We start from the raw sequence: 115779 nt of genomic DNA on the forward strand, positions 1-115779 counted from the left end.
ATCCTGTATTTACTCACATGTAGTTTCCACTTAATTCCCAGAAAAATCTTCATTTTTTTCTTTCCTTCTTTGAATCATCTCCAGAAAACAATACGCTGCTATTTCTTTCCTCCAAACATGAAAACTATCCAAGGAATAGATGCCCTTAATTGAGATAAGATTATCCATTTCCATTTTTTTCCACCAGAGGTCGACTTTCTCTTTTGTACCACAGTGGCACAAGGGCTTTAATACACTTTGATAAACCCACTCTGTATGTGTTACCTACATAGTCTGTCTTATTTCTCTCACACACACACAAAGCTCCAATAAGAAGGAATTATCTGGTGTTCGGTTTTATGAATTACTCAAAATTCAAATCTTAATTATTAGAAAAGAACATTTATAACATCAGAACAGCATTCTTTTACAATTTTGAAGCCCTAATGTTTATGTTTGTGGTTGGCCGAGGGGGGATAGTTGGGTTAAATCTATCTTTCTTTGTTTCTTTCTTTCTTTCTTTCTTTCTTTCTTTCTTTCTTTCTTTCTTTCCTTCCTTCCTTCCTTCCTTCCTTCCTTCCTTCCTTCTTTCTTTTTGTTTCTTTCCATCTGGATGGTCTCAAATTACAAAAAAGTTCCAAAGCTCTTTTTTTAGAGAAATGTTTTCCTAATTTGAACTTTATATGATGAAAATAAAAAAGACAAGAACCTAATTCATGGTACATATGTTAGCATTTGATTGAATTAATTGGTTAATGAATGCAAAATTATACATGAAAAATTCTGCTTGATAGTAAGTTGAAAGATTGTGATAACATTTTTATCTAATTGAATTGCTGTTGGGATTGATTAAAATGGAAGGATTTTTATTGTTCAGAATTGTGCTTTTTGGAGGGAGAATTTCCAAGAGCCTTCATGATTGATAAAAAGCTTCAACAATTTTCTACAAAGACAGAACAGGAATTCCACATGCTTGCTTTGTTCCCTAAAATGTGAGAGCACTCCAAAACACACTTTAAGTAATTTCAAAATTTGTTTATCTGAAGACAATATTAACCAGCACTTTGAAGGAAAGTGATGACTTTGAAAATTTCACACTTGAGTATAATCTTGTACCATAAAACATAAATGCCATAAAACATCTGAGTCCCCATGTATAGGATTGCACTTTTAGCAACGAGGTCAGATTGTTAGTAAGTTGCCTGATCCAACTCTCCTTCTCTCTAAATAAAAAAAACATATAAATTCTAGGAGCTTTTTAACAAAGAATCTTTTCATTAAATGTCACCTCATTCTTTTTCTGAGGTTTAGCTAATTACACAGGAACGTTTTGGCATCTCATCTATGGTTTTAGGAAAGATGGTTTGCTTTTAAAGCTGTCGTCTTAAATACATTTCCAAAATACAATGGGCAAGGCTCACTGAACGCAGTAGGACTTAGTTAAGGCTTAACCCGCTTAGATTTGTAAGCTCTACCAATGTGACTTTGGTGACAAGGTCGGTCACTATCCAGCCCTTGTTTTGACCAACTCCTATTTAGAATTGGCTGAGACATTTGTTCTTAATTTCATCCTTTCTGCCAGGACCAGCAATGGAGATCTTTTTTAAATATATTATTTTCACAGAGACGATATTAATTAAAAGAAATACATGATTAAAAAGTAATGAGTTGAATAAAAATTATCTCCGCTCATTTTCTGATTATGTTAATTGTTAAAAACCCTTCAATCACGCTGTTGCAGTCAATGGGTTTTAATGTGAAATTAGTGGGCTCTTGATAACTTCCAGTCCAGAATAATTCTGGCAGTTTAGTCATGATTCCTAATAACGAGGATGTTGCTAGGAGGAGAAATTTCTACATGATTTGGCTACATTAAGCCTTTCGTATCCCTCCTCCCCCACATTCAAGAGTGCCGCGCTCACCCGCACAACTTTCTGCCTATTGTTAAGCAGTCAGAATGAGCAAGCTGCAATGCTACAGAAATTGCCAAAGAGTTGCAACTATGTGAGTTAGTTTCTTGCAGCAAAATCTGTATGTTTTATAGCATGCATATCATGAAAAGTTCTTACCAAACCAAGAATTCACCATAACAGAACTGCTTCAGCTTGATTTTACATGTTTCTTCGGCAGTCAATCATATTAACTTCAATTACCCCCCTTCCAGGCAAGTGAACATAGGAGTTTGATTTCAGACCTTTTGATGTAAAGACACTTGTGTTTTCACAGTAGTTATAGCACTTAAATATATTTGTCTCTTCTGCATGTGTTTGCTTGCTTCGCTATTAGAATACTCATCCAAAAAACAAAATGGGAAGGCTGATTAACATCTGCATTTAATGTAGATTTTGTCCTATTGTAGCATGATTTGAAGTTGTGTGTGGAGAGTGTGTATTTTAGTTTCCACAGGTTTTTTTTTTACAATATCACAACTTTTAGCTGATTCTGGCAGACTTTGCCAAAAATCATATACACTTTTCTACATCGCCTCTTCTATTTTTCCCAGATGTGTAAAGGATATCAGAGAACTATGCTTTGACATAAATAAAGCAGGGGTCTTTTCTGTATTGTTAACAAATAGCAGTTTTAATTAGCAATACACATGTCAGTGACTTCCCCCTCTCAATTTTTGGCCAAGGCTTGGTTTTGATATATGGCTAATAAAGAAATGTGTCTGTTGTTTCAGGTGCTGATGCAAACCAGAAATTTGGAGATTCTGGGTCATAATCACTATCAAGACACTCTTTGGAAAAAGAAGCTGTGATGTTGACCATGAGGCAAACTTTCATCAACCAATGTTGATGAAACAAATGGACTCTATTAGCTTCCTCTACCGATGGATCAAGTTAGATCCAGCCAATCTGCTGTTTGGGAGATAATCAATTGACTGGGCTTGGCTTTTGTTGATATTTTGGATGTTTTGGCGTACCCTACCAAGAGCCAGTGAAGATTCTGTGACACAACAGCACAATTGTGGCACGGTGGAGTTGTTTGTTAGAAACATGTCTCGTGTGTGTCATCCGGGAAGCAGCCAAAGACAATTATCTGGAGAGATGAGTCAGGAAGAAGAGGGAAAAGGTGGGATCCCGTTCTTTTGCTCCCACCTATCCTGCCCTCCCCGTTTTCTGCCTCACTCCCACTCAGCTTGGCACCAATAAACCAGGTAGATTTACGTGTGCAAGGGAGAGGAAAGGGGAGGAGGCAACGAGGACCTCTCCCGTGTAATAATTCCCCCCTTGTTCATTTTCCTATTTGCATCCCGAGTTAGCTGAAGATCGTATTAATAAATAACAATGAAAAGGAAGCGCCTCTATCTAGAGGGCTTGTCTGCAACATTTAAAAAGCCAATAGAGTTTATAATTCTACTCTATCATTTCTTATTGATTAGAGTAATCAAGATAAAAAGCTAGCCGGGCTCGGCGAAGTTCAGTAGCATATCATTAAAGATAAGAGTCAGTTAATTCTGGAGCAAGAAGAGGGTGATGGTGCCTGCGCTGAAGAGTTCATTTGCATGAGATGCTGAGCCCAGTAACAAGAGGACAAAAATCACTAATTAGGGATTGCAGAGTGCCTCCCGCGCTCGTCAAGCACTCTTCGGAGAGCCGCGAGGATGCGAAGACCGCACTTTTATGTAAATCCGGATCAGGACAGCGCCGGCGAAAGGTTGCCTCGGAGCAGGGCTTTATCCTGTCCTGGACGAATAGCAACCTAGGAGGCAGCTCAGCTGCATCAGGAACACCTACTAGGAGTGAGGGGACGTGAAGGTTGTCTTCCTAAAAAATGGGGGGAGTGTCTCCCCCACCCCCCACTTCCTTGCTGCTAAAAATGACTCCTGAGCAGCTCGAAGCCTGGCTCCCAGCCATCTTCTCGCCGTTAAAAACAAACAGTGTCAGTTACGCTACAAGATATTGCGTATTATGATAGAGCAGGATACAGGAACAGACGTTTGGGTTTAGCGAGAGTCGAAGAATTATGAAGTTTCTCAACTAGAGTTTGATTATTCTGAGAAAAGGAGTGGACTGGTTTTTGATACAGTTGTAAAAACCCAAATGTCTTCACTGTTTCCCCCCATGTAATGTATTGGCCCCACCTCAAAGCCAAAAGATTAATTGAATTTCAAAATAGTTTCATTACATTCTCTTTGCCTATTGCATACTGATGTTTTGGTACAGAATAAGTGAATAAAAGATTATAAATTGCACGGGCACAGAGGATACATAGAGCAGTAGTGATGGGTACTTTCCTTTGAGTCCTACCAAAATCTTCCTGTGGCAAAAAGTAAGCCACAACCTTACATTAACAATAGTTAATCTGATAAAAACAGCATTTTTCTTTAATACAGGATACCAAAGTTTAAAAGTACTAGTTCCCAGGTCCTTACTATTAAAAATAGTGGACGTTTTAAAGTAAGATTGTATAAGTAAACTGTAACGTTCACAGGTGAACATTGGATGCCTGTATTTCTTAATCAGGATTCCCTCCCTTTAAGTTAAAGAATGATTTCCTGTAAGAATCAGGTTTGCACAAAAAGAAAATCACACATATTGTTGGATAACACCATATAACAACTAAAAGATTTAAGGTTTATTTCCCTCGCTCAATAATTATTTTTGGCCACCCCAAATCATATTCAGGGCACTGTTTTTAAAGAGATTAAGTATATTTGCATATGTTTGATATGGTCAGTTCGGGCCCATAGACATAGCCCAAATAAGTCAGAACAAATAAGAAACGGTGCCTTTGACCTCTGCAACAATTCTGACTCTTCCCAAATCATACCCTTACACGTTCAGGAGACAGCCCTGATGTCTGGAGCTTGGACACGATTCATTTCACAATGTAGAGAACCCCTCCGTGGACAGGGATATTATAATGTGGGTATCCCAATCGGTGTGTTGGAGGCAAGGGCCTAATTATTTAAAGTATTCTTTTCTGTCTGTTTTGACCAAGATGGTTGTATCATGCAGTACTTGGCAGCATTGGACTTGCTCTTAACAGTAAGAGCAAATAGAGTAACAGTGAGGAGCAAATACTTATGCCCAGAGTTATACTGAAAATTAAGAGATACAACAGTTAAATAGGTTTTGTCCTTTTAGAGTTACGTATATCTATTTTAAATCTGTAAGTCTACCACGGATTAATATTTTGTAATAGGTGTTTCAGTGTATTTTTCTCCCGATTGCAGGTTTACACGTGTATTGTTGTATCCAATAGCTTTAAAAGACGAGGCTTCCTGAAAACATTTTCCCTTTCATATCTAATTTGTGCATTTATAGTCAGTTCATAAAATAAAGGTGCTGGCTAACATAGCAGAAGTTCACTTGCAGCAGAATTATTCATGCTTTTAACAATATTATTTGCTTCTGTTACACCAATCCATAGAAATCAGTACTGTCTTTTCCAAAGTCTCCCTGCCTTCATTTTCCCAAAGTGCTGTGGACTTGGCATAGTTGAAAAGAAGCAAAATCCTTGGTTCTGACGAGGCCGACGAGGCAAGCTCACTCCCCCCCGCCCGAGACAATGGCCAAAAAACACGGACGACAATCAGCCTGGGGTTTTCTTCCAGTCTCTAAAAGCCGTTTTCTTGTCTCACCCGCAACTTCCACTATTCACCCCAGTACTTGGCAGCCGGCTATTTAGTGCTAACTTCGCCCCTTGCTTGGCTGCGAAGCAAAGGAATCACACCCTTAGACTAGTTAATTGTAGGTGTCAGCGTGGAAAACGGCAATGTTTGCCGTCTCTCTACCATTGCGAGGCCGCTTCTCTCCCCTCCAGCTCGCAGGCTAAGCAGCGTTGCCGCCATCCCTCGCTTTCCCACCCTGCGAAGGGCCAGGCGGGCGAGCCCGTGGGATCCCGCCCACCAGAGGCGCTTCCTGGGCAGTCCTAAGTTTCCTGGTTGGAAGAAAGTCCTCTCTCTGGGTTCCACCGAACTTATTTGCTGGCTGGGGAGCAGCTGTCAGATTACCTCCCCCCCCCCCCCCGTTCATTCCTCTTTTCCCTCTCATAAATCATAAATCTGCGCGCGCACAGGTAGATCTACTCGGGACTCCCTAAACCTGCCCCCCCTAACCTCCCAAGTGACCCACGAGTGTTAAAGTGTGAAGTTGAAACGTGCAAGATAACGACCGTATTTATTTATTTATTTGGGTGATGAATGTAGTATTATGCCCAATGCATACTTTAGTATTTGCCCGGCACGTTTTTACTGTCTTAGTCTTCATTTTCACCTCTGCATAAGGAGACGTTGATTTAGTAAGAAAAATCCAGATCGCCCCCTTCCTTGTTTGTAAGGGTTTTGGCGAAGTTACACTCTCGACTTCGCTTTTGGCCCAGATGCACAATCTTTTGGAAAGCGCCCTCGAAGTCTCCTGGAGAAATGGCGTCTCCATCAAACATGGCCAGTGTCAACTCCAACCTCTCCTAGATTATCCCCGCCTTCCTACACACATATTACGCCTGTGTGCAGCCAGAGTCAGTGGGATCCATGCTTAGTGATAACCATACCACAGACCCAATAAGGTCAAGGAAGTTTATTCATAAGTCCTTTTGAAGTTTAGGAGCCGCCTTCAGAGATGACCACCATGCCTTTCTACACCCATGCGTTTGATTGCTCCCCCGTTTCGGAATACGCCTCCTCTCCCCGACCCTCAATTCACGACCCACTCTCTTCCTGCTTTTATACCGCTTGTCGCCGGGGGTTCAGGCTGGGTGTTTGTTAATATGATTTATTGGGTTAGGGATTTTTCACTGTGAGTTGTGTTGGGGTGCACTGAGGGAGCTCAACCAATCTCATTGTACAAATATGTTGTGCACTGACAAATAAATAATAATAATAATTTCCCCCCTATTCATTTCTTCCGCAGGGTATGGCCGGGCTTCAACCATCCTTATGGTGGGGGAGTAGCCTTCCACTGAGTATTTCGCCCTGCTTCCTGGGAACAGGCATAGGTCAATGGCTTTTGGGGGGTCTCTGTCAGCCATAAACGCAGGTGCTCTCCCATGGCTCTCCCAGCCATCCAGAGCTATTGATTCCATTGGAAGGGAGAAGAAAGTTTGGGGGTTTGCAATATCTTTTGCCTTGCCTGAGAGAAATGAATAAATGTACATCCAACTAGCCAGCTAACTTTAGCTTTTCTGTAACAAGTCACGTGCTTTTAATACAGTACAGAAATGCACTTTCTGACTAACCATATTCTGAATTTATTTTCTCGCGGGGGGGAGGGGGAGAGAGAGAGTTTCCCGCGCTTTTCCTTTCAATTTTTTCCCGCCTTACAGAATGTAACTTTCCTTGCAGAAATAAAATACCCGCCACGCACTTTTCCGGTCTCACTTCCACTCACTCCCCCCTACTCCACCCCCACACGAAGGTTTCCCGCGCTTTCTGCCGCAATTTCTCTCCTGCCCCGCCATTATTCGGAGGAAGCGCCCAACGCCTCTTCCCAAAAGGGTATACACCACGCCGCGTCACACCGTCCCACGGCACACACACGCTCGCTCGGTTTCTCGCGCCCATCCAGAGCCAGATATTCAATGAGGCTGCGAGCTTTCTGATTTCTTCCGCCTCGCCTGCCTATGCCTCGCTGTTTGGGCTTTTTGTGGCTAGATATGTGTCGGAGGGCTCCTTTCCCCCTCCTTGCTCTTCTCATACAGAATAAAGTCAGTCTGTATTTAATGGTTATGGCGGATGTGAGGAGGATTTGGCAAATGAAGAGGCCTTTTGCTCTCAAATATTGCTCCTTACGTCGTGTGAGTCTACCAACCCACCACGACCCCATATTCTTCTCTGGGTGTCTGACTCGAATGACAAACGAGCTGATTTTTTCAGTACATCGCTGGGAAATGTAGTGGGTGATAATAGAGATTTCTCTTTCATTTTTTACGCTTGACTTGGTTATTGTTGCCTTTCTTTTCCCGTGATTCCTTCTAAGGATTAGCTCTGACTTCCCCACTATTGGCGGTCAAAGTGGCCCAAACTCTGGATGACAATTGATGGGGATCAAGGGATTGCCCATTCTGTGCCTGTAAGGGCTGATTTGTGCCAGAGAAACTCATCAAGTACAGGCGAAGAATGAAGGGAAGGAGGGGGAGCTTTGGGGGGTAAATGTATTCATTGCGCAGGGTTCTCTCAAATTGCTTCGAAGTTTCCCTAATGAAAAGTAACGCTTGCAGCAATCAACGGCTTTTTGACGGATTACAAACCCGAGTAGGACTAAGGGACGGATTTTTTTTTTCAAAAAAAAAAAAAAATTCCCTCAGCTTTAGTGTGAGGACAACTCACCCACAAAAGTAAAAGGAGGGGGGGGTCAGTCAGCAAAACACAAAGCTGAGATTTTGATGCTTGAGGAGTAATGAAAGGTGCATTAATTTATTAAAATGGAGCAAAAGGGGAGGGTGGATGAAAGAACAGTCCAAGGGATCATTACAGGCACCCACCCAAAAGATGTCATTTACATCAAAATAAGGGGGGGGGAAGAAAGAAAGAAAGAAAGAAAGAAAGAAAGAAAGAAAGAAAAATCTGGATAGGGAATAGAGTGCTGGATAAAGTTCATTAAAGCTGAGAAGCAGGGGAGAGAAAGCTGACTTTATCCCCAGTAAGAGCACAGTTTCACTAAAACACATTGATCCTCCTTAAATAGAAAATCCCCTCTTCCATCGTATTATTGCCTCTTACAAATTCTGTGTCTTTAACTAGGCCTGATCCTCCACTGACTTCATTGAAATGTGACTGCATTCATTGACATTCCTCATTAGTTCATTTTATCCTATACACAACGAAGAACTGGGGGAAAAAGCATTAGTCCCACAGGACAATCTTTGACCATTAATCATAGGTTATAGTTTCCCAAACTTTGAATCTGTCACTTTAAATAACAAATAAACGTATACATTTTTTATTAAAAAAAACGCAAAGCAATTTCATTTGACAGGGAATTTCAAGAGTGACGCTTATCCTTGAACATTAGCAACAAATGAAGAGAATGCTGGAATCTGACTTTTTCAGCTCCGCTGAACTGAAGCTTAAAAAAAAAAAAAACACCCACTCTCATCTCCTCCATCCTTTCCCCGCACCACCTCCCTTTCACCAATACGCTGACAGCTACTAAGCAAAGAAATGGCTGGGAGTTCAGAAAGAGAAAAGTCTTTGGAACTTTGTGACACAGAAGATATGTTGTAATTATTCCATGCAGATCACAGTAATCAAAGTTGTCAGAGAAAGGACTCGATTTTTTTTCTCTCTCCACTTCACTCCACCCCCACCCCCTACTATTTATTCTCCTCTCAATCTCTCCCCGCCAAGTTTAGCGGGTTTTCTCCCTCTTCTTATTCTTTTCCAGCGTTATAAAGTTAGCCTTTAAAGTCAATTCTAAATTTCTGTCCCATTTTTTAATGACCGCTCCAGACCCTTTCCACCTTTTAAAATAAAACATTTTAAAGTGAGTTTTAAGAATGTTAAGACTAAACTATTTATTAATTAGAGGAAATCTGAAGAATCAGACTACAAAAGCAGCAATGGAAAGATATGGAAGCAAAAAAAAGCACAGGAACACTGAGAACTTTTGGGGAAAAAATGCCATCAAAATAAATAGATAGGGGGAGGATGGAGGAGCAAAGAGATTTCCCCCCCCCCCCATCTTCTGCTTTGTTAAATCTCCCAAGCCCAGGAATGATTAACTTTTTCCCCCCTTCATCTTGTCAATGTTATCATGGCTTTGATGGGAGGATCTTCAAGGTGGCATATTTCTGAACTTAACCTCTTTTCTAGCTAACTCTCTACCTCCTTGTTAGTGCCCAGCTCTGAACTTCTGAAGAGTATTTTTGTGTGAGTCAGGGTTCATTCACTCGGGCTCTTTTGTAGGACTTTCTTCCTTTCAGTCCTCAGTGTGTTACACCAATTAAAGGACGACGTGCTGTAAATGTAATGGGCCGAGGAGTGATTGTTTTTGACAAGCAACAAAACACATAGATCCACCCCTTAGATTAGGCCGTTGAAGGGGAGGTTCAGGCCGGTCAGTTTACTGAATAGTTCATGAACTGTAATTCTGAGGGCTCGTGTGAAAGAAACTCTCTCTCTCTCTCTCTCCTCCCTCCCTCTCTTTCTCTCTCTCTTTCACACACACACACACACACACACACATCCTTCCTCTTCCCCAGCCATTCTCTCTACTCTTAACTAAACAGAGAGAAACAGGCACCTTCTATGGAAAACTAGGGCCTGGGAAGATAAGAATGAAGATTTAAGTAAAATATTGATAGCCAGAACAGTTTCCAGTTCCACGTCCTTTCTGGAAAGCTGTGTTAGCCCTCTATGTATTCAGCATTATAAACATACTTTTCAAGTCTCTTTTGTTATCTATAGTCCAAATAACCAAACAGGAGCCTAGTTGCATTTTCATTGTGAAAATCAGTGTATTTCTCAACACCAAATTTATTCTACATTACATCTAAAGTTCCTTTATATTCAGTTATGCATTCTGAAATGTCAGCAATGGGAACAATAGAAATATAAAAGATGAAGGCTGATAGAAAAATTCAATACATTAAATTGATTTTATTTCATAGTTTTTATATGATTTGGTCCTTCAAATTCAGACTCCTACAGTTAATACATCGGACTCCTTACTGTCTGCAGTTCATAAAATTATTCAATATTTTTATTCCACCAATCCAATCCCTGGTGTGAACTAATCTTTTATTCTTGTTAGCATTAGAGGAAAATGATTACTTGCATATCACTACTTTTAGAAAAGAAGAATATTAATTCCAGATAAGCAATAATATACAGTTTGTGATTTATCCTTAACATTTGGTCAAAGTAATAAACAAATAAGACTAATAACATTTATGGAAGGAAAGTTGATGTAGAAGAAGATAGTCTGCTGGCACTATTGGACAAATATACTCTCATCAGTAGTGAAAGTGAGGAGGATTAGACAAGCATGCAGGATCAGCAAAATGTTTCACTCATTTTCATCATTGGCTTTGATTAATTCCTAATTATAGACACTTTAGAGGAGATGACAGGCTGCCAAATGTGCCCTCAATTCACTTATACCTTTTTTAATCATGAATGTGTATACATGTAAACACAGTAATGCAAAACAATGAGACACAAAATTATAAATTTTGGGACATTTGAGGGTAACAGCTCATTTGGGGGGGGAGAGAAACTAAGATTTTTGAATGGGCATACAACATGTTAAAATTAGCACTTGGAAAAGATGCAGTTTCAACAGAAGGCACACTAGACTGAGAACTAGAGCAACTATATATATATAAGCCAATTCAAAGTTTAAAAAAGATCATTTCCTTGAAAACAGGTTGTTAAATCTTAAATAGAAGAGGTATGTATGTATGTATGTATGTATGTATGCATGCATGCATGCATGCATGCATGTATGTATGTATGTATGTATGTATGTATAGAAGGGAGGGAGAGATTAAAATATCCAATCTAAATTGTGCTGATGGTCTTCTAGAGTAAATCCTTGTAGCTCTATTTTTGGTGCAAAAAGGCAAAGAAATGCAGACACTGATCTTCAATAGCAGCAATATTTGACTAAGAGCTTAGAAAGAAAAATTATATATCAGAAAGGAGGAATCATAGCAATTCATAGACATTATAAGTAACCAACATTGACTTGACCTGATCCTATATTTTTTAAAGTTCTTAAGTTTTTATTTGTTGGTTTGAGATTGTGTGTAAAATAATAAAATGCCATGTCTGCCAAAAAGCTGAAGAAACAATGGACCACTCTAGTTAGCGGCTGCAAGAAGATGTCAGAAGATGACAACAAATAACAGCATGACAAAATAATACTAATGGTGCATTGGAATATCTAAGAAATACCATTTGTTTGCAAGCAAGAATTCTAGTGGACCACAAAATAGACAAAATAAAAGAAGAAGAAACTAAAGTGCTCTGGGACTTTAGAATTCAAATACATAAGGCACATAGCATGTCAAACTTAATTTAAGAAAGACAAAGTCTGTATAGTGGATACTGAAGAATCTGAAGGCAGCAGAAGAGAAAAGAAAGAACTGGAGAAAATAATAAAATCCAAACATCTGCAAATGGAAGTAGAACGACTGTAGCAAAAGAAAAAGAAAAGAAAACATAATACCAATAGTGATAGGCATCTCGGGTGCAATCCCAAAACAAGCACCACTTGAACACCATCAGCAGTGACAAAATCCCAATCCATTAATTACAAATGGTAGCTTTACTTGGAGCAGCTTACATCCTGTGACTATATCTTTAAAACCATCAAAAAACCCAACATCTGTCTAGTCCAGATCCTTGGGAAGAACTAAACACCTGGCTGATTCTAACAGCCATAATAATAATAATTTTGACTCATAACACATCAGATTTAACTGTAGTTGAAAAGAAAGTGTGGATAATTGATGTGGCAAATCCAGGGGATAGTAGAAGACAAATAAATGGACATCAGAAAGTATTAAGATCTGATCATCAAATTTAAAAGTTTAGGGAATACTGGCTATGGTGGTTCCAGTGGTGACCAGCACACTAGATGCCATACCAAAAAATCTGTGTGTTGACAAAATTTCCAGAGCTACCCTTTGGCAGGATGGCAACCAATAAATCTGATAAATAAATTTGTCAATTATGAAAGGTCACACTGTTTGTATCTGCACATGTACTATGTAAATGCATTATGACATTCTAGATTCTTGAGAATAACTTGACACGTATGAAAGCCAACACTAGCTAAAGACCTGGCAGCAGTAGCAGTGACTTAAGACATCTTAAGGTTAAGTCTTTTCAGGACTTGAGACTCCCAACCACTACAGGGCATGATTGCCACTTCTGAAGAATGTTAGTCCTGGAAACAACTGAATTTTTGGTGGTATTGCACAGTCCCTGCTTTACTGTGAATTCATCTATTTGAATTGTTAGATCTTTTTATTTCTTAAACCCGTAGACACCTAATTCTACATTATATCTAAAGATCCTTTAAATTCAGTTATGCATTCTGAAATGTCAACAATGAGAACAATAGCAATATGAATCAAAGTGACCAAAGAGCAAATAAGTTTGGAAATAAGTACAGCTGAAACAACAGCCTAGTTTGGTAGTGGGCACTCCAAGCTACAGAAATAATTTCCTCTTCCAGTAACAATGAGGAATCGAGGAATATTCTTCCATTGTAACTTCAGGGGGAATGCAGATGCATTTGCAGTGGACAATTAACCAAGTTAATCATCCACAGTTATCCATGTGTTTTCATTTTATTAGATTTCAACATATAAACACTTGTTTATGACATGCATATAGCAACTTCAGCTTCACTTGTTATAGAAAAACCAAGCTGGATATCATTAGAATGTCCCTCCAAATGCACAACTTGTGACATCATATTGATATTAAATTTGTGTTAAATAGCACTGCAAACAAGCTTTTACCTTGAGGTTTATCCAACAAGATTGCCAAGGGGCTGACCAAAAGCCTTGCAATGCTGTTTCTTGAAACCTGCTCTGTATATAGAAGCTAAATATACCCCAAACTCCTGCCTAGATGGTATCATGGTCAATGGCATTAAATGACATTGAAAGTGTTAAAAGCAAGTAAGGGTAACAAATTGACACTGCTTTTATCCTTCCTGCAATAAAAAAAATCCATTAGAAAATAACGTTAATGCATTAATTTCCTGCTTGGATCTGAAATCCTTGTACAATCTATTTATTATTTTCAAAACTGGATTTCTCTTCTTATATTGTAGTCTGGGGAAGCCCAGCTCAGTTTGACAATTTATAAAAGTTTATCTGGGCCAACAATTACGGTATGTAGGAGTCAATAAGTAACCAAATGAATATTCTGCAGGATCTAGAACAGCATATAAGTATCTTATATATTACAACAAATAATAGCATTCCAGTAATGCAATTCTGGATAATGTAATCAATGTCTGCTTTTATTACATTTGCTTTAATTTGTATTTTATGTTCTTATTATTTGATCTTTTTAAGACAATCTTGATATTTTTCCATTGAATACCTGAATGTACTGTATATCCAATAACAAGATCAGCTATTGGTTTTGGTTTTTCATTGCATTCACATTCCAGTTTATATAGCAGAAGCTCCAAGCAGTGTATTGTTGGGCCTTTTTAATATGTCAAACAATCGAAGTATTGTGGGGTACTGTATGCCATAGGATCTTGTGACTGGTTCAGAGTTACTTTGTGGAATTAGTACCTTTTGTCACTAGCGTATCCAACCTTGAATGCAATGCAGAATAGTTTGTATCTCTTGGGAACTATTAGGAATCTTTCCTCCAGCTCTCCATAATATTGGACTATAGACAGTGAGCTTTCTCCTGACATTATGACCTCATGAAATTACATATTCACATTGTAGACCCTGCTATATTGTTGTAGAATTATTATTACATCAAAGATAAGACAACAAAGAGCAAAATTATGCAACAAAGAGCTAATGCTTGTTAACAATAACATTGTTAGGACAAGGCTTTGAAGCACATGTCCAAAGTCCACTCAGCAAAATATTTAGAAGGGGGCCAAAAGGTAGCAATGCTAACATATTTTACTACATTTAAAGTAAATGAAGCCAATGTATAGGTACTTACAGCTAAAGATGGAGCTCCATATAAAAGAATTCAATCAAAAATCTAAAATTACCCAGCAAACCAATGCATGCTAAAACCTTTAATAGAGAGAGTAAAGCTTTTTCTACATTTTAAAGTGCTGCCTACTTACTTCACTATTCATTCTGTTAATTTTTCATGAAACAATGAACAAAACTATTAGAAAAATCTCATAGAGACGTGTGCCATTGTACAGAACAAACCAGCAAAACAAAACAAAAAAGCAAGGTGAAAAATAAGATGTTACATATGAAGACTTTGAATACCAAATTAAATGAGCAAAGGCAAATAAGGGAAAACAAACAAAATGCACAAGTATTTTCCTACATTGAACAAATGATAAGCACGGTAGAGAGCTATGGTATGGTGCTTCTTAAGGATTGTGTTTTTGTACATTGTTGCATTTTATGAAGGGTATGTCATAAAGGTATATAATAGGTGTGCATTTGCAATCACTGCGGGGGTGGTGGTGAAGTGTGTGTGTGTGTGTGTGTAGATATGGATATTTATCACAAGCACATACTGCTGGAAACTGGGGTTCATGTAGGACAGGGGTGTCCAAACTTGGGAACTTTAAGACTTGTGGACTTCAACTCCCAGAATTCCCCAGCCAGCATGAGTTGAAGTCCACAAGTCTTAAAGTTCCCAAGTTTGGACACCCCTGATGTAGGATTTTCTGTTCTGCAGCCACTAACCTTGAATACTAGCCATTTCGCTGATAAATATTTAAAAAGATAATGTCAGACAGGACTTTCCAACTTCTTTTTAAATCACTAGTGATTAGATATGAAACAGTAAACTCAGATTTCCCCAAACTATATAGAACTTTGCTATAGCTATAGAATTCTTTTTTTCAAGAGATCATTTGGCTCCATCTAATTTCTTCTCACTTGTGAAAATAAGCCTTAATAATATTAATTAGCCTTCCAGACATGGCTTTTGTTCCATTTTTATATTAATTTTATGTAACACTATTTATGTAAATTTGTTACAGAATGTAACTATTTTTTTAAAATTGCTGTAAGCAATTTTTAGACCTGCAAACATGTAGGGAGACAGCAGATACGTAGTTCAATAATATAAGAATAGTGGTTAACTTTGCAGGACAAGCCCAGATGAATAGTTTTATAAGTACATTAAGACAATACAAATACAAATAGGCTTTATTGTTTAAATCATTTTAAGTTAAACACTAAAAATCAGGTAACTTATTTCTTAAAATTGCACAGTTCTAAAGATTGATTATAAAGTCAAAATTCACCGTAATTTTCAAGAACATGTTTACTAGAAACAAAAAAAAATACAGAAATGAACATGTATATAGAACAATTTTATCTACAGATAGTAAATTCTTCTCCAGAGAAGCTCCAGCTGTGACTGGCATCACACTTCGGCAGTGAATCACTAAATAATCATTCTCAGGGACTTGGATGCACAATTAAACTGGGTTAGGGGATAACAATTGCCCTTGATGATAAGAACCAATCATTATTTTTAGAATGAGAGATGACAGGGTTTGTGAAGTTGATTCGGTTCGAGGATTATTTGATAAAAGCATTCCTAAATAGATAAAACATTAATTTCAATAATGCAAATAGAAAACATTTCACCCAATATTAAATCAAGATACAAGTTTAATTCTCTTTCTTTTTGACTTTGCATTGACTTGGAGGGAATGAAGTTTTGAAATGGTTGCAAAGATAAAACATCTTTCCTAACTTCATATCTTACAAGCAGAGCTTCTCTTCTCTGTCCCCAATATTTCAGTTTTGTAAAGTCACTGGACTTGGACTGAGGAGTTCCAGATTTATGTTGAACTTCATCACAGATTTACAAAGAGTCTGTAAGTTATACACTTCCAGGACAACATTAATGATAGAATTGTTGGGATGAAATAACAAGCAACCCCTACGTACAATATGTTGGCTTGAGTTCCAAGATAATGTCATTAAACTCATTGTGAATAAAGTAGATAAATAAATTTGATTGCACAGATTGGTTATAAAACTGAATGGATTTACTTTGTTACCTTGGTGTACAAAATTTAAACTTCCATTTACATAAGAAACCACATTGCAAACTAAGAATATCTACTCAGAAGTAAGAAAGACTGAACTGAGTGGGACTGAGATATACTTCCTAGTAAGTAAGTAACATTGCAGTCTTGACATGCTATCAATCATTGCTATTTTCATAGTCAGAAAAATAAAATGAATTTGCTGATACATTTTGGCATAGATTCCGAAAATGAAGTTGTACACTTGTACAAACACTCAAATACTGACTGATCCTGTCAGTCTTTGAGTACTTAAAGCTTTCATAGGATTAGAGCCACAATTCTGACAAGGTAAACATGGAACTCGGAAGAATTTTTTTCCTGTATTATGTTCTCTACAAAGTGACACCCTCCATTTTTTTCCTTCCCAGATGAAAAGTTGCTTAGGTACAAAAGGTCTGTGCAGCTTGACAAACAGTGACGTAGTGGACTTCAGTATACTATATTACAAGAAGATGCCATCAGAGTTTTGAGTGTATTAAAGGCTGTAAGAGATACAGTTAAAAATTAGTGAAAAATCTTTAATTATCGTAAAACAAACATGTAAACAGAAGCGTTGTTCAAGCTCCAATTGTCCCAAAGGAAACTCTTACCTTATCCATCGTTAATCTAACATTATTTCAAAATGATGGAGTGGGACTATACATTATCATTATTCTCAATGAATAATCACAAAATGCTTTGAAAAATGTTCATTGAACAAAAGAGAAAACAAGAAAACAACAACAACATAATAATAATAAATAAAAGAAATAGGAACCAATGTGTTGATAATTTTAAAGGACTGTCTTGAAAACAATATTCCAGAATTGAATTCAAGGAGCTCAGGACAGAAAAATGAGCAACACAGACCATATTACCAAAAAACCAGGGCTCCTTACATCCAGCAGTTAGTTTTCCTTCAAACTTGAGGTTCAATAAAGATTACATCATGTAGAAGGCATGCCATGTAGCCTGAGTATCAAAGGCTTCACAATCGGAGGCTGTTTCACTGTAATGTCCCTGAAACACATATTTCTAGAACCCACCCTGTTCTCCTTTGCATTCCTCATTTTTCTTCTTTTTACTAGTACACCATTCCTTAGATCTTCTGCTTTTCGTATCATTAAAGGCAGCTTTATTGGGGAGAAGAAAATCTGATCAAAACTGTCGACCGCCAACTGCCAATTTTCAATGGATTCAATGAAGGCCACCTTAACGATTTCCCTAATTAATAGATGACATTTTAGGCTGGAGGAAAGGCAATGTATTCTACTCTGCCTTAGTCTTTGTTAGCCTTCTAATTAACTTTCGTAGGTCACCAGGTCTCCCCAAACCTAAAAGTGAAGAGGGCCATTGTGTTAGAAGCAGTAAACTTATTTTTTTCTGCCCGGGTACTTAGAAGTTTGTGCATGAAGAGGAGACAATTACAGACAGAGAAAAATCATTCCATTTAAAGTCTTTGTAAGTACAGAGAATACAAAGATTCCTTACTTAGAAAATATTTTAAATATCTTCTTATAGCAACATTTTCACACATAATAAAATGAAGTAACAATATACATGTAAATCTATATGCATTTTTTCTAATTTCTTGGGAAAATGTGAACTACTCAATGAACATTTTTAGCTTAGAAAACAATGCTGTTATCTCAGCTACTAGTTGCCTAATAATTATAATGAAATGTTCATATGCAATACAGATAGTGCAATTCATTGCTTATAAAATCACAGTACAATTTTACCAAAAGGTTGAATGTAGTCTCTTACCTCTAGTGGAAGATAGATAGATGATAAGAGAGAGAGGGAGAGAAAGAGAGAGACAGACAGACAGAGAGAGGGGGGGAGAGGATATTTTTCTTGTAAATATGATTTTAACAATTAAAAAACATATTAAGCTGCATAATACATTTCTGTGTGATACAAATTCACTGAATACAAATATATTCAGTGAATTTTGTTCACATTTGCATATCTATACACTGCATCATTATTAATAATAATGATACTGCATCATTATTAGCAATAATGATGATGTAAATGTTAGATCCCCATAAACTCTATAATGCCATTAAAACTTTTTATGTAAAGAATTGATGAACCAGTTAAGACAGCATATAGCTGAAATTTATAATGTCAAACAACTGTACTGCACTTAGCTACTGTTGATTAATGGATGAGGCAATCAGCACAGCATAATGATGTGATTCTTACTGAGGGAATCTCTAATTCAAATCCCCACTCAGCTTCAGAATGGACTTGGCTAGACTCTCTCACATTCTAGATTGTTCAATCTGTTTCACATGCTTGTTGTGAGGATTGTACATACAGATTTTTGCTAACCAGTCTCTAAGAAGAGCAAGATAAATATTTGTACTTTCATCTGCTTTTCTGTGAATGGTGCCTGGGATTTTCTGTTTTTAACCTATACCCTACCCAGGCAGAGTCAGCAGGTGGCAGCACCTGGCCAACTAGTCTGGGCTCTGAAGCTAAGCAGAGTAAAGCATGGTAAAAATCTGGATGGGAGTACCTCATGGGAATACCTGGCTTTTGACATTCTATTTGATCCCAAGATAATTGTTTCTGGTAACATTCAGATTTGATGCAAAAAGGAACAAGCAAGTGGAGGCTCACTTTTCAGTCTTGTACTCATCACAGGGCTAGCAAAAGAGGGTCAAGAGCCCAGCTTGAGGTCCATAATGTATCGCTATCATTCCAGGGTCCACTTGCTCAGCCATGTTGTGGTCCAGTTAGCTGGGGTTTCTGAGTAAACATAGTGCCCTATTTTGCATGAAGAACTGAAGGGTATGGCCTAGGTCTTCTCAACTAGCATGTAGGTGAAAAAATGAAAGCGTATTTTCTACATACCACATAACTACACATGGCTCACATGATACTAGGAGACTACGGTCTTGGCCAAATATGAAAAGAAATGAGTAACCATGTTTTTGATTATTGACTTAAATATATAACTAACTAGGTCAGAGGTGGTATTCAGCAGGTTCTGACCAGTTCTGGAGTACTGGTAACGGAAATTTTGAGTACTTCAGAGAACTGGTAAATACCACCTCTGACTGGCTCCACCCCCATCTATTCTCTGCCTCCCGAGTTCCAGCTGGAGGAAATGGGGATTTTGCAGTTACCTTCCCCTGGAGTGGGGAGGGAGGGAATGGAGATTTTACACTATGTTTCCCCCTGTCATGCCCACCAAACCACACAACGCTAACCAAGCCATACACACAGAATCGGTAATAAAAAATGTTGAATCCCACTAGGTCTATTTGTGAACAGCTAACAATCTCACTCCCAGAGAACAGCCTTTCATAAAAGTTACTTTCACTTCAATTATTTGTTAATGTGATTGAAGTATTATGTAAAAAAGCAAAATTATACCAACTTTGAAATAAACAATGATTTTCCTAGGAGTCTGAAAATTTTCCACACCAAAAACGCTCTTTACATATTTCTAGTACCTGAACAATTTTGCTTTACTCTCTCAACCTTTCCTGTCACTCTTGGGGTGACTATCTCCTATTAGCCGCTCTTGTCTTCTCGTGATGAATTTATTCCTGGTCTCTTGAACTCATTTCTGTGTCTCTGAGGTTCTCCTGTTGGGTATCAGACACTTCACTTCAACAGAGATGGTCTTACTAAAATCACTAATGACCTTTTTCAGACAAGTCAAACAGCTACTTTTCCAACCTCTTTCTCCCTGACCTTTCCTCCCTCGGTGAAACAAATTATAAATCTCCCTCTATGAGCAGGCTTTAGTTCCTTCAAGCTGTCCTTAAAAATTGCTGGGGGCGGCTCACCCACAAATTAGGGTAGTTGAGGCATGATAATAACAATCATAATAGCACTGAAGCAATAATATTATAAATATGATAAGTCTGTCTTCTAAAGCTCCAATCATGCACAAGGTGAGGAAATGTCACTGAAAATTAAAATCCAAATACCCCATTTCTCCCACATATATTTCTTGCCAATATATTAAGTATTTCAAAGTTGTTTATTCATTGTATTTATTTAGTTATCATATTTATATGGCTGCCTATCCCACAACACATTACTCTGGACAGCCTGCAATGAAAAACCATGAAATGACAGTATTAAAAACATCTCACATTTCAATGCTAGTATTATTGTTAAAGTACATCTAGTCTCATCTACACTACAACAACCAAGTTTAAAACTGCAACTGATACAAATTTAGGCAGTCTTCAGGCTATAACCACTCATTGTGCAACTGTTCAAAATTATGACAGCACTGGACAAGAAGGACTTACCACCAGTTTAAGAAGTTACACCCATCATAGGGCTGCCACACACACACTGGTGATTCATACACTTGGCAACCAGCTCACAATTACAATGGTTGCAGTCACTTTATTGCCATTTGTAACCTTGCCTGCCAGTTTCCCACAAGCAAAGTCAATGGGAAAGCTAGCATGAGGTCGCAAGTCACCACAACCAATTTTCATCCACCCATTTACCCATGTTCTGTGACACCTGCCTGCCCATAGCTCTCACTTGCAGCTATCATCCACTTACCTGCTTGCCTGGGAATCTCTCCTCTCCCTGCTTAATGACCCACATGATCTGGGGTTATGAAAGCAACCGGGGATGCTAGGATCACTGTTGCTAAGCAATGTGGGCCATGTCATTGCATCGTATGACAACATCACTTAGTTACCGAAATTCCAGTTTGATCCTCATGGGGCTCAAGGTTGACTCAGCCTTCCATCCTTCTGAGGTCAGTAAAATGAGGACCTACGTTGTTGGTTGACATTGTAACTGCTCAGAGAATGCTGTAAAGCACTATGAAGTGGTTTATAAGTCTAAGTGTTATTGCTATACAAACAAACAAACAAACAAACAAACAAACATACTTGGCATTCTAATTAAATCAATACTGAGCCCAGTCTGGCCTGCAGGAGCACACCATCCCTTAACCTTGGAATCATAGCAAGATTCCTTCTAATATGTCCACATAATGTACAGTTCCCAGTGATAGGAAAAACAGGACCATTTACAAGTAGAAGAGCAAAACAGAAATGTCCTTCCCCAATCCTCTGTTTATTTAATTCCAGCCATCAGTTTTATCACTCTCACATCTTATTCCAAAGGAAATGTGACTTTCTACTGCAAATAAAAAGGTTGCTCAACTCTGGGTCTGAGGGCTTTAAATCATTGCTAGTATCTTTAACTCAGTCCTGGGGCATACTGGGAATCACTCAATTCCTTTGAGTGATTCCTGGTATTACAGTAATCTTTATGGGAAGAAACTATTTTGGACAAGTTATCCCTTCCCCTGTAGGTCAGCTGAGCATTTTGGAGTTTAAAGTCTACAGTGAAGATAACTTTTATTCTTGAGGTCATTACATTTATAACAAGGGCACCAGAAAGCAGAGCAATAGCAAAAATAATGTACTTCCTTCTCTCCCTGTCCCCCCCTCTCTCTTTCTCTCTCTTTCTCTCTCATCACCTCATCACAAAAAAAGAATTGAAAGAATTAAAAAGAATTAAAGCCAGTGAAAGAATTAAAAACAAGGTTAAGTTAAAAGGAAATCAGGTTCTACACAGTTTCGTTCTTGCAAACATCTGGATTAAAAAGTATATTTTATGTTGTTTGAAATTAAGTGGCACAGAGAGATTTTTTGGAGATTTCCACAGTAGAATCTTCATTATCAAAAAGATTTTAGTCTAAGTAACTGCTGAGCAAAATCTGCCCAACAAAGCTTGGGGCAAAGGTTGTACAATATTAGAGAATACATTTTGGAGAATTTTGATCAAGATGAACACATATTTGAGTACTAACGCACATGTAATGCACATACTCCTCATTTAGCGACCATTAATTGACCATATCAAGGTGCTGATTATCATCTTCAAAGCGCTCCATGGCACAGGGCCTAGTTATTTGCGGGATCGTATCCTGCCCCACACATCCTCAAACTCAACCCCTCCAAGACCGAGTGGCTGTGGGTACCGGCACCTCGGTTCAGCCAGCTGACACCATCGCTGGCCATAGGGGGCGAACAACTGTCCCCTGTGGAGCGGGCGCGCAACTTGGGCGTCCTCCTTGATGCCCGGCTGTCAATGGAGGACCATGTGGCAGCCGTGGCAAGGGGGGCGTTCTACCAGGTTCGCCTGGTGTGCCAATTGCGCCCCCTACTGGACCGGAGTGCCCTACGCACGGTCACTCATGCACTGGTGACGTCTCGCCTGGACTACTGCAATGCCCTCTACATGGGGCTTCCCTTGGGACGCATCCGGAGATTGCAGCTAGTTCAGAACGCAGCCGCGCGGGTTATCATGGGGAGTACACGTTACTCCCACGTAACACCTCTCCTGCGTGAGCTGCACTGGCTACCTGTGGCCTTTCGGGTGCGTTTCAAGGTATTGATTACCATCTTTAAAGCGCTCCATGGCATAGGACCTAGTTATCTGCAGGATCGCATCCTACCACACACGTCCCTGCGACCTATCCGCTCACACAGGGAGGGACTCCTCCTGGTGCCGTCCGCTAGGCAATGCCAGCGGGCGACACCTAGGAGTAGGTCCTTCTCTGTGATGGACCCAACCCTCTGGAATGACCTCCCCCCCGACATTCGAACTACCACCGACCTCCGTTCCTTCCGTCAAAAATTAAAGACTCACCTATTTCAATCAGCTGGCCTGGCACTCTCTTAGTTTTATCTCCCGGGGATTTATTTTAATTGGGTTTGGGTTTTTAATTGGGGATGTTTTTTAGGGTTTTAGAATATATTTATTTCTTGTACAGCCTATCTCCTCCATCCAAATGTATTTAATTGTTTTATGATTGTATTTTTATCTGCATTGACTGTACACCTTTTTGGGAGAGGGGGCGGTCTAGAAATCCAAGAAATAAATAAATAAATAAATACATCCCTTCGGCCGATTCGCTCACACAGAGAGGGACTCCTCCGGGTGCCGTCCACTAGGCTGTGCCAGCGGGTGACGCCTGGGGGAAGGGCCTTCTCTGTGATGGGCCCGACCCTCTGGAATGACCTCCCCCCTGATATTAGAACAACCACGGACCTCCGCTCCTTCCGTAAGAAGCTCAAAACCCACCTCTTTAATCTAGCCGGCTTGGCCTAATTCCAGCTCTCCCACCTCAGTCTGTATTTTTAAATTTCACGGGTTGGTCTTAGGCTAAATTTTTAATTTTTATAAATTTGTACAGGGGTTTAAAGTTTAATCCGATTTTAACTATATTTATGATTATTTGTATGATTTTTAATTTGGTACCTGTACACCGCCCCGAGTCCCTTCGGGGAGAGGGGGCGGTCTAGAAATAAAATAAAATAAATAAATAATTAATGAGAACAAAACTGGGCTGTTAAGCAAATCAGTCACTAAATGAAAAAGCAACTGTGCTTATGATCTTACTTCAGCTTTCTTTTGCTTTACAGACTTGATCATAAAGTTACCTTTTTATCACTGTCCTAATTGTGAACAGTGATTAAATGAGGCGGCCACTAAACAAGCACTATCTGTCAGAGAAAAGGTACCCTCAAGGTCAAACCAAGTGATGTTCTGAGGTACTTCAGTTGTGAGGTGACTTGTGCCTGGGGATGAATAGTAACATATATCTAAAAGGAAAAAAATGGATTCTAAATGTATATTAAGCAATATTTTATGTATTTATTTATCTATCAAATTTCTATTTAAAGAAATCATACATGAAATTGAATCAGATTGATATATTTTATTGTTTACCTCACATAAATTCATTCAGTATACATAGGGAAACTGAACATATAAAGAAAACTGTTAAATTATCAAATCTGCACAGGAGGCTAAAGATAGAGATGAAATCAAGACAACTTTTGTAAAAATACCACCAGGTTTTAGTGACTTCAGCAATGTTTGATTCTTTCATATGCTAAGGAAATATAATGCATTTATTATCATCTTCCAGTGAAATTCAGAGTTCTGCAGTACAGAATAGTTTTTTACCTTTTCTTTTTGTGTGATTGGTAAAATCATTTTTTTTAAAAGGTCTAACTCACATGATAAAATAAAGAATCAGTTATTATACAATCATAGTAAGGGCAGAATTAAATAATTAAGTGGTAGTCACACATAAAAAATATTCTAAAATTTGCCTCTTGAAAAACTGCAGGAAACCAAAATCCACAGGAAACTAGGCGTATTTGATTTCTCTGTCTTCTTTTTTAATTACTGCTGCTTAACTCATTCATTTTCTTTAAGAGCTAAAGTTCTTTTTGGCTTCAGAATGAAGAAATAATAACAACAATAACAATAACTGCTCCCTCCCCCAGTGAGGCTCTACCTTGATAGCAATAGCACTTGTATACCGCTTCACAGTGCCTTACAGCCCTCTCTAAGTGATTTACATATTGCCCCCAACAATCTGGGTCCTCATTTTACCAACCTCAGAAGGATGGAAGACTGAGTCAACCTTGAACCAGTGAGAATTGAACTGCCGAACTATTGGTAGCCGGCAGTCAGCAGAAGTAGCCTGCAGTACTGCATTCTAACCACACCACTATCATGACTCATGATGTAGATGCTTGTGTGCTCTGAGGAATACGAGAGCTGTGCCGCAGTTCAGCTATGATGGACAGGTCTCATCACAGGAGTCCAGTGAGGAGTATGTCTCCCGTACACAATACCGTGAGATGTAACTTAGAGAAACCTATTGAGTGATTGCTCAGGTCAACAGGGACCATGCTAGATATTCCTGGATATCTTATGAGTAGTGGACTACATGCCTTGGGATTGTTGATTGAACTACCCAACTTTATGGGGAAAAGTTGCTTACTCATTACAAATATTTCATTTTGCAGATGCTTTTGCTATTTTAATGTTTTAGATTGTTTTAGAATTTTAGAAATGTAAGCCGCCCAAAGTCAGTTGGTTGAGTTAGACGGCTAGAGGAATTGAAGAAATAAATAGATGAATAAAAAGAACACAGAGACTGAAAAGAAAGAAATTATGACTTGCTGTTACAAAAGAAGTCCAATGATATCTGAAAACAATGGAAAGAACAACATCCAAAATCAAAAATAACAGAATAGAGGCTAGTAGATCAATATCGATTCATTACACAAAATAAAGTATTCACAGAAGTAGAATTGGAAGAACTGCAAAGGTCTACTTAGGGCTAAAGGAATTAAAACCATGCCAGAAGTAGCTTAGACAGTAGAGAAAAACCAGAGAGAGTTGGCAGTAGAGCTAGTAGAGCAGGGGTGTCCAAACTTGGGAACTTTAAGACTTGTGGACATCAACTCCCAGAATTCCCCAGCCAGCCTGGCTGGGGAATTCTGGGAGTTGAAGTCCACAAGTCTTAAAGTTCCCAAGTTTGGACACCCCTGTAGTAGAGGAAGCCAGCATTGCTACTGAACTATTCTCATTCTCAAACCAAGCACCCTTTTCTCTACCTTCTCCTCAAAACAAGCAAAGTTCTCTGACTGGAAAAACAAGAGGAATTGAAAGAAAAAATAACTGAGCATCTATAACAGCACAAAACAGTAGAATAAGATTGTCTGCATTGAAGCTTGTTACAAAAAACAGCCAGCACAGGTATTATGCCAATACTGTAATATTGAATATAATACCGGTTCATTGCAAGAGACAAACCAACTGATGCATAGCACAGCTGCAGTTGTAATTGAATACCTTGCATACAAAACTAACAGCAAAAAAAAGCCAAGCAATCCATTGCCAAAGTAGATCAGATTGGAAAATAAGATCAACATGCTGAGATCAGATGCAAGCAGGTGAAAAAGAAAAGAAGTTGAAGAACAAGACAACCAATAAATACCTGACCAGAAAATATCACAATTTCAAGAAAGTTCAAGGAAGTACTAGAAATGTTGAAGCAGCAAAATGCAGCCACAGCCATGAAAATCAGTAGATATGGGTTTGAATTGCACATTACAGAAAATGTTCCCACCAATCCATCAATGGAGAGACTGCAATGAACCAGCCAATACCTGACGAAGAAGAAATGGTGCAGTTCTGGGTGCAGCGATGGAACAATCCAAAGAAATACAACAAGAATGCAATTGGATGAAAGAGATGGATAAGAGTAAAAATGGAGCTGAAATGAAAGACCTTGTAATAAGAGCAGAAATGGAGAAAGGGGCAAGGAAGATCAGGAACTGTCACTGCCAGGTGAAAAAGAATTGCATTGTTTTTGGTTAAAACATCTGACTAGTCTACATCCACTCATTGTCAAGCAGTTGAACAACATACTTGAAGTTTGATTAACATCTGGAAAAACCTACCTGATAATGAAAGATCCCTCCAAAAAAGGAACAGCATCAGGCAATTACAAGCCTATCTGCTTACCAACTTTCACATTGCTAACTAGTGTGGTAACTGATGCTGTCCAGCAACATATAATTGAAAACAAGCTCTTTCCATCTAAGTATAAAACAACAAAAGAAGAAAAGGTCAGCTCCTAATTGACAAGATGATTTTGGAAGACTGCAAGAGAAGGAAGACAAACTTGAATGTAGCTTGGATTGTTTACAAGAAAGCATTTGGCTCCCTATCACATGTTTGGATAATGAAGTGCCTAGAAATAACAGGAATCAGTGGAAACATCAGAAGCTTTGTGCAAAGATCAATGGTGCAATGAAAGACATAGTTGCTGGTCAGGGTTGATAGATTGGGAGAGGTAAATATCAATAGAAGATATTTCAAGGAAGCTCCCTCTCATGACTAGTGTTTGTCATTGCATTGATTCCACTGTCAACAATACTGAACATGTCGGGCAATGACTATCAAACTTCAAAAAACATCTGCCAGGCTATCCCACCTCCTTTACCTGGACAATTGGAAGCTGTATGGGAAAACTCCATCTAAAGTGGACATTGCAGCAGAGCTGGGACTGCATAAATGTGCCACCTTCACTATCAACAGGAGAAATATTGTAAAGGTTGAAAGAATCAAGAAGGCCGGTGGAAGTCACATCAAGAGTCTGCATGAAGACAATCACTACAAATATCCTGACATCCTTTAAACTGATAACATTAAGCACACTGAAATCAAGAAGGAGGTTAGAATCATGAGAGTGAAGAAGTCTTAAAGTCCATACTCAGTAGCAGAAATAACATCAAGGCAATTAATACCTGGGAAATTCCAGTCATTAGATAAGCAAGTGGAATAAGGGACTAGAGTCAAGCTGAAGTAGACACCTAGGATTGGAAAATCAAAAAAATAATGACAATGAATCATGCCCTTCATCCTCACACTGATGTTGATAGTCTGTATTTACCAAGGAGCATATGGAAAGTTACAGTACCCCACCCGGTTAAGTTGAAGAAGAAGAAAAAGGCATTGGAAGAATATCTGAAGGACAGTGAAGAAGATGCACTGAAGCTACTATACCATGAAGGCTTATTGAGTACTGAAGAGACCAAACTGGCATACAAGAAAGAGCAAAATAAGCATAGAAGAAGCACCTGGCAAAGCAAAAGCATGACGGGCACATACAAATACTAGTGGCCAAGCAGATAAGAAGATCTGACAATAATTAAGACCAGGAATTTGAAGAAAAGACAGAGGAGCTAATTCTGACTGCACAAGATCAAGCCTAAAGAATACAAAGCCAGAACTGAGAAGACACCAACAGACAATAAATGTTCTATTTGGAAAAAAGGGGGGGAAAGGACTGAAGAAACAGCAGACCACCTAGTTAGCTGCTGCAAGAAGATTGCAGAGGCTGATTGCAAACAATGACATACCAAAGTAGCAACAATGGTGTATTGAAATATCTGCAAGAAATATCATTTGCCTGTAAGCAAGAACTGATGGGGCCACATAATAGACACAGTAATAGGGACTGAAGAAGCTAAAGTGCTCTGGGACTTTACAATTCAAACAGACATGTAACTGCCACATAACACCCCAGACTTAATTGTCGATAAGAAAAACAAAAAATGCTGCAATACCTGCAGACAGGAGAATAGAAGAAGAAGAATCACAGCAAATCATAAAATGCAAATACTTGCAAATAGAAGTAGAACATATGTGGCAAAACAAGCAAAGATAGTACCAATAGTGCAATTCCAAAATAACTGGAGCATTGGCATTGACAAAACCTCCACCAATCAATTGCAAAGGCAGTTTTACTTGGGACAGCTTACATTCTGTCACTATGCCTTTAACATCACCAACATCTGCCTATCCCAAGGCCTTGCAAATGACTCAATAGATATATAAGAATACAGATCCAGTCTAAACATCGGATTGACTAAGCAACCTCTCATAATAATAATAGTAGTGTAGCTATGTTATGCTATCGCATAATTAGAGCAACATAAAATAGAACTTAGAACTAATATCCAAACTAAGTAAAAGTCATTGTAAGCAGGAAGGCATTATCTTTTTCACAGAAGTCTGGCTGGCAGATTTTGAGATAGAAGGTATTGGTTATGCCTTATGTAGCCATGATAGTCTGAATAACAAGTCTGAGGAGCATCCTTTATAATAACAGAATCCTACAGTAATCCTATATGGATCGTTAAACAGCAAGATTCTCTCCGAAAGTGCTATTAAAATAAAAGAAGCATTTAGCATCCATCAAAGCATTGTTAAAAACTCCTAGAAATGATCCTATCATAAAGAGTTCTCACCACTCTTCCTAAACTGTAAGCCCTATTAAATTCAGTGGGATTTATTTCTGATTGTAAATGGACTGACACCATGCCCATCCATCCCACAGCCTTCCAGCTGTTCTCTTGCCCTTTGCATTATCAAGGTGGGATCCCAGGTTTAACTTATGCAACTCAAGGATTGCTCCATACACACCAAATCAGCACAGTCACTTGCTTTTACTTTACTTTTGGTCTCTCAGTCCCGCTCTTAACTTTTGTTTCCTTTGAGACATAACTTTAAAGCATGAGAGCGACAGCCAGGGAGAGCATGACGTCCTCTAATCCAACAAGTCACCTTCCCCAGCTCAAACACCAAGCGATTTCCCCCCCTCTCTTTCTCCCCAGCCTTATAAGAAAGAAATTGACTTTTGTTTGGAGTTTGTGAAAAGTGGGACTCGGGGCCCAGTCAATGGGGCTCCCCGCGGTGCCCTCTGAGTGGAGCTATCTCGAACCAGTCAGCCACGGCACCAATTAATCCGCCCTTTGTCAGAGGCCCAGCCCCAGCCCCAGCCCCAGCCGCAGCAGAGGCAACAGCAACACATTTGGCCATTGTTCAGGCCTTCATACGATGGGATTTGTCCTTTCAAAGAGCCAGTTTTGTCCCAAAGAGTTCAAGCGGAAGTTTCTCACTGACAATTTGCCCCAAATAGATAGATTAGTCAGCAGCAACTTTTTGTTTTGTTTTGGTTTTTTTTAGTGTGGCATTATTATTATTATTATTATTATTATTATTATTATTATTATTATTATTATTATTATTATTATTATTATTATTATTATTATCATCATCATCATCATCATCATCATCATCATCATCATCATTTCTTCATTAAACATGAAACTCAGTCAACTGAACATTTTAAAATATATCACAAATATCATTGACTGGCACTGATGGTTGATACGGATTGCTGCCTGCATCCTAGGTATCAACCAACTACCTTTTTAAGATGTACGATGTTCCGAGTTTTTATTTTTGCAGTTCTGCTGGTATTATTGCAGGAAGCTGCAGTTTCTTGATGTTTCTTATAAAATTCTTGGACATGGTACCAAATGCCCTGATGACAATGTTTCATCCATAGTCAGGGAGTTTCAATGGCCAGGTCACGATATTTCGTGATTTTTTATCAGTTCTTTTTCTTCAACTCTGGCATCTCCTGGTGCAGCAATATCAATACATTGTACGCTTCAGTTTTTGACAGCCGTGATATCTGGCATATTGTGTTCCAAATGACGATCCGTTTGTATTCGAAAGTCCCACAAGATCTTCACCTTCTCATTTTTGACAACTTTTTCCACTTTATGCTCCAATGACGTTTTGAATACAGGTAAGTCGTATTTTTTACATAACGACCAGTGGATTAATTTAGCAACTCGGTCGTGTCTAGCTTTGTAATCGGTTTGTGCAATTTTGCTGCATTCACATATTAAATGTGAAACAGTTTCAACTTTGTTGTTGCAAAGTCGGCAGTTTGGATTATCAGTAGATTTTTGTATCTTCGCTTTCATGGCATTGGTTTGAAGCGCTTGTTCTTGAGCAACCTTCCATTTCTTTCTTGATAGTTCCCATCTTAAGCCATGTCCATGTCAAGTTGTCATCACATTTTCCTTCAACGTTTTCAAGTGCTGTCCATGCAAAGCTTTGGTTTTCCATCTATTTAATCTGTCATCCAGCTGTTTTTCCTTATATTCTGCCTTTGTTTCTGTTGTTTTTATAATGTTCTCCATTATTGTTGTTGTTGTTGTTGTTGTTGTTGTTGTTGTTGTTATGGCCAGCTTGGAGGGAAGCAGTGCCTAAAATCATGCTGCTATAGAGGAAAATAATAGCTCTGTAGGATGGTGGAGCCTGCTCTCCATCTCCAGGCAGATGTGGCAGGCAAGCTGCTGTGGAAAGCTATTTTGACTTCTGAAACCTGCAGGCAGGGGAGAGCAGAGAGATTGACAGGCTTTACATGTAATTGTCATGATTACTACACTGCATTACAATAGACCTGACAGATTGGGAGGGTGGGAAATGGCACACAAATGATCCCTGATGCAATCCAGTGTTTGTACAGAGACTATACTTCACAAGAATTGTTGGGAGGGAGGAGAATGTTCCTTCTCTAAATGGCATTTATGTAGTCAGCTAACCCATGATTGTCTAGGGATTATGTTTGGAAAATATACTCAGCATAAGACAAGGAGATTCCTGATTGTTTTGGAGCTGTATGGGGGAGTATGCCAAAATATTTATTTCTTTTATTTGTAAGATGTATTTCATGCCTTTATTCAGAAGAAGCCAGGGGAATTTATGTGGGATTGCCTTTCATTTTACGCGCAAAAACACTTCTGCCAAATGTTAGGCTAAGCTGGAGTGCAATTGGCCCTAAACCACCAATGAGTTTGAAAAAGAGTGGACATGAATTGGGTTTCTCTAGTCTTAGTCCAACACCTTAATCCCTGCAGCACTGTAGCAATGGTGTGTGTGTGTGTGTGTGTGTGTGTGTGTGTGTGTGTGTGTGTGTGTGTAGCTTGCTAATGACCCCAAAGTTTGGATATGCACATAAAGGTACGTGTCCAATCCCTGTTTCTTATTCTAAAACTGCAAACATAAAATACCTGAAGTATAGGCATGTAATCTACCCTGTTTCCCTGAAAATAAGACCTCCCAGGATAATAAGCCCAATCGGACTTTTGAGTACATGCAATAATATAAGCCCTCCCCCCAAAATAAGCTGTCAGGCCTGTAGTTATGTTTCTTTTTAGGATCTTTGGCCTGCCACACTTTCTATTAATTTCTTATGCTGTTTAGTGTAGTAGTTGGGAGGGGGGAGTAGAAAGGAGTAGGATTGTGGAATGTATTGTTGTCATTCTTTTCTAGAAGCTCAAGGTCATCTTTTGTCTCCGCACCTCGACACCTGACCGGAAGCAGAGGGGTGTAGATGCCAGCGTGGAAGATGATGATTGGAACATGTGATGGATTATGGGGTGTGGGGATAGATCATGAACTTTCAACTGGGTGGAATTCCAGGAAGAACATTAGAGTTGGAATTCCATAGACGTGCTAACTTGCCTGTATGATTAAAAGGGAACTTTAAGGATGATTCTGCCTTGGTCTCATGATTTCATACATGGTATTTAGGGCCTGACTTAAGCCCTCCCCAGAAATATTGCAACACAGCAGCAGCCATGAGGTGACCATGCTCGCCGCCTCCTGCACTTCAAAAATAATAAGATCTCTCTGAAAATAAGGCCACACGCTTATTTGGGGGGGGAGTCAAAAGAAAATAAGACCCTGTCTCATTTTCAGGGAAACACGGTAGTTAATCTGGTATTTACAAATAAAAACAAATTGCAAACAGAAATTGAAACTCAGATACCCAGTTTGTTCATTTGTTCATTTATTCAGTTTGTATGGCTACGCATCTCAACAACTTTTTCACCATTTGTAAAGAACTAGAGTTCTAAAATGTGAATATACACATATACATATACATATACATACGTACGTACGTACGTACGTACGTATGTATGTGTGTATTGTGTCACAACCCCTGGTATGCCCAAATATGTGAGGGAATACTCTGCTTCCCTTTTCTGTCCTTCGGCTCACTCCAGGAGACCATCCAGGCAGAAAACCATATTTTTAATGTTACCTTTGTTATATTTGTGTTGTGTTTGTGCTGATAAATAAATATAAATAGTCTCTCTTTATTTATTTATCAGCACAAACACACACATATATATATACATATACACATACATACAACACACACACACACACACATATGTGTGTGTGTGTGTGTGTGTGTTGTAATTGTACTGATAAATAAATATAATTTATCAGTACAATTACAACACAAATATAAAAAGGCAACAGTAAAAATAAAAAATATGGTTTTCTGCCTGCATGGTCTTTGTGATAAGCCGAAGGACAGAAAGAGGGAGTAGTGACCTTCCTCCCATGTTTAGTCATACCAGGGGTTGTAACACAAATACATATATATATATATATATATGTATGTATGTATGTATGTATGTATGTATGTATGTATGTATGTATGTATATGAACTACACACACCAATAAAATCTGCAGTGATGCAGGATACTTTTCCCTGCTGAAGTCTTTGGTGCATCATATATTGTTCCATTAGTGCTGTAGCATCTGCTTCCAGGTGGCTAAACCTAGTATATTTCTGCATCATGTTCATATCTGCATACAGAGGGGAGAAAACTGAAAGGCAAGGACATAGTGTTTAACCATGAGGTGATTGGATACTTAAGTGTCATACAGAGCAGAACCCCAGGAGGTCTTTGACAAGTACTCCCTAGTTCAAACCACTTATTGTCAATGTGTTATACACAAAGTATCAACAATATTAAACAACTATTGGAGTAGGAAAGTGGTTAAATACCAGTACTAGAAAAATGCATGCTAATCTGTGAGATTCCCTTTGCAGTCACAGCTTTAGTCTACAAAATCTGCTTCATTGCATCATAGTAATCCTTCACAAAAGATTATACTTCGAATTGAAGCAAAATGTTCATGATAATATGTACCTCTTTGCTCTGTCTCCTTGAAAAGTACTAGTGGACATTCTAAGTTTAGTTTACACTGGGGTTCAGAAAGGAATGATCCATAAATAGGCTTTCTTGTGTAAACCAAATAATGTTCTTGTCAATGAGCAGAACATACACGAACATTTTCTGAAGTCCCGAAGGAGAGCACATCTGGCCCTTGAGTAGCAGACGAGAGGCATACTCCAAAAAGTAGATCGAAGAGGAAAAGAGGTGAGGACAAAAGAGAAACAAATTTGCTTTGAGTTAATTGAAACTTAATTAAAATTAACATGTTCCAAGGAATATGATTGCTCCTATTTAAACCCCACCCCCCCTTGCATCACATTAAAAATATCATTCAGTGGCAGTTTTTAAAGATAGGATCCAAGACATGCCCTCTGTTACACCTTTTTATTAGAATCCAGTAAATACAGCTGATCTTTTTAATGAGCAGAAACACACACTAGATCAATGATGGCGAAGCTTTTCAGCACCAAGTGCCAAAAAGGGAGCACTTCCCACGCATGTGCGAAGTCTGGGCCACAACCAGGAAGAGGAGCTGCCCAGGGAGCATGCACACACCGGAAAATGAACTTTTGGTTTTTGATGCCCGCATGCGTGCCAGCCAGCCAGCTTTCCAGTTACTACTGTGCATGCAGCCAGTATCAACTGGCTGGCATGAATGCCCATGCTGGAAAATGGAAGACCAGCTCTTCCATTTCTGGTACTGCCATACGCACAAAGGCCAACTGATCGTTGCATGCGCATGCACTCTAGAAACCTGGAAGAGGAATGGGCAACGTCGCATGTGCCAGGCAACCTGGCTCCGTGTGCCACTTTGGGCTCGTGTGCCATAGGTTCACTATCACAGCACTAGATGGACTCTCCTAAATCATTGGACCCTTAAATGTTCTGATTAATCATGATGTATGAATCAGCCACATAAATGTTTGTTGATATCATAGCATAGGACTATATTCCTAGAAAGAATTCACACACAGCCTTGGGCTTCATTCACTTCCCATAGATCTCCCAGTGTTGTATGTTATAGTGCTCATTGGGAACTCCAAAGGAAAAGGAATTATGTCCACATCATGTTACCTAGGTGGATAATGAAATGTCTGCAAGCAAAACACCATGTGGATAGCAGCTGCAGAGGGCAGCTACATCAAACTATGAAAAGATGTAGTTGCTTTAAAAAGTTAGCAGCTAGATTGTGTCTTTGTGCATTCCCAGCATCTTTTGAGGACTGAATCCAAAAAGCTGCACAGATCAACTAGCTATCAAACTATTTTAACTACATGTACAAGTAAAACTATTCCCTTTGATTGTACTATCAGTGCAGCTGTTTGAGACTCCCCTGATGTAAAAGTTAAAGTCTCACTTGCCAGGAAGGCCTATTTATGTAAATATATGGCAAAGTTGATCAATTGGAATTTTATATTTTGGTGTGTTTTTTTCTTGGTCCCCTTACCCTTTGTTTTGCTCTGCTAGGTTCTTTCCCCCTTTCTGACTTTATCTGGCCGACCCCTGTTTGTATGTAGTTTTGACGTTCCAACTCATGATCCACTTACAGACTGGATTTAGGCACCATCTGCCCAAATAGGTAGAGTCAAAACTTTGCATCTTTTTTGTTGGATTTTGGGAGGGTTTAGGGAGGCCTTAATGCACAAAATACAAGACGACATTGCTCAAAAACTCAACAATATTATATGAGCATTGATCTATGCACCATGTACTTCCAAAAGTAATTCCACAATGTAATTCGAAAATATATTGTTTCATCCTCAGATGTGAGTCTCTTCCTTTCCCTTTTCTTGATAAACTACATAAAACATGTTGGCATTTTTAACTCATATTTTCATACAGTTGAATAACAGAAATGTAATCCCTGGATTTGGTAAATCTAAAACAATCCAGTTGAGCTGGGGGTGGGACCATTTGAAGAGAAAGCAAGTTAAACCCTCTCAGAGAACATAAGAAATGATATACTGGATCAGGCATGTTTTGCTCAAGTAACAGCTCAACAATATAAACACCAACTCCATAGTGTCATTAAATGAAGTTTATTTTTTCTTCTTTTAATAATTTGTTTAACACTATTGACCTAGTTCTATAAAATTTACAGCGTTATTGATTTTTTTTCTATTTTACCTCATGTATGATCAATGTTTATTATGTTGTAATGCATAATGATTGATTGATCTGCTGGATCAGATCAGGGATCCATCTCATCCCCCATTCTGTTTCCTATAGTGATCAGCCAAGGTCCTCCACTGGCCCACCCAATTTAAAAAGAAACAATACTAGCAGTAGTATTCTAAGCTCTCCTCAAACAGGGATTCCAGTCAACTTCTTTTTATGTGCCTGTAGCCATTCAGGCAATGGATGTGTGAATAAAAAGTGACAGTGCTCTTGACAGCTCTGTCCATGAGCAAGGCTGCCACAATCTTCGAAAGTGCTTAACGCTTGTTTCTGTTTTTCAAGAACAAAATCCAGAAGGATGAGTGTTTGTAACTTCATGCAGACCCCAGTGAAAAGGAAATATTTGATGTATATGTATCCTGAATTTCAGTCGAAGCTGCAGTAAAATACACAACTATAGGAAGGTCCACAAAAATAAAAAACAACTAAGATCAAATCTTCTAAAGTAGTCTGAATCTTATAAGCTATTTGTTAGATGCAAATAGTGGGATGCAGACTTACCACTACGGGCAAGTACATTTCACAATGTAAATGAAATGCCATGAACTCACAAGTTCAATAGATGTTATGATGAAGAAACAGACATGTAGAGGCTATGCTAGCATGTTTTGGAGTTCTATCTTATTTGCCCTATATTTGGAATAACATATACAGTGCAAGATTATAGCAATTTCTACACTAGTGAAAGTTAAGGCCATTTGGGCACTAGTGATTTGTTATATTTTACAACTCCACTCAGCATTACTGTTGCGATCAAAAGATTGTCTTGACTGATGATATATTGCCATAACACTAGCTAGATGATTATGCAAGATGTTATAAATCTCTAATATAGAAGTGTCCTTTCTGTACTATAGTTCTGGATCCAGTGAATGGGTCCATTGAATAGTGTCAGGCTTCAAAGGCATGGATGTAAGATAGATCTCAACTCTTTAGTTGAGTCTTAGATTCCTAAAAAAAAAACCTTTTTAGGAATTGCCTTATTTGGTGGAAGATTGATAGACACAATCTGGCAAGATTAACCTTTTTACTGCAGACAGGAATAATGGTATGAATTGTAAAGAGTAAGGAAAATGACTTGGTTAGATTGTTCCAGATCTACTACCAAAGTGGTGAAGAGAAACAACGAATTTAAGTCCAAAACTAGCAGAAAGTTCATTGAAGTAGCTCAGATAAACACCTCCCGAATTTACATGGGTATAAAAAGGGAACAATCAGACTCACAAGATTCTGTTACTGTAGCCACTCTCAATAAAAATAGCCTTGGTCTTTGATTCTTGGTCTTGTCCAAGTCATAGCTGACACATATACAAAGAAGATTTGGGCACCATAGGAGGTAGAAATCGAAGCCTTTGTATAGGACTATGCTCCCAGATTTAAACCCTGGGATTTTTCCTTCCATCTTTCTGAGCCACTTTGCCATTCTCTTGATAGCCTTAAAATGTACTTGATCTGGGCTGATGTAATGGTCCTCTCTAGTTAGTTAGTTTAGTTTACTTTATTGTCATTGCACCTTGTACAACAAAATTAAATGTGATCTTCAATGTACAATGACAGCTCAGGTTGTGGTTGTTAAGGAATCATATGCAACCATTAAGCACAACATCAGGTGGTGGCTGGTTTCCTCATTGACCTGACTTATTGGAAGCTGGCAGTGAAGATCACAGGTGATGATGATGTGACTGTGGGAAGCTGTGACCATTGTGTGTTGATTGCCAAGTGCCCCAATCATGATCCTGTGACTGTGGGGACACTGCGACAGCCACAACTTCAAGGACTAGCCATAAGTCTTCTTGTTGAGCACTGTTGTAATTTCAAATGGTTGCTAATTTAGGAACAGTTGTTTCCTGTATTCTAGAGATCTTCCAGAAAATGATGGATTATGGGTCTTTCACACTTGAGTTCAGATGCTTTCCAACCGTCCTTGAGTCATTTATAAAATAATGTTAGCATTGTTTTCTCCTGTGGCTTTGTGGACAACCCCTTCCAGAATATCCTCAGCCAGCAGGGAAAATCTCTTCCAATCAGGGCACTGTAGCACGACTAAGGAGAGCTTGAATTCACCACTGTCTGAGCTGTTTTTTTCTGCCTCTCTACCCATCCTCCACTTGATCATCCCCCAAGTTAACTGAACGTGAAATAAAATACATGGGCAAACCACCAGGACAAAAATAACTTCAGAGAAGAAGGAAGCAGAATTTGACATGATTGTGCATGTAGCAAGTTCCTGGGAAGTAGGATAACCAAAAGTGACTAATAGCATATCTTCCTTCAAGAGGGACATAAGAGAAACTAACCAATACTGTACTGAGAAACTGACAAATACACCACAAAAGCCTGGTTGGATATCCTCAGCAGTGAGGGGAAGCACTACTTAATACAGAATAAGGCTATTAAGATATCTCTTATTCCCCAAATATAATTATGAGCATCTGTTTGGGTCTGAAGTAATGATTTAGGGCAGTGGTGAAATTCAAATTTTTTTGCTACTGGTTCTGTGGGTGTGGTATGGGGGGCATGGCATGGCTTGGTGGGCGTGGCAGGGTGGGCGTGGCAGGGGAAGGTTACTGCAAAATCCCCATTCCTCCCCCACTCCTGGGGGAAGGATATTGCAAAATCTACATTCCCACCCCACTCTGGGGCCAGCCAGAGGTGGTATTTGCTGGTTCTACCAACTACTCAAAAATTCCGCTACCAGTTTGCCAGGACCTGCTGAATTTCACTCCTGATTTGGGGCTATTTCAGATGAACATAGGATGAGGCTATCATTATGTGACCAAGGGAGAAGAATGGGATTGCGATGAACATGACTGTGTTGAGATACATTTCAAGTAGGAACAGGGATTCCATCCCTGCTCCCAGCATGATTTGCCACCGGTTGTTTGGATTGGAATTGATAGAAATTGGAGTGCAACAACATTCTACTGTATCATTTAATCAGCTAAAAGTTTAATCACAGAATAACATTCCAAGCCATTCCTTTATTGCACTTGCTTTGTGTTCTTGCTCTGAGAACAGCAGACTTGAGTTCCTGCCTAGTTTCCCATGTGAATACTGGCTAAGCCCAACCTTGCCAATATTTTGAAATAGCTATTTGTCTTCCTTACCCACAAAATATCCATTTTCTTTTCATTGTGTGAAATGATCCCTAGGTAAAAGACGCTTCACTACTGAAGTACCAGCAAAAACAGCTTCTGACAGCTGGTGTGCTTGCCAGCTTTTCAGGCAACCTCCTCTTCCTTTAAGAGCAGTGTGATACATTGAAGTAAAAGGAAGCTAGAATGTTCTTTTCTGATAAGCCAGCAATTAACATGTGATCTATTCAACTTTTTCAAATATCGGCGTGTTTGAGAAGAGATCTATGCTTTCAATTTGACATTCAGATTCATTTTTGAAACTACAGAAGTTTAGAATGTCTATTTCTTACATACAAATTCACGAAGTGTCTACAAGGCCGGACAATAAGAATATGTGCAACACCAGAGATCAACATTTTAGATAATCTGACTTCAAACAGAACCAACTTTCCATGGATTCCAGTCAAATATTTAACTTGCAGTGATTCACACATGCATATTTATTAGCTGGTCAATGCATCATTTGCATATGTGGGTGGGTATAATAGATAAAAGCATTGTGGAGGGACATTCTCTAATCATAACCAGTACAATACTTTTCAATAAAGTCAGCTCGGACTTTCAGCTGTCAGTCATCAAATCTAGACAAACCATCTGCCTCTGCAGCTCAAATCACAATTTACTTAGCACTGTACTGTTTTAATTGATCAAAGTGTTAGATGAAATAGTTTGAAACCTCAAATGAAAACCAAAGAAAAATAATTATATTATTATGGTTCATCCCACAATCAGCCAGATGTCTAGACTGGATTTGGCACTTTTATCTACCTATCATTACTATTGTTAAGCAGATATATATATATACAGTATGGCTGCCCTACTCACACATAGTGACTCAGGTTAATGTGCAACATTAAGATCCACAGTTTAAAATCCCATGGTTTAACACACACACACACACACACCCTTATTTGTAAAGTCTTCTTTGAAATAATAGATAGGGACAGCTGTAGAATTCTTGAGAGAAAATTTCAAAAAGGTAGGTGTAATTTATGCAGATTTCAATTATAAACTGGTCAGTTAGTTCAAACTCACAAAATATATCATCTAAGGCTGCAATATAATATAGACATTTGATCGGGAAGAAGACCAATTTAATTTTATGGTCACTTGAACTGCATATTATAAAAGCCTCAGTCGTAATCACTTTTTGCTTGGCAGTACACTAATGAACAGAGTCTTTCTGTGAAATGTACAGATATTTTAATCTGGTGACAACTCACAAACTTGCTACAGCCTTTTTCCATATCTGTTTGCCTCTAGGATCTATAGGACTGCAGTTTCCAGCATCCCCAACCAATTGTACATAGCGTTCAGAGAAACTATCTCCCCCCCTCCCCCCCCTCTCTCTCACACACACACACACACACACACACACACAAGACAAACTAGGTTAAGTCATCATACTGTACAGTTATTTGGGTTCAGCTCAAGGTGTTAAGTGAACCAAGACATTGCAATCTACAAATCACGATGTATACCTTACATACCTAAATATTATGGTTTAGGCATGATTGGAATCTGAGACTGAGACTGAGTATAGTGGTAACCCAAACGGGTGTCAGCATTAAAAAGGAGAAGGCTTTTAAATTAAATAAGAATCCACATTACTTTTTAACTTCAGTCAATATGTTCCTGGTTCCTGATTCAGTCAACACTGTTAGTTCACCTCCATGTTGCCTTGTGGGCTCCAAATAATTTTAGATCTTTAAAGTCCAACTCCTTGAGACCTTCTAAGGTGGCACATAACAGCTGCCAAATCCCCACACCTTTGCTTCTCTGGACATAGTAGGGAGCTGGAAACCTGGGGTCCCAATAAGAACTCCTCTCCCCTCTCCTCTTCCCTCTCTCTTCTCCTCATTACATTGAGTGCAAGTCTCTGAAGCAATAACTACTCCTGGAGTAGAGACCAAGAAATACTTCTGGATCTCTCCCATTCCAGAGAAACTAGAGCTTAAGGAACTCAATGGGCTGGTCCATGAGCACAAGGGAGAAGCATCCCTTTATTCAGCCATGTGAGACAAGGTGGCTGACATCTAGCTCTATTTGCAGCTCTTCCCCAATTGGTGGGTCCCTTTTCCCACCATGCACCCTCTTCGCCCACTAAATGATGCAAAGTAGCCCCAAACAAGCCCCCTTCACCGGGAGAGGTTAATAAGCCCTTGTTTGACTGACAGAGCCTCTGATTGGGTTTAAAGTTCGACTTTAGTAATCTCTTGAAGATCAGGGGCCGAGCAATTTGCTCTCTTTAGCCAGACTCTCCAGATCAGGGGGAGATGGGGGGTGGGGGAGAGTGCGGTCTGAGTGGAAGGAAAGCAAGTAAGCTAGGGCCAGCGGATGGGCAAGGACGGTGGGGAGGATGGGCCTTGTATTTCAGAAGGGCCTCTCTTCTTTCACATCCAGTGGCCTCCCTTTGCCTCCCTTGACAGGTTGTCGTGAATTGCCAGCCCTTCCTACGGGCTCGGAATCGAGATCCCGAACTGATGGCTTCCTTTGGAGCTCCGGGGTTTCTTCCCTGAATTCTCGGGGGCAGAATGGACCTGGGACACTGTCCGAAGTGAGGGTTTCAGTGGTTCGACCTGTGGCGGAACAGAAGTTGAATACAAAACGAGACGGAAACGTGCATGCACACGCACAAACGCGGAGCCACACGCGTGTCTTGCTTTTCCAAGTCCACTGGTCCGCTGGGGATTGAGTGTTCACCCTGAAGGCTGCAACTGGAGTTGAGCTATAATTGAGGTAAGCATAATCAGGTTTGAGTCGAGGGTGGGTGGGGGTGGGATTCTGACACGGAGCTCTTCCCTTTAAATTGTCGCTGATCACCTTACAAATTATCGTCGGGAAGACAAAATCCGAGACGTTCTGGGAACCTGTGCTAGGATTTTCAGGGGTTCTGTAGATTCTACGACCCAGCTCTAAATAATATGAACCGTTGCTAATGGTTTATTGGTCCTTCACTTGAACAAAGCATTTTGCTCGTGAAATTAGAACCTTAGACAGGGCTGCAGTTTCCAACATTCTAGTAGCATAGTTAATGCTGGTCAGAGAGATGGGATTTATGGCTTGGGCTATCTCTTTATCGTTAGATGAGAAAGTACATGTTCTTTGGGCACATGATCAAGTTCAATTATTCTCTAAAAACACGCACTGGAAGAAAAGTTGCTCAAATAATTGTGTGTGCACCTGTTATCCCTTTGGGTTCCCCAGATATCTATGTGTGCATGTTGCACCTACAATCGACATACAATTCACACCCCTGCAACACGATGTGCTACCGCTGAATCTTCATGTAGTGGACCCAAATTGTTGGGGGCAATATGCTGACTCTATAAACCGCTTAGAGAGGGCTGTAAAGCACTGTGAAGCGGTATATCAGTCTAAGTGCTATTGCTATGTAGTGAAAAGTTTTAGGTGAAATGACTAATGGGAGCTTTGGTGACCAGTCTTAGGATCTCGTGGAAATCCTCACGTAGAACGCTTCTTCTCTAAGGATTTCTCCACCACCCAGTCACAGAAGCAATGTAGGGAAGCGGTTTCTGTGGCCCAGAGAAGGGGCCTTTCCTGCTGGCCTTCCATCCAAATCTAAAACCAATTCCAATTCAACTTCACTTTTTCAAGACCAGCCACCAGCAATTAGGTGCTGCCACCTGCTGTGTGCGGGTGATGCCGAAAGGGTCTATATATCTTCCTTCAGGGGGGAAATGACTTCAAGGAGCTATGAGGACCTTCCCACGATCTCAATCGTTCTTACAACCAACACTACAGCCAGGCCAGCCTGAATTCGGTTACCTACCTACTGCTTTCCTTGGCATGGCAGCAACCAAAAGAACTAGTGCCTTAAGAAAGGCATCTCACTCTCCTATAATGGGGAGAGTCAGATGCCTACCGGTTTGTTTAGGGAGGGGCCTGCTGGTCTGTAACCTTCGCCAGGGCACAGGGAGCAGGGCTAAGTGCGAGAGCTGCCCAGAGTCTTCGCAAACGCTTTTCGAGCATTTTTGTAGCAGTCCTAGCAAAAAGCACCTTTCCATCACAGGGGAAGCTTGGAGACAGCGCCCCGCATCTTTCTCCCGCCTTTCCTCCAAGTAGGTCCACCAAGTCTGGGCTGCAAACAAAATCCAGACCAAAGCAGGGTGGCACCAAAGAAGAGGGTGTTGTTAACGATTCTATGGGCGGCTGGATTTGGGATCTGGTAGCCCCTCCCACCCCGGGCCTGGGACCCCTACGGGAAACCCACATTGCCTCGGACTCCTTCCTTCCCTCCCCGAGTCAAAGTTTCACCGGGCCTCGCTTCGCCGCAGGTCCCCGTCCCTTGACTTCGGCTTTTAAACCCGCTCCTCGCGGTCGGGAGCGACCCTGTCGTCTTTGCGGGTGGCGGTCTCTTTAAGTCCCGAGGGGGGGGAAAGAGGCTTGTCGATGCAAATGGAGAGGACCAAGTTAATCGCCCCTCCAAAGGGGAACCGAACTCGCTAAGACGTTCCCAAGGAACCATCCCCCCCCCCCAAACTTGCCTTCCCCTGGCTCCTTTGTTTTTACCCATCCTCCCCAAAGCTTTGGTGGCTATTCAGAGGACCACACTCCGAAAAAATCTGCTCTCCAAGCTGCCGCTCAGAAGCGGGCAGGTAAAGTCCATTCATTTGCCGAGCTTTTGGCTCCCTCGCTCCTCCAGAGCCTCGGCTGACGTCACGACCCTCTCCAAGAATTGGATTGCGGGGGCGGAGAGGGGGCAAGAGAAGCCAAGGGGAGCGTCCCCTCCCTTTCCTCCTTCCCCCTCCCTCCCCCCGCCTCCCCCTGCCTGCTTGTCAGAATTCCCGGGGGGATATTACAGGCGCTTCGGGCTGGAGGCTCAAAGCGCCAAGTCAACCCAGGGCGAGGAACTTCTGGCGCCCTTTCACTTTTTCCTGTCTTTCTTGATTTTGCTGCCATTCACTTTCTGGGAACCAGACCCTGCCTCCTCCTCCTCCTCCTCCGAGCCCCCCCCCCCTCCGCCTCCCATGCGCATTTTCTTACTTTTTTCAGCCTCCGATCGGTGTTTGGGCGCACTGAGCTGCTCAGCTCGGGTTCCGCTTCTCCAACCCTGCCTTTCTCTGCAGGCGTCGCGTTGCCCCCCCTCCCTTCCCGCTCCCCACCCCCCTCCAGCCACCCAGCCCCTGCCACCGAGCTTCGGATCCCTGTCGGGCGCAGCGCCACCACTTCATCCTTGGGAAAAAGACGGTGCGAGCGCTTTCTCCGGCTCTTTCCTCGCCAGGCAAAAAAAAAAAAAAGCTTTCCAACCTCCCCCCCACGCCCCCACCCTCCCACGCTCTCGGCCGTTGGTAGAAGGTTGCGAGGAGGAGGAGGAGAAGGAAGAAGGAAAGATGCGGGGTTCGGCCTGGCGAAGGGGGCTCTAAAAGCACCTATCACGCCGTCCGGAGCAGCGCTAGGAGCGAGCGGAGCTTCGGCGAGCCAAGTGCAAGGCAGCCTCTTTGCAGAGCGAGAGCCTCCTTTAAGGCAGCGACGCCGCGACGCTCGTCCCGGAGGAGCCCATAATGAGCAAGCCGGCGGGATCAACAAGTGAGTAACGCTCGGCTGGGGTCTCTCTCTCTCTCCGGAGAAAGCGGGAGCGTTGGGCCGCTGCCGAACAAGTTTCGGTCAACTGAGATTGGGATCCGCTTCAGCCCCTTTCTTCCTCCAAATAAACGCGCGAAGGGTCGGGGGTTTTTTTTGGGGGGGGGCTGGCTGACTTGTAAGGAGGTACTGTAGTGGCTGCGTCGCCCGGGCCTAAAATGAACTTGAGACGCACTTGCTTGGAGTGGGGGTGGGGGTGTCAAAAAAAAACTCTTCGATGTGAAAAAATCTCGAGACCAGGTTTTTGTTTTAAATATCGCCCCCCCCCCACCTTGAAATGTGAACGGGTGGTGAAATAAAAAAAGAGAGAAAGAAAGAAACAGAAGGAAGAAAGAAATGAAGAAAAAGAAAGAAGGAAGGAAGGAATTTCCCCCTCTCTGCAATTAATGCACCTAATAAGAAGTTTTAAACATCCCGTAGCTGAAAGCTACAGTCGCAAGAAGGGGTGGGCTTTGCTGAAAGAGGATTTAACCGGGAATACTTTGCACACCATTTCCAGCCTTGGTGAATAATCCTGGGGGGGTGGGGGGACCCGGAGAAGCAGAAACAATTTAAAAGTCACATTTCATTTAATCCTCAGTCCGGGTACACTCATAACTGAAGGCGTCCCCCCCCCCTAATTTTTTTTTAAGTCTGATTGACTGCTGTGGGTAGAAGTTGGCTTCAGACGCTAGAAATTCAAGAAGAGACTTTGGAAGTCGACTGTGATGCGGGAGGGAGCGAGCAACAGGCACAATCCAATTTGGGCTGTGACAGGTGATGGGCGAAGCCGGTTTAGAAGGAATTCCTCTGGCCATAATTTTATTGTATTAATTTTTTTTTACTAGCAAGGAAGGGCGTAAAACAGAGGCACGTGGATGCAGTTCTTCTTTTAAAAAATTATAGTCTTTCTCCCTGCACCTTCTTTTCGGGATGCGTCTTTCCCTGAAAAGTTGCAGCTAAACCAAACTTTCTTTCTTGAATTCTGTATCTCTAAAGCGCCAACGGGGTAGCATTTAGAACTTGGTCGCAGGCCTCAAACAAACACAAACTATTTTTTTAACTGAGGTGTAGAAATCGCCCTAAGAGGGATCTTAAACAAAACCTTGTCAAGGTCAAAACGGAAAAAAATATATAGGAAGCGGTAAACGGGACAAAATTGTTTGCGAAGCCTTTTTCGAGAAGAAGAAGAAGAAAAAGGCGAGAGCGGTTCCATCTGTAAGTGAGGAGAGGGATCGAGGCCACGTTTGTAACAATGGCCAGGGAAAACGGGGCGCAGGGCCAGCTTTCTGGGGAAACGTTGTTTCGGAACAGAGCAGGGGGAAAACCCCTCGCCCTTTTCCGCTCGGCCCATCTGCCTTTGGCCGGGCCGAAGGTAGTAGGGACGGTTCTACCGCCTCTACAGGGGAATCGTCCCCTGAGCTGCTCGGCCTGGAAAAGAGGAGAAGGCTCGGGAATGCTTCTACTCCGCTTCTGCTGCTGGCACGGAGGGGAAAGTTTTGAAAACTTGCTGGAAAGTAAACTTAGAAACCCCTGCGTCGAAACCTTCGGGCAGAGAACCTCCCGGCTTCTCTGAAAGAGGAGTGAACAGGTGGGTTCAAACTTCACCGCGATGGGATGGATGTCAGGATAGCCCGGCGAGAAAGGCCTCGATTTGACCCACTCTCCTCTCTCTCTCGGATCGGGTGGGCATTCCAATCGCAGCGAGGCTGACGCAGAGGCCCACCCAAGCGACTGGGAAGCGGGGTTCGCCCCCCATCCCCCTCGGTAGGCGCTAGTCCGTGGGGAGAAATCGAAGGCAGGCCGGAGCAAAAGAAGGGGAGCTGGGCCGACGCGGCTCCGGTTCATCGACTCGAAGCCCGCTGTGAATAGAATTCCGTATTCCGTCTGGTCGAAAAACACCCTTCAGAAACTTTTGGGGAGGTTTAGGCAAGGCAGCTGTGCAATGGGGTGGCAGCCCGTCAGCCTTGGAGGCCGACGCTCCCCGCTTAGGTCAGTGGAAGTAGATGGAAGGTCCCTTCCCCGCGAAAGCTCGGCGGTTTCCATTTTTCAGCACCGCCTTTGGGCGCTGTGGAAAGCGAGAGGGGCCCCCTAGGAGGGGATCTGGAGGAAAAGTCACGCGCGGTGGTGGGTCCTAGACCTCCCCAGGCCTTCCCTCCTCCAGCAGCTTCGCTTACCCACGCTCGGCCTCGCCCCGAAGCGCTGAGCTCGATCGGAGATGGCCGTGGATGCTGCCTTAATGAGGGGAAGGGGAAGGCGGCTGCCTCCCACCCAGGGACCCGGCGAAAGACCAGGCTTTCGGATCTCCCATCCACCCGCCCCGGCGCCCCTTGTGGGGCAGAGCCCCAGCAGGCCACTTCTGCCGGCCGAAGAGGAAGCGGGCTTGTCAGGCTGCTTTGGGTCTCAGAAAGATGGATGCTCCTCGGAGAGGAGAGGGGAGCCCCTCTTCTGCCACGGCAGCCCGGGGTGGGGTGGGGGGCTGCGGCTGGCTGCGCTTTCCCTTCCGCCAGACTGGAGAGCGGTCGGCGAGGCTCTTGGCTGCTTGGGTGGTAAAAGGGGACCCCGCCGCGGAGCCTAACTTCTTTCAGCAGCCTGTGATGGTAATTACAGTAATCGAAGCTGCCAGGGGAGCTTTTACGCCGTGCTCCGACATAGGAGGGGGGGAGGCGCCCCCACCCCTTCCTGCTCGGACGCCCCGTCGAGGAACGCGCAGAGCATTTTTTACTGCGCCTAGCCAGGCCTTTCCTCCCCCCCCCCCAACCAGCGCTGGACCATACTCGGCTAATCCTGCCCGAAGGGAACCGAGCTTCCTTCGCCCCCCCCCCCCCCAATGTTTTCTCTTTCCTTATTTTCCCCAGCCTGGGCTCCCGTTGCTGAGACCGAAGGGCCCGTCTCCCCATCCCCAAGAAAGTCTCCGGAGAAGCAGAAGATGGAGAGACATGGGCTAAGATTTGGAGACTGGGCGGGAGAGGTGCCTGGTTTTAAGGCAGAAATCCTCCCTGGGGCGGGTGTTGGAAGGGGGCCAAAACCGACAGAATATGCCCCCCCCCGCAAGGATCTGGCGTTTCCCGCGCCGTGGAAGAGAGGAGGCAGGAAAGGGCCTTCTGAAAAAGCCACCTGGGAAGTGGGAAAAACTGAGCCGGCTGCACCATCCTGCGCCTGGTGTTTTGCAATCGACGGGCTCATTCCAGAGAGGCTGTACTGCGGGCATCGGAGACCCCAACCGCCTGCGGCGATAACCTCCCGGGCGCTCGAGGGGTGGTGAGGCGGAGCAGCACCCAATTAGTTGGAGAGGAGAAGACGGAGAGCTTCGACGGGAAGCAGCGCCGGAGGAGTTTGGAAGGAGCCCAGCGGGCGTCGATGCAATCAAGGGCAACGACGCCTGTTTAATACAAACAGAATTAATGCCGGTTAATTAAAATATATTAGGGTAGGCTGCGCAGAGCGTCCCCGAAATTAAAGGTAAAAGTGCCACTGATTTGTCAATCGAAAACAAGGTCCGTGTTGGAAGGTTCGGACTGTCTCCATCTCCAGGGTTCTCTGTGATTGTTGTTGCTGTTCCCCGCAGAGAGTCACTTTCGCTCCCGTGTGTGTGTATGTGTGTGTGTGTGTGTGTCTTCGGAAAAAGAGGACCCAAGGAACCTATTCCTGAAAGGGCTTCGGTCTTCAGCCCCTTTCTGCCTGGGGGGCACTGGGAAGCCAGGCCCCTGCCGCCCTAGACTTGCTGAGAACTTCCTTCGGAGGCGATCTTTGAGCAGGGAGGCTGCCTGTAAATTGTCCCAGGATTCAAGCCGCAGCCTTCCGCTTCAAATCAAGCCTGCGTTGGAGTGAGCGTCTCTGCAAAGGAGGAAATTTACTTCAGGGGAGAGCCGGTGGGACCATTCGGTGAGGTTTTGCAAGAAACTGGACCTGCTCCGCTGAAGGCGGTCTGCAAGCCAAAAATCAAACAACTCCCATCTCTTTGGTTATCTGGGAAATTTAATTAATACCGTTCCAAATTGGGAGTTTTTAAAATATTATGTTACAGGGACACAAAGAGTTTTGGGAATTATCTTGCTGTATGTTTCTATTTAAAAGAATTAAAATAGGACATTAATTCAGTGTGGTCACCGGGCCCACGGAAAATGAGATTATTATTATTATTATTTTTGATGTGGGAGAAGGTCACTCCCTAATATTTGGAAATAAATTTGTGTTTTAATTTCATGTACTTCCCACTACATATACTTTAAAGTCCCATCCTACCTTTGCTGGCAGAAATAAACTTTTAAAGAAGCTCGCGCTCAGACTCAAAATATTTCTTTCCTTGGATCGCAACTGTTAAAACAGTCTTCCAGCATTTGAGCTGGATCGACGGGGGCGGAGAAGGCTTCGAATCCTAATTAGCTACGGATCTTTTATTCGGATCGAAAAGTCCCATTCGGCCCACGATTACTTTCTTTCGAGTAAAACTAATCGAAGCTAAGATTGTTGGAGAGGGGCGGGAAGGTCTCCCCCATAACCTCAGGCCGAAATTACCCCGGTTTAAGTAGCGTTCACGCAGCGAAGTGAACTTTTGCAATGGCTTTAAGAGCACCGCCCGGATTGCGTTGTCCTCCTCGGAAGGAAAGGCAAGGAAAGTCGAGGCGGGCTGGCGGGGAGGGGAGGATCCGAAGCAGCCCGAGTCGAGAAGGCGAGCCCGAGATTTGCATAAGGAAATGGCCCGGTTTGTCGGAGGTGACACCCAACACCAGGGGCTGGCACCGTTGCATGTCCGATTTGCTCTCTCTCCTCCCCCACACTTTCGCCCAGAACTGGGGAAAGTCTGCCGAGGGACAGGGGGCGGGGCGAGGAGGAGGAGACGGGGGGGGGGGGAGGAGAGTCGAGTGCTCTCCTCCGGAGCCTTTGTGTGCAATCCGAATTCCCATGCTACCCTTTTTGACGGGTCACTGGTGACCCAATAGGCAGGTGGCAAGGAAGGCGTGTAATTAGAGCGCTTGAGAAGCCAAGCTTGGCTTGCCCCGACTTCCCTGGACAACGCCTACTTCCAGCCACCCCTCCCTCTTTACCACAGGGCACAACTTTACCCGCAAGGCGGGAGGGGGCTACCGATTCCCCTCCCCCAGGACTCCCCCCGCTTGGCTGGCCCAACCCAGATCTCTGCCACCTCCTCTTTTCTGACTCTTCCCCCCCCCCCACCCTCCGCCCCCGCCCAGGCGCCCCACCTAATCCCATTCCTCCACTCCGGGTTGCTGCAAAGAGCAGCTGTCGAGTTACATTTGGGGGAGAAGCCGGCGGCTTACGTTGATTGGAGGCAATCAGATGAGTTTCCATTGGTGGGGGGATCATTAACTTCACACTTTATCTAATGTCCTCATTGTCTGCTAGGGAGGCCTCGTTTCAGAGCCTGGTTCGGCTTCTGGTGAGTATACAGCTTGTAGAACAATGTAAATGTGCTGTCTCCTCAAAATAATGCAACACACACTGCTATACAAGCTGTATACTCAATACTTTACATTGTAGCCAAGTGTCATTTCTTCAGTGTTGTCTCATTAAAAGATATACTTAAATATTTACAAAATGCTAGGGGGTGTACTCACCTCTGTGGTATATTGTATATATAGGAGGATGAGAAGAGGGGGTCTCCCAAGTCACCTTCAAGTGTGGTGTTCAAACGCTTTCCATGCCTGGGTTCCTGCTTGGCACTAAGCCACAATGTGGTTAGTTTAGTTTTGGTATTCAGTGTTGCGGGAATTCCTTAAGTTGTGGTTTACCAACTTGGGCTTATAGCTCGCTGGGCCCATTCCCTTGTGGCTTCTTTGGCAATCGTGTTAAACATCATCAGCCTCTTGACATCTCAATTCCAAGATGGTGGGTTGGTTTCACAAAGCAAATGTGCTTAGTAGGCCTGTTCGGAGGATGCTTGATGCTCTAAACATACAGTATCAAGGGTTCTGTCAACTGATTTCAGTCATAGCATTCTCTATGCAAATCAACTTTTTGTGCAATATAGGACTGAACTCTAGGTATTCCTGGGCAGGATCTGATGGACACGGTTGGCTGGTGCACGCTTACTTTGAAATACAGTAAGTGTGTTCCCTTATCTCTCAGCATCGGTCTTGGAGCTGCCAATGTTTTCAACAATATGCTGCCAGATCTTCCACTTGTCCACCAGTCTCATTGCAGGCACTTTGGCCAAGTTGTGAGCAAAGCACGTTCATCCCTGCATTTCATCTCTAAGAAGTTGCAAGGGGTTCCAATAGAAATGATACCAAGGAAGGACTGGAATTGGGGGCATTTTAGTCACATTGAAGTCCAAGAACTTGGCTTTCCCTCAACTCTATGGGAAAGATGATGGCCTGCACACTGCTTGCTTAAAGAGGAGTGTTGGCTAAGGCAATCCTTGGTAGTGATCAAGGTTTTTAGGCAACTGCTGTCAACTAGCAGGAATCTACATGGCAGATGAAAGCAAGCAGGACAGAAGGGCAAGATTGATCCATATTTGAGCAACTTCTGAAACTCCAATGGCCACCAATGGATGAGAATTCCCATCCCATTCCCTCCAAATAGCATGGCCCTTGGTGGATGAGAAGTGTAGCCCACCATATTTTGAGGGCCTTCAGTTGGGCAAAAGAAGACTCTAGGTTAGTTAGAACCTGTCTCTTTAGAGCAAAGTAATGAAATCCTATTATCAAAATTATCTTGGGAGTTAAGAGACAATAGAAGAACCATTGTCATGTTTAGGGTGAAGGTTGGGAAAAACTCTGGGGAGAAAAGGAGGAGGGGATTTGAAGCAGTTCCAGCCATTTGGTTTTCAGCTGACTAATCTCAGCATCAAATAGAATAAGTGAGAAATGTTAGGGAGCTGGACCCATCAAATTTGACATGCTTTTTCCCCGCTGTAAGTTTAAGTGATAAAGGCCATTTGTACTTACTGAAACTTTCTGGCAGGATGTCCTCAGTAAGAAAGGGGTATGCCAGCACTCTGAATTTTGGGGGGAATGTGGTATGAGAACAAAATATGACTCCCAAGAGTAATGGTATGAAGGCAGAAGTTGGATAAATGATACCAGGTAACCGAAGGGGCAACACAGGAGAAGAAGAAAAAAAGTGCTCCTTTGATAGAACATACTGAACTCAACCTACCCAACCACTTTTTAGCCTAAGGTGTGGGGGGAAGCCATCCCAAGCAGTTGGGTTTAGAGTTTATTATGGGTAAGCAAGACAAACTATGCACTGCATGAACCAAAAGAGGATGTATTCGTGACAAATAATCTGGCACTTGGTAGCAAATCTCACACCTTAGCTGCTCTTCTCTGACAAGCAAGCTGCAAACATAATGAATAGCTCTGGCTTTTTCAGAAGAAGAAACACCTGCTAAGGCTAAAGTGTCTATTTCGTTTTGCCTAAGGGTAGGAGCAGCCTTTTTGGAGGAAGCCATTGCTGCTCTGCTAGAAGTATTTAAGCAGAATCCAAGTGCTATCTGTCTTGGATGCAGCATTTATTTCTATGGTCAAGATCAGATTAGCTAATGTGAAGACTTATGACACTGATGAAAGGATGGTTCATATTTGCTCAGAAATAATGTACAGAAATTGCAGCTTTTTCCAACAAATAAAGCATCATGATGTTTAACCAGACAACACATGTGTTTAAGAATACTGTACAAGGGATTGTATTATACTGTACATTTAATATTTTCATTTTCACAAGAAATACTTTTTAGATTAGTAATTATATTTTCCATTTATAGGTGAAGGTCATGTTCTTAAGAAAGTCTACTTAAAAATAAATATCTGGAATCAGTAGTTAAACTGGGCCACACAGACAAATGTTTATACAATTGTTGTGTGCAAATAGTTTTGGAGAAATGCATCTTCAAATCACTACTCACCCCAAAGTTTTTCGTGAATAAATCAATTTCTTTATTTGTCCTTAGCCTAGCTCTGGATATTTAGGGGTTAATAATGAAAGGCAAAAGGAGGAAATACACAGACCTCCTTAACTGATTGGAAATTAACTGAAGTTGGAGTGGCTGTGGAGTCTCAGCATAGGTTTAGCGTCTGGTTGACTTTGTTTAGCTATGAAAGTTAAGACTGGGTTTGATTAGTATTTGGATGGAAGCCTAATGGGAAATCTCAGGTCTAGTAGTTAAGACTGGGGAATGGGGGGGGGGAATCCACAAAAGGTACCAGTAACAAAGTACTCCTGTATTGGGACCAAGAATGATGCATTAATGATGTAAAAACAAGACCACGGGAAGACACTGTCAGTCAAACTCAACTTGGAAGAGTCTTTTATATTATCAAGGTAACCATCTTCCCAATCTAATGCTCTCCCAGCCTGTTGATTTTAATGTTGATCTCATCCGCTCCTTGTATAAGAATGACAGGTAGCTTAACAAAATTGGAGATGGAAGATTAAGGAAACCTGCTTTAAACCTATTGTATGTTCTTTGCATTAAGTGGGGCCATGTCCTCTTCTCATTCACATCTGCTCTAAAGAAATGTACATTTCTGTGGATTCCTTGGATTTGTTCAATTAGCAAAATGACCCATTTCTCTCAAACTCTACGGCTGGTGCCTTATTGCTGTCAAAAGATCATTTTTCTCTCTCTCTTCCACCTTCATTTCCAGGCCGGATTTTAGACATCCCATGTAAAGTGTGTGGTGACCGCAGCTCTGGCAAGCATTATGGGGTTTATGCCTGCGATGGATGCTCAGGGTTCTTCAAACGAAGCATCAGAAGGAATAGGACTTATGTCTGCAAATCTGGAAATCAGGTATTGCTTATAGCATAACCTCATCATCCCCTCCCTGCACACTTTCCTTATGGTTTGGGCAAAATAGGTTGTATATTATAGTGGGAATTCCTGTCACCTGGGGAGCTTGTCCTCTTGATTTTTCAAAATGATGTATACTTAGGTGAGCACCGAATTTCTATCAACACAGCAGAGTTTCTAGTGCGTCCAATAATATATTTGAGTATGTCAACCCAACATATTAAGGGCATATCTACTAAATATGTCTTTCATAGTATGAAAATGTCAAAGCGGATAGAAAAAGGAAATGTTTACGACCTCTCTTGTCCCCCTAAAATAAATTGTGGAATCAGCAAAAGTGCGATAGATTCCCCTTGAAGCTTTTAGCTTAAGATCCTGTAAAAGTTGGGCTACTTTAAAGCTGCAATTCTATGCACAATGAGCAGCAAGGAAAGTTGATGTAGTTAACGAAATGTATAGTCCAGTGCCATGCATTTTGATCTAGAAGCAAAGTTGGCTTGATTTGATATTGCTTACTCCAAATTAGAGCTACAACACAGTCTTTTGTACTGTAAAATTTCAGGCAAGGAAATATTTCAGGCAGTTTAAAATTCACAGCTTAAATAGTCTTTTTGAAATTTTGAGGAGCTGGGTGAAGATGGCTACAGCATATAGGAATCAGACATACTCCAAATAAGTCCATGGGCTTTGTAGTTGTAGAGCTAAAAGCACCAGGGTAATTCACTTCATTGACCTACCTAAGTGGTCCTGAGTAAATATCCCGAGTTAATTGACTCATTGTCCCTTTAAAAATGATTTTCTTTCCCTGGTCCCAGTTTGCTAATTGTTTAAAATATTAGGAAGGAAGGATTTGATGTTCTGTGGGATATTTATTTATAAGTGGGGGGGGGGGGGAATAGAAATCACAATGTAAGTGAAAATAGTTATCTCCTGAATTAACATGAAATGCGAGTTACTCTCATGGTGTCCTTGAGGAAACTTAGAAATTGTGGCTAACGTATTGTTGCCAGGAAATAAAAATACCCCTGTTATTCCAAGAAAAAGTGCAGAAGCTGAATCTTCTAAAGACCTGGGGGCAGCTGTCAGGGTACTCCCACACCAAGTTCGCTGTATTTGATTATAGAGATGAGATATTTACTAAATGGATGACAAATCAACTTATTTACTCATCTAATTTTAATAGCAGTTTTTTTTAAAAAAAATCCTAGCTTAGTATACCAAACCAATAAGGCAAGTATGACTTTTAACACAAAATGGCTTGCGTGACCCAGATAGAATCTACCTGGGTAATTTTTTCCCCATTTCCATTAATGGAAAAAGTGTTTTTAGAATGTAGTCAGCTCATAGTCACTGTAAAATTGATCCAGTTCTTTAAATATCCCAAGGGTGTGTGTGTGTGGGGGTGTGTGATATTCTCCCAGGAGCCAGGAATAAGGTGTGCAATAAGCCAAATTCCCAAAGCCCAGGCACACAAGCTTTTGCATGGTGGAATTCTGGAGAAGAAACAGGGTAATACCTGAGATTTTCTTTTGGCAGATGGTGGACAGGATACAAAGGACATTCTGGCAGATATTAATGGTATATCACCTTCCAAGCAATGTGTTATCTGCTTCTCCCTTTACCTCAGTTTGATCGTATGCACTGCATTTCAATCTCATCTCACCTCTACAAGTTCTTAATAGAGTTTGATTGCTAGGCACTTGAACCAATCAATGGAAGGTTACTCTTTGGCCCAGATTCTGATCCCTGGAATCATGGCTGGAGCTACAAAGTGATCTTTGTAGACCTGCTGCAAAAGCTTAGGAGGAAGTCCTTCTCTTGTAATGTGGTAGCTGCTGTTATTGTAACATGAGTGAGCACAGCAGAGCACTAGGCTGACTGAAAATGGTAGAGTTATGTTCTTGGTCCCCATAATACCCCAGTCATTTCTTTTCTTTCAACCCTTTTTAAAACTCCCAGTGCTTATTTTTCTTTACCTTCTCATAATCAGCTGATCAGATACGTTGCAAAACTGGGATTTGAGTTTCCCTTTATGTGTTTTCTGTCATTTTCCTGTCCCATAATAATAGCACCTTCATTTTTAAAAGCCATGAACTTCTGAAATCAGATTTATTTGGAGTCAAACAACTGGGAAGAGCTATTGTCAAGGTGTTTTTCTCAGCATGGGTTCTGGGAAAGATTATATTGATAATCCTCTTCTCTTGATCTCTTTTCCTCTCACCAGGTATGTGCCTTGCTCATATTTTCCTATAATTTCTCCTTTCCCTTTTCATTTTATTAACACACACAACATATGCTATGCACATACTCTTCCTCCCTTCTTCTCCCTTCAAACTCCTATGCAAATAAAGTTACATTTTATACTTTATACTTTTCAAAGTGGTGTGAAAATGGAATTGTGCAACCTCCAACTTTTCTCATTTCCTTCCATATTGCAGAGTTTCTGCCACAATTATTTTCTTCAGGCTATTAAAAGTGCAAGTAATTACTCTCTTGTGAAAGTAATTCTTCTCATCTGTGTTAATTCTTCCAGTGCCATTTCCTTCACTTAAACTCCCTTTCCAAACGTTCTTATTTGCACAGATTATGTTATGTAGCTATATAGACCAATGGAAGTGTAGGTTGCGTGAGCCTTTTTGCATTTGAACAGTATTTCTGTGGGGTCAATTTACAAATTGTATGCAAAAGCATATAAAAGAAAGCTTTGTCTTTTGTTTTTTAACACTTTGAGCCACGGATAGGAGATTATTTTATTTGGAATAATTATTGGAAAGACACATTGAGACCTGGTATCTTTGAAACTGATCCACAAAGAGACATTTTCTTCATTGGTGAAAAATCCAGATCTTTGATAAGCATTTGAAATAAACAATTAGGCCAGACAAATAGCATCTAGATAGCTGCAAAAGTTAAAGAAGCAGGAATTTTTCTCTTGCCTGTTTTTAGAAAATAATGTTCTATATCTTATGGTTTACCAATAGATTCAAAAATAGAAAAAAGTAGGTGGGCTATTTTTCTTCTCCTGCTCTTTTTCCTCTTTGTCTTTTTTTCTCCCACATATACATTCTTTCAAAAAAAAAAATTAGGCAACTTTCTAATTTTCCTGCCACCCAGCAAAACACATTTCTCTTGCTGAAATCCAGAGGTGATTGGGTTAAACAAAAGAGGTTAATTAAGTGGAAGTTAAATTGTTTTAATGAAAATCAAATGGTAGTAAATTAATTGAAAACGGACTACTATTTAAGCAGACCTAAGGAGTGAGGTGAAAATCCAGAGAATAATTTATTAAGATTATTTGAATTGAAATTGGCTACCTTCTGTGAATTTTAAAGGTTCTAGTCATTATTTCTAAATGCATGTAGATTAGCATGCTTTAATTTTGAACACCTTTGCTAAATGTGATATACCAAATTCTTTTTTGAGGTGACTTAATAACAATAAGTACTTGGGATCAACTCAGTTAGACTTTAAATGGCAGATGCAGTATTAAATTTTTAAACTTTTCCTCAAGTTAAAAAAGACAAATCCTTGACTAGAAATATATGATACAATTGTTACCTTCACTATATATCCTTTTTTTTTGCTAAAGTGGACAGAACTTTCTACTTGCATTCTAAAATAGAATCTGACCTAGGGTAGACTGAAGAATCTCTGCCATTTGTTATACTTAAAAATTGTTCTAAACCTATTTTTTCTTCTGTTATACTGTATTTCTCTTCACCCTCATATTGCCTCCCAGCTATATTGTTGCTTAGTTAACTATCATGAAACTTTGAAGGTGTGTGTGTGTGTAGTCATCTCACTTAGAACAAGAATGTTTGAGAACATCATGATTTTTTAAAGTGATAAAACCTAAACCTAATTTGAACTTTTCCACTCTCTTCTTGAGGGAAGTTAAGGAGCCTGAATAAAACAGAAAGATCTTTAGGAAACCACAGAAAAATGAAAAGTTGAGAATTGGGAGTTGGGAGTTGTAAATATCCAGCACCATCTATACATGAATTTTACCAAAACCAAGATATTTATAAAATATTGAGTGTTACATCACTGCCTCCGTGTGGGGCCAAGGATAATTTCAATCTCTTCTGCTCATCCCTCCTTTGCCCCAATTATTACCAGAGAAACTGACTTAAATAATTTCCCTCCAGTTCATTAATGCTTCAATTCATTTGGAGTTGATAGAAAGAAATCAAAGTAAGAGTAAAATGAGAATCGCTTCTGTAGTCAAACAGGTCTCTTAAGACTACCATTTGTCCATATCTATCTATCATCTATCTATCTATCTCTATCTATCTATCTATCTATCTATCTATCTATCTATCTATCTATCTATCTATCTATCTATCTATCTATCTATCTATCTATCTATCTATCTATCTATGGAGGACTCCAAAAGAGCTTTGATTCTATGGGTTATAACATTTATATTAACAATTTTAAATATTTACTTCCACTACAGCTTCTTACCATTATTTGGTAGGTTTTAATGCATTATTTTTCAACCTATGTTGGCAAATAATTTTGATTGATTGATTGATTGATTGATTCTTGATCCCTGAGAAGGTCTTGGGGGATGATTACTCCAGATCAAAACTGCAGTTATGTCTCCTCTCACAGGAGGCACATTGAGAGAGAGACACCGCCGACGTTTCTTTCCCATTAGCCCCAACCAATGCCATCTGGGGTCAGGGGAGGCAGTTTCTCCATTCCCCCTTAAAGACCAACCTTCTCCCACAAGGCGCTCCTCCAACATGATGTTAGGTGACAGATCCCATCATCCTCATCGGCATCTTCTTCATCACCAGAGTGCCCCCCCCCACGGGTTACAAAAGGGAGGGGCTGCTCACCACACTTTCCAACGCCCGATCCCCCAGGCAAGTGACCGGGCGACTTGGCTCTTCCCTTTGGAGCCCTGCAGCCGCGGTCGTTTTAACCTCCGAGCCATGATGCGCAGGCGCAGGATTCCAGGGCCGCAGGGTTTCAATTCTTCAGTGAGCCGCCGTCGAGTCCTTCCCGCCGCCGGCGTCGAGGGCAAAGCGAGCATCCTTTGCAGGCGCGGGAAAAGCCCCGGCCTTTATCTCCTTTCCCCCCAGTTCAGTGAGCAGGGCGCGCACCTGGGCGGAATTCCCTTTGGCAAGTCCCGATCTCCATGGGTTCTTCTTCGGGGTGCCCGTCCTTTGAAAGAGAGCCACCCTCGAAGCAATAGAAGACAGACGGGGCTTAACCATTGCTGGGTTGCCTTGTCACTTTTTTGGCAGCTGTAGGTGTGTGGTGGGGGAGAGCAGGGAGGGAGGGAGGGAGGGAAGCAGTTGGAGGCTGCTTATAAAAGGAAACGGGCTCTACTTTTAGACAGGATTCACATCTTTCTATAAGCCAGGGGTTCCCAACGTAGGCCCCACAGGTGGGGGGGGAGCAATTTGATTTTTAACCTTGTTTAAACCAAGTTTTAGGCTTCCTCCGCGTGAGTAGAGTTCACTGTCTCCATTAGAATTGTTTATTTGTCAGTGCACAGCATATGTACAATGAGATTGGTTGAGCTCCCTCAGTGCACACACACACCCTCCAACACAATACAACTCACAGTGAAGACCGAAATTCCCGAACCCGATGAATCCTATTAAGGAACACCCAGTCCCATTGGACCAATGTTACACGCTACACGTTGCGCCGGCCCTGCAAGTCCATCATGCGTAGTTATGATGTTATGTCGCATTCATGAGTCTTGACAGCCCATGGTTAGAATTCTCTTTCATTCTCTTTCCATTGCCTTTCCCTCTTCCGGAAAAGGAGTGGGGGGCCTTTGCAACCAGCTTTCCCGGGCTCCCCTTTCGCCCTTCTGCTGCTGATGCAGAGCCGAGTAGCAAAAGGCGAGAGCCCCAGCCTCCCTGCTTCGATCGCCCTTCAATGGGAGCGAAGCCCACCGGTCCAACTCTGCTGGGAAACGCCTCCGTTGATTTCGGGGAAGCTGATTCCGAGGGAATTCAGCGGAGGAAAAACTTTTCGGCCACCTGAGGATCGAACCCTCCAGGCGCAAGTCTCTGGGTCACCCGATGACCTACACGCCGATGTTAGGTCTGCCGCAGCGCAGCGAGCCTCGGAGCTGCCCGTCTGTCCGAAGTTGCGGTTAGAGCGGGTCTCCTGACCCCCCCCCCCAGCCTCTCCTCCTTTCTCCAAGGAGGAAGCCTTGTGAGGGGGAGTGTCCTTTCCCCAAGTCATCCCCCCCCCGCCCTCCACCCCTGTGCGCTTCCTACGAAGTTGTCCTCGGTGTTTAGGCAAGAACAGACTAGAAGGGAAAGAGGCATGAAACTGGAAGTTTATGCATGTACAGATAGTTCTTGACCTATAACAGTTCACTTAGTGACCGCTCAAAGTTACAATGACTTCTGACCATGTTTCAGGCTTACAACAGTTGTCGCATCCCCATGGTTTACATTCGGATGCTTGACCACTGACTCTCATTTATGAGGGTTGCAGTGTCCCAGGATCATGTGATCCCCTTTTTGCAACCTTCTGACAAGCAAAGTTAATGGGGAAACCAGATTTACTTAGCAACCTGGTTACTAATTTAACAACCGTAGTGGTTCCCTTAACAAATGTGACAAGAAAAGTTGTAAAATGGAGCAAAACTCACGTAACAATTTTTCCACTTAGCAACATAAATTTTGGGTTCCATTGTGGTCATAACGCAAGGACTTCCTGTAGTCCACCAGGGTATCGGTTTCTGTTACCTTAATTTTGAATTTTAATACACTCCCTCAACCTAATCTCAATTTTTCTTCTTGGTTCCATCCCAACTGCTTTGCATTCAGAATGCATGGGGCCTTTGACCAGTGTGTCTCACTGCCCATTATAGAGCTAGATCTGTTCTAGATTCTTCCTCTGAGTCCCTCTCTGCCAGCCAGTGGAGTTCTAGGGGCAGCTAACCCAATACATTCAGTAGGTGATTGCTTCACCATAGCTGGGTTTTGCTTGGATACCATGCATTTCTATCTGACAGAGTATAGGCTCCTTGTTAATGACCAGTGAGACATCAATTGGCTGGAAAAATAGCAAGGCATCTACTCAATACAGGAGGCCACAGCAGGCTTCCATACAAACCGAGACAACTCTATCAGCAGCCTGATATAGTCCAGCAATTTATGTTTCCCATTTAAAAAAAAAAAATCCAAGGAGGAAAGTCTTATGGAGACATAAGAAACTGGGAGGAAGACAAGGGTGGGGACATAGTGAGAACTTTTGAGTAGGCTAGATTTTCAATTTTAGGCTGCTGGGTTAGGTAGAATGAGACCACCAGAGTCCTCTGATGAAAAGGAGATTTTTCAGGAGGGTTGGAAGGGAGCTGTCTTGGGTGCTGAAGGAACTTCACTACCTAGTCGACATTTGACAGCACTGTTATGAAATACAAAATGAAATTATGATGTTTCTGAGATATACCAGATTGGGAAAAATTGATCCATAGAGCTTCTTCGATTACTTGCCTTCTGGTATGCTAGTTATACCTATTAACGTACATTGTTTGAGCTGATTGTTCATAATGGGAATTGTAGCTAACAAGGACACTAGATTGGGGAATAATGTGCGTGTGGTTCCATTTTTTTTTTCCTTAGGTGATTTCCATTTGCGGAAAGCACCACTTTCCTTTTTCTGGAGTAATCTAAAATGAATCTGTACTCTGGATAATGCATTTATTCGTGTGTATATGGAGATATATTATCAAGCACCTTTCTATTCTGTAAGTTGATTGTTGAGATTCACTTTTGTCCCTCACTTTCACTTAAATATCTGTGTTTTAGGGAGGCTGCCCAGTGGACAAGACACATAGGAACCAATGCAGAGCATGTCGGCTGAAGAAATGCTTGGAAGTCAACATGAATAAAGATGGTATTTTTGCATCCTTTCACAGTCTTTCCTGCACCCCAATTATTGCTCAGATAATTTGCTCTGCTTTTAGCATGCCTACATCTTTGTCTCTGTGTCTTTTTAAAAGCAACAACAGTTGTTTTCTAATCTAAACTTATTTTGAGACATTTGGCTTAATAATAGCTTTCCACAGTGGTTTCCATTCAGACCCAGTGTTTACATACCTGATTGCCTATTTAGACTGAAATCCTAACATATAGATAGTGAACTCAGTGGGATTTATTTTCAATCATAGGATTCCACAAAAAACTAAATGTGAGGAATATCAAGGTAATGTAGCAAGACCATATATTAAGAGATGGGGGGGACGAAGATTTTCCTGACTTGCTCATTGCCATTGTCTGAATGCTATTAATCAGATATCAACTTTGCAATCTCATCTTCTCCCCACCCCATTCCACCCTATTATTCTATTGAGGGCCTCCCCCAACACTTCCTCAGAAATCAGTAGGAAACAAATACGGTTTCTTCCTCTTTAAGAATTTGATTTCTTTATGGCTCTCCATGACTTTTGAAGGACAGATTGAGCATATATAGATAGTGCAGCAGCCCCATCATTGCTGTTAGTGCCATACCCAACTCAACTAGTGTCCATAGGCCAAACAAGTCCTTCTCTGCCTCTATGCCTTCTCTTTATGTATTTCTGTTGTGCTATTATTCTCTGTCACAGCTTCAGGAACTTCAGTCCCATCCTACCACCTCTAAAGAATTTAATTCCCATTCATGTTTATGTTGTTCCCACAAATCAATCATTCATTCATTCATTCATTCATTCATTCATTCATTCATTCATTCATTGCCTGAAACCATTTACAATTCTGGCATAGTAGAGCAAGGATAAACAAAAAGTAGCAAACAAAAGAAAACAAAAATTTACTACAAGATAAATTGCAAAATTAATTTTATTTTTTTCATTCATTCATTCAATTTCTATGGCATAAATAGGGAACAAATCCAATACATTGAAAAAAAATGAATTGAAATCCTAAACACCTAAAGCATATCATCAAAAGCAATATCTGATTGTTTACGCTTCTACAAATTACTTTTATTGTCATAGCATCAATGTGTATTAAAAGTACTTTTGTTTCCCAAAACATAGTGCTTCAAAACTAGATCCCCTTTTTTGTGATCATCTCCAATAACCCATTATATGAATACATCCCCCAATCTTGTTAATTGTTATAACATTGTTAATGTTCATCCAAATAAGAGATTCCCTATTTCTCCTGTCAGGCTCATGATAAATCAAATCTATTTCTTTTACTATTTTCCAGTTGTTATCTATTTTCCATTTCTCTTGAGACCCCTGAGATTTTTTAAATTTGTGCATTATTTAGTCTTGTATGCAGCAGAGTTATATGAATATTCTGCATTCTATCCACTGAATATTTGAATTACTCCTCAGATATAGTGCAGTTATCATTGAAGATTTAACTACTTAGTTGACGCAATCTGTAAAATTCAGTTCATTGCCACCAGTCTGAAGCAAGTTCTTTGTCTGTGATACAGAGAGCCTTAACTCTTAATCTCTCTTCTGTCTGTCCCTTTCTTCCCCTGATCTTAATAAATATTCCTCCCTGCTCTTCTTTAGGTTCCCCCACTAACTAAATTAAGGTTCCCCCTTTTAGCATGTGCTAAAGATTTGGTTGCTAATGCTTTCACTCTCAAATAGGTTTTTTTCCTAAACATCTCATGATATTTCAACAGGTTAGCAAATTATCTTTGCTTGGTCTTGGTCTTTGTAGATGAAAGGCTCAGTGTTAAACTTGTTTTTCACAGACATGATCAAACTTAAAGACATGTGGATACTGCAGCAAATTAATTAAAACTGGTTATGTCTTCTCCTAATCTTCTCCTTCTCATTGTTCCAGCTGTTCAACATGAAAGGGGACCAAGAACATCTACCATCAGGAAACAAGTAGCTCTGTATTTCAGAGGGCACAAGCAAGATAATGGAAGCACACCACACTTCTCCTCTGCAGCTCTACCTGCTCCAGCTTTCTTCACTGCTGTCACACAGCTGGAACCTCATAATCTAGAGCTAGCCACCGTTTCTACAGCATCTGAAAGGCAGAATCTAGTTGGCTTAGCTCAGCCAACTCCAAAGGTTTGCTGCTTTTATAATAAATAAATAAATCAATCAATTTAAATTTATTAGCCGCTCCCTTTCCAGACAGGACTCGGGGCGGCGTACAATGGAGCATATAAAACATATACAACATATAAACATACATATATACAGGACATACATGCACGGAGGAGGTAACAAATTACATCACATTGGACAATTAAAAGTCACCATTAAAAATACCCCAATTGTAAAACACAATTTAAAATTTAAGATTTAAGAGAACTGTCAGGAGGAGTAAGAAAAATTTACGGTTGAGCCAGGCCAGATAATTGAAAGAGGTGGGTCTTCAGCTGTACACGGAAGGAGCGGAGATCGGAAGTAGTCCTGATGTCACGGGGGAGGTCATTCCACAGGGCTGGGCCCATCACAGAGACGGCTCTGCTCCTGGGTGTCGCCCCCCGACACTGTTTGGCGGACGGCACCCGAAGAAGTCCCTCTCTGTGTGAGCGGATTGGTCATAGGGATGTATGGGGCAGGATGCGATCCTGCATGTAACTAGGCCCTGTGCCATGAAGCGCTTTAAAGATCATAATCAAAACCTTGAAACGCACTCGGTAGACTACAGGAAGCCAGTGCAGCTCGCGCAGGAGAGGTGTTACAGGGGAGTATCTAGTCCTCCCCAAAATCACCCGCGCGGCCGCGTTCTGGACCAACTGCAGTCTCCGAGTGCATCTCAAGGGAAGCCCCATGTAGAGAGCATTGCAGTAGTCCAGGCGAGACGTCACTAGCGCATGGGTGACTGTGCGTAGGGCAGCCCGGTCCAATAAGGGGCGCAATTGGCGCATCAGGCGAACCTGATGGAACGCCCCCCTTGCCACGGCTGTTACATGGTCATCCATGGACAGCCGGGCATCTAGGAGGACGCCCAAATTGCGCACCTGTTCCATGGGGGCCAGTTGCACGCCCCCGATGGCCAGAGATGGAAGCAACTGGTTGAACCGGGAGGCCGGAAGCCACAGCCACTCCGTCTTGGAAGGGTTGAGTTTTAGTCGGTTGTCATCCATCCAGACCCGTACGGCCTCCAAACACCGGGACATCATTTCGACGGCCTCATTGGGGTGGTTCGGGGTGGAAATGTATAGCTGAGTATCATCAGCATACAGATGATATCCCACCCCAAAGCCACGGATGATCTCGCCCAGCGGTTTCATGTATGTGTTGAACAGGAGAGGCGAGAGCACCGACCCCTGAGGCACCCCACATGTGAGTGACCTCCGGGTCGATCTCTGCTCCCCTGCCAACACACGTTGCGTCCGGTCAGAGAGGTAGGAGCCAAACCACCGTAAAACGGTGCCCCTGACTCCCAGCCCCTCTAGCCGGTGCAACAGGATACCATGGTCGATGGTATCGAACGCCGCCGAGAGATCTAATAGGACCAGGATAGAGGAACAGCCCCTATCTCTGGCCCTCCAGAGATCATCAACCAATGCGACCAAGGCCGTCTCCGTGCTGTGCCCGGGTTGGAAGCCGGACTGGCGCGGGTCTAGATAATCATTCTCCTCCAGGTGACGTGGGAACTGTTGTGCTACCACACTCTCTACAACCTTCGCTAAAAAAGGAAGGTTGGAGACTGGACGATAATTGACTAGGTCCATTGGGTCCAGGGAAGGCTTCTTGAGCAGGGGCCTCACCACCGCCTCTTTCAAGGCGGTCGGTAGGAGCCCCTCACCCAACAAAGCGTTCACTAGGCCCAGGAGCCAGTCGCGTGTAACCTCCCAGGATGCCAGTACAAGCCAGGAGGGACACGGGTCCAATAAACATGTGGTAGGTCGCAGACGTCCACGCAACCTGTCCAAATCCTCGATGGCAACCGAGTCAAACTCCTCCCAAAGCGGTCCCTCAAGACTCGCCGCGGGTGTCTCAGATGGACCACTGAAAGGGGCCCATCCCATCCGGATTTGAGCGACTTTGTCCTGTAGATATTTCCCAAACTCCTCTGCTCTGCCCTGTAAAGGGGCTTCCCGCGGTCTCTCAAACAAGAGGGAGCGAGTCACCCGAAACAGGGCGGCAGGGCGGTTATCTGCGGACGCAATAAGAGCGGCACAATGTTGACGTTTGGCCGCTCTTAATGCCACAAGGTACGTCCTCAAATAGGCTCGTGCCTGTGCTCGGTCAAATTCGGAACGGGAGGATCTCCAACGACTCTCTAGGCGTCTCTTGTGGCGTTTCATCACCCTTAGCTCCTCGGTGAACCAAGGGGCCAGGGTGGTTCGTCGCCGCAGGAGAGGCCGCAAAGGCGCCACCCGGTCTAGGGCCCCGGTAGTCGCACTATTCCATGCGTCTACCAGGTCCTCTACTCGGGGGCGGGTCAGGACCACAGGAGGTGGCCCAAGCTCCGTCTGGAACCTTTCTGGTTCCATCAGGCGCTTGGGGCGGAACCATCTAATACTTTCCGGCTCCGCCTCCCCGCAGCGGGGTGTAGCACCAGGGAAGTCAAGCCGGAGAAGTGAGTGATCTGACCATGACAGGGGAATAATAGTTGGATCCCCTATTCCCAGATCACTCGTCCACTGGCCAGAGACAAAGACAAGGTCCAACGTGTGGCCTCCCTCGTGAGTAGGGCCCTGAATTAACTGGGTCAGGTCCATGGCTGTCATGGAAGCCATGAACTCCCGAACCCCCTCAGATGCTTCTCCCATCGACGGCAGATTAAAATCCCCCATCACTACAAGTTTGGGGGTCTCAACCGCCACCGATGAGATCAGCTCGAGGAGTTCAGGCAGGGCCGCTGATGTATAGCGAGGAGCCAGGTATACTATCAGCAGGCCCAACTGCCTCCCTGGGCCCCATCTCACGACGAGGGACTCACACCCGGATGTCTGTGGCACAGTGAACTCTCTCGGCTCCAAGTCTTCCCGGATAATCACTGCTACCCCACCGCCCCTTCCCTGGGCCCGAGGCTGGTGAAATGCTCGATAACCTGGCGGGCACATTTCCACGAGGGGTAAACCTCCCTCGTGGCCCAACCAGGTCTCGGTTATTCCTGGGAGGTCCGGCTCCCCCTCCAAAATTATTCTTCTTTATTATGGAGGAAATGCAACATTGTCCCAACAAACTCAAGACTAAAAAAAAACAGCAAGCATTGCCCCTCTTGACAAAGACTTAAAATGTTCTTCCATTGAATATTTTGCCCTTGTGCAGTGGTGGTTTCTTTTCTCTGGGCTGGAGTGTCCTTGCTCATCTGAATAGATAAACAACAGAAGTGTTTTTTATTTATTTATTTAATTTTATCCTGCCCAATTCCAAATGATTCTGGTGGTTCAAGGTATATACCAAAACAATATATCCAAAACAACTAATTAACCAGAAGCTCAACTGTCAAAGAAATATCACTGTGTAAAAGCTTCACTGTGAAGAGCACAGAAATTTATTCCACCATGTCTTGTGTTGATTACTCTGTAGTAAATCTATTTAATAGTGAGTTTAAATTATCAGTAAATTGCATTTTGAATGCCAATTGTTAGATATGACTGTGGTGATTGACTTATCAACATATATATATATATATATATATATATATATATATATATATATATATATGTGTGTGTGTGTGTGTGTGTGTGTGTGTGTGTGTGTGTGTGTGTGTGTGTGTGTGTGTGTTACAAAAGGTTCGAATCCCAGTAAGGGTATGGCTAGCTGATGAGAGCTAAATAGCTCGAAATGGATCTATACTAGTCTCCCTTTATTTTATCAGCACAAATACAACACAAATATATATATTTGTGCTTACCATATGTGGATGAGTTAATAGCTAGTCTATTATTCTGCATGTTGGCTGTTTGCTAAGAAAAGCAGCCCTCTTAAATGCTTAGCACTATGTTGATACAAGGGACACGGTGGCTTAGTGGCTAAGACATTGAGCTTGTCGATCAGAAAGGTCAGCAGTTTGGCGGTTCAAATCCCTAGCATCACGGAGTGAGCTCCCATTACTTGTCCCAGCTTCTGCCAGCCTAGCAGTTCGAAAGCATGTAAACATGCAAATAGAAAAATAGGAATCACCTTTGGTGGGAAGGTAACGGTGTTCTGTGCGCCTTCAGCGTTTAGTCATGCTGGCCACATGATGACTTGATGACGGAGATGTCTTTGGACAGCGCTGGCTCCTCGGCTTTGAAACGGAGATGAGCACCCTAGAGTCGGGAACGACTAACACATATGTGCAAGGGGAACCTTTACTTTTACCTATGTTGATACAAGTGGTCCCAAGTGATCATTTAGGGATCACCATAGGGTGGTGCTTAAGTGAGTTGCCACTGCACCTCTTCTGACATGTTTAGTTGATGCAGTAACAGAATGGAACAGAACAGGATTATGCAGATCCAATTATAACCAAATCTAATGAACTTGGTGTTATCCTGCACATTTCTATTATTTGTAAGCGTCTATCATTTAATGCAAAGTTTTTCAACTTCCTGGTGGCTTAGCTTTTTGTAAGTTTAAAAAATCTTGGCCTTTAAATTGAAGGGGTGTAACTAGTGATGTGATAATGCTGGAATGGGCAGGGCCAAGAGTTTTGCTCCTCTTTTTTTACATTTGGGGGAATGGGGGCCTTTTAAAGTACAAAATGCGTACTACTATATACCTCTTAAAGACTTAAATTACCCATTTTGCTCCTTAACTCTTCTCAAAAATGAAAAAAAGTGAGATAACACATCTTCCTACTCTGTTTCTATAAAGAAAACTCATCCAACCTCATCTGGATTTCTGGTTACTACACAGAAACACTCATGTTGTTTTCTTGGCAACCAACCAGAAATAGTTTGCCATGACCTCTGCAACTTTTCAAACTTCCCAGTCAAATTTACAGCACTTGGATTCCAGTGTTGACTTTAACACCAAACTTATTTAGCTTTTTAAAAAAATTGTTAAGGATGGCCATGGTGTTACATATTTGTGCATATCTGGCTTCTCTCTGTGTCTGTGTACATGTACACAGGCTAGAACTTGATGCTGGGTTGTGTTTCCTGCAGACAGTGTATGCCCATGCACATTCACAGGCAGTACATAGAGTGGTGCATTTTGGTACCACTCTATGTACTGCCTGTGAATGTGCATGGGCATACACTGTCTGCAGGAAACACAACCCAGCATCAAGTTCTAGCCTTTTTTTTTTTACCCTGGGAAAGAATGACCATTTAAGGTATAAACTATACAGTCTCCTAAGCCTGTTCCTCATCTATATTCATAGTAGGCAGAGTGTGAATTCAGACAAAAAATAGACATACAAGCTCGTGGTTGGTTACCAAACCTCTCCTTTCATTTTCCTTCTGTCCTGTTTAGACTTTATCTCTCTCTCTGAGAAATTGATTAAATAATTAAGAAATATGCTTGTTTAAATGAGCACAACTTTGCCAACCATCACATTTCTAAAACATTATTACTAGTATCCGCATGAAGTCAGCGGCACTCCCATGTACCTGTATGAAGTGGCCACGGAATCCGTCTGTGAGTCTGCAGCGAGGCTTCTCTTCATGAGCATCAAGTGGGCCAAGAGTGTCCCGGCCTTTTCTACTCTCTCCTTACAAGATCAGGTAAACCTTACGCAGGGTAGTGAGGAAGCGGTGTCCCTCTGTGTGTGTGTGTTTGTGTGTGTGTGTGTGTTGCTTTTCTTACTCATCCTTCAAGGTTGATTTACTTCTTGGGATCAGTGGTGCTCTACTTACCAAATGAAGAGATTTTTTTGTGGTTTATTCCTCATCTTTTCCTTTGGCAAATATTCAAGCCAGCTCACAGATTTTCAATGCAAAGAGAGAGGAAGGAACTAAACTAACTGCCCTCGTTCTGAAGGGTGAGAAATGTTTGTGGAGGTTTGGGGGGTGCAGAGAATAGAGTTTTGTGTATGTGTGTGAGGCGAGGGAAAGGTAGCCAGTTGCCTCTGGCAAGGAGCCTTGCAAAGGCTGCCATGTACAGCCAGTGTTAGGGGGAAGAGTAGCATGAGTCAGAAACGAGTGGCTGAATGCATTTGAGGGCGGCGGGGGGGTGTTTGTTCCCCTTAGTCTGTGAAACCTAGTCTGAAAAACTTGCTTGAGATCAGTTTCTTTCTTCCATAGCAGAGAGCCAGGCTCGCCTGCTTGAAATCTCTGGCATAGTGCAACAAGACTCCCTTTGCAGAGGGCCAGCTCACTATGTAGCAGCCCATGAAGGTGATTGACTGAGAACTGTTGGCCACAGACTTGTGTTGCAATAGAAAATCAGGCTGGATGATATGTGGCTTTATTTTAAGATTAATTTTAAATGATACAGAATAGGTTAGGTTAGAACAATAAATATACGGATTATATATATTTTGAAAGGCTTTAAGGACAAATTCTGGCAAGTGGATTTTTAGGAAGAAGGAAAGGAGGAGGAATTTTTAAAAGCGCCATTAACAAAAAAAAGTCCACTCCAGGGAGCAGATTGAGACTTGGGCAGTGGCCTCCAGCAGTGGATAATGGGTAGGAGAACAGCTATCCCTGCCAGTTCTCTTTTGGGAAATCCTCCCCCCCCATAACACAATTTCTCTAAATTGGAGAACAGAACAGCCTGCTTGCATTTCCTGTTCCACTTCTTCTTTTCCTGTCAGTTTAGTTTCCCTGCTACAGTGCGATGACTCACAAAGTGGCCAACCACATTTGAGTTTGATCCCAGCTTATATCATTTTGATTGGATCCAGAGTTCGATGGAGGCATTCCCAAAATGAATTATATTTGGACCCTCTGCATCTGAACGGGTGTCCAATAACACTTAATTCTTATCGGCCAGAATTATGTCTGTCTTTCCTGTCTCCCACTGATTGCAACCAAAAATGTAAACAAGGCCAACTTTCTGTGGGTCTGGTAATATAATGGATTTGGTTAAGTTGACTCTGTTTCTACAAAGTGGAAGGTGTTTTTCTCTCTTTATCTTTTTAAGTAATCACATCGAATTTGAGCTGGTTTTAGTGATAGCCATTTACTATGAATAATAACTGTGATGCATAAGAAGTATTGTGAGCTTTAATCCGCAACTGCTAGTATCTTTGTTGATTTCTACTTTAAGGGTATAGTACAGATGTCTTATTAAATTAGCTCCCACCCTACCATGCTTCTGAAGCCCTCCATGACATTTACATGGATGATTTCTGTTAGATGTAGGATGCCTAAACTGAAAATTCAGCCCTATGTCTTCATTGTGTATTTTTAATGCAAATAAGGGGAAATTATTAATTTAATGACAATAATCATGTGAATAGTATTTTAATAAATTGCATTATATTTCAATCCCCCCCCAGCCCATTTATTCTCTGCAGTGACACTCCCAGTATATTATTGAAAGGCCTAGTATGTGGATGTGATTTTATTTGCTTCCTTATTATTAGGCTATCAAACCTGGGCTGCAAATATCAGAACAATCAGTAGATGGCAGCACAGAGGTAAGAGTTTTATGTATCACTTTGCTGCCATCTGGTGGCGGTTCAGGTTGTTGTATCCCAAATATGCTAGCTCAGTAATTAATCTTTCTCCCATCTGGACCTCTCCAGATATATCACTATCTAAAATATCCCAGCTTTAAAGATAGTTTTTGAAATTCAAATAGGTGGACAGCACCAGAACACCTTCCAATGTAATTTTTCCACTGAGAAATACCTGTGTATTGGCATGTTCATGTTAGGGAGGTGGGGGAATTTAAGAGAAATGAGAGTCCCATCAATATACTAGGAATGGCTTACTGCAGATTAAATTTATCACTGAACAGATCTCTTTGAAATAGGCCTATTATCCATGTCAGGAATCAGATTATCCTGTCATTTTAAATGAACTGGCTGCATATTTAGCACTCAAAATTAAAGGCGAGTTTCATGAGTTGTTACGTGAAATTAATCCACCCTTTTAAAGCCCAAGGATTTCATTAACTGCACCATTATCCCCTCTAGGTTTTGAGACCAGACTGTGAGATGCAAAGTTTCAGCTTACTCCAAATTGAGAATTACAAGCTGCAATTGGAACATTTTTCCCTCTATTGTTCTCCCACTTCTCTTAAATGCAGATTCTTGTTTCAATAATTATAGACAATAATGAGGGAGACAGAAAGAATGACAGAGTTACTCTTCTGCTGTTACTAGTGGGCTGTTTGAAGCTCAAGCTTCTGCCCTTACACTAGGATGCAAATTTACTGGGTTTACTGGGAGTTATAACTGCACAGTTATGCTTACGAGAATAAATTACAATTGCTTGAAGTATATATAGAAAGGGAAATATTTGCAAGGTGACTACTACAGCATCTTGGCACGTGTTGGAGGGGGACAAATCTCTTCCTGAACAGCATTATTGCCGCAGATTAAAAGTCAAACACAAAGGCAACCATCCACCTCTGAGTTCCACAAAAGAAGAACGTCCCATCTTTTGGGGCTTGAGGGCCATACTTTAATGTTTTTGTGAAGAGCAACAACTGCTATGAAAAAAGAAAATGTAAAGCGAGTGAGACCACATTATATATACAAATAAGGACAGGATTTGGTGGCATGGGATATTAAAAAAATACATGTTTGCTCCTCCCAAAAGATGCAAAATTAATATTGGAATTAAATGAGAATTCTGGAGGGCCTAAAAGGAAAGCCTGGCTAGAAATGGGCATACCTTGGCTGTAATCAGACAACAGCAATGGTAGAAGTTAAAGGATAACCACTAAAGCATCAAATTGCTCCTCCTTTCCAGCTCTGGTCCTTTCTGCCTTTTTAGCTAAATCTGCTCAAAAAGATCTGTCTACATGAGATAGGGATAAGAACTGAGGGGCTGGAGTTGTGAAGAAGACCTGTTGATTGAACAATAGTTTCAATTTTTGTGACCCAAACATAATAAGGGCTCTTAGACCTGTTGACTTCATAGGGAACACTTGCTGTAAAAAAAAAAAAAAGGGGGGGGGGCAAAAAGAAAGCATTCTTAGATGAAACAGGCAAAGACTTCACTTGCTTAGTATGCTAAACCATAACCTTTCCAACCACATTGTAGTCTAAGAGGCTCTACAAACCTAACCTGTGCAGTTAATTTAGTGTGCTGCGTTAACTTAAAAATTGTAGAGTAAACCATGACTCAGTTACCCATAAAAGCATCATGAGAACATAGAAATGTTCAGGTTTTCTATTCTTCCTAAACCAATAGGGAATTTAGGCAGCATTGTGTCAGATAAGTTTTTTTTTAAACCATTTCATCCAGTTTTTCAATGATCTGGTGGTTAAATGGCATAATTACCCATGGGAGTTTCCAAGGCAACATATTATTCAGTGGTGGCGGTGGGGAGCAGCATTAGGATGCATTGACCTTGATATTTAGATATTTATTTATTTACACACGCATATACACACAGCGTTCTTCCCCCTCTTCCAACCTTCCCTTAAGTTATGTTTGGGAAATATGTCCCATTATCTCCAGTGAGTATAACCAATGGACAAACTGGGTACTGTGTGGGTTTTCATTGGATTTACAGTTAGAATTAGCTTTCTCAAATTTAGACTGAAGAAAGCAGTGGTAATCCATCATCCAGGAGCAACCTGTCCTGTACTGAGGGAAGGATGCTATTGCCCAAAGAGAAGAGGTTTCCCCTACTGAAGCCAGCAATATTGGCATAGTAGTAATTTGCTTAGCCAATTTGGTCAATTTCACAAGAAAGCTGGATTGCAAAAGCAGAGCTAATTGACTGAAGTTAACTCAGCTTCAAGAATACCAATCATGTTTTGTTCTATTCAGCTGTAATGTATTATTAATGGCTGGAAAAGAAAGAGCCTGGATGGGTGACTGCAACTTTAAAGAAAACGTGGAGATATGGGTCAGTTGTTCAAGGGGGAAGTCCTGACAACATGTGCTGTTTTTACACAGTACCTCCACGGGAAGAGATACCTTCAAAGCATCATCCCAACAAACCCAGTTTCATAATCTGGGGATCTGCTAATATTTCTGGATGCTAGCAGATTATTCTTCCTCAAAATGATGAAAGGATAACTAGAATAATCCAAGCTGGGGTGGAGTGGGGAAAGAGTAAGTATGGGCATTTTAAGGCTATTTTTTTTTCCAAACAGCAGAAATTTACATGTTGAAATTGTTTACCAATCTATAAATTATACACCATGTTATATTGTACCTCTATTGTATGACAGCTGATGCTTTTGGAAGATGCTTGGAGAGAACTGTTTGTTCTAGGAATAGCACAATGGGCCATTCCAGTTGATGCTAACACTCTACTGGCTGTATCGGGTAAGAATTGCACAATTTAATGACTTTGTTATAGAAATTACCATAAAAATACATTATTGAAAACAAGACAACATGTAAAGAATACCAAATCCGTTCCAAACAATAGAGTATACCTGTCATTTATAAATCTATATTTAAATGCAAATAATGTTGTTTTGTTGCATTCACGACTGCTTGCATTGTCATTTAAATGCAAATTACTGTGTTTGTTATCATCCAAGAAAAGATTTCGTACTAACTTTCCGACAATATCGTCAGTTTTGTGTCGAAGCAGATCTGAGAAAGTAACAATGGCATGGCTATTGATACTTCTAAAAAAAAAATCAATCTATCAAATTACTTCAAATGACTTATTAGTGTATTCATTTCACACATTTTTTTTTCCAGGCATGAATGGTGACAACACAGATTCTCAAAAGCTGAATAAGATTATCTCAGAAATACAAGCATTGCAGGAGGTGGTGGCTCGATTTAGACAGCTCCGGTTAGATGCCACAGAATTTGCCTGCCTCAAATGTATTGTCACTTTCAAAGCAGGTAAGAAGAATATAAAGAAAGACTTACTAGCATGCATCAAGACGCTGTGCCTTGTAGCTTGGTGACCTCCCTCCAATTTTAAATTGCGGAACATCTTGAATGATCATGCTGCAACAAAAAGATCCCCCCCCTCCCACCAACTGAGGCAGCAAAGAGATTCCAATGTGAAAAATGTGCCCACCTTTGCTACTAGCTTAGCTTAGTTTTACTTTTACTTTTAATTTCAACCTGGTTGCTCTTTTAAGGAAGTAATTACGGGTATTTGAGAAATTAGCATATTAATATCAGTTCCTGTTTATATTAACAGGAAAGTTATATCCCCGTCAACAACTTGGCATTAAAAGTAATCAAGTAATCCTGTGGAGGGGTACAGCAAGCAGTAAAGGAAATGAGAAACGTGCAATCTGTGATGTATTGAAAAGTCCTATTTCTTTACATCCCAGTGATAAACCCATGGCTGCCTGCTTCACAGAACTGTGTGTGCTCAGCAGAAGTATGCTGATAATGCAGAAACCACTCACGCTTGGCTAAAGTCAAGAGCTTCAGAACCTCAAGTTTACCATCTGTTTGGCTGGTGTTTCGAACCTGAAATTTTGCAAACAAGCTGTAGCACTTTCTGAAAAGTTAAATGAAAACAAATAGAATTGTTTCTTAAAACATTGGTGCTTCCAGTTTTCCAGGCGAGTTGTCCTGCCAGTGCCTCAGACCTAGATAGCCGGCTCCATTAATCTAGCGCTATTATGAAATTGGTAGCTAATGAAGTGCAACCATGCTGCCAAGATTGACTTGATTGCCCTGGTAATATGCGAAGAGTGGTTATCTCACTGAGTAAGTGGACTGTCTGCTTGCAGTACCTACACACAGCGGTTCTGAACTGAGAAGTTTCCGGAATGCGGCCGCCATTGCAGCTCTTCAAGATGAAGCTCAGCTCACCCTGAACAGCTACATTCACACGAGGTAAGGATACCCTACCTAGCCCTACTTTTGTAAGAAATAAATGCACCCTGGTTGTAGAGGTTGAGGAGCCTTGCAAGAAGGGAGGGGGATTCAAAAGGAAGAAGCAGCCTATTAAAGCAGGTTGCATTGTTTTGGCCCTTTAGGATGCTTCTTGAAGGCTTCCAAGTGAGCTGCCTCTGCCAACTGGCTTTGATTTGGCAAAGAGACTTTGCTTTGGTTTGATATTTTAATTCTGTTGGCATTTGGATGGCTTTCAGGACTCTGAATTATAATGTATATATTTAAGTTATATGTATGTTGTCTTCGGGGGGGGGGGATTGATACTTTTACTTAAATATTACCCATCAACACAATACAATCGCAGGAGAGTCACAATATATATAAATTGTTATAATAAAATCTCCTCTTCTAAGCGGAACATATTAATCTTTTAGGCTAAAGCCTTTTTTTAGCAGCTTGCTCCGATATATAGGCCTACATGCTGACCCTGGATGTAGAAATAACTAATCAAAGGGAATTATTTCCTTTTCTGTTTAAAAGCACAATAAAGCTGTAGAGTTGGCATTTTGCCTGCTTTTATCAAGAGAAAGGATAGCTTTAACATGGTTATCAATGTTATTTGTTGTTAGTAGGATTAACCTTAGGGGTGGTTTCCTGCTAGTTCTAACCTCTTCTATAGAAGAGGTTCCACAAATCTACAGTGCCGTTTAGAACTGGTCCCAGCTCCCTCCCCCTGCCCGTCCGCACATCATCAAGATTAATAGCGAGAGGAGGAATTCTGGGAGTTTGAAGTCCACAAGTCTTAGATCTGTCAAGTTTGAAACACCCCTGGGGTTTTTTTTTCTAAAGGGTTGGGGTGCAAGGGTCTTGTAACTTGACAGCTTTAAAACTTGCACACTTCAATGCCAGAGTTCCTGAGCCAACATGACTGGAGGAGGAATTCTGGGAGTTGAAGTCCACAAGTCTTAAAGCTGTCAAGTTTGAACACCTCTGAGCTTTTTTTTCTAAAGGGTTAGGGGTGCAAGGGTCTTGTAACTTGACAGCTTTAAGACTTGCGTGCTTCAAATGCCAGTTTCTGAGCCAACATTTTGGTTGCTAAGCAAAAGCGTTTGGTTAAGTGTTAAGTGAGTTTCACCACATTTTACAAGTTGGGTCACGCCTACCCAGTCACATGGCTGGCAAACAACTCCCAGCCAGTCACATGGCCGGCAAGCCACTCCCACAAAGCAGGCCACACCTACAGAAGAGGTTCTAAAAAATTTTGAAACCCACCACTGATTAACCTCCACGTTTGATTTCTAGGTATCCTACCCAGCCGTGTCGTTTTGGGAAACTGCTGTTGCTCTTGCCAGCCTTACGTTCAATTAGCCCCTCAACGATAGAAGAAGTATTTTTCAAAAAAACAATTGGGAACGTGCCAATTACAAGACTGCTTTCAGATATGTATAAATCCAGTGACATATAGATCAGACGCAAGGCAACGAAGAGAAGCCAGGTGATCATTTCTAAAGAACTTTTTAACTAATGGAGAGCAAACATCAGATAATTCTACAAGAAATGGAATCCTGAAGACATTTAATCCAACAACAAAATCAATCGATAGAGATCATTTTGCGAGTTTGGGAGAAAATACTGTTACATATTAAAATGGAGCTCGATTGAACTAGACAGCTGTTCCCACCACTGCAGCTTTGATGCTGCCCGTTCCACTGTTGTTCCTAGATCCAGATTGGAGAAAAATCACAGTTTAACAGGGAGAAAGGACAAGCTGAAGCAAAAGAAATCTCTAGGGTTTGTTTATTCCATACTCTGAAAAAGTTGGGTAACCAAACGTTGTTCTGTTGTAATGTGTCATGAGGTGGCCTTCAACAATTTGTGTATATGTGTGTTTTTTTAAACTAGTTTGTTGGTGAACCCTTTTTACATGAAAGGAAACATTGAATACTAGATTATCCAAACATTTGTGTCAGTTATAACATAATAAAAGTGGCCTTTGCAATGAATTTTTAAGGGGTGTACTCTGGCAAATACCTTTTGAATTCAAATTTGCCAGGCCTGCTATTTAAGGTTTTTTTTAAAACCAATGGTGGACTTCATGCCTAAATCTTGACATCATTTCATTTCAGTTTAATTATGTCAGACAGAAGAGCTTTAAAAAGAGTTTTCCTTTTTTTAGAAAAATACACAGAGACTAAACAGCAAAACCAAATAAAAAAAAATGGAGAGGACTGACACAGTGAATTCATCGCTGTTCCACTGGCATAAGGCTGAAACCAAAGGCAATGATGCCCAAACTCTTTGTTAATGAGATTTATAAGAAGGGACTCATCTTACAAAAGAATGGAAAATATTATGAATTATTGGAAGAGCAGTTGATCAATACATCAAACGTAACTATCTTTGAGACTCTCTAGTCTGCCTGTCCTGGGAAACGCATCATTCCACTTATGGGTCACATTGGCTAGGACTAGATGTTAAGGTGGGGAAGGTTGTTGTAGATTTTTAAAATATATCTATATATATCTATATATATACATATATAAACCTCCAGGTCCATTAAAACCTTTCTCATATGCTTTCTAATCCTCACTACCCCAAGCACATTTATGAGCTGCTTAAGTCAACGAGAGTATTAAAATGTAGGGGGGGGGGGGGGAGAAATAACCACTGTACTTTTCAAGGTTTTTGTTTTTAGGAAATAGCACTGAGGAAGGAAAATCAGCACTTGAAATATCTTAGAACGAATAAACTTCTCTTGTACAAAAGTGCATTAACTGATTTGTGAAGTTAAGGTTGTAACCATTGTATTTACAAAGAATAAAAAAATATATTAAATTTAAACTGGAACTACAATTAAGAATTGCTTCCCATTGATGCTAAATGCATATTCTTGATGTTGTTATATTAACCCAAAAATATGAGATTGGCTCTTTGGTTTCTCAAGTACAACGATCAGCTTTAGCATACCCCTACTGAAGTTCTGGGAGAGTATGCCATTCAGTCCTATATTAATGCTACTATGCTCAGAACAATCTAATGGATTTAATATATCCCAATTCAACATCTTCTGAGGCAGTTGAATTGGAGAATGTTTTGTTTTTAAAGGAAGCAGCAGGCAATATTTATCCGACAACTGAATTATGCTAGCCAACTACATTTTAGCCTGATAAGGTGTACAGGTTGAACTCAGTCTATGGATTATATGCCATAGAAACATAGGAAACTGGACCAATTGATTATTCATGTTTAAATTACTCTTGGGTAAGCAAGTGACTGAGACTGGATTTTACATGTATGCCTCTTTGCAAAGTAAAAACTGGGAAATTTGCAAGCAAGCCAGAGTCAGGCTAGATAAAGTAAAGCAGTAAGCAAAATAAACACTGAACCTGATCCAACATAATTGTGTCTCCAAAATCAAAGAATTCCAACATTTAAAAAAGAAAACTACTCGGGGCCAGCATTTGAAACTTCAGTAGTAAGCCAATGTTTCTTGAAGTTGGTTTATATGCAATATTGTGCATACTTTTTTAAAAAAAGAGGACCTACAAAGAGTACATTCGGTTAAATCCTAGCTGGCAGAAGAAATTATTTTCAGAAATCAGTGTAGTCCCTGAAATGGATCAGGGCCATAATATTGGTGTCCAACAATGGTGAAGTTTCTGTAACCAAATATTCACACTTTCAAAGTGCCTGAGCTTGGTTAGATATGACAGCAAACCCCAAAGATCAAAGATTTGTTAGAATCCCATTCATGGCCCGAAAGCCTCCCTCCCTACATTGCTGAGTGTGGCCAAATATTTGCCCCTCTTTTGCAGATGTTTAAGGACCCAATTTCACCTCAAAACATTTCTGAAATCCCTCCCCCAAGCACCTCTGGCAGCTATAGAATGTGGTCCTTAACACCTTGTGCAAAGCCTGGTCTAACTCTTCAACTGTTGGAAATTGAGCATCCCTGATTTTGCCACATTTGACATTAACATATGTATTGAAAGCAGCAATAGATTAATCTAACCCTACAATAATCCCTCACTGGGGGGAAAAAACCTGATATACTGTTTCTATCTTTTATTGGACCTGATTCTGTCTTTACTGGAAACAGATTTAGAATTTCAAATCCTGACATCAATTGTGCTTCTCAGAGTTCTAACATATTAACTTTAGTTTACCGTGAATGTTGCTCTCTTGAATAAAAACAAGAACTGCACTCTTGACTCAAAATGTAATAAATGGCAGGTTCACCAACAAGATGCTCCCTTTAGAAACCTTACCAAAAGAAATGTAAGCAGGGAACTCCAAAAGTCTGAATATCAATGTAGAACCGCCCATCCTATCCACCAAGTTAACTTAAGGATCTATTTGACTGTAAATTTGCATCAAAGTGAGAAGACCCATGGGATTATAGTTTCACTGAATGAAGCAATGTAATATTAAAACAGCTCATATAAACAGATGGAAGATGTATCAAACTTCCAGTATATACAACGGAATGGACATTTGGGGTAATCCAGCCCAATTGCCTCCCCATCATCACAGCAGTAAAGGCATACTAAATGCATTTCACTTTTTTATTTCAAAACAACTTTAGACAAATGATCTTAGTATACAAATCTTGATTTCTTTTTACACAATATAAAGATAGTTTCCTCATTGCTTCTCAGTACAAAGGTATTTGTTTTACCACTTAAGGATACAACCTCAGAAGTGCTTATTTTACACAAGGGGATAATGAAACAACGTTAGTCACCAAAATGTAGGTGCAATACTACTTATTTTACAGAAATATTCTAGTGTTTTAATCAAATAAAAGTGAACGTGCAACACCAGAACAGTGCAAGTTCAAGTAAGGCCAAGTCAGTAATCCTCACAAGGTCACTGCAAAGGAAGAAAAGAGGTTCAAAGTATTTAGATTTTTAAAAGCCATTTAATCAAACATCTGACAGAAGATTTACCTAAATTTCGTTAATGCCATAAAATGAATGCAAAGACCAAGCAGTGCCATTAATATACCAAAGATTTCTTGTGCCAATTGGTCTGGAGCATGCTAAAACCTTAACTACAAATCTTGGGCCATGTTAAGTTAATCACTAACATTTACGCCGGTTAAAGTGTTGTGCAGCATTCAAGCATGTCTTATTTTCGATGGTGTGTAGGTTTTATCTATTATTTCATCTTGCAAGAACATATGAAGACAACGTTCATTCTGAGCCAAAGGATGACCTGCAACTCTGAAAATTAAAAATTAAAAGGTTAGTCTTCCAGGGGTACTGTAATAATAATCCCAACATGCTTTTAATTTGTCAGCAATTGGCTTCTAAGCATTTTTCAAAAGCCTAAAATTTTGCATTCTAGTTCTCTATCTTAATTAGGTAAGATTTTTACTTGAATTTTATTCCGCTAGTTGTTACCAACTACAAGGGTCTGTGCTAATCTTCGTTTCAAGGCCATTGAGTCAATGCTGTCTGAAGACATTTCCGTGGTTATGTGGCCAGCATGATATCATGGAATGCTGTTACCTTCCCACCTGCACCTGTTTATCTACATGTATTTGCATGCTTTCAAACTGCTAGGTTGGCAAGAGCTGGAGCAAAGACGGGAACTCACCCCATCATGTGGCTCTCAGGACTGCTGGCTTTCCAGCTGACAAGCCCAGTGTCTTAACGACTGAGCCACCATGCAGTCTCCTATCTTAATTAAGGAGGTGAAATTTCCTACAAAGTACCAGTGAACAGGCCCACTGACCACTTATGTGATGGGATAAACAGAAAACAGACATAAATCCAGTAAAAGTCAATTTAACACTCTCCCTAAATTCCAGTGTATTTAAAAATACTGATTTTGATGAAGTGCCTTGTTCATAATTCTGCAAAATTGCACTACACTCCCTTGGCAGTTTTTAAGCTATCATATCTAATAGAAGTTTGCCTCTTTTGAATTCACATAAGGCACTAAGAATAAATTTCTGAGATGGCAATATCAAATAGGGTGAGGTACAATGGGGCAACCATGGCTTATTTAACCAACATTATTGTCTAGGTTTATCAAAGAGAATTTGGCTGCATCAAGAATGATTTCCTTCAGCAATGAACTGCCAAAACAAAAATGTTGCTGTTTAATTACAGGCAGTAGGAAAAAGAAGTTCTTGATAAATGCACAGCACAAACCATCACATTTCCAAGTTAGAAGGTTTATAGGGATCTTTTCTGAAGGCCAAATTAGCACACATGTATCTTTAATATCCTCTAGATTCAAGCATACCAATCTGTACTGGGGATCATACTTGCAGTCAGAAATTATAACCAAATTGTTTGTTCGATGATGAGCGCACTTATCTCCCCCAGCCTTATTTGTATGATGCTATCTTTACATGCTGCAATCTAAGCAATTTGCATACATTAAGAAACAAAACCCAGGTCACTACAAATTCTTCAATTTTTGCAGCAAGCATGTTAAGTGGGCTGCCTACTGTTCAGCTTGGATATTGAAACTGCTTCGCAGTTCAACCTGGAAAGTGGTTCAGAAGTCTTTAATAATGTAAACTGAGCTTCTCTTTATATTAGCACAAGCTCCACTGGTCTTGAAAAGACTTAACAGGTCACTGTTAGATGTCAGTAGGTGTAACATATAATCTACAGGGTTGTTAACACCATTGCTAGGAACTCAGTCCGGTGCAACAGCATATTGTTCATTACTGAAGTTTCTGTGCAACACAAGAAATAGAATATCCCACTTACTTGTTTATGAATTGTTCAAGCCCCAGCTTCCTCTCTTCTATAAAGGAATCATCAAATATCCCATCATCTCCTCTGAAAGGCAATTGGCGAAGAAAGGCTTTTCCGGGTAAAGGAGGTACAACCACCTAAAAACAGTTGGCATTTTCAATTCTAACTCTGTTATGCTAAAAATTAAAGCATCGTCAACATTACCATTGCCACCATCATTATCGCTGCTGCACAAAGAGCTCTGAAAATTCTCTAAGCACTGTAGAAAAAATTCAGATTCATTCCCTTCCTTAGGAATGTGGCACCAAGATGATTTAGGGTGAAAATACATAATGTTCCTAGCTTAAACACAGCTGTTAGGAGGCAAGATGGCTTATAGTGTACGTGCTCTAATTATAAAGAAACACCAGAATAAGTTGGCAATCCTCCCTGCCATCAAAGCATGGAAATTCACAGTGCAAAAGTTTGCACTGCTAAATTAGCATCAAGCATCAAGAAAACTTTGTTGCCTCACCTTACTTTCTCTTTCTAGCTCACTTCGAAGCCACTCAAAATCACTGTATCGTCTCCTGACGCAAGACTCCTTCAATTTGAAGATCGGAAGATTTGTCTGAAAGAAAGAAGACCCATCACTCTCCATTCACTTGACTCAGTTAGCCACTTTAAGAAGCATGTGGACTTCAACTTCTAGAATGCTGGTTGGAGAATCCAGATTGTTGAAGCCCACACTTTGTCAAGTGGCCAAATGATTTGTTCAGAATCATTCAGCTATGACATCTGAGGGCTTAGCAATGATGAAACAACGGGTGTTTATCCAGATATTACACTTCAAATGGATTCCTCAGGTTAGATGAGCAAACTGAAAGTAATAAATTAATGCAATTGTGTGGACCTAGAATGGCGTTAGAGTATCCTTTTAATGGCTGTCCATCAAATATAAAACAGTCCATCTTTCCTAGGCATTCAAAACATTTTGGAGCAAATCCTCCCAAGGAGTTGTGCAACAAATAAGACTAAAAAGCACAAAGATACCATCACATTTTATACAATGATCCTAATACAATTTTAGTTTAATTGAAGGACCAAGAAATGGAGGCAAGCATTTAGGATAGAAGTGGCCATCCAAACGCTATTGAATTTCAGCTCCTGTTCACAGTGGTCAGTAAAGTAAATGTTGAATGGTAACAGTTCTTGCGATTCAGGTCTTCCAAGTGTTTAAGACTTTATGCTGCCCACTCTGTTTATTTGGCCCCTTAAGAAGAAAGCATGTCTTCCTAGGATCAGTTGTCCCAAATTTATTTTCCTACTCTCAGAAACTCTGCTTTACTTGGAATAAGTTCCTGGTTGCTTGCTCTGTGCAGCGTCGCCAGCTGCATTAGGGAGGGCTCATACATGAGATGAAATAACAGGATGACAGCAAAGTTTCCTTGAGATGATATGAGCCCCGAATGTGTTCTGGAGCCTGCTTTTATTAAGTCAGAAGGCATTCAAAAAGTTTCCGTTATACATCGTGTTATTACATGATTGGTTACCTGCTTGTGGCAGGGCAGAACTAAACAGGTTAGCATACAGCCATATAATTGGTTAAAGCTTTCCATAGGATGTGGTTTTTTCTCTCCTGTCCGGAGTTCTCTGGACAGGCTCTGTGGTTAGCATTTCTTGCATAAACAGCAGGTGTTGAAGCATAGCAAAGGATGTGGTTTTCAATGTCGTAAGGCTACCTTGTCAGGTTGTCTTTATTTAATGTGAAGCAAAATTATTTGACCATTGCAAAAGATCCCAACATCTCCTCCTTTCTTTTTTTATTTCAATGGAAAGGCTGTGGCAGTTGGAGCCGGAGTGTGGCCCAGGCCCCTCCGGGCCCGAGATTCACTATCACTCACTGACCACTGGATACAAGGTCAAGTCCTCCGACTCAGCCTGTATCGTTGACCTTACCCTGATGTTTTTTTGAGGAGATGTTTTTATGGTTTGCAAAGTGAGCTAAAGGATTGACTCATCCTCTTCACTCACGATGAAATTATTTGACACCTCATCCTGAGGTATGGGTTGGTAGGTCCCTCTGCTTTCGAGGTCCCAGAGGGTATTCTGGGATTGCAACAGCATGGTCTGCAATGAATCTATTCTAGATGTGATAAATGTAGAAAAGCAATTAAATAAGCATGGGCCAATTGTGCACGCTAATACAAGCAAAATTAATGGTCCTATAAGAGCACTTAGCAAAGTGTTGAGCCAAGGGGAAAGGTTATACCAGTTTCCAAACCATCCTTGTTGATCTTCCCTCTCCTTTTTTCGTTTATTCAGGCCTTCTCTGAGTTTTGTCATAGAGTCCTGCACTATGCCAGAGTGGTCTGCATAAAAACAACATTCTTCCCTTAAGGCCACACATAACCATAAAAACAACATTCTTCCCTTAAGGCCATACATAACCCCCCCTTCTTTTTTAAAAAAATAAATCGAGTCCTCTTCTGTTTTGCAAAACCACTTCTGAGAGGGAGGTTAAAGATTGTCATGTTAGGCAAAGTATTGTTAGGAATACAGTCATGTGGATGTAACTTGGGATGGAATTGGCAGACATGGCGATCCGGAATTCACAAGGTGTAGCCTGGGAGTATAAAGTCACACATCAATGGTTGCAGACTCAGGAGACGGGGAGGCTGGCAGCGGAGATGGGTGGGGTGCTGGTGCAAAGTAAGGCCGGATACAGCGACCAGGAACCCACAAGACTTTGTCAGGCAGTTGGACTGCTGCGTAGCCTCTTCCCCAGGTGATGAGATCAGCGGGCCCTCTCCAGGCAGGATCTGGGAGTTGGCGATACCAAACCTGAGGGCGGGGGAGAGAGAGGGAGGGGGAAGAAAAATGCCTTGTGGCAGCAGAGGAGGCAGGAGTGCCAGTCAAGTTTAAAAAATTCAAGGAAAATAAGCATAAGTTCAAAATGTTTTGCACCGTTGGGAGGTTAGGGAGGTTTTTCCCTTTTTTGTCAATGTGTCTGTCTAATGCATGTTTTAAGGTTTGGTTAGCCCTTTCAACCAAGGCTTGACCTTGGCTGTTATAGGGAATGCCAAACTTATGAGTGATTCCCCATTTTGAACAAAAGTCAGCAAAGGCACTGCTGGTATAAGCAGGGCCATTGTCAGTTTTGAGTTCATTTGGACGTCCCAGCGATGCAAAGGTATGAATACAATGAGTAATAACATGCTTGGTGGATTCACCTCTTTGGGGTGAAGCCATGATGAACCCAGAAAAAGTATCAATAGATACGTGAATATACTTCCATGGGGAAAAGGAAGGATATTGGGTAACATCCATTTGCCAAATTTGACAACATTCAGTTCCTCTGGGATTGACACCCATAGGAATGGAATGAGACTGTTTACTACAAGTAGGACATTGTTGTAAAATTGCTGAGGCTTCGGCAGCAGTGATTCCAAATTGTCTAATGAGAGCCTTTTTGTTTTGATGAAAGTATGAATGACTTTCCCAAGGAGTGGGAGAGGTAAGAGGAAAGACAATTGTGGACACAGAAGCAGCAGTGGCAGCTGCATCAGCACGATCATTGCCTTCCTGGATGATGCCAGGAAAAGGTTGATGACTTCTAATGTGAGAAACATGAAATTGATTTGACCTAGTATTGATAAAAGATTGTAAAGCTAAAAATAATGACATCAAAGAAGATTCAATAGAGGGAGATAAATAAGACATGTAGACGGAAGAAATAACTTAGAAAACATACAAACTATCTACTATAAGATTAAAGGGTTGATGTTGAAAGTGTTGAAAGGCCAATAAGGAAGCAGCTAATTCAGATCGTTGAGCAGAAGTTTGTTCAGATGTGGTTTTAATTATCCATTCACCATCCTGTTGCCAAGTGCATGCACCAAACTGCTTGCTGCCATCAGCAAAGACAGTGACTGCATTAGCAAGGGGAACAGGTGAGTAGGGGGAGGACCACTGAAAAGGTACAGTTTTTGGTTTGGAGCTTCTTTGTAGATTGTTCCTGTTTGCACCGCCCCCAAGGGCGTGGCACTAAGCCTTGAAATGACCAGGTTTCCCACAATTAAAACAATTTCCAGTAGGGCGGGAAGAAGCAGATGAAGAAGAAGCAGAGGAAGAAGAAGCAGGAAACGCGCCATGTTGTTGCAACACAGCAGCAAGAGCCCCCATCTTGTGGTCAGTTGTACCCACGATGCAACAAGCCTAAAGGAAATTAGCTAAAGTAACCCTGGGACGATTTGCTATAGGTTGAAGAACCTTTTGACAATCCCTATTAGTATTTTCATAAGCCAATTTCAGAGAAAGTTCCTCATTATCAATTTGTCTTTCTAGATTTCCTTGTAAACTGAGCTGGATTCAAACAAAAATGTTATTCACTCTCTCTGACTACATATTGTAATTTCTAAGTCATCTCTGTAAGAATTCCTAATAGGGCAGCAACTAGCGCTGCCGACAGACAAACAAACAACAGACCAACAAACAATTAAACAAACAAACGGGACATCTGTTAAACGTACAAGGTGCGCGCAAACATAAAAACATAAGAGAAAAAAAAACAGCTTCAAAAATAAAACAAACAATCTAAATAAAATAATTTGAGTCAATTTTAAAATTTTCCAAAAAGCAAAGTTGAATTAAAACTTCAGATGCAGGCATCAGATATCACCCTTTACCCCGCCTTTCTCGGCTGGCAGGAAGAGAAAAGAAAAAAAATGGTGAAAAGAACACAGCCCCCCTCCTCCTGCCTTCTCACCAGGGGCAAAGAGGGGGGTGAGAGGAAGGGAAAAAATTTGTTTTTAAAACGACAGGCTCCCTTTTCCTAGGAATACAGGGAGAAAAAAGCTTCTCGCCATTCATCCAAAACTCCTCTTTTAGCAAAACAACTCACTCTGCTTTTTAACCATACATTTCAAGCATCCAATACTGACTACATACACACTCATTCACACCTATAGTTACATTTCTTTTGCAATAAATCAGTCATTAAATTTATTTCAATGAACTAGCTTACCCCCAAAGCAGTGAAAACTCAGGCAGTAGTTTTAATCACAAAAGTGAAATAGGGCCCTTAACGACTACTGTCTGTGTCAGACTGCTTCAAGGCGAAAGCACATCCATTTTGATGGCCAGCAAAATTAATTAATTAAATCACATTAATTTTACACACTATCATTATAGATGCAAAGAACAATAAGTCAAAGGAAATTGAATGCACAGCGGGGGAGGATGCAAAAGCAAAAGTCAGGAAAGGGAAAGCGAGAGTTGTATTTTTTCCGAGGACACATAAATCATTTTTGTACTAGGGTTTTGATCCCTGATGAAAGAGAGGGCGAGATGTTACAGACATGCCCCTCCTTGGATTTTTACACTCTCTTTTAAAATAACGCTTTTCTTGAGGTTTCCTGTCTTGTAATAAAGCACAAGCCATTGCAGAATCGTACGGGGGAGGTACAGCACCATCTGGCATAAAAGGTGAATTAGGATCATATTTATGATGAACAACTAAACATTCCATAATTAAGCGCCACATAGTCAAAATTTAAATAGGTGCTCTAGGAAATTGATGAAAATATTCCCCCAATTTGGTCCATATAGAGATTTTTAAAGTCCCTTTCTCAGGGTAAAATGGAAATTTTTGCCAAATGTAAGTTAACAAATTCCTAATCTCCTTTTTTTTTTATTCGTGGTAATTTTTTACCACTTAGAGAGGTGATCTTAGAAGTAGCATCGATTAATTCCCCCAATTCCTTCAAATGACCTATTTGAGGTTGGGAAAACTTTCCACCCATAACTCACGAGATCCTGTCGTCTTTCAGACGGACGATGCGCGGCCTTCCTCAGCGATGAGAATGGGCAGTTCGATCTAACGGCTTCTTCACAAAGAAATCACGTCGGGGTCACCATAATGCAGCGTCGCCAGCTGCATTAGGGAGGGCTCATACATGAGATGAAATAACAGGATGACAGCAAAGTTTCCTTGAGATGATATGAGCCCCGAATGTGTTCTGGAGCCTGCTTTTATTAAGTCAGAAGGCATTCAAAAAGTTTCCGTTATACATCGTGTTATTACATGATTGGTTACCTGCTTGTGGCAGGGCAGAACTAAACAGGTTAGCATACAGCCATATAATTGGTTAAAGCTTTCCATAGGATGTGGTTTTTTCTCTCCTGTCCGGAGTTCTCTGGACAGGCTCTGTGGTTAGCATTTCTTGCATAAACAGCAGGTGTTGAAGCATAGCAAAGGATGTGGTTTTCAATGTCGTAAGGCTACCTTGTCAGGTTGTCTTTATTTAATGTGAAGCAAAATTATTTGACCATTGCAAAAGATCCCAACAGCTCTGACGTTAACGTTCAACAGTATATTCAGGAAAAATATTATCTGCATTATTGAAATAACAGCTCAAATATTCAAGTAGTTTTTCCATGTGGATATTAAAAATATAGAAGACAAGATGGAATCTTCAAGCACCCTACATGACAATGACTCTAGGGTAGGGCAACAGATTGTCAGTACTATCTTCTGAAATCAATCCTATAGAAAGCCATCATGCCTACCAGGCTTCATAGGGATAAAGAGTCGATACAGTACTCAAAACTACCCAAGGGTTCAGGAATATTGCCAAAGTTACATTGTCTTAATCCAATTTTCTAGCATTATGTACAAGATTGTGAAGACTGGTGTTGGACCAGGAGCAGGGAGATGCAAATTCCAGGTCAACTTCAGCCTCGGAGGCTCATTGGGCAACTACAATGACACAGTATGCGGGGGGGGGGATAGGAGGAAGGAGTATTATCTACGTTGTCTTGAGTTCCTGTATAAAAGGTAAGATATACTGTATTTTTCAGACTATAAGACGCACCATGATTTTGAATAGGTAAATTAAAAAAAAAAGATTTTACACTCTGCAGGCCTCCCAAACCCTCTGCATGCCTCGGGTTTTGCAAAAAAAGGGCGGGCATGCAGAGCTTTGGGAGGCTTGTAGAATGCTCCGGGGGGGGGCAAAAATTGCCCTCCCCAGCCCTCAGGAGCACTTTGCAAGCCTCCCAAACCCTCTGCATGCCCATTTTTGCAAAGGGGGCAGTTTTCGGTAGGCCAAAAATGCTGTATTCAGTGTATAAGATGCACCCAGATTTTCACCCTCTTTTTTGAGGGAAAAAGGTGCATCTTATACTCCGAAAAATACGGTAAACCTGATAAAATAGCCAAATTTGAAAAGATATAAATAATTCTTCACATTCCTTTGGCTGAGAGGCCACCATTTCCTCGAATGCTAGGACAAAGATGGCACAAGGATGGACTATCAGCTTCTCTTGTAGTAGAAGCTAATAAGAGTATTTTACCACATAGCCAATTTTCTCTAGAAGGTTAACAGAGAGCTGCATTCAAATCCCTGCTTCCGGTGATTTTTTGACCAAAATTACACAGCGTGTTTAGATTTAAAATGAAAAACCCTTTCAAGTTACTCAAGAAAACCAAAAAGAACTTTAAAGATCCATCAATCATACATGTGCCCAATATTAAAGCTGAAAAAACAGTACTATATATACTTGCTACCTAGAACAATGGAAATGTATGAAAATGAATTAAAATACTTTCTAATTTTCTACCTCCAGCCAAATGCATGGCTAATGAGAAGGCTTATAAAAAAGTCTGCTAAGCAATGTTTCAGGAGAAAAGCCCATGTTATCATATACAGCAACATCTGTATGTACAAGGCATGTAAGTTGAAACCCAAGGCAAGTTTGGAAGGCACCTGCATTTTCCCAGCTGACTACAACACGATTTATTGTACTCCTGCATTACAAGAAATAGAACCTTAAGAAGTTCCTTTATAGTAAAAGTCATACTTGCTTTTGTGAAACTACTTTCACCCCAGTTAGGAAGCACCACTATACAGTTCCTTTGGAGTTCAAGGGAAAGTTCCCAGAGATGAAAAACAATGGATTACTCCGCTCTGATTTCACCTTTTGGCTTATTAACAGAGTTCAACTCTCCAAAATAAGTCATTATAAGTGTGTAAAGCCTGTACAGTTTTATGTTTTCTGCAGGTGAGATTTTACCTTTAACATTCCATTTGCTCGGGTTACCTAATCCTTCTTGTTAACTGCTCTTTTATTCAGCAAGTTAAGATTAAACCCTGAAAGGAGCGCCTCAGAAATTCTTATTTCTTGATGCGGAAGCATATAAAAGTTAATCTCTAAGCAAGATATAAAGGCTTAATGGTACAATGCTAAAGAAAAAAAATGGAATTGGAACTTGCACCTCTCCTTTTTTCTTGAACTCCCAAAACAATCACAATTATTCTCTACTGCATCTGACTTTTTTGCTATTTCAAAATAATTTACTTCTGAAATACAAGCTGCTTCACATTAGTTTCTTGGAGAGGCAAAGGTGTGAAAGTCTCTGAACTCTAAAGGGAGAGGGAGAGGGGGACAGAGGGAGGGAGAGGGAAAGCGAGAGGGGGTGGGGCTTAACATTTTAAATTTATGTCTACCAGACTGTAAATTAATCTAAACTTATTACTAGTTTATTATAGAACCAGTAGAATTTGTTTTAACTATATTTCTCAATTAGGTATTTAATTATCTTTGTTTTGCATCTAATTCTGCTTTATTGGAGCCCTCAATCAGTATTACTGGGGAGGAAGGGAATTAAGATGAATTGTATTAATCCAATAATAATTTTTATAGCATTTTAAAATCCAGTGTGAAAACCATGGGAAGTGGAAATATAGAACCGAGCAGTTAAAATGGTAAAATTCAGGAGTCTGATAGATAGATACCATCAAATATCTGTCAAATGGTGTTGCTTACATAGTTGACAGGAACCTTAAAGGGGATATAAATATCCTACTATATACAGGGTTATGCTCTGTTTGCATGACTAAATTATGTTTATTTTTGGAGCCTAGTTTTGAATTTGTTATTCCAATAACTATATTTGGCTCCATCGCTTTCTTTGTTTCCTATAAAAACAGGTTACTGAGAGGAATCTCAATTCTAGATCTTCAAAAAGATCTAGAATCTAAAACTCCAGATCCAGCAATGGTAAATATCCAATAACATATGTTTAATACAGATAAAGTGCCAAGAAATAATCTGAGGATTTACTTACTATTTTAAGAGTAGTTTAAACCCTTTAACATAACTTTTTAAAATGAAAGGGTCAAATGCTTATCTACACTCAATTTTTTTCCATTGGCATTTCTCAACATAGAATGGAATGGAGTGGAATGGAATGCAATACAATAGAATAGTTGGAAGGGACCATGGAAGTCTTCTAGCCCAATCCCCTGCTTAGGCAGGAAACCCTATACTTGGGATGGCAAACCTGTGGCACGCGGAGCTATTTGTCAGGGCACGTGAAGCATTGCCCTGTCAGCTGGCCAGCGCATATGCACATGCTGGCCAGCTGAGTTCAGCCTTTTTTAAAGCCATTTTTCGCCCTCCCCAGGCTCCAGAGGATTTATAGGAGCCTGGGGAGGGCGAAAAGACCCTCCCCGCCCCCGGAGGCTTCAGGAGCTTCCCTGAAGCCTCCAGAGCACAAAAAACCGGCCCTATGGGCAAACTGGAAGTTTGGGAATGGACTTCCGGTTTGCTTGTAGGGTCATTTTTAGTCCTCCGGAGGCTTCAGGGAAGCCTCCTGAAGGTCCCTGAAGCCTCCGGAGGACTTAAACCGATCCTCCGAGCAAACTGGAAGTGAACTGAAGGTCCCTAAAGCCTCCGAAGGGCCTCCGGGGGGGGGAGGCTGTTCTTGCCCTCCCCAGGCTCCTATAAAGCCTCTGGAGCCTGGGGAGGGCGAAAAAAGCATGGAAAAATGGGTGGGAGCGCCTCTCATGCCGCATGCACACTGGGGGGGGGGGGGTTTGCATGTTGCATTATGGGTGTGACACACCCACGCATGACCCCCCTCTGTGTACCCCCCTTATGGCACGCGAGTCAAAAAAGGTTCGCCATCGCTGCCCTATACCATTTCAGACAAATGGTCTCTTCTTTAAAAATTCCAGTGTTGGAGCATTTACAACCTCTGGAGGCACGTTGTTCCACTGATACTATGTACAGTATCACCCAACTTACTTCTCCAAATGAGGAGGTAGTTTTTCAAAAGCTGGATTGAATTTTGAAATTCTTTATTTCAGTGACCAACATGGAGAGAAACAGGCCAGAAAGTTTAAAAACTTAAATATTATAATTATGCTTCTAAGTAGTTTTTGAAAAGGAACCAGTTTAGCTGTTATATTTTTGTTTCTTCCCTTCATTTTCATGTTGCTGCGAATGGGAATGGATGTGACTGGCTCAGCTGCCAGTGCCAAAACAAGCTGACTTGTGGGCCTATCACTGTGGCCTGGCTACTTTCTTTCAAGAGCTTGACTGAAGGATCTCCTGGAACCAAATAAAGCTATGCAGTTTGCCAGTCTGTTTTCCATCCACACAAAACATCTATCAGCCTTCTAAAATGAGCCCACAAACATACACAATCTGCCAAAAGATTACTCCTGCTGGCCACACAACAGAAAATCCCATCCTTCTGAGGATGACATAGAAACATAGGCTGCTGGTTCTTTGGTCAAATAACAAAAATATCCTAGTAAGTAGACTGGCAGAACAATCTATCATTCTTCTGTCAATCCGCTCCTTGACCAGAGCCAAGAGCATCTCTGAAAGATGGCGCAAACCTTTCCTCCAATGACCTCTTCTTCCTTAGATGGCCACCAGAGTTATTATGCAAGTTGTTAATAAAAGGCTGGGATAATTAAACCTTGAACTCTGGACTGGAAAAGACACAAAAAATGTTAATGTATAACACCCAGAGAACCCCTAGGAATGTGTTTCTTTCATACTTAATTTAATTATCTGAATCTCCCTAAGTTTATTTTTAAATCAATCACATAAGCACCTGACTTTTTGAGGGACTCCGCAAGTAACATAACCCCAAATGCAATGTTTTGACAAGAGGCCCAAACACCAATGAACCAGGAAGATGATGGGATTGTCAATTAAGATACTGATTTACAAAAGCAGAATGGGAAAAGGTCCAGAGTCAGGAAAATTATAGTGATCTATATAGCACTCAGGCTACTGCTGTACCAAAGAAAAGAATCTGATATGCCACTTGTATTGTGTAGACTTCTCATTTTACTTTACAGAAAAACTGTTCTCCTTTTGGGAAATTTCTTGAAGACTATAGCACACCTGCAAGTAAAACTCCCCCCCCCCCCGCCCTCCCCAATAAGTCTCGTTGAACAAAGACACTGTTACCATAGCACCAATTTGAAGAATAGACTATGGTAAAATTCTATGGGCAACTCAACTGCCAGCAGAAAGTAGATACTCCTAATAACTCACAAAATACCCCAAGAACCTTGTAAAGTCATGCTATTAGGGAAAGAAAATATATAGAACAATCAAAACAGCACATTTGGGGAAACACTACAGGGACAAATTATGAAGCAGGTATATTAATGTTCTTTTACTGCCTCCTGCTGGTTAATTCCTTTTGGTTAATACTATTGGGATACACTACAAACGTCAGCAATTTTCTGAAGAAATGAAATTGGATCTTCAGTGTTTATTTTAAGTATGAGAAGAGACAAAAACGCCTTAAGCATTTTTATTAATTCTGTCCTTTTCAAGAAACAAGAGCGGTACAGAGGACGGAATGAAAAAGACAGGAAGTCACGGTATAACCATTTGTAGAAACAAGCACCGAAGATTCTTAATTCCCAAAGCAACCTTACCTCCCAAGAGTCTGCATGAACAGGCACGTTTCTTAATAGTTGCCTAACCACAGTTTATGGACTAAGCAATCTTTTCCCAGGAGGGAATGCCATAATCAGATAGTGACAGCAAGAACCACGCTATCAAGTATGGATGGATAGATAGAATTTTTTTTGCCTAGATTCATGACTTTTCACATTTCTGTGCTAAATTTAATTCTATTTGTTTTCACCTATTGTTCAAGCTTGTTTAGCTCTTTATTATTTTTTCTCTTTCAGCCACCACACTTAGCTTTGATCATTTGCAAATCTGATCGGCATTCCCTCATCAATATTATTTATAAATATGTTGAACAGAACTGCTGGGTTCTGAACAGATCCCTGTGATGTTCACTTCATTTGGGATGTTTTTCCAAGTAGATTTGATGCCATTTAGAACTATCCTTTAAATATGATATTTGACCTACGGTGGATCTATCCAATGGTTAAGCTGTCAAATCCATATTTGATCATTTTGCTAATAAGGATACTGTGTGAGACACTGTCCACAGCATTTTCCTGACCAACCAGGCTAATATCTCCATCTAAAAAGGAGATCAAGTTAGACTGACATGGCTTGATCATCATAAATCCATGTTGGGGTTTAGGTTAGTCGAATGTCTGTACATTAATATCAACATTCAGATTTGGGTATAGGAATTTACAAGCAGCAAATACAGTATTTTATGGTTGCTAGATGAATCAAATTAATTTCCCTACTTTGTTGCTGTTTCCAGAACATCTTCAATATAGAAGGCACTGCAGTAATTCAGTAGAGCATTTATCAGGACACAGGTAACTGAAACCAGACTATCTTCATGCAAGGAAAATCTAAGCCTAGCTACCCAGCTGAAACTGGACGTAAGTGGCCTCAATTGTTAGGTATACTTATTCCTGTAGTGACAGATCTGTTCAGAAGAAAGATATGTGATCATTCTCTCTGTAAGAGCACTATTTCATGTAGCATACAGTATTTCTCCAATTCCCAAATCCAATAACCATTTCCTCCGGATTAGATTTCAATTATACACACCATAAGTTTCTACTACTATGTGATTGAGTCTTCTCCTTTAAGGTATGATTTCATTAGGAGTTGGTCATATGAAGAGATGTTAAAAGCCAGCCTCTATTTTTCTTAGTCAGGAGCTACTGCCACAAGATTATTTAAGGAACGACAAAAGGTAAGTATACCCACCTCATCTGGAGATACGTAAAAACGCCGCCAGCACTTTGGCGCTGCATTTGCTTGGTTCTACATTTCGGTTCTCCATCATTTTAGTCCAGTTGGATTCTGTTTCCCATTATTGATCTAACTGTACATGGCCAGAAATACCCTCTCACTATCTAATCGTATTTCTCCTTTCCATCACCAATTGAAGAAGGTTCCTAATGAGACTAATTCCAAGCAGGAGAGTGTACGTAATAATCAAATCAGTTAATAAAAGCCATCATCTCCCCTACACCCCCTTTTTTGTAGGAGAAAGACCATTGGTTTACCTGAAGGGTCCTTTTCTGTGCACCGCAGGAGAGTCCAAGCAATGGGTTAAATCAGTCTGGTTGCCCTGGGACTTATAGTTCTTGACAAAGGGCGATGGTGAAGACCAAGTAGCTGCCCTGCAGATGTCATCAATGGATGGCTCTTATGATGTCACTGCCTGATGGGTCTTATGGCAGGCCTTCTCCGATTTTTTGTTCTCCGCCTTAAGGCCATCTAACAGGTCAGCAGGGAGGACCGAGTTAGAATGAGGGCCGCTATAGGAGGGTCCACGGATGGCAGGACCAGGATGTCTTCCAGTGCGGGCTCAACTGAGTAGTTTCTTGTCTCCGCCACTGGGCGCAGCCAGGGAACCAGTTCGGGCCCATTGCTGCTTAATGACCTCCATAAAGAGATCGGGAACCGGAACTAGCTCTTGTTGGGGTGCCTGAACATTAAACATGCTAGCATTGGGGTTGGCCGGGGCAGAATCTGAAGAGTCCTGCCCGGCCTTAGGTTTAGTACCCACTTGGGTGGTGTTCTTAGCCTTGTGCAAGATGGATTTGAATAAGCTAGGCTTAAAGAGTACCAAGAAGGCAGGGGCATCTGGAGGAAGGTCCTCATCCTCCAAAAGCTCCTGTTCCTCCTGATCCGGGTCCTCCAAAGCGGAAGCCTCACTGAGCGCTGTGGATTCCAGCGAAGGGTGATGGACCCGTCTGGCAGTGGGGGGTGCCTCCTGTGTGGGCTGAGAGGTACTGGGAACAGTGGGCACTTGGTCACGTCTCTGCATGCCTTCAGCTATGCCCTGAGAGATAGCACGGGCAACAACCGCCTGCATGTGGGTGGATAACTCAGGTTCCTGAGCTAAACCAGTGTCTGGCTCAATGGGGTTCCTGGAAGGAGGACCTTGTCAGGCGGGGGTGGAGTCAGCAGGCCCCTCCCAAGATTAGATTCCACGGGAGCGGGTCCTGACTCAGAAACCCATGAAGGAGTAGGAGAACCCGGTTCTGCCAGCGACCTATCAGGGGAGAAGTCCTGGGACTCCACTTCCTCATCAATCACTGACAGGTGATTCCCCCCTTGGGAGTGGTAGAATGACTGGCTCAACAGGAGGGATAGGCTGAGGGGACTCCCTCGCCTGGCGCTGGGCCTTCTTGAACTGTTATCGAGGGCCCGCTGCCGCCTCTCTGCATCACTGGTCACCGCCGCAGAAGGGGCCTTATAGGGATGACTGTCCTGGCTGGCCACCCTGCCCTTCCTTGCCCCTATGCCCTCGCCTGCAGAGGTTCCCTTGCTAGGGGCCTGAGAGGGGCCTGGTCTACTGTCAGGGGAGTCAGATGGGCCAGGGTGCTCCATGGCCTGGTGGCACAATCTTCAGGTGAGAAGGCCAATACAGGTGGAGAGCAGGAGATGGTGGAGACTCTGGTGGCTGCTGCTGGATCAGATGCAGGCAGGAATTGTGGAACAAGGAAACAGCTCGTGGAAAAATTCAGAGGAGTAAACTGGAACTCTGCCAATGAGTCCAATGGATCCAGCCACTCAAACAGGAGGTGAGAAGCTGGAAAAGCAACTAAGGCTGCAAGACCAGGCAGATAAGGCAGAGAGAAGCAGTAGATAAAATGTGTTTGAGGCCCTCCCTGTGCCAGTGTATGACCACCAGGTGGCCAAGACACCAGCACCACTTGAGGACACGTTGTGGGTGATAGTGACCCAGCCGGAGACCCGAAACAGGGAGAGATGACCACTCTGTGTCTATCTGCTGAAGCGTGGCTGAGCGGAAAGACAATGGAAAAAAGGGCGCGAATTTCGAGGCTCTCCAAAATGGCCACCGCTCCGGTGTGAGGGAGAAGGAGGAGATAAGGATAGCGGCTGCGCGATTTAAAACGGCCGCACACCTCTCCGCGGCAGGCTGCGCCCTCCAAAAGGGTGAAAAAATGGAAGAAACAACTGAAATTAAACTGTCAGTAGCTGCCGGAAGCCTCGCCGCCCCTGCTGCGTTTTAAAGCAATTACGGCAGCTCTCCGCTGCCATCCAAACCGCGGCGCGGCAAGCGGAGCACCCACCACCACCATGCCTACCTCCAAGTCTCGAGGAGAAGATAAACGACGTGAAGAAACAAATTAAACTATACTAGTTAGGGGGGAAAAAAGGAAAAGCACACTATAAGGAAAAGGGGAAAAAAAGACAACAAACTGGAAGGAGAGTTCAAGCCTAGGATAAATCAAGCTGGAGCTCACAAAAAACGAGTCCTGAACGGGCAGACTGAGGAAAAATTCTGATGCCAAGCAACACCAGGAGGCGGGGCCAAGGAAAAAGATTCCTCAATCCCAGGGCAACCAGACTGATTTAACCCGTTGCTTGGACTCTCCAAGTGGTGCACAGGAAAAATGGGCATAACCACTGTCATCAATTCAAGCCTAGTCAGTTGCTGGTCTGTGTTACATATCCTCAGCAGATGTGATTATGAATAATCACATAAACAGAAGATGAAACAGCCATGGTTCAGGGACAATCACCTAGCAGCAATTATTTGTGCTTCAAACTTTAGAGCTCAATTTGGAGATTAACAACTAGAATGATGAGAAGAACTTAATTTTCCAACTTCTCAATTGTAGGCTAGTCTTTTACTATTACCGATGACAGTAGATGAATGTACACAGATTGGGCCAGATTGGTCTAGTGATTAAAACGCCAGGCTAGACGCAGGAGACTGTGAGTTCAAGTCCCATGTTAGCATGAAAGCAGCTGGGTGACCTGATATGTGAAGTGAGTTGTGAGAGTGACTGGCCTAAGGTCACTCTCTCTCAACCCAACACACCTCACAGGGTTGGTGCTGTGGAGAAAACAGGAGGAGGAAGGTGTGAAAGACATGGTCGCTGCCTTGAGTTATTTGTCAAAATAATAAAGGTGGGATACAAAGAAAGAAAATCTCAGCTATTAATGCATTCACTTTTAAGAACAGATCTCAGATTCAAATAGAATGAAATCACCTCAGAATTAAGGAACTTCTTTTTGCCTAGATTGCTAACCATGCTAAGTTTCTACATAGCTGGAAAGCCCAAAAAATGGAGGTTGATGAAGCTCAATTTGACAGGAAACTTGGCCACATACAATCTTAATGTTTGCCCATGAACTTTAATATGAGTAACTGTCCCAAAGGTGGTTTTTCAAGAGGCAACTGGACTTTCTGGTTTTTCTTTGAAGACATTTTACTTCTCATCCAAGAAGCTTCTTCAGCTCTGACTGGATGGTGGGGAATGGAAGGATTTATACTCCTTGAGGACAGGTGGACATTTGCATTCTTTTTAGAGAGCCGTTGAAGCCACTTAGAGTTTTATCTGTGTCCTCAAGGTCACCTGAATAGTGCAAAAGGATGTGGAGCCTTTTTGGAACTCTTGAAAGGACTGTGTTGTAGATTGGAGATGGATCATGTTATATCCCTTCAGAGAGGGCTGTTCAATTTTGTCCAACTGCCTGAAAGGGTTGGATGGTGGGAAATACCATAAAGTCCAGTTGCCTCTTCAAAAAGCACCTTTGGGACATGAGTGAGAATCTTCATAGGCATGATTAACTGTCATTTTCTTCTAATTTATTAATAACAGCTTAACAACCTCAATTTGTTGGAATTAAATAAATAGTAATTCAAATCATTCTTATGGTAGCCTTCATTATTTGTCTTTGATTTTATATGCTAGAACTGGAAATACAGAAATAGAGTAAGGTGACATTCAGTCAAATATAGACTTGCAGTGCAATCTGATCTTTTTTTTTATACCAATGAGTGAGATAAACTGTAATCATTTGCGTTTATGAATATGTGCATTTCTAGAAACTAGAAAAGTTGCATAGCTTTAAAAAAATATTTTGTAGAGAGCTGGGGAACAGCTTTAGATGATCTATACTCCAAAAACCTGCCTTCAATATCTATGGAATGTAGAGCCAATTTCAATGGATTGTTGGGATCTGAAATGCTCTAAAACATTCTGCCATTTTTAATTTTGAGATGGTAGAATACAAAGGAAATATTTCTTTTTATTTATTTATTGTTGCTTTAAACTAATAACAGAAAAAGAGAAAAAACATAGGGAACAACACACAAAATATATAAATTATTAAAAGACAACATGTGTATGCGTGTACACACACTCTATGTATTAATAATTATATATAGAATTTTAATTGTTTACTACTGTAAGACTGTTAATTAGCAAATGTCACCACTTTTCCATTAGTTACCCCAAAGTTTTCAAAGAACAGGAACTGTCTTGATAGAAAGGGATTTTTTTAAAAAAAAATGATGACCTTGTTTAAAGGAGAATTCCATTAGAAAGCAAGCCATAGCTTTTTTATCACAACAGAAACCCAAAGCAATCATGAAGTATTATTTTAGTTGTCACCTGCTATTTACTTTGTTTCAGCTCTTCTCTATTTCAGCTAAAAATTCTAAAGTACAAGTGGAGTGCACTGCTAATTTCTTTATCTCCCCAAGACTCCTTAAAACAAGAAGCCAAAAGGGTAAGAGGAGCATATGTATTCAGATAGAGTACTAAATCAACTTATCAATGAAGATATTTTGGATGGCATATTAAGATGGGAACTACTTTTTTAAACATTTGAGCATTAAAGAATAAATCCATTTCCTTTATATTAAAGTTAATATACGTGAAGTGGTAAATATAATACCTAATAGCTTTTGAGTATCTAATCTGAGCCTTGCTAAGAAAGGCAGGTTCCATTAGAAGTTTCAATGATAACTTTTAGTTAAGTGAAGGAAAGATATCTGACCTTGTCTTTTGTGAAAGACACCTACCCAAGCTGTCTGCAGATTCATACCCTTGATACTAGTTATTTTCACAAAGCTTCCCAAGCTCTCAGAAATCAAGTGTACAAATTAATTTTAGCCTTGGGATTCTGAGATACTTGTAACCCAACAAGTTGTAATCATAGATGACATCAAATGCTATTTGCTCCCAAAAAGAAGAGGCATCATCTAAACTGAAGAGTATATAAGCAAGATGGGAACAAACAAAATTGTCCAGTAGAAATTAACACAGTATGATCCTCATACTCTAGAACCAAACTATCTAATAATCAATCATTATTTTTACATTATCACTAGGATATATACATTCTGATACCCAGTGACTCTTAACAGCAAGGTATCTATGACTTTAACATACCATTTGTTGAGGTAGATGTTAAAAACCCTTGAATTACAATGAAATGAACTTCCACATTCTATTTCTTAGTCTTTACAAGTCTTGCAAAATAACATGATCCCATGTTTCCTTGCTGAGATTTTATCCACTTGTGCTCTATTTTTCCACTTGCTTTTGTTACACAGTGATCAACAAAACATTGAAAATATCACAAAGAAAATATCAAAAACCTGCAAATTCAAAAAGTGAAGAAAATGGGAGTACACACAGACATCATTTTTATATAAAACCCAACATTTAAAACAGTCATATTTAATATTTCTATTAAAAAAGGTATTTGTACAACTGGAAGTAATTTACAAGTAGTCTTCACCAACCAAAATTTGGGACTTGCAACTGTCACTAAGCAATGTAGTCATAAAGTGAAACATTTCATGATATCCCAACATATGCTGTGGTCATTAAGCAAATCACCCACAATAATTAAAGACCAATTGCCACTTGCAACTTCTTGCCAGCTTCCCCATGGATTTTGCTCATCGGAAGCCCACTGTAAAAGTCACAAACATCAATCATGTGACCATGGGACAATGCGACCATCGTAAATGTGTCCCCAATGCACAATTACATGACTATGGGGATGCTGCTATGGCCACAACTTTAAAGACTACTTGGAAATCTCCTTCCACAACATCGTAACTTCAAATGGTCATATATTTATATAATATTTCTAAACCATCCATTTTTCTCAAAAAATAATATCGGTCTTAATTGTTAATAAACCCATCTTTAACTGAAGAATTCTTCAAGTCTCATGATAGCTGTGCTAATTTTTCAATCTAATTTTTTATTTATTTTTATTACCTCTCATGCTTTTAAATATCACTATGTTGACTTTTGCAGAATCTAAGATTTCAATGAAGCAATTCACATAGTCCATCTACAGTACAGGGAGTTCTCAAATTAATGACAGGCTACTTAAGAACCTCAAAATGATAGACCCCCCCAAAAAAGATACATACAACCCAGTTCTGAAGTCCCCCTCCCCATGGTCATGGGACTGCATTTCAGACGCTCATCAACCAGCCCATATTTACAGTGCCCCACAGTCACATGATGGCAATCTATGACGTTTTTGCCCAAAACTGGCATTTACCATATTTTTGGAGTATAAGACGCACCAAGATTTTGAAGAGGCAAATTTTTTAAAAAAAAGTTTTTGCACTCTGCAGACCTCCCAAAAACGGCCTGTTTTTTGTGAAAACAGGCCTGGTTTTTTTTTTCAAAAAAAGGACATGAATAGCCTTTAAGAGGCTTGTAGAGTGCTCCTGGGGGGTGCCCCCCCAAATGAGCAAAAAAGGCCCATTTTCCACAAAAACGGGCCCATTTTTTGTCAGAAAAAAGGGCATGCATAGCCTTTAGGAGGCTTATACAGTGCTCCTGGAGGCGGGGGAGCGGGGGCAAAATTGAGCAAAAAATGGCTTGTTTTTTGCTCCTTTCTGCCCTCCCCAGCCCCCAGGAGCACTCTGAAAGCCTCCTAAAGGCCATGCATGGCCATTTTGGTAAAGGGGGAGGGGTTTCAGGAGGCACAAAATGCTGTATAAGACACACCCAGATTTTCAGCCTCTTTTTTGAGGGGAAAAAGTGTGTCTTATACGCTGAAAAATATGGTACTTGTTTTGGGTAAAAATGCTCCACATCAATCAATGAGTCCACTCAATGACCATGGGTTCACTTTATGACTATAGTGATTTACTTAATGACACTGCAAAAGAAAGGTCATAAAATTTGGTCAGTCATGTGATGATCCACTTTATGACCATTACGACTTATGATCAAATGATGAGCAAATTCCATTACAGTTGTAAATCAAGGACTACCTGTTGCAATTTACTGGTGCGATACTCAGGACTGTTCCTTTTGAAAGTTGCATTTGTTCTTATTAATCATGTCAGACTTAGTAATAGTAGCAATCCAGGCCATATTGTACAGGTATTGGCAGCTGGCACTGATCCGTCAGATCGAATTAACAGTTGGAATGCTTAATTTATCATTCATATAAATAGCACTTATGAACTGGAACACAGTTCCTGCAACATTGTTCCCAAAGTATTTCCTGAAAGTAATACAATAACTTTTGATTGGCTAATATCCTTTGAAGAAATTGAACAATTTCATTTATTGGATTAGTTTAAGCTCAAAGAATTTACAAGTACAAAGAACTTACAAGCTCCTAGAACAAGTACAACCAAATATCACAGTGGCAGTGTTTAAGAAGAAAGCACGGCAAGGTGGCTTCATCGTAAGTTGCCATCTCGGTATTTCCTCATGTACAATTATAAAAATGCTGGGTTGCCTTAGAACAAAATATAGTTTTAGTCCACCTCCTCCAATATTGCCTACTCAGCCTAAAGCAATTCTTTCAAGTTGTTAAGACACAGTTTTTTCTAACTACATCATCCTTGTTTATTTACAACCTCTATAGGTAGTCCTTGACTTATGACAGTTGAGCCCACATTTTTGTTGCTAAGCAAGACCATTGAGTTGCACCCCATTTTAACACCTTTTTCCCACAAGCAACTCATTTCAGTTGTTAAGTGAATCGTGTGGTTGTTAAGTGAAACAGGCTCCCCCCCCCCATTAACTTTGCTTGTTGGAAACCAGTTGGGAAGGTTGCAAATGGCATGTCCCAAGACAGTGCAAATATCACAAATACATGCCAGTTGCCAAGTGCTCCAATTTTGATCACAAGACCATGGGGATGCTGCAATAGTCATGAGTGTGAAAAATGATCATAAGTCACTTTTTTTAGAGCTGTTGTAACTTTGATGAGACACTAAATGAAACGTAACTATTGAGGAATAAAAGTTGAGGAATACCTAGATATAGGTGTCCCTCTTTTAACCAACTCTGGGTGGCTCTCAAAAGTTCAAATAGCGTATTAAAACAAAAAATTAAATATGTGAAAAACAAAAACATGGTGCCAGGTTAAATATGTAATCACTTTATCTTATCCTAACACTTGGAAGTAAAGTCAGATCTGTGTTTTTCAGAAAGCTAAGAAAAGCAGAGACCTTCAGGGGGAAGGCTGTTCCATAGAGCAGGGGCTACCACACAAAGATCCCATAAGATAGCAATATTTAAGGTGACTAGAAGTATGCCCACCCTATCTGATCTAGTAGGATAGTAGCATAGGTAGATGTCCTTAGGGCAGCGATGATGAATTTGTGATATGCATGTCAAAGGTGACATGCCACACATCAACACTTCACAGCTTTAAAAACCAGTGACTAGCATCTTGAATTGCACCTGGAAAGAAACTGGAAGCCATTGCAGTCCACATTTCAGAGTATTACATGGGCAAACCTAGGGACCCCATTATTGTGTGCACTGCTGCATTCTAGACCAGTTGAAGTTTCCAAGTGGTCTTCAAGGGCAGCCCCATGTAGAGCTCATTGCAGAAATCCAAACAGAAAGTGAGCAAGGCATTAGTAACTCTGAGCCAGGCATCCTGGTCCAAGAAAGGGCACAACTGGAGCACTAAATGAATCTGTGCAAAGCCCCTTCCCTCCAAGCAGAGTTATCACTGCTCGAGGGTCCCCAAACTGCACACCAGCTCAGTCCAGGGAAGTGCCACTCTGTTCAGAGTCAAAGATTACCCTGTCTCAGCTGATATAGCATTATCCACCACGTATGTTCTAAGTACACACATTAATCTTCTTTATCCAGGCACATACAGAGATAAGATATATTCCAAGTTCTTTCTAACTTCAGGAAACAATAAGCACACCAGTCAACAGATTTAGTTTATGTTACCATCTTCAACTTTTCTAGAAATGTGTGCGTACAAAAGATCAGGGATCAATGCCAGCCGTATTTGCTTTGTATCAAACTTCCAATAAAGGCAAACATCTAAAATGTGTTTATTTTATGATAATTGAAGGAACTGTACAAATCTCCATGATTGCATATGGCTTGTTAAAATATTTGTTGTTTAAATGTATAATCTAGAGCTTTTGTCTTTAGGAGGTGAAGGACAGAACAAGTTATCAAAACAAGTTACTAACATATTTAAGAAGCAGTCTGTATGATTCAAGCGTAGGTCCTTATTTGTATTTCTTTGAAGACATAAATCCTCCATACCAAGAGTGAGTTGACACACTCTTTTAAACCAAGTAGCCTTGAAATTATCTCTTCATGATCATGGAGATAAGATGAATGTGAGGTATCCGCAACAGAATACATTCTCTTGATTAGTCTTTAACTTACAAAAATGCAGGCAGTTGAGCAAAGAAGAGATAGTCATTAGGACAATATACATCATTAACAAAGTCAAACCAGGCTTCCTTTTGTGGTACAAAAGGAACTATGGACACACTAGAGTGAAATAACAAACCTAAGTTTCTCTGTTCAGAGGCAAGTTGGACAAGTTATGATGTCAGGTAGTCAAACAACAGATAAACCACTATAAAAGTTTCCTTATAGGCATTCAGGGAACATTTTACTGGCCATTTTTCTAACAAAATAACTTTTTTCTTGTCAAATGACTAGGAAATTTATATTCCTTTTTTATATAATGATCTAGAATCAGAAATTTGCCTGATAATTTTCCAATGATGCTGAAGGCCCTGAAAATTTGAGAACCCAAGAAAAAAACAGGAAAAGGGAAGCACAGGTACTTTCTGCTTTTCCAATGGAAAATTTGAAAGATTTTAGAGTATACTGAAAAGCTTCCTATATTTTCTTTTTTGAATGAGAGAAACATATTATTCAGTGAAGTGAAACAAAGATTATTGAAAGACTGCCATCAAATAGCAATACATTACTAAAGCATTGGATGGTTTTACTGTTTTATAAACATAGTTATAATGTAACACACTCCTTAATGTTGTCTGCATTACCCTTTTTAATACAAAGGTGTATTATTGTAATACGTACTAATATTTGCAATTTCACTCTTAGAAAATTGTATTTGAAATCATTTACAATTGTATCCTCTTTCTGAGTAAATACACAGGATTCCTTAATACAGGATGGATATATTTGAGAATGTTACATACAAATAGGAGTAAAAGTTACAATGCAGACATGTAAATTTGTGATAGGTTTTCTGTTCTTTTTTTCTTAGAGAACAAATTCAAACTTCCTGGAAAGATAATCTCCTACAGAGAGTGACTTAAACACAGAAGTACTGTATCAGAAAGGGTGCAAACCACACAGAAGTGGGAGAAATCAGCTGAGGTTCTACTTTGCATAATTCTTATGCCAGATCAGCACATGGCTACAGCACAGACAAATGCAAAGCCAAAGCAAACTACATTTTGGGCAGAAGAGATAACAAACATAGAACTATTCGGTTTTGTGTTTTTTAAAAAATTTCAAGTATTTGAAAAGTTCACCAATAACTGGGATCTTGACTTAGCTTTAAGAATCTTTCTTGCTCCATGTGGGTTTTATCTAATTCATTTTGCATGGTAGAGTAGGCACTGAGTTAAAAGCTACTCATCAAGCAGGATTCAAGACTGTATTACTTTAAGCACATTAAACTGTGTGCAATAAACAAGGAATCTCTCTTAGCCTAAAATAAAGCATGCCAAGGTGTGATAATAGGAGAGCAATCCATTGGGGACCTAGATGCCGAGGGAGGCATCTTATCTACAAACCTTGCCTGAAAGTGCTGGGCCCATAAAAGCCACTCCTAACCACCCTTCTTGTGGGGAGGCAGAAGGACAGGAAAATGAGAGAGAGAGAGTAAGGCGAACCCTTCAGTGGGAATATTCCCCAGGAAAGGCGTGTACTATTGACAGTACAAGGAGGGGGATGAATAACGGGCCCTACTACACCCCCTGCAAACCCAAATCGATACCCCAAGCTCGAAAAGCCAGACGTTAGTCGGCCCCGCCAATAAAAAAACTCAGCCCCGTCTCGTCCTCTCTCTCTCCAGCCCTCCAAGGCAGCCGCCTCGCTGAGATCTCTCACCTTGACTCTGACCTCGTAGGTGGTAAAGCGCCCCCGCCCAACCCCCACCGTCTGGGGGTTGCTAACGTCGATCTCTAAGAAGTTGCTCGGGGGCCCGTAAGCGTCGTTGAGGTTCTGCGGCTTGGTTATCAGGCGCCTGGTGTCCGCCACGGTATCAGCCATTTCTCTCGCCCTCCTGTCTTCGGCGTCTGTCCAGTCGGGCGTAGCGGAGCCTCGCCGAGACAAGCCGCCGCCGCCGCCGCCAAAAGAGAGACCAGGGCGGGGTCCAGGGCCGAGGGAAGGGACAGGAGGTCGCTCGGCCGCCGGAACGCAACCGCCCACCCTCTCCCGCCTTCTTATTTACGGGCGACCTCCCGCCGCGACGCCCCCGCGACACGCTCTGGCCCAGCCGCCGCCCGCGCACGGGGGTGGTGGTGGTGGTGGAAGTAGCCCAGCGCGTACGCAAAGCATCTTGGGATTTGTAGTTTTCCCTTTGCCCGGGGGGGCTGTGTGTCCCCTGAATGACGAGGCCCAGAGAGCCGCTCGCGAACTATAATTCCCGAAGTGCTCTCTTAGTCCTGGCCAGAGAAAGTCAAAAGAGTACAAGAGAAACCTAAAGGCTTGGGTTTAGACATCTTCCCGGGCGCGCGGGGGGGGGGGGGAGGAGAAAGGAAGGATGACTCGGAAGCCGAAGAATGCTCATCTAAACTTGGAAATGCGCCGCAGGGAGAAGCGCGGGAGGTGGGCTGCCTAGGATGCTTTGAATCGGAGCAACGTAAAAGCCTGGGACGTGGTCGTAAATGTATGGAAATGTCATTAACGTGGGATAGAAAGTGGAAAGGTCGGTCGGGTTGTCAGCCCACCAATCTCAGTAAGGGCGCCAGAGAATGCCGCAGAGATTAGTCCTGTGCAGAAGAAGGGGTACAGGCTTTAGGTGTGCCTAATTCTGCCTGGCACAAGGCTACATTCTCCAGTTTGTGATTCACGGCCCCCAGCGCTCCCTCCCCCCAACCCCCCAGCTCTGCCCCAAGTGTATTGTAGGGAGGCCGGAGCTATGCTAGACCCCAGTTTAGAGGAACAACCACAGTTAAGAAGATCCTATCTTTTGTATACCCTCTTCAATATCCTACTGTTTCTGTTAAAAATACTTTTAAAAAGAGGTTAATGGGGAAAATGTAAGTGGTAATCTAATTCCTATTTAGATGATCATCAAAAGATATACCCTTGCGTATTTGAAATGCACTAACTGTAAACAGTAGTACATACAGTAAATATAGAGTAATGGCATATATCTGACTCTGGAAAAAACTAGATAATCACCACCTCTATAATTGCCTGAAGCAATTCAGAATTGTTCACTTGGAGTCATGGGGTTTACTTTTGATTCAGACATTCATCTGGATAATTTACACAACCTAGTTTGTGAATGGTGCAGTACTTCCTCAACTGCAAAACAGTGGCTGATTTCATGTACTCTTCTAGGTTTGTGCTTTAGATTGATATATGAATCTAGCCAATTGATTCCTACTGTGCTCTTTTCCATCTGCTTTTTAAAAAATTTACAGAAAGCAACAGAAGTGTGACATATGTTGATTGCTGTTAAAATGATTTTGAGTAGCTGCCATCAAGACAATTAACTTCCACAGAACGCAATTCATCTATGACACCTCTCTTCAAAGAACGCTAAGTTCATCATGCTCATAGAGCATCCTTCAGATTTTGAGGAAGGAAATGTAGTTAAGTCTTTCATCAGAATTCAGAAAAAAAAGGCTGAATCAGTGTTTTTAAAATACAATTTGGAGAATGAGCACTTTCACAGTATCTTCAAATTGCAACTTTTGAAATATTCACTTTCAGCCTAGGACGATTCGTAGAAATGAATCAGAGTTGGGCCTCACCAGCAAAAACAGAAAGCATGTACCGTATTTATTCGAGTATAACGCGTAAAATTTTCTACCAAAAAAAGAAATCAATGTTTGGATGCGCGTTATAAACAAGGGCTGGGGAAGGGTGGCAGTGGCGGCCGGTCCATTGAGGGCGCAGGCGAATTGTAAATTCGCACTGCGCCTTTTCCGGGCTGCAGCCGCTCAGTGTACGCGAGGGCGAAGGAAAAAAAAAGTCCCCTCGTCGCGTACAGTGGGCGGCCCGAACTGGGGGTGAGAATTCTTATTATCCGCTGTATGGTCGCCGCTTCATTTCCTCGCCTCGCTCACACGTTACAGCATCAGCAATAAAATGGACGGCATTTATTTATTTCGGTATTGTGTTTATACCAGTTTACGTTGTCAATAAATGATTTTTATCATGGCTGCACGTGTTCAACAACGTTTTTTTGTCAATTACAATGCTTGGTGTGAAACAAAATTTTATACCGATTTTTAATCGAAAATTAGGGGTGCGCGTTATACACGTGTGCGCGTTATACTCGAATAAATACGGGTATATTTATTCTGAAAGAAGTGCTACAGCTTAGAACCACCATTTTAGAATGTGAGAATAAAGCTGATATTTTTATTGCTTACAACTGACACATTCAGCTTCTATCATCCGCTCTCACTATAACACATAAAAATAAACATTAAAAAACAGCAGTTGTATTCACCAATAATTTGATCAAGGGTGTTGGAAGGCTAGTCATGGAGATGATCCTTCTTTACACATACATCAAGACAGAATCACCATGAGGAAACACCTTAAGAAATTAACTCAATACAAGAAAAAACTAACATTCAAGAAACCTGGCTCATTCACTGGAAAGTACTGGTGCCTAAATGGGACCTGTCTTGATAGTTTCCATATTTTTTAAAAAAGAGAATCAGAAACTTATATCTAACTACCAGCCTATCAGCCTCCTCTGCATCATTAGCAATACCGAGCATCTATCCGTTAAGCTCCTGGATTGGATGAATTCAGAAAATATATTGTGGAACAAATTGGATTTAGAATTGGCCACGCCCCCTTTGATCATGCTCTAATTTAACAATATCTGCAGAAAAGTACATTTTAAAACCATGGACTTTGCTTTTGATCTAATTTCTAGGTCCAATCTATGATGCAAACTCCTTTATAGAGATAACACTTATTGCTTACATATAAACATGATCAGTCTATCATAAAAATTAGATATAAATTCCAAGGATATTTCCAATGAAATCCCTGTTAATAAGGGTTCAACTGGAATATAACTTTGCCCTGTGATTAATTATTGCATCAATGCTCTAGTTGTAATGAATGACTGTTCCTGCTTACCTACTTCAAATTAGCATATTTCAACTCTATGTGGATGATGTATTTATATATCTTTCTTATCTCTGGCTTAAAAGGGGTACTGCAAGTGTTGGCTGATTACTTTGTGTTACAGCTACCCTAGAAGGGAAATACAAAACCATCCCATTTGGGCTAAGGTTTTGCCATGTGGTAAAAAGGCTATTGAAATCATAATATGTCTTATTATATTGCTCATTATTATGCTGTCACACATTCAGAATTAATAGCCCCACATCTAAATAAATTCCCCAATCATTGTGACTGCTTTTATTCACAATGTGATTCTATTGTTTTAAGTGTAATTAAATTTTCTTCAAAATTCCCTCTAGTATTTAGGGTTTGTGATTTGGCTTAAGTTTTATTATGTATTGGCCATTAATCACAATAAAGATGTTCTTCAATACTTACATTAAAAAAGGCACTTTCATGAGTTTTATAGTATTGAAATCTGTAGTTCAAATACACTTGAATTTACTGCCAAGCAAAACACAAGAGAATAATAATAGGTGTGTATCTACATCCCTATACACATATATTGATAGTAGAGGAAATCACAAAATGTATCTCGATTTTGCCATTAATAAACAATGCAATTAGAATACAGTATATTTCATTTGAATAAGTTTAATTTGAAAGAAAGCTTTTATAAAATATGGTTGCTAATAAAGTTAAAAAGTCACCATCAGTACAAGCCATACAGACACCACATAATTAATTTTGATATAAAACCAATCTCTTTAATATTTTCTTAATCACTTTAACATCTAAAGCAAACAGAAGATGAGACAAATTCCCTTGTGGCGGGGATTCTACAATTTGGGTGCTACAATCAAAAAGCCCCTGTATTTTTCTCAGTAAATAAATTAACAAGTATAATGCTTTAACTCATTTATTTAATTGGGTTCTCTTTATCGAGTTTTAGGACTTATGTGAAGAAGATTTCTTAGGTTACACTTATGCAGAAAGATTGAAAATTCAAAAGGGTTCACACACCATTAAGAATCACCCCAAATAGCCAAATTTACAGGGTCTTTACAGAAGATAATGGAAGCTGATGGGCCCCTTATGAGATTGATAGAAAAGAATATATCTTGTTTTATAAGAGGCCATATCTATAGAAAAATTAGTGTCTCAGCCAATTTTGTATCTTTTTGACTGTAGTGTTTACTATTTGCCCTCCACAGTCACAATGGATATAGAAATATGCCAGAATAATAGTTCATGTGTCTTATCAAATGAACTACAATCTACAATATTATTGTGTAGCATTCTTAAGACAATTCTCCCTAATGTAACATGCTACCTCTCTGACACCATCCAATAGGCTATATAGAATGATTGGAAATAAAAATGAAATTTGACAAATTTATATAGGATTTACTTTCCATGTGCAGAACTACAATATAGTATGTAATAGAATATAAATATCTATACCTATGTCTCCCTCGGGTTCACTGGATATGAGAAGAACATAGTCATCAGGCCATCAAAAAAAAATGTGACCCCTCTCACTTGAAATTCAATTGTGTGCTCTTGACAATATTTCCTTTGGTGCAGAAAAGCTTGGTAAAGCTGGATTGTACATATGTATTATTCTCACAGATGCACAATTAAAAACTGGTGCTTGCAGTGAAAAGATACAGAGAAGGTAAACGTTGATAAAATGACATACCTATTCTCAATCTGTTCTTTACTTTCATTTCTATATTTAGCCTGTATCATGTCTCATATGAATTCCCTAGCACTGTGATTGGAGCTATGGCAGAAGGGTTAGGTCAGCAACTGAGCAAAGGGGTTCATGAAACAGACTTTATTCATCATGCAAGAATATGCAGTTGTGTGAAAAGCAGGAAATATGCATCACACACAAACATAGAGTTTTTAGCCTGCTGGATTGCAGATCAAAAGGTTAAAGAAAGGATTTATTAAGAATGAGTAGTGACAATTTAAATAAATCAGATGTTTTTGCCGAAGATTATGCTGTGATTTTCTCCAATTATTCCTGACATTTCACCCATTCATATCGTGATGAGAGTTAATAATGCAAAGAGAGGGAAAAAAAGACTCTTGTCTCCTTGTTTATTCATTGTTCTCAAGGAGCTAAGCTGTTTATAGAAAGAAGTTATTTGTTATTTAAATCACTTTTTGCCAAAGTTGTTTATTCTCTGTTCAAGTATCTAAAAATATTGCTTTTAGCAAATATGCAATGTCTTTTTGAAATGTCTGTGCAATTCATAGTGATTTGCACACTGCAGTTCATTGTTAAATGGATCCAGGTGTTGATGAATTTAACATCTGAGAGTGAGTTAACTCATTAAAGCTCAAAAAAGGACACAAAAAAGAAAGTTATTTTTAAACCTTATAAAATGTTATTTGATACAATTAGTAACAGTGCAGTCTTATATCTGCCTTTAAGCAAGTCTCATTGAAGTACCCGTGTCTACATTTATACAATAAATAACATACATTTTAAGTTTTGTAACATAATCCTGAATTCTGTTGCTCTAAATTTTATTTAGATTATTCATGTGCTTCAGTTATATACTTTTCCCATTTCTAGATAAATAAATGGTGTGAGAAAAAGAATAGGAAACAGAGTTTCCTGTTAAAATTAATCAGGATTAAGATTTCTTGGTTTTATTGGAAATTTAAGAGTGCACTTAATTTCTACTGAAATCAATGAGATAGTAAATTTTAAAATCATGCTTATAGAATTCAGTCACTATTCACTAATTTAAAAAATGTATTATATGAAGGTCATTATTAACTAACAAAATGAATGGAAATGCTACATAATATACTGTATTGACAGAACATGCAAGCAAGATGTGTTGCTTGTGACTGGAGACTGAATGCCAAAGTTAGAAATATTAAGGATCAATATGTAGTTGTATTGTATGGCTTAGAAAACAAAACTGAAGCAGGAGGTTAATTTATTAACTTCTTCCCCTATAATAGTTTATTCATAGTGTAACATCCTCAAACAGCAAAAAATGATGTCACCGGAGGAATACATAGAAATCAAATTGATGACATTAATGCTAAAATTAGGTGGAGGAGTTAAAGGAGGAGTTAGTTAAAGCATCAAAAATACACTATATTGCCAAAAGTATTCACTCACCTGCCTTTACTCGCATATGAACTTACTGTAAGTGACATCCCATTCCTAATCCATAGGGTTCAATGTGACGTCAGTCCACCCTTTGCAGCTGTAACAGCTTCAACTCTTCTGGAAGGCGGTGCACAAGGTTCAGGAGTGTGTTTATGGGAATTTTTGACCATTCTTCCAGAAGCGCATTTATGAGGTCATATACTGACGTTGGATGAGTTTACGTGGCCTACCACTTCGTGGCTGAGTTGCTGTCGTTCCCAAACACTTCCACGTTCTTATAATACAGCTGACAGTTGACTGTGGAATGTTTAGGAGTGAGGAAATTTCACGACTGGATTTGTTCCACAGGTGGCATCCTATCACAGTTCCACGCTGGAATTCACTGAGCTCCTGAGCACGACCCATTCTTTCACAAATGTTTGTCAAAACAGTCTGCATGCCTAGGTACTTGATTTTATACACCTGTGGCCATGGAAGTGATTGGAATACCTGATTCTGATTATTTGGATGGGTGAGCGAATACTTTTGGCAATATAGTGTATGTGCAGCTGCTGACTGTAGAACAGAACACAAACTGTTCATGTATAAGTTCCTATTAAGCTAAAGAAAAGTAAGAAAGCCAACCACTTTCTACAATATATTGAGCATTTTCAAGGAAAACATGACAAATCAGATTGAAATCCTGAACTATGAATGAAGTTACGGAAGTAGCTGAAGATAAATGTGAAAAGAGACTGTCCAAAGATAAGAGACAGAAGAAAGGTAACTGGAAGGGGAAAGTGAGACAGGAAACTGGAAAGTAGGATGAGAAAAACAAGGAAAAGAAGTAGAGCAAAGGAAGGTAAAGATCTCAGCAAGGACCTTAAGGAAGAATTTCAGAAAGTTGTTTGATGTCCGGCCCCAAACCAAAAAAATGACCCAAGGTGAGTTATTTTGTTGTTTTCATACCTGTAGACAAAAACGTACCAAATTGAGCACTTTATTATCTCCATCTACCATATACTGTGTGAACTATTGAGACAGTCTTCATTTACACATAACATCTAGACTGAATTGCCTTTTACTCCTCTGGAATGCATCACCTCCCTCCTGGGAATTCACCACCTTACTACATTCCATCACATCAGAAGACTCAGGAAGCAGTATTGCAACAACATCTGTAAAGTTTTATATATATATAATTATTTTCAAAACAAACACAACACATAAAATCTTCCTTTTTTGCATACTGTAGAAAGAGTGTCAGTTGGTTACAAAAAGGCTTTTGTGCATCTCTTCCACAGTCATCAAACATAATTCATATTAACTCAAGTGTTTTAACTCAGATATTTATACATGTTACCATCATCCAGTGACGTGCGGTGAGGTTTATGGCTGGTGAGTTTGGTGATGTCATCAGCATGAGCCGCGGTCCCCTTCATGTTGATCAGGAAGTCGGGGAATGGGACCACCTGTGCAGGAGGCTGAAGCTGCCTCAGCCTCCTGCACATGTGGTCCCATTCCCCACCTTCCTGAGTCAACATGAAGGGGATCGCGGCTCGCGTTCCGCGATCCCGCGGCTTGCGCTCCGCGGTCCCCTTCATGTTGACTCAGGAAGGTGGGGAATGGGACCATGTGTGCAGGAGGCTGAAGCTGCCTCAGCCTCCTGCACACATGGTCCCATTCCCCTCCTTCCTGACTCCTGAGTCAACATGAAGGGGACCACGGAGCGCGCTCCACGGGACCGCGGCTCACGCTCCACGGTCCCCTTCATGTTGACTCAGGAAGGCGGGGAATGGGACCACGTGTGCAGGAGGGAGGCTGAGGCTAGAGGAGCCTCCTGCACATGTGGTCCCATTCCCGGACCACGTATGCAGAAGGCTCCTCAGAGCCTTTTCCCTTTTTTTTATTTTCATGATGAGAGCGGTGAGGCTCTGCCTCCCCTGCCTCCCCTGACCGCACGTCCCTGCCATCATCATACCTCCATTTTCATTTGACTATAATTGTTTAAACGTTCTTCATCATAAAATTTTATTTTATTTTATCCGTAAACATATTGAAGATGGAAACAGTCATGTATAAACAGGAAAAGTGTTCCAAAAGATGTCTGAACTCAAAAGAAGATTCCAAGCTGCTAAATGTTGCCAATGGATAGACAGCGATTCAAAGAAGATCAAAGAAAGATGGATTATATTGAAATACTATACAAGAGTGGCAAGCAAGTGATGTACGGCAAGAAGAAAACTACTCACAATATTTTTTTTTTCATTTTAGTTGACTTATCTAGTTTGTTCTGCCAGTTATACAACTTTCTCTATTTATATAGAGAAGGTGAAAGCCACATGTTTGAGTATTATTATTTTAGCTTAATTCATTAGGTATTATAACGGTGTGTTGTGAATGCTACACAGTTTATTATATAAAATATACATTTATATAGTTTCCTATCAAACCTACCTACCTACCTACCTACCTACCTACCTACCTACCTACCTACCTATCTATCTATCTATCTATCTATCTATCTATCTATCTACAGTATCTAAGACTCTGGGAAGCTAATAAGTAGAATAAAAACAATAAAAATACAACCAATTACAGACACACATATACACAGAGTCATGCATTTTGCATTAGTATGGTTATTTAATTACTGTATTTAGTACATATTGCTGATTAGCAAACAAATGAAAATAAAGAATATTAATAAGAGAATAAAAGAATTGAAATGGAAGTGAACAGATCACATAGCAAGAAGAACTGATGGCAGGTGAAGCAAGGAAATCATAGAATGGATTCCACTTGTTAAAAAACGTCCACAAAAGAGACCTAAAACAAGGTGTATTAACGACATCAGCAAGTATTGCGGTCCAATTGGCAAAAGAAAGCTCCGGAAACATGCGGAAGAGGCCTTCATCTTGCAGTGGATAGACAATGGCTAAATGATGATAATTGCTGTCCATCTCACATAGTGACTCTGAGTGCCATATAAAACAATCCAAATATATAAAAACCAATTAAAACACAGCCAAAATAAATTAAAAAGATTTGTAAAATGACAAGAAAAAAAATCCATAGAGAGAATGCAT

The 115779-nt window shown here is 41.0% G+C and overlaps 2 protein-coding genes across 5 annotated transcripts; one reads left to right on the forward strand and one right to left on the reverse strand.

The window, feature by feature from the left end:
- Positions 1–44628: 44628 nt before the first annotated feature.
- On the forward strand, positions 44629–78193 carry NR2E1 (nuclear receptor subfamily 2 group E member 1). 4 transcript variants are annotated; one of them, XM_081942868.1, is made up of 10 exons: positions 44629–44728; positions 53377–53522; positions 61316–61403; positions 63317–63552; positions 68958–69104; positions 70910–70963; positions 73682–73778; positions 74166–74315; positions 75167–75272; positions 76575–78193. In XM_081942868.1, exons 1-10 carry the CDS (start codon positions 44704–44706, stop codon positions 76735–76737), a joined length of 1212 nt encoding a protein of 403 aa, XP_081798994.1. In that variant the 5' UTR covers positions 44629–44703; the 3' UTR covers positions 76738–78193. The 4 variants fall into 4 exon arrangements, with proteins under 4 accessions (XP_081798994.1, XP_081798995.1, XP_081798997.1 ...); XM_081942869.1 differs by lacking the exon at positions 70910–70963; XM_081942871.1 differs by lacking the exons at positions 44629–44728; positions 53377–53522 and adding an exon at positions 58594–58786.
- Positions 78194–79823: 1630 nt separating this feature from the next.
- On the reverse strand, positions 79824–106775 carry SNX3 (sorting nexin 3). Its single transcript, XM_081941764.1, has 4 exons — positions 106354–106775; positions 82506–82601; positions 82004–82128; positions 79824–80497 (listed from the first exon to the last, which is right to left on the reverse strand). The coding sequence occupies exons 1-4, from the start codon at positions 106513–106515 to the stop codon at positions 80392–80394; spliced, it is 489 nt and encodes a 162-aa protein (XP_081797890.1). The 5' UTR covers positions 106516–106775; the 3' UTR covers positions 79824–80391.
- Positions 106776–115779: the final 9004 nt, after the last annotated feature.

The sequence above is a fragment of the Natrix helvetica genome (assembly GCF_964273705.1).
Source record: "Natrix helvetica genome assembly, chromosome: 2".
In the NCBI taxonomy this organism is placed as follows: domain Eukaryota; kingdom Metazoa; phylum Chordata; class Lepidosauria; order Squamata; family Natricidae; genus Natrix; species Natrix helvetica.

Excerpts from the sequence above, each read along its gene's own strand:
- SNX3 (XM_081941764.1), bottom strand. The coding sequence starts at position 106,515 with ATGGCTGATACCGTGGCGGACACCAGGCGCCTGATAACCAAGCCGCAG. Across the intron at positions 82,602-106,353 it reads CCTACGAGGTCAGAGTCAAG|ACAAATCTTCCGATCTTCAA; the intron begins GTGAGAGATCTC and ends TCTTTCTTTCAG. Across the intron at positions 80,498-82,003 it reads CTTGAACAATTCATAAACAA|AGTTGCAGGTCATCCTTTGG; the intron begins GTAAGTGGGATA and ends TTTAATTTTCAG.
- NR2E1 (XM_081942868.1), top strand. The coding sequence starts at position 44,704 with ATGAGCAAGCCGGCGGGATCAACAA. Across the intron at positions 53,523-61,315 it reads TCTGCAAATCTGGAAATCAG|GGAGGCTGCCCAGTGGACAA; the intron begins GTATTGCTTATA and ends TCTGTGTTTTAG. Across the intron at positions 74,316-75,166 it reads TATTGTCACTTTCAAAGCAG|TACCTACACACAGCGGTTCT; the intron begins GTAAGAAGAATA and ends GTCTGCTTGCAG.